We start from the raw sequence: 144,179 nt of genomic DNA, 5'->3' as shown, positions 1-144,179 counted from the left end.
CTACAGTGAAACCCTACTGTCTAGAAGGCTATTCAGGAGACAGATGGCAGGAGAGAGGGTGAGGGAAGGGAGGGGGAGGTGAGGTATATGGGAGACACTATGGAATTAGACTTCTGCAATAGGGCAGAATGGAGGGCTTGAAGATGTCTCTGAAAGATCAAGCCTGAGGAATTGGAGGAATTTGTGAGTTACCTGGAAAGTATTCAGTTTTTATATCAGTCAGGGTTGTTAGCTGCTGCTCACCCTCATTCAGCCCTTGTCTCAGTGTTCAGCACCCCGCTGGCTTATTTATTTCTCACGCATTACTGTAAGATGTGGGCGGGGCTGGTGGGGCAGTGGTCCCACATGGCTGTTTTCCTGAGTCATGGGCATCCTAGCTGGGCCCATGTGGTAGCTTCACCGTCTTGGAATCCTTTGCTTCCAGCCAGATGGACAGAAAAGAAAGTAAAGCTTTTTTTTTACCACCACGAACTGGAAGGCACCCATAACTTTCACTTGATTCTGTTGGTAAGGATTAGTCACATGGCCCCACCATGCCTCTTACAACAGGGAAACCTAGCATAACTGAGCACCCAGGAAGTGAGCCCCGCTAGGGAACACAGCCAGCACTCTGCCATGAGGTTGACTCCCAGGGAGCGGGCGAGTCCTTGCTGCCCACACCTTATGTGGCTGCTCAGGAGGCCGGCCCTCTGGCAGAGTGTTTGCCCCATTAGGAGCAGGAAGCTATTGGTGACCCTGAGGCAGAAGGACGTTTTGTTGGTGCCTCCGCTCCAAATCCTAGCATGCTGGGCTGGACGGGCTGGCCCTGGTGAGGGTTAGGTTTGGAGGTCACCAGGGACCACTGTGACTCTGGCAACCAGCCCTTGTAAATGGCAGAGTCCAGTACTTTGCTATTTATTGTGGTCAGGCTGTACAACCTTTAATGCTCCTTCTAACACCGAGATTTGATGACGAATATTCAGAACCTTTGGATTCTCACACCCCATTATAACCAGCACCTTGATCTCAGGGGAGTCCTTTCCTCCTGGGCCTTAGTTTCCCTAGCTGCAAAGGCAGGGAGTTGGCCCAGGTGACCTTGAATGTTCTTTCCAGGCCTAAGAGTCTATTTCCCCTTGGAGACTAGCTTGAACTAGCCGTTTGCATCTCTCCTGAGCCCTTGGAAAGGACTGAGGCTTAAAAACCTGGGCCCACTACTGTGAGCTTTGACCCTGGCCTGATCCTGCTCAAAACTGCATAAGAAGGTCAGGGACTCTTTCAGCTGGCCAGCTGCTGGCATTCAGTAGCTGGCAACTATCCCAAACAAGCAGGACCTGAATGGGTAGAGGGAGAGCTGCAAGGGCCTGTGCCAGGGCCAGAAGTCAGATTTCAAGGCAGCAAAGTGTGCTGCCTAGCTGGACCTTTGTGAGACCAAGGTGTGAGTGAGGCCCAGAACACCCGTACATGTGAGAGCAAGTACAAAATACATCAATCTGGGTCCCAGCAGGCAGCAAATGCACACTCAAAAGTGTTAAACTGGGAGAAGGAGGCAGAATAAGAGCTCAGTAAAGGGACTGTTTACAAAGGTGTAGCCAGAGTTAAGGATCCACACGAAATGGTGAGTCACCAGGGACTAGGACCAGGCCTAAAGGTCAAGGGGAGGGGATGTGGCTGGAGTCTGTGTGAGCTGGAGTAGTGGGAGAGAGACTTCCCACCAGAGACAGGGTCGTGGAAGAATGTGACCGTTGCCAGAGCATAGTAAAGCAGGGGCAAGGCAGCCCGGACGGGGTGGGATGGAGTGTAGAACGAATATGTCAACCTGGAACCTCTTGCTGGTGACTCCCACAGCTGAACCCAACAGGAAGCCAAATGGTGATGCAGTTAGAGAGAACAGAGAGGGCGCTGAACAGGGCAGAGACAGATGGCAGAGGCACACGGAGAATGACCAGGACACGAGTCCTGAGCCTCTCCTGGTCACCGCTGTTTCTTCCCACGTCTGTGAGGAGAGTTTGGCCTGAACTGGGTGGTATACTCCCGGTGAAATTCCCAACCACGTCGGTGGACAGCAATACTAATGAAAATGATGACATTATCTGGTTTATGTAACCATGTTTTCCCGCAATAATACCCAGTTTCTTGGAGCATTTTTCACAGTATCTGAAGAAGCCAGGTCAAATTCTCTGCATCTTTCATTCGAGATTTCTTTTAGACACATATTTGGACCCTGCTCTGCCCTTTTCCTGAGTGGTAACACTAGCTGCTCTGTCAGTCCTGTGAGAGTAGGAAGAGTGGGATAAATTTAGGCCACAGAGTTATTGTGCTGGAGCCAATATTTTAAATACTTGATATTTACCATGACCTTGACCTCTATGCCTTCCTAACCACATATTCCCTGTCCTCAGCTTGATCGGCTTCTCAGCCTCTTGCCCCCATGCTCCTATGCGTCTCCCCACCCCAGCGGCTATGAATAGCTGATGTGTACAACGAGGCTGGGTGTTGGGCTATAATCAGTTCCCACTCTATCAGATGCCATCAGTGTCAAAACAAAGTCAGCTATGTGAAAACCCTCACCATTCCTCCTGCCTCCTTTTGGAATGCACTGTTCTGACTGCAAGTACAAAGCAGTAATTTATAAGCATGAGTTGGTACAGAAAACAAGACACAAAACCAAGAAAATGAATATGACATGGCATAGCATGAAATTCAGAACTGGAAACAGGGAGACAAGGATGGAATCAGAAATGAGATGATGTTTTGAGATAAATACACATGAGATACGAGAGCCAAGAAAACAGGCTTTAGATATTTCTTTTATTTCTCTGCTTAGCCAAGGTAACTATAGAATTACTCTCAATAGATTATTTTCCTCTGGCACTTTTAAAAGTCTTTAAACAAATGTGTTTGTACATTGACTATGTTTTTTGGTACTATTAAAAAAAAGGAAAAAGATACAGAATGATTTTTTTTTACTCTCTAGTATAGCGTACTGGTTTCAAGCTGCAGCTTGCAAACCATTAATGGGAGATGAAAGTATTTTAATGGAGTAGGGTGAACATTTTTCAAAAAATAAAATAGATGGGGACTAGAAATATTGGGAGGAACACTTTGTAAAGCATATGATTGTCTAACCACTATGTTGTACACCTGAAACTACACAAAATAATATTGAAAGTAAACCGTAATTGAAAAATAAAAAATAAAGACAATGAACTGGAGTTAGAATTGAATATAAGCATCAGAGTATATTACACATAGTAAATTTAAATACTGGATAACACACACAAACAAACGTGTGCTGGGTGTGGAGTAGAATTCACCCTTCACCTCGAACCTCAGATACTAAAGTTGGCTGGGTGCCAGGGCAAGTGGGTACTCGATCCAACACTGCTATTAGTCTTCTAAGTGGTCTTCTCTAGATAGTTGTCATCTCCAGCCATGGTATCGTCTTGTGTAGAGTGACACATTTGGACTGAATGAACCTTAAGAGCCTTTCAATCCCATTTTACATGAAGTTATTGAGTAACTACTAGTGCCAAAGATTGGGGATTTAGGAGCAAACCAACAAAGACCTTGCCCTCTCTGGGTTTTCATTCTGGTGGGAGGATGATGACAACAAATAAACAAACAAATAGATAAAATGCTGAGCGATCCTAAGTGCAATGAAGAAAAACAAAGCAGAATAAGGAGACAACTGAGCACCATTCCCAAAGGATGGGAATGTCATTTCAGGTGGTGTGGCCTTGGGAGGACTCTCTGATAAGGGGATTATTTTTAGCAGAAACATTAAGAAAGAACATAAAGGGATTAAGCCACATGTACCTGGGGGGAGGGAGGGGAAAGCATGAACTCGGCTGAGGCTGCAAACTGCTGGCCGTACTCAAGGGAGAGGCCAGAGTGGTCGGAGCAGAGTGAGCCTGGGGCAGTGGCAGGAGAGCAGGTCAGGGTGAGGGGCAGGCCCCTGGAGAAAAAGCCTGGCCGGGTTTTGACCTGATCTGACTCCTGTGGTATAAAGATTCCTATCCTCTATAGGAGGTTAATGAAGAGGCTTCCAGGATACTTCAGAATCAAGATGATGTCCTGCTCTAGGGTGGTAAAGAGAGAGGGGGTGAGAGGGATCCTGGGTATATATGCTGAAAGTAAAGCAAGTAGAATTTGCTGATGTTTATGAAGTGAGGGAGAAAGAGGCATGTAAAATAAGATGAATTCAAGGTTTAAGGCCTGAGCAGCTGGAAATAATAAAGATGAGAGAAAAGGCTTTGGGGGAGGGAGGATGAGTAAAATGCAAGGTCAGGGAGGCCATGGCACTTGGAAACCTGAATCTGAAGAGGCTTTGGGAGTGATCAGCACGTGATGATACTGCAGGTCAAAGGACTGGCTCAGGCCACCAGGGAGTGAGTAGATAAGGGGATTAGAAGAGGCCTCATGACTGAGCCCTGTGCCTGTCCCACACAGAGGGGCTGGGAGATGAGAAAGAACCAGTGACCATGATTTGACTCTGAGACTCTTTCCAGAAGAGGTTGCTGAATGAAAACAGAAAAATCTGAACAGTGTGATTTTTGTTTTGAAAAACTTAGTGTGACTTTCCTACCAATCGTTTCTAAAATTATCATTTCTGATTGCAGTGGGTCCCTTTATCTGTGGTTTTGTAATGGGGCACAGCCAGGGCCCCCCTCGCAAAAGGGTATTTTGTAACGGGGTCCAGAGATTGGGGTGTCCAAGAAAAATATATTCTCCTCACCCCAGGGCGGGCCGCCATGGGGGATGGGAGCCTTGAGCAGGGCCATTGAGAGTCAGTTTGCATGTCAATAACAGGATAGCTTCGTTCCTCGTTTGCAAAGAGGGTTATTTGGCATATCACCAAAGCTAATCAGGAAGGTTTAAAAGACTTAATACAGAATGTAACTGGGAGAGAAAGAGGAGAGACAGAGGGACACAGACTCTGGGCAACAGTGTGAAGACCATGCGGGAAGAAAGAAGGGAGAAAGGACTCTTGCTAGTGGGCCATGAGAAGGTGCCACATGGTTATGGATTAAGAGCTGGGGATCACGGAGACACAGTGGATGGTGCTGAGACCTGCGAGAGGCCTGCCTAGCCGAGCCCCGGACTTCTGTTCTTTTTCTTCTGAAGGACGGTACCCTGACTGGCCTGACTGGCCTAACTGAGCAAAGGGGGGAAGGCAGGGCGGTGTGTGTGCTGATGGTAGTTTTGAAGGGATTTTGAGGTTTAAGGGTGACATTTAGCCATTAATCACACCTGTATAACTTTTGAATAAATAGTTCCTTTTCCTTTTCACCAAATGCTGCCATTCAGAGCCATAATTCCAAGGGCAGCGGGAAAAGGACCCGCAACCGAGGGACCCCGGGGAAGGAGGGTGTCGTTGTTGCGGTAATAGCATCTGGGAACCCCCCCGCCAAAGGGTCCTTTTGTTCGATAACAGTTTCACTTTCTTTTTTAAACTTTATTTATTTTTATTTTTCAAGGTTTTACTTGTTTATTTATTTATAGAGAGGGGAAGGGAGGGAGAAAGAGAGTGAGAGAATAATCGACGAGTGAGAGAAACATCCATCGGTTGCCTCTCACAAGGCCCCAAGTGGGGGCCTGTCCCACAACCCAGGCACATGCCCTGATCCTGAACTGAACAAGACCAGTGACCTGAATTTTGGTCTGGGTGGCAGGACAATGTCCAACCCACTGAGCCACACCAATCAGGGCTGTGGCTTCACTTTCCGCGGTTTTAGTTACCCACATTCAACCATAGTCTGAACTATTAAACAAAAAATTCCAGAAATAAACAATTCATAAACTTAAATTGCTTCCCATTCTGAGTAGCATGATTAAATCATACATTTTATCACCTTATATCACAAAAAAGGGTGAGTACAGTATAATATATTTTGTAAGAGGCCCCATTCACATAATTTTTACTACAGTATATTGTTATAGTTGTCCTATTTTATTATTTGTTTTTGTTAATCTCTTACTGTGCCTGATTTATATGTTAAAATTTATCATAGGTATGTATCTATAGGAAAACATCTATATAGTATATATAGGGTTCAGTACTACCTGAGGTTTCAAGCATCCATCGGGGATCCTGGAATATAGCCCCTGCTGTACAATGATATCTTATCATGCTAAGTAGAGAGTTACTGGTGGGTTAATGGAAATACATATTGATTAACTTGGGGTTTCTTCCAGTTTCTTGGTGTTGTGAAAAAAAGGGTAAATTAGAGCTTATTTGTTTTCAGCAACCAATTCAGACTGGCGCAGACTGACCTTCAGGGCTTCCCCAGGCCCGGTGCTCTGCAAGTCCTGAGCTTGGGGAAGGAGGACGGTTGAGAGAGGGGTTTCTTTTTTCTTTCTGTGAAGTTAAGAGAGATCAGCCTTGTGGTGAAGCTCTCAGCACACACCTTTCCCGTGCTTTCTCAGGCTTCAGGACCAACTCTCCAACCAGGGGCAGAAAAATTTCAGACTGAAGAGATTTGAATGCAAACTGTGGTTTATTAAAATGTGTCCTTATGAGAAAGGATTTGAAATTGCAGTGTTCAGCAAAATGCACAGTGTCGCAGGGTGTGTCTTTCTGTTCGTGCTGGATTTCAATGGCAATTTATATCAACCATTTGGATGCAGCAACAGCTGGAAAGTTGTGGTGGCCACAGCGAGATTAGAGGGGAGAACAGCAGACTGCTATAATGGGAGCAGCCACAAAAGGAACTAGCAATTGTTGCACCCCAGAAAGACGTACTAAACTGCACCCCCGCCATTGTCTTCTGACCATTGGGCCCTCTTCTTTCCCCTGGCAACAAATTCTCGGATTCTACTGGGACTTCTCTGGGCACTTGAGCCAGGGCCCCGTGCATTCCAGGAACTATCCCTGGGCCTTCACACTCCTTCTCTTCTGCTCCCCTCCTCCCCCTCTTAGAAAACCCAACTCCTAAAATCATTACCACTGGTGTGTAAGACAGGTTTACTAGATTTGGAGGCTTAGCACACAGTAGATGCAGTATGGTGAAGTACTGTCTGAATCATGTGCTTGTCATTGTCAGGCTAGGGAATGGGCAGGCTGCTCTTTTGTGTCCCCAGCTCTGCTCTCCTAATCACAAGGGTGGAAAGAGGGGAGGGGAAGACACTAGCACTGGGACCAATCAACAGCCTAATACAAGGTCTGTTTTTGTTCCTGGCTACCCTGCTCTGACTACGTATTATTTTTAAAGTCCCTCCCTAGTTTCCTGCTGCCTATAGTACAGAGACTAACCTTGGTGGCCTCTTATTCAAAGCCTCACACCATTTAGACTTTCCACAGTAGCAAACCATATCCTCTTCAACATCCCCTGTGTGTGCGAGTGCGTGTGTGTGTGCGCGCGCGTGCGTGCGTTTGTGCATACACATTCCGACATTCTATTCACTGGCTCTAAGGACTCTACCCCCAAAGTCTTCCCACATCTCTGGGCCATTGTCCAAGTCTTTCCCTTGTCCTTGGCTCTCAAGTCCATTCTTCCCAACCCTAAATTACCCTGTTCTCTGAATTGTCAAAACACTTTATAATGTGACCTGCCACAGTTTGCAGGACACTCACGCTAGCTGTGTGGGCTTCACTCTCCATCCCCCACCCCCTGGATGCCCATGCATACATGAAGCTGAGCTCCCTGAGTGCAAATTAGCTCTGGGAACAGTCACGTGGCAGGGGCTCAGGTATCTTCACAGAATCAAAATAAAGACTTTGCCAACTCTAAATGGTACTAAGCTAGCAGCTCCCATTGTATTTTCCCTTAATTTCCTGTGTGAGGACTCCAAAACAGATAAAATTTTGTATCTCCAAAAACAGAAAAACTGGCATGTAACCTGGGTATTGGCCGTACCCAATGCTTTCTGACTGTGGCTCCAGAGCTGGTGGCCAGACACTTGACCAAGGCAGCCACTTGAGCACACGCTTATGAAGGTACATTCCCCACACTCTCCTTCACTATGCAATTCTCTTGCTAGAAATTTACCCTAAGGAATAATGAAGGATACTGGGACAGACTAACCACAAGGGGTAAAAAACAAGCTACGCACCTACCAGAAAGAAACTGACAAATCAGGGTGAGGAGAGTGTATTGTACATCCAATAAAAATTATATTCTAAAGCTACATTTATTGACATGAAAAAATGCTCATAATTGTTAAATGGAAAAATTCAGGTTATGAAACAGAATATGTTATCCAATTTTTATAATAAAAATCTACCATAGATATATGCAGAAGGTAAAGGCTGGGAGGGTGGAGAAGGTATATATGTCAAAATGTTAACAGTGGTTATCTCTGGGTGATAGAACTATGGCTAATGTTTACTTGCTTCTTTTATACAATTTGTTTATTTCTACAGTGAGCATGTGTTTTTTCATTAATGCAAGGACAGGCATGAAATAGAGAAGCAACAGAGCGCTGTGGATAAGACCATAAGGTCATTAGCATACAACCGGAATTGGATTTTGTCTGTCAGTAACTTGCCGCATGATCCTGGAGTGAGCTCATTAACTTTTCTTCTGTAAAATGCATATGACAGTAGTGTCTACAGCAATTCTGCAGGGAAAAGATGATCTTTTAAACACGCGGTGCTGGGACAACAGGACATCCACATGCAAAAACATGAATCTAGACACCGACCTTATATCCTTCACAAAAGTTAACTCAAAATGGATCATGGACCTAAATGTAAAGCACAAAACTGTTAAATTCTTAGAAGATAACATAGGAGAAAATTTAGATGATTTTGGCCATCACCATAACTTTTTAGACACAACACCAAAGGTACCATTCGTGAAAAATATAATGGATAAACTGGATTTTATTAAAATTAAAAACTTCTGCTTTGTGAAAGACACTATCAACACAATTAGAAGACAAGCCACAGAATGAAAGAAAATATTTGAAAATGACACATCTAAGAACTGTTATTCAAAATATACAAAGAACTCCTAAAACTCAACAATAAAGAACAAGCAACTTGATTGAGAAAAAAATATCTCACTGAATAAGATATATAGATGGCAAATGGGCATATGAAAAGATGCTCAACACTGTATATCATTATGGAATTGAAAATTAAGACAACAATGTGATACCACTACACACCTATTATTGATAGAATGGCCCAAATCCAAAACACTAACAATACCAAATGCTGGTGAGGAGGAAGAACAACAGAAACTCTCATTCATTGCTGGTGACAATACTAATTGGAAAAACCACTCTAGAAGACAGTTTGACATTTCTTACAAAACTAAATGTGTTTTAGCCATTTGTTTTATTTAGCTCAGTCTGCCATAACAAAATACTATTGACTGGGTGGCTTAAACAATAGAAATTTATTTTCTCACAGCTCTGGAACTGGAGGTCCAAGATTAAGGTTCTAGATGACTTGGTTTCCTGTTGGGCTTTCTTCCTGGTTTGGAGAGGGCCATCTTCTCACTGTGTCCTCACATGGCCACTCCTCCCATGGGGAGGGGGGAGAGAGAGAGAGGAAAGAGAGAATGGTCTGTTGCCTCTTTTTATAAAGACATTAATTCTATCCAATCAGGGCCTCCCACTTAATGACCTTTGACATTGATTACTTCCTTAGAGGTCTCATATCCAAATAAAGTCATGTTGGGCAGTTAGGGGTTTAACATAGGAATTTGGAGGGACACAAACATTCAGTCTGTAACACTATACCACCCAGCAATTGTGGTTTTTGGTATTTACCCAAATGAACGAAAACTTATTGCCATACAAAAACCTGCACTCAGATGTTTATAGATGCTTTATCATTATTGCCAAAACTTCAAAGCAACCAAGAATTTATTGAGTAGGTGAATGGATAAAGAAAGTGTGGTACACCCAGGCAATGGAGTATTATTTAGCACTGAAAAGAAATGAGCTATTCATCCATGAAAAGACTTGGGGAAATGTAAATACATACTACTAAGTGAAGGAAGCCAACTTGAAAAGGCAACATATTATATAATTTCAATTATATGACTTTCCAGAAAGGCAAAACTGGAGAAAGTAAAGAGGTGAGTGGTGGCCAGGGGTAGGAGGAGGGAGGGATGAATAGGCAGAACTCAGAGGATTTTTGGGGTAGTGAAAACTATGCTGCATGTTACTGTAATGGTGCACACGTGTTATTACACATTTGCCAAGATCCATAGAATGTACAACCCTAAAAGTAAACTCTAATGTAAACTTTGATTTGTCAATGTAACTTCATCAATTATAGCAAATGGACCATTCCGGTGCCAAATGTCTATAGTGAGTGAGGTTGTGAGTGTGTGGGGACAGAGGTATATGGGAACTCTCTGTACTTTCTGCCAATTTTTCTATAAACCGAAAACTGCTCTAAAAATAGTCTTATTTTAAAAAAAGTCTCTGCCTCATTGGATTGCTGTGAGAATTCAATGACTTTATTTTCGTAGAGCTGTTAAAACAGCTCCTGGCACAGAGTAAACGCTCAATACAATTTCTCTGAAATTAAGTAAAATCAGCACATACACAAATAGAAGTTGGTTTTTTTTTCATGTCAATGAAAAGAAGGTTTCTTATCTGGCTGGGAAAGTGTAGGGATACTGTACCCAAAACTCGTAGAACCTGGCATGTTCTAGATACTCAATAAACACTGGTCGACAGGTAAGCAAGGGTCTGGAACTCTGACTTAAGCCTGAGTATAAATGAGATTGCTTAGAGAGAAAGCAGAGGATGAGCAAAGAATGGGCCCAAGACTGGGTTTTAACAACCTTCTAAACTTAAGAAGTGGCCAGATAAATATCAGGAATGTTTCATATCTGAAGACCAAGGAAATAGAGTGCTTCAAGAAGGAGGAAGTGGCCAACTAACTGTGCTTGACGTTCTGCTGAGAGGTCAAAGGAAGGGAGGTGTGAGCGTGTTCCTCAGGTAACAGAGTTCCCAGGTAACCCTAACCAACGCAGCTGTTGTAGAGTGAGAAGGGTGGGGAGGGGACGGTGGGCGTGGGGCAGCGGGGAGAGCCAAATGGGCGCAGCAGAAGAATGACAGAAAGGTGAGGAAACAAGGAGTACTGGTCAACTTTCAAAAGATACATTGAGCAAAAAGATACATTGCTAACCAAGGGGAAGTTTACATTTGTCTGTCTTTATGGTGAGAATGACTGGAACATGTTTAATTTAAATACTGATGAGAAAATGCTTCCTCCATGTCCACGAGGGACAGGGAGGAGCCTGGGTGCAGACGCAGTGGTGGCAGGTTGAGGCAATCCCCACGAGAGAGTTCCATTTCCTTTGCGCAGCCGGGAGCAAGATCACTTGCTAAGAGTGAAGCGCATTGAAAGAAGTGTGGGGATCAGAGCAGAGCAGAAAAAGTTTGAATTGGTCTCTGTGGACAGCAGAACAGCCACAGGCTAAAACGTGCTGAAAGACTGTGGGGTCCTTTTACATGCTGCATTTCTTCTGCAAGTTTCTCCTGCCTCTCATTGCACTGCTGAGGAGGATACCGAGACCCAAAGAGGGGAAGCAATTGGCCCACATTCACACAGCAATTTGGTGGTAAAGCTTTGACTGAGGTCAGGGATTCGGCGTCTCATGAAGGGTGGTCCCAGCGCATGGCAGCTGTCGTCTTCTCAGGTGTCTGCTCCTCACCCTGCGTAGTTATGTCAGACTCTTTGAAAGATGGGCTCCTGGGTCTTACCAGATATTGTCACCCCCTCACACAAAGCCTGGCACATACCAGGAGCTGAAGCAATATTTTCTCAGTGAGTGAATGATTAGAAATCAGGCCCTCCTTCTGTCTCACTCCTTTGTGAAAGGAAGTCGTCCCTTTATATAATTCACTGCTTGCCCACTCACCGCCATTTCAGAATAAGCCAAGGGTAGAGCTCATCTCTCTGTCCTTTAGGGCAGCAGACATCAATTCCTACAATAGCTACTTTTCTATACTGGGACATGGATAATATATTTACATATATACCCCCTAGGGAGACAGGATAGGAAGAAGCTAGGAAAATTCCTTGACAAGTGAAATGGAAAAACTGAGACATATAGCTGAACAAACTGGCAAAGCAATTTACAGCCAGCTGTGGGTGGTCACCAGTACAGAGGACAGGAGGCAAAACTGGGAAAACAAGGACTTCCCCCCCCAGGGTAACCATTTCTTCCCTGGCCTTTCCTCTCTGGAGACGACTTTTAAGCCTCAGTTGTATTTCAGCTCCAGGCCCAGTAAAGCAGCGAAATCACGTGGAACCGCTGCAGTGACTAAAGACCACCTGCCCTGTCACTGACCAATCAGTGGACACCATGACCCTAAAAGAGCACACCTGGAAAACTGATGAATATTCTACTGAAACCCTCCCTTGAGACCCCCCTGCAAGATTCCCACCTGCAAGAAAGCCTCAAGACAGAGGACCGAGCATATGGCTCTCCCTCGAGAGCAGGCTGCACCATTCCCTTTCCCTTCTCACCCCACTTCTTTCTTCACAGGTTCATGTCCCGTAAGGCAATGAGGAGCTGGCAGCTTGTCCTGGGCTTATCCCCTGAACCTGTCTAGAAGACCCCTTTTTCTCTGACTTCCCAGTGAGCTAAGGAAGTCCAGCCTGGGCTGTCCTATTGCTTCAAGGCTAAGCCCTTCCTTGTTTCATTGTCTCTAGCTTTAATAAATGTATCCTCATAGTCCCCTGGACTTGTGTTGTGAAATCTTTCCTACATGAAGTCAAGAACCCACATATTACAGCTGGCCCTAGGCCGACCCACTCAGGGCCAGGCTCTGGAAACACTACCTTGCTCTGGAAAGGATTTAATGCTTCTAGGGTGTAAGAGTTGCTAAAAAAAAAAAAAAAAAAGAGAGAGAGAGAGAGTCCTTCTGCTTATTGTGAGTGTGCTAATGCTCCACATAACTGGATTTGGCTATTACAGATTTTGCTTACTAAGGCATGGTACTTATTTATGAATGTGAATGCAAAACAGATGGCAAATTAGGACTTCCGGTTAAGATGGACCCTGGCCTACTCAGGTGATAGTATCAGAGATACAAAGATTGTAATGAGTGAACAATAAACATGTGGCTGTTACAAGACCTCTGTTCTAGGCTTTCTTTCTGTAACTATCTTTCTGAACTCTATCTTTTCTGGCTCCTAGTTTCTTGATGGCTACAGAAAATGAAATGTTCTTGCTGATCTGACACAGCAAGAACTTTTGGAATCTAAACTATTTCTGGCTGTGGACCAAGCCTTAACTAGCTTTGGTGTCCCCTTGGGTAGAACCGCCAGCTGCTCATCCCCAGGGCACATGTCAGTGAGCATGAGGAGCATAGACTTCCTGGTCAAATCGCTCCCCTGTGGCTTGCAAGGGCTCTGAGCCTGGTCTTTGCTCTGTGTTCTGGTGTCTGAAGGTCTGACTGGAGTCCTCCAAAACAGGATAAACTGACAAGTGTATTTAGCTTAGTGGTATTAAATGTTCTGCATCACTATTTAACTTTTGAGCAGGACTAACTCTGAAAGATAAGTCTAAGAAACTTCATGTTTGAACTTATCAATAGTCTGTCTAGAAGATTATAATGTGAAGAAAAGGCAAAGACCATACAGTAAACTGCAAAAATATGTCTGCCTGTCTCTTGGATTCTGCTTGCATTTCCTGAGCCCCTGGGTCTTCACTATAGGTAAGGGACCATCCCAGGACTGGGTATCTAAGGCCAGAATGAAAAAGAACATTTGGAGCTGGCTGTAAGGTGGGTGATTTTTTATCCTCAGCTGAGGGGTCCAGAACTTCTGGATTAGCCTGCAGAGTGAGGCCAGCCACCAGATTTTGGGAAGGGAACTAAGCCTCCAGAGCAGGAATGGGTGTTCTGTCTGAAACATTTGGGTATCCAGGTTGCTGGAAAAGTCTTTTAAACCTGTTGTCATAGGTACTGGGACTTTAGAGGCAGATAAAATATGATCCCTTCCCTCAAGAAGTTCACAAGTGGCTAGGAGCTCCCTCCAAACCTTGGAAGCCCCAGGGGAGCATCCAAAATTGAGGTCCTGGGACATAGGGAGGAAATAGATGAACACAGTCAGAACTTCAACAAAGAGATTATAAGCTTAAATGGGACATAAAAACCATAAAAAAGAACCAGTCAGAAATGAAGACTACAATAACTGATATGAAGAACACTTGGAGGAATCGACAGCAGGTTAGTGAAGCAGAGGATCTAAATGGAGATTTGAAAAACAAGGTAGCATAAAACTCCCAATCAGAACAGAAAAAGAAAAAAGAATCCAAAAAAATGAGGATAGTTTAAGGGGCCTCTGGCACAACGTCAAACATAACAATATTTGTATCACAGGAATACCAGAAAGAAAAAAAGAGAGAGCAAGGGATTGAGAATGTATTTGAACAAACAATGGCTGAAAACTTCCCTAATCTGATGAAGGAAAAAGACATACAGGTCTAGGAAGTGCAAGGGTCCCAAACATGATACAACCAAAGAGACCCACACCAAGACTCATCATAATTTAAATGGCCAAGGCTGAAAACAAAGAGAGACTCTTAAAAACAGTCACCATGACAAGAGAGCTCCCATAAGACTGTCACTTGATTTCTCAACAGAAATTTTTCAGGCCAGAAGGGATTGGCACAAAATATTTAAAGTAATAAAAAGCAAGGACCTACAACCAAGGCTACTCTACCCACTAAATTTATCATTTAAAATTGAAGAAGAGAGAAAGAACTTTCCAGAGAAGAAAAAACTAAAGGAGTTTGTCACAACCAATCCAGTATTACAAGAAATGTTAAAGAGGTGATTTCTGGTCAAGATGGTGGCACAGGCAGACATGGCTCACCTTTTCCCACAACCACATCAAAATTACAGCTAAAATATAGAACAACCATCATGCAGACCATCAGAAAGTCTAACAACTGTGGATTTAAGAAACCACATTTATCCAGACTGGTAGAATGGGCACAGATGCAGAAAGGGCTGGTCCCTCAACCATACGTGGTGGATAAAAATTCGGGAGGAATATCTTGGGAGTGGGGGGCCAACACCACAGCAGGCCCCCCAATCCAGGATTTCAGTGCCAGGAAGATAAGTCCCCACAACTTCGAACTGCAAAAACTACTGGGAATTGAGTCAGTGGAAGAAACTTCTGAAGCCCCAGGCAGTTCCCCTTAAAGAACCCACACACGAACTTACCTACCCTAACTCACCCACTCTGAGCTCTAGCACCGGGGTAGCAGCTTCAAAGGCACCAGTTTTATACAGGGAGAAACTGAAGTGCCTGGCATCAAGGTGAGCAGAAGCCATTGTCCCTTTTCTAAACCTTCCCCCCACAGAGCTGGCAAGCTGATGCCATATCTGAGACTCCATCAACCTGGCTTACACTGTTTGACCCACCTTGGAGATCCCCATATGAATGGCTGGTCTTGGCTCATGTTGCACAACTTCCTAAGTCCTCTCACACAAGCAACAGCTGGCCTCAGTGAGCCCCACCCAGCACTAGCAGCAGCCAGTCCAGATTCACAGCTTGGCTTTGCCTGGGAATATCCATGAGCAGCAAAAATAGCAATCATCTCAGATTGTTTTATAGCTAAGGCAGGGTGGCCCTGGGCAAAACACAGGTGGGAGTTAACCTTGGCCTGCACCACCCAGGAAACCCCAGGTCCAGTGCACCCAGTGGACAGCTACAGACCACGTCAGAGTACCACCACCCTGCCCCTGCACAGCTGATCCTCCACAGAGGGCAGAGGGTGGTGGTCAATGGTCACAGCCAATCCTTGCAGCTGACTGTCCTGGGTAAATCCCTCCCATTGATCTGCCAACAGCAACCAAGTTTCAACCAGAAGAGGACGGTGTACTCAGCCCACACAAATGGCACACCTCGAGTACTCAGCTTGGGTGACAGGGGAGGCTGTGCCACTGGACCCTACAGCACACCTACTACATTAGCCCACACTACCAAGACATGGAGTCAAAGCAGCTCTACCTAATACATAGAAACAAACAGAGAGAGGCTGCCAAAATGAGCAGACAAAGGGATATGGCCCAAATGAAAGAATAGATCAAAACTCCAGAAAAAGAGCTAAACAAGATGGAGATTAACAAAGTTACAGAGTATAAAACACTGACTATAAGGATGCTCAAGGACTTTAGTGAGACCTTCAACAGCATAAAAATGATCCAGTCAGAAAACAAAAGACACTATTAGAAAAAGGAACAATTTACAGGGGAAAAAAATAGTAGAGTGAATGAAGCTGAGAATCAAATCAATGATATGAAACATAAGTAAGCAAAAAACATGCAATCAGAACAACAATAAGAGCCCTGGCTGGTGTGGCTCAGTGGACTGAGTGACAGCCTGCGAACCAAAGCATGTCCAGTTCAATTCCCAGTCAGAGCACATGCATGCATCACAGGCCAGGTCCCCAAAAGGGGTGTGCAAGAGGCAACCACACATTGGTGTTTCTCTTCCTCTCTTTCTCCTTCCCTTCCCCTCTCTCTAAAAATAAATAAAATCTTTTTTTATAAAAAAAAGAACAAGATGAAAAAATAATCCAAAAAGAGAAAAGAAGATAGTATAAGTAGCCTCTGGGACAGCTTCAAGAGGTTCAACATTCACCTCATAGGAGTGCCAGAAGGAGAACAGGAAGAGGAAGAAATTGGAAATCTAGTTGAAAAAATAATGAAAGAAAATTCCCCTGATTTGGTGAAGGAAATAGACATGCAAGTCCAGGAAGCACAGAGAGTACCAAACAAGATGGATGCAAAGAGGCCCACTCCAAGATGTATCATAATTAAACTGCCAAAGGTGAAAGATAAAGAGAGAATCTTATAAGCAGCAAGAGAAAAGCAGTTAGTTACATACAAGGGAGCTCCCATGAGACTGTCAGCTGATTTCTCAAAAGAAACTCTGCAGTCTAAGAGGGGTTGGCAAGAAATATTCCAAGTCATGAAAAGCAAGAACCTACAGCCAAGATTGCTCCACTCAGCAAAGATATCATTGAGAATCAAAGGGCAGATAAAGAGCTTCCTAGGCAAGAAAAAACTAAAGGAGTTTATCATCATCAAACCATTATTATATGAAATGTTAAAGGGACTTATTTAAGAAAAAGAAGGAGATCAAAACTATAAACAATAAAATGGCAAAAAATACAAATCTATCAACAACTGAATCTAAAAAATAACCTAAACAAACAAGCAGAACAGATACAAAATCATGGATATGGAGAGCATTTTGATGGTTGCCAGATGGGAGGGGGGAATGGGAGAATGGGTGAAGAGGTGAGGAGATTAAGAAGTATAAATAGGTAGTTACAGGATAGCCATGGGGATATAAAGTATAATATAGGAAATGGAGTAGCCAAAGAACTTATACACATGACCCATGGACATGAACAATTGTTGGGGGAAATTGCCTGAGGGAGTTGGGTATGCTGGGTGAAGGGGGAGCAAAGGGGAAAAAATCAGGGCAACTGTAATAGCATAAACAATGAAATATAATTTTAAAAATGTTAAAGCGGTTTCTTTAAGAAGAAAAAAGAAAAATAAATAAATGTGAATAATAAAATGGCAATAACTACATACCTATCAATAATCATTTTAAATGAAAATCAATTAAATGCTCCAATCAAAAGATGTAGGGTAGCTAAATGGGCAAATAAACAAGAACCAAATACAGTGTACAGATGATGTATTGTGATATTGTAAGACCTGAAATCTGTATAATTTTTTGTTACCAATGTCGCCCCAATAAATTCAATAAAAAAGAAAAAGAAAAGAAGACAGACCCATATATTGTATGTATGATGTTTATAAGAAACCCACTTTAGATCCAAAGATACTCACAGACCAAAAAGTAAAGGGATGGAAAAAGATGTTTCATGCAAATGGAAATGAAAAATAAGCTGACGTCCTGGCTGGTGTGGCTCAGTGGATTGAGCGCCAGCCTATGAACTAAAGGGTCACCAGTTGGATTCCCAGTCAGGGGCATATGCCTGGGTTGCAGGCCAGGTCTCCAGTAGGGGACACGTGAGAGGCAACCACACATTGTTGTTTCTCTTCCACTCTTTCTCCCTCCCTTCCCCTCTCTCTAAAAGTAAATAAATAAAATCTTTAAAAAGAAAAATAAGCTGAGGTAGCAATACTGATATCAGACAAAATAGACTTAAAAACAAAGGCTGTAATAAGAGACAAAGGACATTTTATAATGATAAAGGGGTTAATTCAACAAGAAGATATAACATTTGTAAGCAGTCAGTCACCCAACATAGGGATGACAATATATAGAGCAAATATTGATGGATATAAAATGAGAGATTGACAGTAACACAGTGTGGGACTTTTAACATCCAATTGATGCCAATGGATAGATTTTCAAGATGGAACATCAATAAGGAAACAGTGGCCACATGACAACAGATGAATTTAATTGATATTTTTAGAGCATTTCACCCCAAAGTAGCAGAATATACATTTTTTTCAAGTGTCTCTTAGCAAAATGTACTCATGTTTCCTCATTTGGAGTCTGCCATTGTATTTCATGCTCATTCAGCCCTCACTGGATTTCCTTTTCCCATAAAATGTTCATTACTGAAGCATCCTTGGTACAATAATAAAATACATCATTTATAAGGGTGTTTCCTTCTTTAAGGGCGTTTTTACTCACAGCACTTTGACACCAGATGTATGAGTTTTCCCACACCAAGAATCACTTCTCTAACTCTCCAGACGCCAATTGGGTGTTCAGTTCTATTGTGACACTAACTACCTGGAGGAAGCATAAGGCTGCAGGGGTTTAAGGACTCAGCCCCACAGCAGTGACCCACTTCAGAAAGTATTGGGTCCCCAGGGCACCCACATTTCTGTTTGACTTGGCTACAGAGTCAGGGTTCCCATACTCCTCCCATTTCATGTTTAATAATTTGCTAGAATGGCTCACAGAATTCAGGAGACATTTCATTTACTTGCTCTGACTGGTTTATTATTAAAAAATACTAATAAACAACTAAATGAAGAAACACAGAGAGTGAAGTCCAGAGGATCCTGAGTACAGGAGCTTTTGTTCCTTTAGGCCTGGGGTGTGTCACTCTCCCAGCACGTGGATTTGTTTGCCAAACTGGAAGTTCTCCGAGTGCTAGGCTTCAATGGAGACTCCATTACGTAAGCCTAATTGATGAAATCCTTTGGCCTTTGCTGATTAACTCAATCTCTAACTCCTCTTCCCTCCCCAGAGGTGGCGGTGGAGGGGGCGGAGTGGTGTCCTGAAAGTTCCAACCTTCTAATCACAGTATTGGTTTCTATGGCAACCAGCCCAACAGAGAGATTATCTAGGGGTCTCCTGGTCACCTTATTAGCATAAACCCAGGTATGATTGAAAGGGTTTATTATGAATAAAAGACACTCTTCTCACTCAGGAAAGCTTGTGTCAGATATCAGGTATGAAGACCAAATATGTGTATTTCTTATTAAATCACAATATCACACCTTCCCCTTATTTGCTGAAAATAAGGAGCAAGTGCTATCTTTTATAAGTAGAGAATCCCCAGTGAATATTTAGCGCTTGTCATTATTTTGCATTCCGTTGTTAGGTCAGGGACTCATATGAAAACCTACTTATTAACCACGGACAACCTAAAAATGCACGTATGTACACATACATATGTATACAACTTTGCATGCAATTTGAGGGTCTCACGGATAGCTGAAACTTGAAGTCTCAAAGTTAAGAAACCTTGTTCCTTTGTGTTCAGCAGACAAGTGTGTTTTCAGAGAATTGTGACAAAATTTTATCACCTCTACATTATTAAGGGGAAGGAAGAGAAGGTATGAAATATATTCCAATGAGGAATTTTTTAATGCATTTTGGAAAAGTTTAAATGGTAAGACTAATAATCACAAAAAAGCTCTGTATCTATACACCATAAAATGCTTTATAAATGTAAGGGATTCATTCTCCTTTTGTGTACATACTATGATATAGAGCTGAAAGTGGAGGAGAAGCGCGGACCCTCCTCATTCTCCCCACCACATACAGTTGGCCCTTGCTGGACAAGTTTTTAAGACAGTAAGCATTGTTCAAGGGCCTCCAGCGTGCCAGACACTGTGCTGGGCACCCAGCAGAGAGAAGAAAGAGCATGAAGGCTCTTGCCCTGGAGGGAGGTTTATAACCTGGGGGTGGGGAGAGGGAGACAGAAGAGGAACAAATGTATGAAAAATATATATCACACTAATAAAAAGAATCAATGATGTGTTAAAACACACTTATGGAAAAACTGTGGAGAAAGGAGGTGATACTCATTTTGCTGGGAGGTAGAACTTGAAAGGCGCTCTGAAGAACAAGGAGACTATTTGGATGAAGTTTCCTTTTTTTCCCCTTCTAGGAAGAGAGAGATTTTCTTGGTCCCTCTACCCACTTCCACTAGTCTTATCACCTGGGCTCTGCAGGAGCTATTCCAAAAAAAGAAAAGGCCAAAGTACAGACAAACTTCTCTCCAGGAATAAATAGAAGTGGCTACCATGTGCCAGGAACTCTGCCAAGTGTTTTCCAACTGCTATTTCTCACTCTGACAACAACAAAAAGGTGGTGAGTGTTATCCCTAATTGAGTGAGGAAATTGGATTCAGAGCTGAAACTTGTCATGTCCACACAGCTAGTAAGTGGCTAAGCCAGGACTGAAACCGACTCTGTCTATCTTCAAAATCCAGTCTTTTCTCTATGCCACATGGCTTCTTTGGGCTCACTGTAAGGCCTTATGATGTTGTTTGGTGCGCTCAAACACACACACTCCTAGTAGACATTTAATACTTGATTAATGAATAAATGTAAAGAAAAGGATAAAAGGCTAAATTTACCAGCGGGTGCAGCTACTATGGACCCTGTCCCTGCATCCTGCAGAATGGCTTCTCTTCCTTACTGTGGCTCTATCAGCAGTCAGACCTCAGGGTGCAGAGGAGCACTCCCCAACACAGACCCAGGAGAAATGGCACCCACTCTGCTGAAGCGAACCCTCAAGCTCGAGTGGATTCATCAAGTGCTGCCTGAGGAGCTGATCCTGTGCTGCGTGCTGCACTTCAGCAGGAGTAATGACACAGGAGTCCTTATCACCAGAAAACGTCCAGATGTCCTTATTTTTATTTTTGTTTTGCGTTTCTGTGACAGCACTATCTTTCTTTCTTTTGTTGATTTTGCTATGAAAAATTGCTATCATAAACAAAAGGAGAGAGAATGATACAATGAACCCTCATGACCATGTTACCCGGCTGTAACAATTAATAAGTCATGGCTAATCTTGTTGTATCACGAATCCCTCCCTGGATTATTCTGAGGCAGATCATATCATCATATCATTGTCATCCATTAAGATTTCAGTACCATAGTCCCCACTCATTCTTGGTTTTGATTTCCATGGTTTCAGTTACCCATGCTCCCCGCAGTCTCAAAATGAAATGCTAAATGGAAAATTCCAGAAATACACAATTCATACGTTTTAAATCGCTCACTCTTCTGAGTAGTGTGAGGAAAGCTCTTGCCGTCTGGCTCCCTGCCACCCAGGATGTGAATCATCCCTTTGTCCAGCGCCTCCATGCTGCGTAGTCTACCCATCCATTAGTCACTTAGTGGCCACCTCAGTTATCAGATCAGCTGTTGAGGTACTATAGTGCTTGTGTTCAAATAACTCTTATTTTGCTTAATAATGATCCCAAAGTGCAAATGACTGGTATTTCATCAGGAGGCACCTAATATCTAGCAATATTTGACTATTTGTCTTTTGATAGTCATCCATGATGAAAGTCCAAATCCATTACTTCAGTAGGGATTGCAGAGTAGTGATCAATTCATCCTTCTATTACTCTTTCATTTAGTAGCTGGAATACATCAGAAAGAGGATCTTTCTCCGATCATCTATGTGGTTAATCTAAGATATACTTATCATCGGAAGGGTAATTACTTCTATTTACCAATATTCAAAATACTATAGGGAGTGGACCTGCAGCACCAACCAAAGGGGACCAAAACATTATTATTAATTATGGATTAAAAACTATTTAGTGAGTTTCAATGCAGTGCAGTTATAATTCTTACTGAATTATATTGTCCTATCTTTGGACAATTAGTGGGAAGCTCTTCAGTTGGACTCCTGCAGCTGTATGTTCAAAGCTGGCCACCTCCCATTTCACGTCACCCCATTGTCTTTACAGATTGTTTACTCTCTGGCGTATAATGTGATGTTCCAGGCTCATCATGAATATTTCCTTCCCAGGACTCTGGACCTGGAATTGGCCATTTTTTCCAAGGAGCTCTTGGGTCTTTTAATGAATGGCATTGAGAGACCATATTCTAGGTACAAGAAATTCTTGCTCCTGAGTGGGTGACGATTGCTAGATAATTTTTACAAGAAAATATATCATGAGTTCATACTGATATTTCTATTTTAAATTCAGGATTGATGACTCCCTATTTAACTTTATCTTAAATCCATACCTCCTTCCTCTCATGTCACGAATCCCAGTCTTCAAAACAACCAATGTAATTGTTCATTGCTTTATTCCACCACACATACAAAATAGTCTTAGCATAACAATACCCATACAACCACATTTCGCTTTTCATTACTAAAAACCGTGTAAGGTTTTTGTTTGGTTAGGTTTGGTTTGGTTTTTAGGGGATAGCCCATCAGGGCTGTACAGTCAGGTTTCTGAATCTTAAGGTAACTGAAATAATTCCTCACTTGTAGTTAAGCCACCAACTTGATAAACAAGTTTATTTGTTTTCTTTTGTCAAATCTAAATTTGTTTTGTGATTTTCTAATGTATCTACAGACTTCCAGAAACAAATCTACCCAATAAGATAGATTTAGAAAAGTCTGGCTTTTATCCCAATCTTCTCATTGTTTCTCTTCTTCTCCTATGTATAACCTTTAAAAAAATTTTATAACCTATTTTAATTTTTTCTATAATTTAATAAACATATAGAATATATTCATCTCTCTCTCAGTGGTAGCATACTATAATAATTTTCTTTATCTGGCATTTTACACATAATGATATATCCTGGTATCACTCCATACAATATAGAAATATCTTTCATTTCCTCTTCCAACTGCAGAGTACTTCATCGTGTATGTGCACCCTGGTTTATCTACTGATTACCTATTATAGCCATTGCTGATTTCTAGTCTTTTGCTACTACCAATAGTGCCGCAATGAATAACCTTGTGTGCATTACTTAATTTTTGTATTTTTTGACCATGTGTCTTTAGGATGGATTTCTAGAACTGAAATTTCTGGGTCAAAGGGTATAAATATCTGTAAAATTGCTAGATAGCGCAATACCCAATAAATGGATTTCTATTGCATATGGAATTACAGTTGTAAAGACACAAGGAAGGGATTAGGACTTTGAGGGAGGAATCAAGACTTCCCCGAAGGACTGACACCTGCCTCTTTTTTGCGGGACCTACCTTGACAGATGATTTGTTCAGTGCTGCTGAAACGACCCGGGGCCCACTGCTTTTGTTGACAAAGCCTGCCTCACCAGCACAATAAAAGAGAGTCAGTAGACAAAATCAGCCTCACAAAGTAAAGTGTTCTTGATAATTTGTTATTAGCAAAGTTCAGTCAGCTTTCTTCCTCAGGAAACTAGATTGAGATTAGGAGATGGTACCATGGGGTCTGCAGCTCTGTGTTTGAACAGGTCAACCCAGGGCAGAGCTGACCACCTCGAAAGATGGCAGTCCGTGTTCCCCCGAGAGCTGCTCCTTTAGGTCTGATGACATCTAGGATTTTCTGGAGAGCAAGTAGCTTTTGTTTCTGAAAGTCTCCCCTCAGCAGGGGTGTGTCCGCACCAGCTGCAGGCACAGTTGCCATCTCTCACCGACTCCCCCAGACTTTGCCACTGTCTGCCTAGGGTTGTCACCAGGTGTAGAGAGACTTTGCTTTGAATACAAAGCTGCAAGCTTCCTAAAGATGGGGGTCCCGTCTGCATCACTACCCTGCACCGCATGGTCCCTGGGACCCAACAGCTGGGAAAACTAAAGTCATCTAAAATGGGAATGTCTAAGTCTTTTGTAAAGATTTACAGAGGCATGATTGCGACATGAAGATCTCTGTGAAGTATGATGTCAAATACAATTATTGTTATTATTAGATTAAGCACTTGATTAAGCAAGTAACCAAAGAGTAAACAAATGGTAACGTGAAAAAAAAAATGTATGGGGAAAATAAGTGTTCTAGGAATTTAGATTCATGTGGAGGAGGTGCCACGGAAGAAGGGAGACTGGAGGATGGGAGGATCTGGCTACGTTGGCGCATGGGAGTGGGAGCGGGGAAAATTTCCAGGAAGGGGAAAAGTGAACCGGCAGTTCAACAACAAGCACTATTTGCAGCATGATTCTAGTCTCAGAGTCCTATAAGGAAGTTGTAGAAAATAGAGTCCAAAGGTAGCTGATACTGATCAAGAGTCATTTTGTGCTGGGCACTGGGATAAGTGCTTTACCTGGGCAACTTCATTTAATCCTCACAACAGGCCCCTTGGGAGGTTACTATTATGATCAGCCTTAACTAACAGATCAGGAAATTGAGACACAGAGAGGTTGATTAACTTACCTGAAGGCTAGCGAGAGCCCAATGGTTCAGCGAATGTTAAACTAGGACTATGAACTCCCACAGGCAGAGAAGAACCATCGGAGGTTTCTGAGCAAAGGAATGACACGGTCACCTTGGTGCTTCAGAAAAAAAGAACAGGGAATTGCAGTTTGGAGTTCGGACTTTGGCGCCAAACTTTCTGGTGTTTAAAAATTCCAGTCCTGCCACTTGCTAGCTGTACCATCTTAGTCATATTATTTAACTGCTCGGTGCCTCAGTTCCGTCATTTATAAAATAGGGGTCCTAAGAGCATCTGGCTTTTAGGATTTTTTGAGGAGCAAATGAGATAATAAACATAGAATGCTCAGCACAGGGATGGCACACATGGTAGAACTGTTAGCTCTGATCGGTACATTCTTCGCTATCTACTAGACGGGCCGGGAGAGGTCAGAGGCAGGGAGCCCCCAGGAGGCCTGGACTGATGCAGTGCTCCTACGGCAATGGCAGGTGAAACAGAGAGTGAGGTAGTTAAGGAAAGATTCAATAGGATTTGTCTAACTGGAAGTGTGGTATAGAAAGTAATAGTTAATGGCTCTCTGATGCCCAGTCTCACTAAATGGGAAGAAAAGAGCTTCTGATAGCAACAGGAAAACTAGGAAAGGAGCTAGTTTGCAGGGCAAGACCTCATTCTGGGAAGTCATGGAGAGTGGTAAGAGGACCCTGGGTTCTAGTACCAGCTGGCATATCGCCTTGGCCAACGCCTCCTTCCTTCTCTGGGCCTGTTTTCCCATCAGTAAAATGAAACTTTTACACCTGAGATCTCAAAATTCCCAAGTTAGATATTTTCCAGTTTCGCCCGGAGTGTCCTAACGGGAGAATGATTCTGACAGCCTGGTTCTTAGGCTTTTTGAGGTTTGGGGCAGGTGATGGGAGGAAGACAGTAATAAAACTAAAGGATCTCGTCCCCTTAATTTTCTTCATGCCTGCTGAAATGTTGTACCGCGGTCCCTGCAATAGCCTCCCAAAAGGCCTATCCCATAGATCCTGGCACCTGTCAGGAGATTCTGGGAACCCGTGTCAAAGAAAGTTAAGTTCAATGTTTATTTGGTTTATTATTTTAAAAGATATTTTAAAACTTATTGTTTAGAGATAGAGAAAGGGAAGGGGTGAGAGAGGAAGAGAAACAATGAATGGCTGTCTCCTGCATACCCCAGCTGGACACCTGGCCCACAACCCAGGCATGTGCCCTGGGAATTGGACCAGTGACATTTTGAGCCACAGGCTGGCTCTCAACACACTGAGCCACAGCAGCCAGGGCTCAGTGTTTGTTTGGTTTAGCCATGCTCTCTTTTACTTGATTGGTTCTTACCTGGGCTTTGTTTTCCTATCAGATTAGAGAAGAAAGGGAAGGTTGTTTTCAAAGTTCACTGTCCTTAGCACTGGCATCAGAGACACAGCGACAGTGAAACTGGAACCTGTGGTGGTGGCGGCAGCCCAGAAGAGCTCGTGTACCTGAAAGGGCAGAGCATCACCTGCCCATGTGTGTGGCTGGAACCAGCCCCGTGCAGCAGCATGCATGCCCAGTGCCTCCCGTTCAGGATGGCTGCAGGAGAATGGGGAGACACTCCTCTGAAAAGAACTACATTTTGAAATAGTTTCACAAAAAATGAAATAGGATGACAAAACCGAGGCTGATTGCTGAACATGTTGAATGTATTCATTCAATCAACTTAAATAGAAATAGACACCTGGGGAGGCATTCGTTTCAAAGGCAATAGCACTTGTACAACATAGCAGAACAATATTACGGAGAGGGTGCCCCCTCCCCTCCCCCCTTTTTTTAAAACTAGCATCTGTGCCTAAACTATTTCCTCAAGTTGTGGCAATATTTAGAATTAAACTTAGGAGTTAAAAATTAATTCTACCACAGAATGATTGATAGTCATTTAAAAAACTTAAGTTGGTTTTCAGACTTAATAGAGGAAACTTTGACGTTAAGTAGTCTTCTTTCAGTTCACACAGAATCATTGGTGTCATTCACGTCAGTAAATATTTATTGGGCATTCAAATTTTTAAATTTTAATTCAATTTATTGGGGTAACTTCGGTTACCAACATTATATAAATCTCAGGCACCCAGCTTTATAAGACGACCGCTGTGTGCTCCATTCTGTGCCCACCATCCGAACCCTAGTTTCCTCTTGTCACTGTTTAGTCAACCCCCTTTACCCTCTTCATCCTTCTCTAACCCCCTTTCCCCTCTGGGAACCACCATTCTCTTGTCTCTGTCTCTGAGTTTGTTTGTTCATTGTTGCTTTTTGCTTTAGATCTCACGTATGAATGAAATCATATGGTTCTTGTCCTTTTCCTTCTGACTTATTTCACTTAGCATGATACTCGCAAGAGCTAGTACTGTATTAAATAAGATCCCGATTGTCAAAAGTATTTTATACTCTTTAAAGTACTCTCCAAAGGTGTTATTGTGTTTGGTGGATTCACAGACTCCAAAAATATCATGCCCCACATTTTGCAGATGGGAAAACTGAGGCCCTGGGAAGCAAAACACTTACCAGTCACCTTTCCCTATTTTAAATAATAGTGCCAGGCTCTGATGATTTAAACAGATAAGACATGCAATTGATAATCTAACTCGAGAGAGAGGGCACGGAGAAATTAAACTGGTAGTGCTTGATTTCTCTTTGTATCCGAGACTTTATTTGAATAGCATGCCCTAGTGCAGCCTCTGAGGGTGAACTGGTGACCCCCAGGAGCCCAAGTCTCCCAAGAAAGGGTGGAGAGACAGTAGAGGAACCTAAATGAGAAGAGGGTATAGAAGTGACTGCATATAAAGGTATATTCACGGCTCCCTGGAGAGGCAGTAGGCTGCGGAAGCCTGACAGTGACTGAGACTTGAAACAGGTGCAGAATCTCCAGAGTAGAGGCCTGGGAATCTGTTTTTAACCAGCACGCACAGGTGACTTCAATGATTGGCTAAGTATCAAGACAGAAAACATAAGGAAGGACTAAGGGGTAGTGTGAGGAAAACACATTCTTTGCTTAAGTCATTCCAGTGAAGTCAATCTCAGTGAAACCATCAGAAATATGGACAAAGGTTTATATACTCCAGAATTATTTATAGCTGCTTCCCCATTTTTCACTTGACCCCTTGCATTAGTCGTATGAAATACTTGTAGTTCCCCTAAACCTTCTGTATCCTCTATTGTGGCCTTCATATATATGCCTTTATATAGTGTAGGGCTTTATTTATAAGCTGCACTATTGTATCTCCTTTCACTTTTACTCTTTACCATCCTTCCAGAATCAGTTGTATGTCACTTCCTTCCAGAAGCATTTTCTGTCACTTAATATTTTTGTCCCAATTCCTGTGTTGAGGCCCAAACCCCAGTTCATGTGTTGAGACCCAGATGCCTCAGAATATGACTGTGTTTGGAGATAGGGCCTTTTAAAGCAACAATTAAGTTAATCATTGAGCACAATGAGGCGCTTAGGGTCTGCCTCAATCCAGCGTGAGAATGGTGTCCTTTTGAGAAGAGGAGATGTGGATGCATAGATGCCAAGGATGCAAGCACACGGAGGGAGGACCCTGGGAACCCACAGCGAGAAGGTGCCCATCTGCAAGTCAAGGAGACTTCAGAAGAAACCAAACCTGTTGTCACCTCATCTTGGTCTTCCAACTTCCAAAATCATGAGAAAATACATTTCTGTTGTTTGAGCCACCCAGTCTGTGGCACTTTGTAAGTTCTTTCCTCTTTGGGCTACTGAAGCCCATTGTGCCTCCTTTTATCACTTTATATTAATTATAGATGTCTCCTTCCAAATCACTTTCCTTCCAACTTTTGAGTTCCTGGAGTTCTAGACTTGCTCATGTTCGCTCCTCAAACACAGCCCAGTGCCAGAGTCTTAAACAGCAAGATCTCATTAAATGCAGAACTAATGTATTAATATAAATAAAAGCAGTATGCAATGTAAATTGTAAACAAAGAGGAACAGGATAAGCAATTATAGCATATTCATATCACTAAAATAATGCTTATATTCAATTTTTAATAAAGTGGGGAAAATGTGTACATTCTTATACTAAATGATAAAAAAGTGAGAGAACAGATTCTACCTCCAGGATGAGCACAACTATATTAAAATGAATCAAAAGCGATTACAAAATATGCAAAATATTCACAATATTTCAGGTAGGTAGTGGAACTATGGATGTTTGTCTTCATTCTTGCTCCCTATTTTGGACATTTGTACCTGTGGTCTTTCCTATTGAAAGTCTTTCTTAACATACCCAGGAAGTTGCCACAACAATTTGTACTTACCCTCTTTGTTGCATCTCTTTTTCTGTATTTCAATTTCCCACTTTCTTATTTCTGTTTTGCTAGACTAGACTATAAACTTTTGGAATGGGAGCAGTCCCAAATATCCAGTTGTTTCTCCAGGGCTTGGCTTATTCTAAAAAGCACAGTAGTGATTCGGTAAATAGTTCTTTAATGGGTGATGGCAACAACCACAATAAAGAAGGCTTTCTTTCTTTCTTTTTTTTTTTTTAAAGGAATCTCTCATTAAACCTCTTTTCCTTATGTCTGGTAATCCAGAAATATGTGAGCAGTGGTTTGCCACTAGGAATGGAGACCAGTAATCGTTCAGGTAGTCTTGCATTAAAAAAGGGGGCGGGGGATGAGATTGACCCACAGGGAAGAGGAGTTTTGTGATCTGAGAAAACTTTCTGAGAGGCCCAGGCATACAGTATGCTGAGGGTAGAGAAAATAAACCTGACCGCATGTTGTAGAAATTTTTCTAACTCCTTTGCCAGTTAGAGTGTTTGTTCATCCACCACTTTAGGTCGTGTTCAGATAACACACATACATTTACAATGTAAAGTCGCTAGCAAAACACACAGAGTGTTTCGCTGCCACAAGCTGACACAGTTTTCTCTCTGAACTTTAACCTCAGTTTCTCTGGTGAAATTTAGCAATGAATAGCCACATCCACACTTGGAGGTGAGAATAGACCCATCTCCATGAATACTAGGTCAGGGTTTCCTTCCAAAACTTTAAAACTGTTTTATGGAACCCACCACAGATCCCCACAGTGGACGCAGCACCCTGAGTTCATCTCTGTTTCAATCACACACTCAGAATGAGCTGAGACCCAGTGGGCCCAATGCAAACGTGAGGACCTTAGAAAAATACAGCTGCAAGTCTTAGCTTGTGTGTAAATAAATGTTCCTCTGTCTTATGCACATGCTGTTTTCTGATGTGCTTGGCTCTGGAAGCTAAGATTTTGGGCTATAAACTTAATCCCACAGACCTGAATTGATGATCTCTTAATTATGCTTGAGATGTAGTAAATCAACACCTTATTGGGAAGCCATTCATGTATTAAATATTTAGGAACTTATTACAAGAGAATTGTAACATATACGCCTTCAGGCTGGAAGAGATGCTGCTAATCTGTTTTGTGTATCAAGCAGAGCTAGCTGACATTGTACAAGATAGGACTGATGAAATATGTGAACAGGTCCTATGCCTGTTCACATATTTCATCAAGCCAAGAGCTTAAATCCAACTTTTAAAATAATAAAAACACCCAGTATAATCTCCCACCCCTCTTTTCCTAGGGAAATTTTTTTCCTTTTTGTGTTCCTCTTTATTAAAACTTTCATTGAAATTAAATCCTAATATGCAAAGAGCAAAAATTCCAAGGATTGAGTACCTTCTCTGTGCCATGCACTGCTCTGGGCACTTGAAATATGTCAGCAAATACAACGAAGATCTCCTGTGGAGTTTAATTCCAATGGGGAAAATTAACAATAAACAAAAGTAGAATAAACAAGAAAATTGTATAGGATGTTGGAAGGTGTCAGGCGATATGGAAAAAATAAACAGTAAGACCAGGCACTATGAGAGGTGGTGGTGGAGGGAGCTGCAGTGTTAAACCGGTGCTCGGTCACACGGGAAGACCTGAACAGATGCGAAGAGGGTGAGGCAGTTAGCCAAGCCAGGACTCGGAGGAAGAACACTGCCGGAAGGACCAGCAGAGCGAAGGCCCTAAAGGTGTGTGTGCTGCTTGTATCATAAGAACCATAGGAGACCATGTGGTAGGTGAGGAGTAAGCCAGGTAAAATAGTAGAGGGGGTCTCAGATAAGGAAAGGGGAGAAGAAACAGGTCAGGTTGGCTGTGCAGCCTGCATAAGGATGTCTGTTGGCTTTTCAAGTCTACACAGAAACTGGAAGAGGTCAAGCAACTGACAGACAAGTCTTGTTCCTTGAATAAGCAGAGTGGAAACCTGGGGATCAGACCTGGACTTTACTTCTGCCTCTACCACTAAGTTAATTGTCTGACCTTGGACAGGCCTATTTCAGAGCTTTTGTCTCAGGGTTGGATATCATTCCTAAGGCTCCTTTCAGTCTAAGATCCTGTGACTTTAGGCAGGCATCTCCAACATGTGATTTGAGCAGCAGGGAAATATTTAGAAGCCCAAAATTCTCATGCATCTGCAGCCAAGAAACCTAAAACCTCCAGATGAGGCTTCAGGCTGTCTGGAGTCACGGGACCCTTTTAAAAAACTGGGCAAAAGCTACACAACTTCTCTTTAGGAAAAAAGCAGAGTTACAACTGCATGCAAGATGTTGCCCACAGCTGCGGAGGGTTCATGGAGTCCTGGAAGCATATCTGTGGAACCTCGCCCAAAGTGATCTGTGGGTTACTCTTTAAGAATCAATGCTTTAAGGCTTATTAATTTTTCCTCAACCTTCCATTATGAAAATATTTCATACCTTCAGAGAAATTGAAAGAACAGTACAACAAACTTCTATACGTCTTTTATTAAAATTTTTTTAAAAGTTAATATTTTACTATTTATTCTATCATCTCTGTTGTTTTATTGTTGATGCATTTGAAAGTTGCAGGTATCATGATGCTTCATCCCAAAATACTTTCCTCAAGTACCTCAAGAATAAGAAAAACCTCTTATGATACCACAGCGCCATATCACAGCTAAGAAAACTAAAACTGATTTCATAATTTCATGTCAAGTCTAGACTCAAAATGTCCTTAATTCTAAAAATTCATTTTACATGTTGTTGGGATCCCAATCAAGGTTCTCACACATTGCACTTGATTATTATGTTTTATTGGCCTATTTTATTCTAACATAGTTCCTACATGTTTTTGTTTTTCTGAGTGTTTATTTTCAAGATAGTGACATTTTTGAAGAGTTCAGGCCACAGTTGTCTTGCAGAATGTTCCCATTTCTGGATTTGATTGCTTATTTCCTACTAGTGTCTAATTCATTCCTCTATCCCCTGCATTCCCTATAAACAGGAAGTTAGCTCCAGTGGAAAATTGTGAGTTTTAATTAGATTAAAGTACAATGTAATCTGGGAAGGGATAATGACTAGAGTAAATGTCATTTTAGGTGTTGGCAACTTAGAGATCATCTTCATCCTCGGGACTCCATCCCTAACATTTAGTGTAGGGGTACACAGTTATAACGAGGGGGAGAGAGGCAAGCTTTCCACAGCAGGGAGAGCTGCACTGAATTTGGAGTGTAGTCCTGAAGTTGATCATTTTCACTCCATATTCCTCATCTATAAATTGGAGTAATAATAATTTCTTCTTTAACAGAATTGTTAGGCTCAAATGAAATAGTAGATCAGAAAATCCTTTCCTTATAAAATGAGGAGATCTGCATGGAAGCATCTCTGCTTCAGGGACTTACACCGAGTGCAGAGATGTCCTTGATTCATGTCAAGTGAACAAAGGGTGAATCTATCCATCCATCCATCATGATGAATTTCTGACATTTCTCATGAGTTACTGGAAAAAAATGATGAGGGTCAGTTACTCAATGATGATTTAATGCAGTGGTTCTCAATCAGGAGCAATTTTGTTCTCCAAGAGACCTTTGGCAATGTCTGAAAGCATTTTAGGTTGTTACACTGGGAAGCTTCTACTGGCATCTAGTGAGTGGAGGCCAAGATACTGCTAAATATCCTACCAAGCACAGGAAAGTCTCCACCTACCCTCTAGGCCTGCAAAGAATTATCCAGCTCAAAATGTCAATAGTGCCAATGTAGAGAAACTTTGATTTAATTTAATATGAAGCACAATTAAATATTGAAACTTAGAGTCCCAGACCACTCCTTAAAATAAGTATTGGGATTTGGGGAGACTTACACCAAAATTTCCATGCCATAAAACAGCAAATTATGAATAGAAGAATAAAAACAGAAAGAAAGAATGGTGATACAAATATGTTAAAATCATTCCAATCAACACAATTTTTTTGCTTCAACTGAGCTTTCTCCAAGGCAAAAAAGGAAATTACAATCAGTTCTATAGTTTTGATTATCAGAAAGCATAATTATTAAGGGATATTGCTCTTCCTAAAATAAATTGCAACATAAAATTTTCATGAAGTATTTTATATACAAGGAATAATGAGTGATGTGATAGGCAATATTCTCATTTTCATACAAAAAATGCAGAAGTGAGTTCCATATGGCTATTTATTACATTAACTTAGATAAGAACTATAAGAAAAATATTCAGATGAAATGCTGTTAGGGTGACTCTGTGAAGCACTAGATTAAGGTGATTTCATCTGAAGCCTTCTGGTGGTGTAATTTGATGCAAACATTAAGTTATGGCACCTGGAGGAATACAAGGCTTAAGTGAAGGCCCAACTGAACCATGGCTCGGAGACTTTAGGTTATTTAAAACTCTTTGTAAATATACTATTTTGAAAAATAACTTTATTGATAAACTTTGATAAACTATTGATAAAATAACTTTATTGATTCACATACCACTAAAAAAGTCACTTAAAAAAAAGATTTCATTTATTTATTTAGAGAGAGGAAAAGGAAGGGAGTAACAGAGGAAGAGAAACATTGATATGTGAGAGAAATATCAATCTGTTGCCTCTCGCACACACCCCAGCCGGGTATCAGCCCCCAGCCCAGGCATGTGCCCTGATCGGGAATCAAACCAGTGACATTTCGCTTTGCGGGATGGCACTCAATCAACTGAGCCATTCTCTTCAGGGCTAAAAAAATCACCTTTTTAAAGTATAGAAGTGAGTGGTTTATAGAATATTCAGAGTTGTACTACCATTACCGCTATCTACTCTCAGAATATTTTCATGATTAAAAGGAAACCCTACTCATCAGCAATCACTCATCTTCATCCCCTTCTCCATGCGCTACCCTTAGCAAACATTAGTCTACTTTCTGTCTCTATGGGGTTTCCTATTCTGGACATTTCATATAAATGAAATTATGTAAGATGCGGCCTTTGGTTACTGACTTGTTTTACTTAGTATAATGTTTTCAAGGTTCATCTGTGTTGTAACACTTACCAGTATTTCATTTTTTATTGCTAAGTAATATTTTATGGTATGGACATGCTACACGTATTTTTATTCATTTACCATGTGTTGGACATTTGGATGGTTTCCACTTTTTGGCTATAATGAATAATGCTGCTAAGAACTTTGGCATGAATGTTTTTATCATGAAAGGGCATTGAATTTGGTCAAATTCTTTTTCATCATGGAGATGATTTTTGTCTTTTATTTTATTAACATGGTATATTTACTGAATTACATATATAAAATCAACCTTTACATTTTTGAGATAAATCCCACTTGGTCATGGTAAAAGTCGTTTTTATACGTAACTGGACTTAGTTTGCTAATAGTTTCTTAAGAATATATGTGTGTAGCTCTGGCTGGTGTGGCTCAGTGGATTGAGTGCCGGCCTGCAAATGGAGGGCTCACTGGTTCAATTCCCAGACAGGGCACGTGCCTGGGTTACGGGCACATGAGAGATAACCACACATTTGTTTCTCCCTCTCTTTCTTTCTCCCTCCCTTCCTCTCTCTAAAAATAAATAAAATAAATTTTTTTTTTTAAAGAATATTTGTGTGTGGATTCATAAGGGATAGTGGTTTGCAGTTTTCTTGCAATGTCTTTGTTTTGGTTACCAGGTTAATACTAGTTTCATAGAATGAGTTGGGAAGTATTCTCTCCTATTTTATTTTTCTGGAAGAGTTTGTGAAGAATTGGTATACGTCTCTAAATGTTGGCGGAATTCATCAGTGAAGTCATCTGGTTCTGGGCTTTTCTTTGTGGGAAGTTTAAAAAAAAATATTAATTTGATCTCTTTACTCATTATGGTCTATTTAGATTTTTATTTTTGCTCAAGTCCATTTTGACAGTTTGTGTCTTTCTAGGAAGTATTCCTTTTGTTTAGGTATCTAATTTGTTGCCATACAATTATTCGTAGTATTCTTTTACAATTTTTTTTCCTGTAAGGTAAAAATGTCCTTTCTTTCATTCTTTTTTGTTTGATTCTTTTTTCTTTAAATTTTTTTATTTTTTCTTTTGTTTCTCTTTCATTCTTGATGTTAGTAATTTGAGTCCTCTCTCTTATATTCTTGGTCACCTAGCTACAGGTTTGTCAACATGGTCAAAATTTTCCAAGAGTTAAGTTTTGGTTACATCAATTTTCTCTGATGTTTTTATATTCTCTGTTCAAATTATTTCTACTCTAATCTTTATTATTTCTGTCCTTTGTAAATATACTATTAAATATTTTCACAGTATTCCATTATGTGGATGCGTTACAAATTACATTCCAATTTAAGTGACCACTTCCATCTAAGTATTTTCTCTATTTTAAATTCTTGTATAGGGTGACAGAGAAGTGGCTTTGTAGGGACACCCTGGTCCTTCAACTTACCCAACTATGTGACCTTGTACAAGTCACTCATATTTGGGTTTTTTCATCTGAAATGTGGGGCTATTAATTCTTTGCTGGGTACCTAGGTTATGTTATTAGGGTTCTTTAATTAAAATACCTAGAGCAGAGGATGCAAACATTCCTAAAGATGTGAGTATTTTTAAATTAGCCCTTTTAAGAAGAAATATAAAAAAGAAATAAATATATGTATGGAAGGAATTACTTCCAAAGTTTCCAGATAGGTATTTGAAGGAGGTAATAGTCTTTTTTATCTGTCAACATGACTACACTATACCTCCAGTTCTTCATTCAAACACTAATCTAAGTACTGTTATAAGAGTATTTAGTAGAAGAAAAAAGAAGGTATTTTGTAGATTGGTTAAATGCCACAATTGGTTGGTTTTTAAGGAAGAATACCCTAAACAATGTGGGTGGGGCTAATTCAGTCATTTGAAGGGCCCACTGTAGACCTGAGGTTTCCCTGAAGAAGAAATTCCATCTAAGAGTTCCAGGCTGCTTTCCTGAGGACCTGCCCTGCAGATTTTTAACCCCACAATCGCAGAGGCCAGCGATTTTCAATCTTTGTCATCTCATGGCACACATAAACTAATCACTAAAATTTGTGGCACACCAAAAATATATTTTTTGCTGATATGACAAAAAAAAGGTATAATTTTGATTAAGTTACAAAAAAGGTAATTACCTACACTTTTTGCTCCAAAGTAACTTTTAAAAAATCAGGTGCCTAGACTTGTATATAAGGACTTTTGGTGCCAACAATTAACCAATCAGGTGCAACCTTATTATGCAACATTACCAATAAGATACAACTCTGTTATATAACCTAAATATTTACGGTTCAAGACAGTGCATTCACAGCGGAGGGCTATTGTTGTGTTTGCTTTTGTCACTTTTTTAATTTTGACAATCTAAGTTTGAGAAGTCAGTGCTCCTGAATAAACAGTCAGGTATTTAAAAATTCTTATGGCACACCAGTTGAAAATTGCTGGTATAGGCCAATTCCTTAAAATACATATCTTCTACTGACTCTACTTCCCTGACTCATCCCTGTCTCTTGCAAGGAGGACCAAATTTACTGGAAAAAAAAAAAGTTAAGAATTTTAAACCTCCTTCTCCTAACTTTATTAAAGCCATAAACTCAATATTTATTGAATGGCTACTACCTGGCAGTTATTGTCCTAGTTGCTGGAGTTACAGGAATTCTCTGCCTTCATGGGGGTCATGTATCAAAAATAATAGTTATTGACATGCTGCGGGGGGATAAAAAAGATGAACATGATTCCATCTTCTCTCTTGGAGCTTGTAGTTAGTTCTTTGAATATTTGAATTGGCATGGAAAGAATGGACGTAGGCATGATATTTATTTGTAGGAACATCTAATTTCTCATAAAAGATAAAATCAAGTACTTCAGGAACCCAAAAAGCCCATTAGGTAACCCTTGAAGGAATATTTGAGATCTTTAAGGTCCTCAGTCTTCTTTACATTGATGCATATTTAAAAATGAAACTAAATTTATAAATTTATTTAAAGATACCCTATGAAGCACATAAGCTTAAAGGATTATAAAGGGAACTCTTAGCAAAGCCCCAAGAGGTTTCACTTTGGTTGTCTTTGCTGGTGATATGGACTATTTAAGTGTTTTTAAGTTTAGAGACAAAGAACAACATGGCAATAGTGAGATGTTTCAGGTGGTCTCCATCTTGAAAACTAGTTCTCTTTCACTTTCTGTCTGCAGCTGTTGGGAATTTGCAAACTTCACACAGTTCCAACTCTGCTTCCTAGACTGGATTAGATTACTGGTAACCTCATGATGGAGGTATGTTTAAAATGAACTCACTTTTGAAATGTTTGTCAGTGAAACTTCTACATGGAAGCTCAATTAGCATTGCCTTTATCAATTTTGATGATACAGTTCGCTTTGAGAAAAGGAAAAACCAACAAGAAGAGCAAATAGGATCTTTTTCTTTATTACTATAAGGGAGCAACTATCTTTAGCAAACAGAAGATAACAAACAGCCTTCTGGTGATCTTGAGATATTGACCTGCGGTTCATAGTGCAATGAAAGTCTATTGGCCTGAGAGAGGCAATCGGGAGTCTGTCAGACCTACAGTCATGCCACTGAGAGCAATCTTTTTTATTGCCAGAGTGTAAAGGAAACACTCGTCCACCTGCAGCTGGGTTTGTTCCTCTGGAAGCCAGAACTGCCAGATCTGAAAATAGGTCACAAGGGACTAGTAGTCCCTGAGAGGCTCACAGGAAGTAGCTGCAAAGGTCAGGGAAAGTTCTTAACGACTTTACGTTACACCAATGAATGATAGGTTTTGAAGAGCTTCTCTACTTGGTATCTGAGACAGCCACTTGGTGGAGCTGAGTGGTGAAGCAGAATGACAGGTTGGAGATGTGAACCTGCTACCTGAGCCCCCACAGAAGAGGTACCTTTGTTCTGCTGTGCAACGAACAAAACAAAACAAAACACCGTGCCTGTATAGGGGAATCATCTTGCAGGACTCAAGGGATGATCATAGGGATTTACAGCATTAACTTTAAAAACTCAATACAATATCCCCAAGTGGAGTGTTGGGGATGGGATGAACAATCCCTAAATTAATTCCAACCCTCAGATGTTGGGATCCCATAAAGTCAGATCTATGTTTCTATGAATACAAGTTTTCATGGATCATTTGTAACTGAAGTTTATTCCTTAGTGCTATTTCGCTGACACAATTGGAATAGTACAAATGTTAGGTTGCAGTTATAATCTTGACATTATTTTTCACTTGTATTATTGGGCCAAAATGCAACTTCAGAGCCAGCTTGACTGTGGGGACTTCTAGGCTCCTAATAATAACTACTATCTCACCCCATACAACTAGGGAGGACACCATCGAGCAAGACTCAGCCACCTTCAGTAAAGGGCCAGATAATAAATATTTTGGACTTTTCAAGTCATATGGTCTCTATTGCAACTACTCAACTCTGACATTGCAGCACAAAAGCAGCTATGGCAATATATAAGTGAACGAGTATGGCTGTTTTCCAATAAAACTTAAAAAATAGGTGACTGGTTTTGGCTTGGGGCCCTAGAAGCTAAAAGCATAGGTTTTGGAGCCAGGCTTAAACCCGGGCTCTATTACTTGCTAGCTGCATGACCTTAGAGAACTTAGTTAACCTCTCTGTGCTTTGGTGTTTTCATCTCCAAATTGTTAATAGTACTTACCCCACAGTGTTGTTATAAAGGTTAAATAAGTAAATTTGTAAAGTACTAAACAGTTCCTAGCAGATAATAAGTGCTATATAAGTGATTGTTAGGTAATGAACCATTTTGTGAGTCATAAAATTTCCACTATAATCGAAGTTCAAAGAAATAAATACATTACTTCTAAGAAGGCTAAATCTTGAACCTCATTTTTCCATCTCCAGTACAATTGCTCTTTACTCATCAGAGGTGAAATCATTACATCTAAACACTGGAAAATTCACTGTAACAGACCTATGAGTCAGGCCTTGCCCCTAAAACCATCAGGTAAAGAGCTACTTAGTTATGTTTGTCCTCTCCTCGTCCACACAGAGCTGCTACTACAAGCAGCAATTAGCTTGAATCTGATTGAGTCAGTTTATGAGAAGAGATGGCTAAATTTTCAGGAATTTTGTGAGCAGCTTAAACTGTTGTTAACCTGAAATGGGCTGCAGTGGGAGTATTTATACCATGAAATTGGCATGTTCTGTAAATCGCAGCTTTTTTCCTCTTGGGGAACTGGTTTACTAGCACATGACTGGCTATATGCCCACAGTGCACACTCCTCCAGGAGGGGCCCTATGTCGTAAATGATGAGTTGGTAAACAATATTCAGTGATGCACCGTAACCTAGGGTACCCCATCCTGAGAAGAATGCTGGCCCCTCAGCCACAGCTTTGTTGAAGAGACAGAAAAAAAAAAAAAAAAAGAGATCACATTGCTAAGCAACAGAAACTACTCGGTGCTGCTCCAGGACTCTGATGTCAAGACATCTGACTCACAACTTTGCTACCTGTTCCTGTTCTCAATCTCTCTCTCTCTCTCTCTCTCTCTCTCTCTCTCATACACACACACACACACACACACTCTCTCTCTCTCACACACACACACACACACACACACACACACACACAACGCAGAACACTGCACAGAGTTGAAGCTAAACGGACAGAATGGTTTAGGAGAAACTAAAGGAAAGTGAGAGTTTGCTAGGGAAACATGACAATAAAATAATTTTAATGGCCACTTTTTCTAGGAAAGACAGTGAGTGCTGTGGGGTTTGTTTGTTTTTTTTTTAAGCTTTTCGTAAGGTGAAGTCTTTCTAATCTAAACACGTGTCCTCTAACCTTAAACCAGCTACCTTTCACTTTGCCCAGTCAGGGCACATGTCTGCGTTGTGGGTTCGGTCTTGGCTGGGGTGCATGGGAGAGACAGCCAAACAATGTTTCTCTCTCATATAGATGTTTCTTTCCCTCTTTCTCCCTCCCTTCTCTTCTCTCTAAGAGTAAATAACATGTAAAAAAAACAAAGTATTTGTCTTAAAGTTTAAGTAGCAGCGAGGAAGCAGCAGAGGAAACCCAAAGAGGGCTGGAGTCAGTCAAAGGGCCAATTAGACAAGTCACTTCTCTTGTGAAGTTGTGAACCTCATTTTTCATCCCTGTAAGATAGGAATCATAACCATTCCATTGCTAGTCTGACACACTAACTGTGAAAATCAATACTAATTTGTTATTCAGTGACTTGGGGCATATTTATTATTGACTACCATCATGTGATATGTCCTCTGCTAGGGGCTGAGGATCCAGTGATGCATGACTTTGGTCCTTGCTCATGAGGAGCTCAGCCTTTGGGTGCTTAAGCAGGTAATCCAGAGTTTGGATCCCAGTAGATGGATCCCTATGGCTTCAACTGGTCATGTTGGTGGAGAGTTTGGCCCTGGATCCAAGTTCTCTGGGTTGGATCCTGGCTGTGCTATTTGCTAGCTCTGTGATCTTGAATGAGTTATTTAACATCTTTTTCTACTCCTTAATATGGAATTTTAAGCTTTCATCTGTTTCATCTGTAAACATAGAGATAATAGTACCTACTTTTTAGGATTATTCTAAAGATTTAATGATTTAATACACACAAAGTTTCCTCATCTATAAAAAATACAAATAATAGTAGCTGCTCCTTTTAGTGTTGGCGTTGTTGTGATGATCAAATCACACATAAAATATTCAGAACTGTAGAATAAAAATCAGGAATATGACATGGACTAAAGGAAGACACAGGCACTATACAGTGTCAATAAACAGACTACTTATTCAGGGTTGTAAATGAAGTAAAAAAGACGCTCAGCAGAGGGATTTTTAGTCTGGAAGTCAGGGGAAGTACTTGAAGGAGATGATATTTGAGATTGTAAATTTACTCATTCATTTATTCATTTATCAGACTATAATATAAACATTTGAGAGTCAGCCACACTCCTGGCTTTCTGGTGTTGGGTATATAGTGATAAATCAAACCAACTCGGTCTCTGCCAGGAGAAGTAATAAAAAGGGGTTTGGGGGAAGGGAGAGGGGATGCTTTATGCGCTCCTTCCCCATAATTCCAAAAGTACTTCCCTCATTTATAAAATAGACAATTGATACTTTTAAAAATCTTAATAAAGTGCCATGCAAACACAGCCTTAAGACAAACACTTGTTTCCTCTTCTAAAAAGATTGCCATTTTTAAGCCTCTTCTAGAAAAAATCTAGAGCTGCATCTAGTCCCCATCTTTACAGAACTTGAAGTCTGATGGGAGAGACAGGTGTTAAATACACACATAAACTCACAGATAATTAAAATTGTGATAATTGTTATAAAGAAAATAAATGGAGGGGGGTTGTTTGAGGGGGTAGGGGGTGCTGGGTAGAGGGGGGAGAAAGGGGAAAAATCAGGACAACTGTAATAGCATAATCAATAAAATATAATGAAAAAAATAAATAAAACAAAAATAAAAAAGAACATAAATGGAAGTCATCAGGAAATAAAGAATAAGGGTCAGGGGTAGGCCTTTTTCAAGAACTGGTATAAGAGCATTTTAGCCAAGAGCTGCAACTTCTAAGAGTTAGCCAGGGAAGAAAAAAAGAGAAGAGAAAAAAATGTTTCTTCAAAGGTCCTGAGGCAGAAAAGAGCTGAAAGGCGGCCTACAGTGTTTGGAATGAGGTGAGGTAGGGAAGAAGGTCTGGGGTGGGAGAAGGGTGAGGGCGGAATGCGAGTGAAGGGAGAGAGTGGCCAGGCCTCATCCAACACTGGGCCTTGTCGGTCAGAGAAGTTCACATTTTATTCTCAGTGAAGTGGAAAATCAATTGAAAGCCTTCATCAAGAGCTGTACTCCAAGTCACACTTACTAATACACTGTGGCTGCTGTGTGAGAATGTATTGGAGGGGGAAGGGTGAAAGTGGGGAAATCAGTTGGGGTTAAGGCAGTAGTTCTAGGTGAGAAATGGAGGCAGCTTGGCTTCTGCTAGTGGCAATATAAGTGGAGAGATGTGGAAGGATTTAAAATGGATTTAGCATCGGATTAGAAAGACTGACACCCAAGTTTCTGAGTTGCTTGAGCAACTAGGTAGGTGACAGTGTATTTTGTAAACATTGAGAAGCCTATGAAAGAAGCTGGTTTGGAGAAGTAGGGCAAGGGTTTTGGATAAGTGAATTTACGAAGTAGCAGCGAGGCATTATGTGAAGGTGATAGGGAGGTCTGGCCAGGGACTGCAAAGAGAGACCTGGGCTGTGGGTATATGGTGGACAGTTATTAATGTTTACACAGACGTTAGCTACAGCCGTGGTGGATGAGGTTAGCTGGGGCGGTGCATGTGAATCAGTGCTCTTATCCTTTTTGCAGGGGGTCCCAGACACCTTCGAGGAGCTGATGAAAGCTGTATTTCTTCCTTTAAAAGTAGTTGCATTCAAGCCCTGACTGGCGTGGCTCAGTTGGTTGGGTGTCATCCTGCAAAGTGAAAGGTAGCTGGTTTGATTCCCAGTCAGGGCACATGTCTGCGTTGTGGGTTCGGTCTTGGCTGGGGTGCATGGGAGAGACAGCCAAACAATGTTTCTCTCTCATATAGATGTTTCTTTCCCTCTTTCTCCCTCCCTTCTCTTCTCTCTAAGAGTAAATAACATGTAAAAAAAACAAAGTATTTGTCTTAAAGTTTAAGAAATTTATAGACCCCCTGAAGCCCATCCATAAATTCTGTAAGATTTATAGATGACAAATTTAAAAAACAAAACAATAAAACGGATGTAGCGAGGGAAATGGACCCTGGACTCTGCCCTGGAAGAGTAGCACCATTTAGAGGACCGAGGAGGAGAAAGAATTCTAAAAGAGAATTATCAAACTAATAGAAAAGCGTTTCAAGAATGGGAGCTAAATGCTGCTGAGAGGGCTATGAAGATAAGGCCTGAAGAGTGTCCACTGGCCCTGGCAACAGCGGTGACCTACGTGATGTGCTTGTGAAGGGCTAGTGCTCTCTCAGGAGGCATTGCCCCTCTGCAAACACTGGAGTGAGGGAAATACAGTGGATGCAGGTGTGGGTGAATATATACACTTGTGGGTGTTGCCTTTCCATGGTAGACATTTTTTTTTCCAGTGAAATAGGAGGTGAGGTGATGATGACAGAGGAAGTCGCACAAGGATAGGGATTTTGAGGGTGGAGGATGTTCAAAATAGTCTTTATAGAAAGTAGAGTTGGAGCTTACTGGGAAAGTCGTTAACCTCTTTGTTCTCTATTAACTGGGAGGGTTGTGATCATGGGTTGGGTCTTAAAGAGTGAGTAGGATTAGAGGAGCGAAGGGAAGCATGATCGGCAACCCGGCCCAGAATCAATACGTGAAAAGAATCAATAAGCCTTCCAGAACTTCTCAGGACTTGCTCCATTCTCTGTCTCCTTTTCTGGCTTCTGGCTTCTCCCCTTTTCCTAGCTCAATCTTTTCCAGCAGCCTACAAACAGCCTCAAGCCTTTCCCAGTGACTCAGCATCTCCTCCTGTGTCCAATTTTTCTTCCTTCCCTACCCAAAACATCTGTAGAAGGGAATTTTGGAAAATATTCAATCATTCTTTTTCTTCCTATAGTTTTCCCTTGGCTGGGTGTGTGTTGCCTTACTCTGGGGATTTGTTCTGCCTCTTGATGTCTGGGACTCACCATGGCCCTTTAGAATACTGACAGGTTGCTGCGGGATACAGTAAAAGTACACAAGCAGGCAGAAGCCAGAGGACCCTCTGCTGGATTTTAAATAGGAGTGCATTTTAGACAGTTCATTCTTGAGGCTGACTGGACAATGAGTTTGTCTGAGGGAGACTGTTAGGAAGGTGCTGCAACAGTTCAGGATGCAAAGGATGGCTGGAATGCATGCCAGTGGGAATGGAGGCTTATTAAGGAGGTGGAATAGATAGGACTGGGTGATCATATAAGGCGAAGGGATGAATCAAGAATGACTCACTTCTTCCCCAGCTTTCTAATTCTGATGACTGTAGAGGGTGGTACCAACAGACTATGATGCCAACAGCTGAGGGAGGAACAACTATGGAGATAGAGGATGAGTCCAGTTTTGGAGATGCTGAGTTTGAGATGCAACTGTGATATCTAGATAGAACTGCCTGGCAGGCAGTTGGATATTTGCGTCTAACTTTTGTGGGTGAGGTCTGGGCTGGAGATTGCTGATTTGATAGTTGAAACCATGAGGGTGGAGGTGATCCCTTGAAAGTTGTATGAGAAGAGCTGTGGACATAAAGTGGACTCTTGAATTTAAGGTGCAGATTCATAGTTGGTATCACTTAAAGATGCTACAAAAGGATGAAGAGGCCTTATTTACTGAGATGTGAGTAGGAAGCCAGTTTGCCAAGTGCTGAGAAATAAGGAAGTGGACACAGCCAGGTTAGACCACTGATTAAGAGGTTTGAATGAGAGTGAGAAAACAGTGGCTAACTGTGGCTAACTGGAGAGGGCACTTTGAGTGGAAGGGTGGCTTGACAGTTTTGTTATTAAGACTTGAGAGATTTGCACTTGTTTAAAGGTGAAGGGGAGGCCCTGGCCAGGTAGCTCAGTTGGTCAAAGCATCCTTTGATAGGCCAAGGTTGTGGGCCCCATTCCTGGTCAGGGCACATACAAGAAGCAACCAATAAATGCATAAATAAGTGGAACAACAAATCGATGTTTCTCTCTTTCAAATAAATAAATAAAAATTAAAAATAAATAAAGGCTGAGGGGAAATAGCCAGGAGCCAAGGAGCTGGGAGAGGTGTAAGAGGGGGCTTTAAGGGCTCAACCCCAACGGAGACTTCTTACAGTTTGCCCAGCACTTCAACATCCCTTATCTCATTCGGTCATTTGAACACCTGTGAGATTTGAAACAAACCAACGGTGAGACTGAATCCAGGTGTTGGAAGAGAGGTGTGGATCCATTCCAGTCTAGGGAGCAGTCCAGGCCACCACGCCATGTACAGGGAACACCGTCCATATCTACACAATCTAGGGGAGCAAGAGCAGCGTTTTTGTGGCTCCCCTTAAGGTGACATCGGTGCTGCTGGACTCTGGGGGCAGTGTACTGCCCCAGATAAGGTGTCACTGATGTGTTGCGGTCCAGGGGTGGCAGACCTCAGAAGTGTTGCTAGGTGCTCTGAACCAGAGCCTGAATATTCCCTGTCTCCGGGGAAGAGTCCCAGGTGGGTGGGGCAGGGGCCACCCAGTGAGTCCTTTCCCTTTCTTATGCTCAAGCAGCTAAGAATGCTGCCGGCGGCCAGGTGGAATAACAATAACACAGAGGGACCGGTCTCAAAGCGCGAGAAAGGTAGATTCAGAGCAGAAAGATGGCAGGAGCCCCAGGCAGCAGGTGGCAGAGCACACGCTCGCGTAGCAGAAGAAACTCCGCAAAAACCGAACTCGTGATTTGTATATCCGGCCGGGGCCCGGCCCGGAGATAAATCTTCCGCGGAGGAAAGTATTTAACATGCATCCAGCACTGTCGGAAGAAACTCCTTCCCGCCGGAGACGGTTTAGTGGGCGCGTGGGAGCTTTCACCTGGTTCGCCTCCAGTCCTCTGCCCGAGGCGGGCAGGGCGCGCCGAGCCTGTTATCCGGTGCTAATCATAGTAGTTTTCTGTTTGTTTCTGGAGGGCAGGGGGTGCTATTAAGGAATGAAAGAGACCCGGATCTGGTTTTCCCTCCATCACGGTAGTACAAGCTTCCTGCGTGACCCGGACTCCGGGCAAGTCAAGTCTAGGCCCAGCACTGGGCCTCAGTTTCCCTGTTCATAAAACGAGCATTTATGATCTCGTCTTTGCACGGCCAGGTGTCAAATTCCACCCCCCGCCGTGCCCCAAAAAGCCATCCCTTCTCAGTAACCCCCTCCAACACACAGGTTTTAGGAGTTGTCTCCTCTACGCTTCCTTTTCCTCGGCCGTCTGGGGGCCCTAGAAGAACGAGGTGGGCGGGGGCCTGTCCCCATCGCTCCTCCCACCTCCGTTAGTCCCACCCCTCCCATCGTCCCCTCGGCGCCCCTCCGCCCTCGGCTAGGGGGGGGGGGGTTGAGGCAATCACGTGACCTCACATCCGGCGCGGGAGTCCCGAGCGTGCAGCGCGCGCTCCCCCGCCCGCAGGTTCTCCCCGCAGCGTGGTTCGGTCGCCACAGCGGAGGGGAGGGGGGTATCGCTACGTCGCTGGCGGTGGGAGGCCGTTTCCAAGTGCAGACCGCCCCCCTCCTCAGTCTACCTCTCCTAGCCGCCCTTCCTTGTTCTCGCTGTGCCTCGGCTGCACGCCGCCGCCGGGTCGCCGAGTAGGAGAGCGCGGACGCCCCTGATCCCGGCTTGGCCCGGGCCTCGCCCTGCGCCTCTCTCCCCTCAACCCGAGCCGCAGCGCGCGGCGGCGGCGGCGGCGGCGGCGGCGGCGGCGCCTCGAGCCCGAGCGACCCGCAGCCGCCGGCGCCGGCCGCGGGCAATGGGGCTGGGCTGAGGCCAGGTGGCGGCGGCGGCAGCAGCGGCCCGCGGCCCCGGCCCCGGGTGGCCACTAGGCTGCTCCGGCCGGGAGGCCGCCGAGGAGACGGCGCGGCGGCGGCGGCGGCGGCGGCGGGGGGTGAGTGGCTGGGTTTTTTCTGGGCAGCGGGGGGTAGAGCGAGCGGCGCGTGGAGCCGGTGGGTGGTAGTGATAGGGGAGGTTGAAGGAGGCGAATGGTATTGTCGGGGGTGGTGGGTATCGGGTGAGCTATGGCCGGCCTCCTCGGCCAGAATTGGTCATCACTTCCCAGGGAAGGTGTGTGTGGGAGCCGGGAAGGGGGTCTCTTTAAGACCGCGGAATGTCTGGGACAGGTGAGGTGAGAAGGGGGGGATCCACGTCGTTGGTGCGAAGGCCTGGTTTGGACACGCTGCTTGGCGAGAGGGCGAGAATGTACTGGGGCTTAGGAGTGGGATGGTGCCCCGGCCCTTTGAGAAAGTCCGGGAGATGGTGTGGTCGGCGGTAGGGGTATCTATCGGTGGGGCGCTTGATGGGTTTCTGCGGGTGCTGACTGAGGAATCTGGGGTTACCCCTTAGGCACGGAGTGGTAGAGCTCCTTGCCAGTCACCGCATTTTACAGATAAACTGAGTGAGGCCCAGAGAGGAAAAATGACTTTTGACTTGCCTATGGCCTCTCGCTTTGACTCTCAGTGAGAACTAGAAAACCAGGGCCCTCTCCTCCAACACGAAGGTGGCTACGCTCTTTATGGTCTTTTCCTTTTTCCCGTTCCCTTCACAAAGTTAGGTTCTCGACCTCTTTTTTTTTTGGCGGGGGGCGGGGGATGACCAATGAGTCGGATGGGAATTGACAGTGGCTTTCCAGTTTGTAAACCTTTTGTGACAGGTGTTTATCGTTTCCTCTTTCCATAGATCTGACAGAAACATCTTTGGATCTTGGTGTCTGGACACAGGAGGTATGAATCACTCATGTAATTAACTACTTTTAATCGTCAGTGTCTTAGAGCTATATTTAGTGATTATATTAGTCCAAAATGAATGGGTATGGAGTTGTAAACCGAGGAACAGAAACCAATGTTTCCTACACATGATTCTGAACTAAATGAGTAGAACATTTGTGTATGTAATGACTATTTTATATCTGTGCATCGGAAGTTAGAATTTTAAAATGCAGGAACGTTAAAGATTATTGCAAAGTGAACACTATCTTCTAAAAGCTTTGTTGCTAAAGTGAAGATGTTCTGATTTGACTGTCTTTTGAAGGGTGGCTACATAGTTAAAATGTTCTACCCTTGGTTAGAACTTAGCCTCTTTACGGAGACACATGTGTTAATTTTGTTTCACAGGAATGTAAGTAGCATTCTTTTCTTAGGAGGCTTGTTGCCTTGCTGAGTAGGCTACAGTTGTTAAAATAAATGTTTGTGGACAACCCATTCTGGTTTAGCAACCCCTTTTAAAGGTAAATTAGTTCCTGGAAGTTGTTTGAAATAGTAAGCCTGTTAATTGTTATGTAAATTTACTTTTTCCTACTATGCTTTGTTTTGCAATATCCATGGTGTATCATTAAGTGAGATTGTTGAACATTGTTAGAACAACAAAGTTTGTTTTGGGTCAAGGGATTGGGTAGGAAAAGTGGTGACACTGGTTGTCTCAATTTATAAGTAGTACAGTTATAAATAAATAACAATATTAAGTAGCAGTTTATTTTGAAAATAAAGTTGTCTTCAATTTGATGCAGTGTTTAAGTTGTGTAGTAGGAGGGCTGGTTTCTTTGTCCAGGCCAGCCAAAAACCTTTATTTGGGGAATCTCTGGTAATTAAAATTTTGATTTACAATTGGCTTGACATAAATAATACTAATTTCTACATAGGAAAATAATTTTATAGTAGAGCAAAGCTCTGTAAGCCTGAATGTCTAAACAGTGTATTCTGATGAGTTTTCTACTTGGTATTGTTTATTAGATATTAGAGCTAAAATATCTCTGTTGGTTCAGTTAGTCCTTAATAGTTACCTCATTTAGGTAACATCATCTGTTTCCCATCTGTCATGTTTTAAGAATGGATTCTTTTGTGAATAATAAGTGTGTTGGTAGCTGTAGCACGTTGTAGTAGAAAAAGCATGGATTGGGAATCAGACCTGAATTTGATTTCTGACTTTATTAAATAGTTGCTTGACTTTGACCAGTGCTAATAGTAATTGAGCAAACTTACTGTGTAGTAGGCTTCGGATTAAACACTTGACATGAAGTGTTCACTTAAACCCCATTTTACAGATAAGGAAACTGAGGTTTAGAGATTTTAAGTTGCCCAGAATCACATGCAGTTAATCTGGCAAACCTACAAATAGATAACCTCTCATCACAAACAGTAAGTAAATGGCACACTAATTACTGAAATTCTGTGGCACACCAAAAAACATTTTTTGCCAATCTGACAGAAACAGTTATAACTTTGGTTTATTCACACTGGACAGCTACTGCGTTATCATTATTTAAACTTGACAATCCAAGGGAAAAGAGGTTAGGGCCCCCTGACTAAATAGTCAGGTATTGTATGTTTTAAAAAATTCTTGTGGCACACCAGTTGAAAATTGCTGCAGTAACAGCTAGGATTCTGGCTTTCTTCAAAGTCTCTTATATTGTAACTTGCTTAACTTCTCTGTTTTTCTTCCCTTTTTTTATTTAACAAAGAAGATCAGAGAGTTCTGAGCATTAGCTGGGAGCATATGTAAAGAAAGTAATACTTTTCCTGTCACATAATAAATAGTTCCTTTTACTCTTCATTCCATTTACTGAATTAGGCTGTGCTTGTATAGTGTGGTGGTGTTGTAATCACTGTGAATATAAGGTTTTAAAATGTGAATATACTTTATTCCTAAAATTAGTAGCAGCCCTAGGAGATGGGCTATGATCAGTGATATGGGGGCATCCTGTGAAACCTTGTCTTCTGTTATTTTTTCCCAAATAGTGTGGATAATGGTGGAAATAAGAACTTGGTGCGGGAAATGACAACAGGTGATTGTAATTTCTAAAATCCTGGCAGTTTATCACTTCTTAAAGACAACATCCTTAAAACAGTTCACAGTGGTAAGCTAAAAGAAGATATGTAGTATCTGACATCTACCTGATAGATCATCAAAATGTTTGTTCCAGCAATGGAATGTATTCTGAATGTGCCATAGAGCTCCTTGTTAAATCTAGATCCCAGAGGTAGCTGTCAGGATTTAGTTTTTGGCTTTGGAACATTGTTTGTTTGTGTGAAATGAAACTAACTGGCCTATGGAGAGAGTAAATCTGTAGTTATCAAAACCATGTTCTGATTAACTCACGTGGCTAGTCTAGAAAGCATGCAAAAACCAAGGAAATAATTATTAGTGTCGTACTTGAATTCTGTTCATCTTCATGTTTTGAGAGTAAAGAAATAAGAAAGGATCATATATTTTGAGATTTAGGTAAAAAAGTAGAAGGTTCTGAGCATATTTAATCTAGTGAAAAACAGGTGGTATTTATAAGGTAGAATGCCCTGAAGTTAATGGTAATTAGTAATTATACAAGCTATGAGTTAAAAACATTGGTATTGATAAGAGTAAAAATAGATGTAATGTGGAATGTCATGTAAAATGATAATTGGGGAAAAATGACCCCTGTTATAATAGTTAAAAATGATTTTATGGTAATCAGCAAGGAGGGAAAAAAAATGGAGTGACAGCAACGGAGAGCTGTTCAAATAATCCAGTGTCTGAGCGTGAGGAAAGGTGAGGATGGGGATTGGTGAAGCTTCCATAAACAGATCGCCAGAGAGAACTGTCCCAACACCAGATCTAGTAACGAGAAGGGAAGGAAGGGAGGAAAGGAGAAACATCAATGTATGGTTGCCTATCGCATGCCCCCAGCCAGGGTCCTGGCCTGCAACCCAGGCATGTGCCCTGACTGGGAATCAAACCGGTAATCCCTTGGTTCACAGGTCCACACTCAGTCCACTGAGACACACCAGCCAGGACTGAAGTGTGTTTCTTTCAAGGTAGAGGTGAAAATATATCTTTGCCTCTTTCTGTCACCAAAGGCCGCTAATACTGGTATGAACTGAGAATGCAGGAAGAAGTACCCTATGTTTGAAGTCTGTTTATGTATGTGAGATGTGATGAGTCAAGTTGTAATCAATCTCTTAATCAAAATTTCTCTATTGTTGACTCTTTCACTTATTCCCTACGGATCTTGCTTTTGAATAATCTTTTGACACTCAGATACTAGTAGGTAAGGAATTAAATTTCTGGGACAAGTGAGTTAGCTGTCTAAAGTAGAATTTCCTGACTACATGATATAGAACTTGCTGATGTCTGTAGAATCTTTCTCAGAAATTTTAAATAGAAATATTGATCACTGTTGCATTATGTGAAAGACAGTTCTACCTCAATGATAGCAAGCTAGATTGACTATTTAGTTTTTCCTATTTTTTTCACAAAGGAGTTTGTGAGTTGGACACTGAAATGAAGAGGTAAGAGATTGGAAAATAATAATGCTGAATGGTCATAGATAGGTCATAGACCAGTCCCTTCTTTTTACAGAAAAGGAAACTGATATCTGGAGAGGTAAGTGATGCTACTAAAGTAACCAGGGTTAGCAGCTTTATCTTAGTTGGGTATTCTTTTCATCCTTGCCTTTATTTGGTACTCTAGTAATGGCATATCTCAAAAAGTGTGTGTCTGTTTTATTTTTTTTCCTACTGAGAACCAACTTTTAAGGGTTGCTTTTGATAACAGACTTCTACTACATTTTTAGTTTATTTTAGAGTAAGCTATGGAATAACTCCCACATATGTATTCCTGTTCTGTATTTTCTAATTTTGTGAAATAGGTTGAAAAAATATTATTAACTTACTTTGCTATGAATGACAAGTGATTTGATTCCTAATTCTTTCTGATCTAAAGAACTGAGTAGAATGAAATCACCTTTTATTTGGGGGCTTTGGGCCTAAATTCTCATTTAACAAAAATCTTTCAAAATTACCCTCGAAAAAGTCCTTTAGGAAGTCACCAGTTTGAAAAATGGTTAACTAATATATTGTTTTTTTAGTTCTAACAGCTTGGTTTTCCTCCAGTTTTTAGAACAGGTTACTTTTTTTAATGAGCTGGATCATAACCAGCTATGTAGGGTAATGTTTGACAGGTGATTGAGTCTTTAGATTGGCTGAGAAACAGCACATTTAGAGTCTCTCTTGTATGCTTACCTGGTGCAAGGATGAAAAGCAGATATCCTGCCACCATTATTTAAAGTATTTTTCTGTCTTGCTTTTCTTTTTTTCCTGCAGCACAGATAGTTGAATGTGTATAATTAAATGCATATATGATGTGACTCCACACTGTGAATAATGGAGAAAGAAATTAGGTATTTGTGAAAATCTGCTATTTCCCCAGTCATACTATACAAAGAACTTAGCGTAATTACAAGGCTAATTAATAAAATTGGGAATATTGGGGAAATACTGGTACTTTGTGTAATTCCGGGTTGATCCTTGGCTACTTTTAGTGTTTTTTTTAAAGATTTGATTTATTTATTTTTTAGAGAAGGAGGGAGAAATAGAGGGAAACATGAATGTGTGGTTGCATCTCTTGCGCCACCTACTGGGTACCTGGCTTGCAACCCAGGCATGTGCCCTACACTGGGAATTGAACTGGTGACCCTTTGGTTCACAGGCTGGTCCTCAGTCCACTGAGCCACAACAGGTAGGGCTGCTTTCAGTGTTTTTAAGAGTTGTCTTCCTTACTGCTAGCAACATCTGCATTATTTTAAAAGAACTATATAAGTTAATGTTTTCCATGGAATTTAAAGAGTCTGAACCTAAACATTCTTGGGATAGCACAGTAAGAAAACAGCAGTCTTTAAAAAGACATTACAATAGCTAAAGATGCCCTGGGAGAGGGCATGGTGTATTGGTTAAAATATAAGCTTCAGAGTCATCGAGAAGTCATTTTGAGTTCCAGCCTCCTTACTTACTAGCTTTGCAGTTTGGGTCAAGTCACCTAACATTTTTTAGTTTTTTCAGTTCCTGAATGGAGGTAATAAAACCCACCTGAGTATTGTCAGGATACGAGGCTCAGTAAATAGCCATTTATTATTTATTTGTTAGTAATATTTAACATAGTTAAAACAAGTTGTATGTGTGAAGACAGATTGAGGGAGAGAAGGAGAGAATGGGGGGGCATAATAGAGGTTTGTTTTTTTGTTGTTTTGTTTTTGTGGAGCAGCAGGCACTAATGACATGGTGTTATATTCAGTCTTTTCATAGCAAAAATACCATAATTTTGCATCTGTGGTAACAACGTCCTAAAAAACTCAACATGCTAATCCCATGTAGCTGTAGTGTACACTTTATGTGTATTTTTATCTTTCTCTTTGTGTCTTTGGGTTGTGTGCAGCAAATCTTCTGCTCCCTCCTGCCCTACCATCCTCTGTGTTCCTGTTACCATTATCTCTCCCTGGCTACATTAAAAAATGAAAAAAAAAATGTTTAATTCTATGTATTCAATAGCATTTTATGTGCCTCGTTTTCACTTAAAAATACTAATTAGTGAAATGTCTACATTTTTTTAAAAGGAGACTTGAAATTTTATTTTACTAATGTGGCCTTTGGGTCGATTTCTTTAAACATGTGTTACTAGTTCTTCATAGACCAAATATTTTAAATTCATCTTTACATTATGCTTTAGCTTTTTAAGCCATCAGTTTTTTTAGCTCATTTATAATTAATTTTTGCCCATGATTTCCTAAAGTTTCTCTTTAAAAATTCTTTTTGCTTATATTTTCCCAAGCATAAGAGAGGGAATCCTTATTTACATGCCAATTATAATAATATAATTTAGTTTACTATGTAAAATGTAAAGTACTACAGGTAAGTAGCCTACTGTTGTCTGGGGCAGTTAATTATTTGAAAGACTAGTATAACCTAGCACATTCTTAGGTAAAATTTTATTTCGTGGTTCTTTTTGATACGAAAATAATTCTTTCTGTAGTTATCACCACTGCCTTAGGGTTCAGTTGATGAATAATTTTGAGCTAATTCACGGTTGTTTTCTGTTCAGTTTTTGGTAAGAAGAATAGATAAACTGATTCATTTAGTCAGTTCAAAAGCATCTCAATGTGTTCTTTTCCCTGAATCCTTTCTTGTCTCTCTAGTGCAGGCTATTGTGGATGGCCCTCATGATCCGTTAAAAGTGGTGGCAATTACCAAGTATTGTAATATGTGAGAGTTGTGATTTTATAGGGGGTAAGGAAGGGTGTTTGGCTAGGGACTTTTGGTTATGCCTTTAGGATTGTGTTGGCACATCTGTTAAAGACTTTTTAGTTCCTGTATGTACCAAGCACAAGGCTAGATACTGGGTATACTGGCTGATGAATGAGTCCTGCCATCCTAGAAACCGTGCCCGGCTGCATTGCATAAGTCCAGGGTACATCACTTTCATTGTATTCTTTGGAATGTGGCTCCTTGGCCTGACCTTGGGTCTCTCCTAGATGGAGAAAGTTCAGTCTTCATTGAGTACAAATTAATCTATATCTTTATCATGTTGAATAAGGCCTTCCTCATAATTTGACTCTGTTCCCCTCCTCCCCTCTCCCGCCCCCCTTTTTTAACTCCATTTCCAGACTTTCCCCAGAGGCTAAGGCAGTTTAAGTAACTTGTATTCTTTCTAGGATTTATCACCCAGCACTTCTGGTATGGTAATTCCTCTGCTTGGATTACATCTCTATTATTTCCCCTTTTTTGACTGCTGTTTTGCTTGATGAACTTCACGCCCTTCAGGTGTTAGATCAGGGGACAATTATCTGAAGTCTTTTCTGTCCTCCCCCCCCCATCTTGTCCCTCCCCCCCCCCTTCCTCTCCCTGCTGCTGTGATACCTGTTATTGCAACACTCAGTCATTTTGTTTGATACATGTTTGCCTACTTGCCTGACTCATCCATTTAGCTCCTTGAGGTTAGAAATTTCATATATGTAATCTCCGGCATTTAATCTTTTATTTAATCTTTCGTATTTTAATCTTTATTGTGTTTATTTAATCTTTATTGTATTTTTAATTTATCTTTATTTAATCTTTATTGTATTTTTTCCATTACCATTTAGCCCCCTTTATACCCCCCTCCCCCAAGCAATCACCACACTGTTGTTCACGTCCATGAGTCCTTTTTCCTTTTTGGCCAATCCCTCCACCCCCTAACCCCACCTCCCTCCAGCTGTCATCCTGCTCTCCACCTATTAATCTGTGCCCATTTTTCTTGTTTATTAGATTCCACAGGTGAGTGAAATCATATGGTATTTGTTTTTCTCTAACTGGCTTATTTCACTTAGCATAATGTTCTTCAGGTCCATCCATATTGTCACAAAGGGTAAAATTTTCCTTTTCCTTTTTCTTTCTTTTACGGCTGAGTAGTCTTCCATTGTGTAAATGTCCCACAGTTGTTTTATCCACTCATCTACTGATGGACACTTGAGCTGTTTCTATATCTTGGTGATTGTAAATAACCCTGTAGTGAACATAGAGGTTCTTACATTCTTTTGAATTTGCATTTTTAGGTTCCTTCAGGTATACTCTCAGAAGTGGGATCGCTGGGTCAAAAGGCAGATCCATTTTTAATTTTTTGAGTTATCTCCATATTGCTTTACACAGTGGCTATACCAGTCTGCCCTCCCACCAAAGCACTGTTTTAGGTTCATTGGTGAACATGTTGGTGAGACTTTCTGTCTATGATAATGAAAGATTGACTATAAATGGTATCTACAAAAACAAAGCTTTCCAATTCCAGAAGAACAGGTGACCTGTAGGATTGCTGTAGCACCAGTTCCATCTGTTTCTGCCAGGAGCGCTCACTGCTGCTGCTGTGCAGGGTAGATGAAATGAGAGCGGAATACTTCAGGGAAGCCCGGTCAGGAAGACTTCCTGACTCTGACGGGCCAGCTTGTGAGTGGAACTGCAATACCCACTCCCGACATCTCCCTCATAGTATTTTTTCTTTCGTTAGTTAGAGGTTTATCTTAGATATCTCAGCTTTAAGAAACTATAGCTCATTTACGTATTAACTTCTGAAAAGAATGTTTCTTAATTGAGAGGAATAGTTGATAGTGATGAACCAAGTGCTGTGGTGATAATTATATAGGGTTATATGAGGTCACCAAGGGCCCAAGAGGATATTGGGACAGTCGGGACAGTTAGGAAAGGGGCATGAGGATGAGATGTGGGGGCCTGCCAAAGACAAAATGTACTTTGTTGTGAAATTTTGCCCAGAAAGAAAGGAAGGATTTTATTGCCTGTCTTGCCCTGTCGCATTCATTCAGCTACATTGCTTGGGCACCGGCCTGGTTTCCAGCCTTTAAAGCTTTCGGTCTATATGTCCAATATTGTGGGACAAGTGCTCTGCCACATGTGGAGAAGGGACAAATGTGGGAAAAGTCTTCTGCTGGGAGGTAGAAGAGACATTCAAAGTTTAGTTGAGAGGATACTTGACCAGGGTCTGGAAGGATCGGTTGGAGCTCTTCAGCAAGATTAGGTAAGGGAAGGGCATTCTTGGTAGAAGGAATGGAGTCAGGAAACAGTAGACTCTTTGGGAAATTACAAATTGTGTTCTATGGAGATGGGTTGTAAGGTTTGTGAGAGGTGAATGATAACCACTGATGAGTGGCAGATGGTGCTGATACCTAGGCAGGGCCAGATTCTGAAGGATTTTACATGTCTTTACAACTTTGTCCTTGGAGCCCAGTGGGGCCTCACTTCCATCCCAGTTCCCCTTGGTAGGAAGACACACAGTACTGTGTATTGTAACAGGGGTCCCCGGTCCCCAGGCCTCAGCCTGTTAGGAGCCAGCAGCAAGTGAAGCCCCCCGCCTGAGCTTTGCCTCCTGTTGCTCCTTCCCCCATCCACATAGGGTGGTCGAGTGAAGCCCACCTGAGCTGGGAGCACCGCCTCCTCTGCCCCCCCCCCCGCCTCCAATCTTCCATGAAAGTGGTCCTTGGTGCCAAAAAGGTTGGGGACTGCTGCATTGTAAGACTTGACTTTTTAAAGTCTTGCAAGTGAGAGGACTGCATAACAGTTTAATCCAGTATTTTCTTCAATTTAAAGGAGCAGGGGTGCCTTTTTTAAAATTTTATTTTGGAAGGACTCTTACTTAGCAGTTGGTAAATGCTGCTGCAGACAATGGGAAACTATTGACATTTTAAGCAGAGAGAGAAATGGTCATATCTGGTTTGTTTATAGGTTTGAATGAGGGATATTAGATTGGGGATCAGGATCTGAGTTGAGGCAATGACAGTGGAGGTTACAGCACATGGTGAGAGGTGGACTTGAGAAAGTTAGAAATGATAAGACTTAGTGCCCTGTTGGATATATTGTGCAACAGACGTGCGCAGGAGGAAAGAGTGTAGGATGACTTCCAAATTCCTGGCATGGGTTTTTAGGCAAATTGCATTCATTAGGTAGAGGGAATTGGTGGTGGTTCATGGTAGGGCGGATTTTTGGGAGAAAGAAAAAAATGAACCTATTGAATTTTAGCTGTATGCAAACATGTTTGGTAACTTTTAATCTGTGGTTTTGAAGCTCATGAGATCTGTGCTGAAAGAACTGATTGGTAGTTGCCACCATAAATAGGGCAACAGTGCCATCCTTGGGTCCTGGTGATGTTACATAGAGAAGCCTGGAGAAAATTAATATTTAAGTGGGTGTAGGAAATAGAGGCTTGGAAAGTATTGCTAATAAAGAAATGGGCAGAGGAGGTAGAAGCTTGGTAATCAGGCCACCTCTCCACAACCCAGGTTAGCATAATTTGGCTTAATCGTGGGAGTAAAACTCATTTGTGGGATATCTTGAGAGCCTAGTCACTGTTTTCTTTAAGAAATAATGTATTTCAAGTACACCTGCCTTTCACATGAATTTTTGGAAAATAGACCTTGAAAAATGGTGCTGTCTGCATGTCATTAATTTGTTGGTAAGACTTTTGATAAGTCACTCCACGCCCGACTTTTAGGGAATGTGAAAAATGCTAATCTTGGTTAAGTGAAGATTATCTTTTCCCTTGTTTTTTAAAAGACAATATTGATTTGAAACTGGCAAGTAAAGTAGGTAATACACCTAGAAGTGTTTTGTAAACTGAAAAAATCTCTGTATAAAATGTCAGTTACTATTATTATGGTTGGCACAGTATCCAAATACATTAATTTTTTTCTTAATCCTTAATAGTGGATTACAGAATGACCACAGAAAATGAAAAAGTTCAGATTTTCTATCATGGCTGTACCATGAGCAAGGACATTATCCTCTTCAGCAATTTAAAGTGCTGTAGTTTTGAAATATTTGTTAAATGGGGATGTGTTAAAGGCTTTGTACTTCCTTCCTATGCTGAGTCAATATGCATGGGTTTAAAATTGAGCAAAAGGAGTAAAGTGGGAAAAGACTAATTTACAGAATTTAAAAAAGTTGATCTAAGTGCCTATCAGTTATAATTGTAAATTTGTAGGATTGTATTTTTTTTTTTTTGTACAGAATAGCTCACTAGTGATTTTCTGCTTCTTTGTGTTTGGGTCTTCATAACATCTGGAAAAATGAAATGTAAAACATTCTAGTATAGATCATAAGTAAAACTGATTTTTCCTCCTTGCAAATATTGTAATAATCCTGAAGTGAACCATGCTGAGTAATGAAAAAAATTATTTTTGGGTTTGCTGTTAATAAGAAAAATGAACATGTCTGGGATCAGTGTGTAGCTCCTTAACATGCTGAAGACTTAGAAATACAGTTCTCCTGAAAGTTTTTTTCTGTTCTTCCTTTTCTTTTTCTTTCTTCTGTTTCCTATCCCCCAGGCCACCCCATTCCAGCCCACCCCTCTTCTCATCTTAGCCTTTCTCCACACTGCTGCTCTGTTTTGTTACTTAACTGTTTACACTGTTACTTTTGTTTCATTATGAAACTACAGTGTAATCTTTTTGAATAGTTTAATCAGCAGTCTAAACTCAGTGCTGTACCACCAAGAATGCACTTCACTCAATGGAAGCAGACAATACTGTGAGCAGTTGAGACCAACTTTGATCATGTGGGTGCAGTGACCACTACATCAGGATGGTTACCTGCCAGTAGCAACAATGGTTTCATCTAAGCTGCTTCCTGCTTTTTTAGCTGTGCTAAAATGTGGAAAATATGAATCTTAGAATTAATGAATGTTTAAATTTCAAAGGCCATCTTTTAAATGATTAATTGAAATGTCAAGTCACTAGGAACTTGGATTAATAGCATTACCATTTAGAAGAAATAGTCACTAATTTACATTAGAATGGAATAAACATTGATTTATAGGTTATATAACAGAAAAACTCTCATTTTACCTCTGTACTTAAAAGTGTAACTTTTAGTTCTGGGAGTTAGGCTCGCTTATCAACTTGGTTTGTTTATACATGGTGTTATTTGAACTCTTGATTTGTCATCTCCTGTTGCATTAGCAGCTCATACCACACAATGTCTTCTGTGCTTGTTTATAAGTACTCTTAGTTGTTTAAACTAGGTTACTTTGCTTGTAAGTACCCATTCTTGCCCCCAAAGAAAAAAAGCACAAAACTTTCGTTTATTTCATAAGTCTAGCAATGCAGATAAATTTGACGAAATGGTTAATGGTAACATATCTGTATAGGTACAAATGACAAGAATTTTTAATTGGGATTGTTGGATCAAAGTATGTGGGGAGGGGGTTTAAATTTTAATTTACTATCAGGTGGTTTTCCAAAAAGGTAGTATGCTATTAACAGCAATGCATATTGGTGCTCCTTGTCTTTTTCTTTCTTTCTTTCTTCCTTTTCCTTTCCTTTCCTTTCCTTTCCTTTTCCTTTTCCTTTTCTTTTCCTTTTTCCTCTTCCCTTCCCTTCCCTTTCCTTTTTCCTTTTCCCTTCCCTTCCCTCCCCTCCCCTCCCCTTCCCTTCCCTTCCCTTCCTTTGCCAGCTATGGGCAAGTGATGCTTTACCATGTAATTTTATACTTTATCTTGTCTTGTTTTCTTACAGGTTCATGTGCTTTTTAATTGTTACTCTTCTCTCCTACTCCACAATATTGATTCCTAGGTTCTTGTTTCAAATAATTGTGAATTTGGGAGTAATCTATAGTATAAAGGGAACAATAATCTACCTGCCTTCCCCTCCTTCCCCATTATCATTTATGTTTATTGCATGTCTTATATTTCTGTTGAGACACATGAAACAGAGGCTCATATATTATATAGGAAACAACTGCTTTTCCATATTAGTACCTCCAGTGGTACTGAAAAAAGTCTTATGTGTAACTTCTTATCCTTAATCACTTGATCAGCAGTTTTTCTGTGAAGACTGGGGAGCTGTCAGCCTCCTTCCTTACCAATGTTGGAATGTCATCTGCTGGCAGAAGAGTGCAACAGCAGGCTATATATACCAAGGCAGTTTCCCTAGGTCAGAAACTTCCATGGTTGGACTGTGCCATGAGTTAGGACAACCGCCTAATTTTAGTGAAGTTGAAACTGAGACAGTTGGAGGAACTTTCAAATTGTTCATATTGCATTGTTATTTAAGGACAAGTTAAAGCTGACTTTTTAGTTCTGTGCTTTTTACATTTGTTTTTGTTTTACATTATATATTTTGGGGTAAACTTGCGTATCTCCTACTGTTCCTAATATAATGAATATGGCATATATACTCAGTGCTTATAGATAAGTTAATTTGATAATTTCAAACTTGTTGCTACTGTACTTATTACTGTGGGTAATACTTCTCAGTGGAACCAAAATGTGGAGGGGATATAAAGACAAATATAAACAGTTAGCTGGAGCTTACCAGAAATGAACTTGTTAAAGGAGTCTTCAAAGTGACTACTTGGTCAGGGTAATCACTGTAAGTTATATAAATGTCTAATCACTGTGTTGTACAACTGAAACTAATGTAATATTGGTATACCAACTGTAATTAAAAAATAACTACTTGCCTTGGGTAATAAAGTCACTTAAGGCTGAAATTCAGAGAATCTGGAGAATGGTTTGATAGAGAGCACTGTGAAGTGTTCTGGAGGTTCCTACAAGTTCAGACCCAAGGTTGGCCATGCATTGTAGAATTAGAAGTTTATACATATGCTCAGTTTTCTTTCTTTCTGTCTTTAACTATTTAAAAATATTATTACATGTAGATGGGTAAAAGCACTAAAAAGCACTAAAGGTTCTCCCTTTTACCCAAACACACTGTTAAGTTACAGCTCTTAAAGTTCTTAATATTGATTCTATGACAGATAATTGCATTATATTCCCTAATTATAACTTATTTTGTTATAACTGTCACATTGTTTTGTAACATACAAAAAAGTATAATTATACAAAGACTGCACTTTACAAATGTAAATACAGTCTTGCTCTGTTGGATGTTGGATACAATGGTCTTCCTTAAGCCTAAACACAGAAACAAAAGCATGTATTATAAGAGAAAGTTCAAGATGGGAAGTGATAAAATGGGTATTGAGTGGAGCTTTGTTAAAATTTAGCTGGTATCCTTGTAAAATTTCCATGTATTCATTAAATTATATTATGTCATTCTTATTGTTCGGAGTTGACTTGAAGTAGTAAGTTTTGCTTTTATAGTTGTCACAATTTGGTTACTGTAATTGGGAGATTGAGACCTTTTTTCCCACTCTTTTTACACAAATATTTGTATAGATAGTAAATTTGAAGTGATTCAGTGAGCAGAGTAAGGATTTCATACGTATTAGGGTACTTTTTATTTCAGTTGTAAAGGTGGAACTGCTTGTGAATTGCAGAGGGTCGTTTAGTTGCTAGGGATGCCCCAGTAGGGATGCTAGGGCCGGGGAGGTAATACTGAGAATGCTGGCTGTGCTGTTTAGTACTTCAGGACCTTTAAAAACACCTTTTGCTGAGTAGTCCTTAAAAATGCATTTATCTGATTTTTATTTAACATAGGTAGATATGTTTAATTCTCAAAAAAACTGTAGCACTACAAAACAAGGTGGGAGGATTCATTCTCTTTCAACAGTGCATGGTGCCCTAAAAGTCTTAGTTTGGTTTTAATTTTTAAAACTCTGGAAATATATGTTACAAACTATGAAAATGTCATTTGAGAATATTTTTATTAAATTAATTTTAGTTTTGTGAATTTTGAATTAACACATTTTTTATTTTTTACTTCAGTCTTGCTGAAGTTGGCATGTATTGACTGAGGTAAACAGTTAAATTAAAAATGTATTCAGGTTTGCTTTGCTTGAAGTTTTACTTGAGTTATATAGATCATTCTGTAAATTACCTTGTGAAATTACTTATTTTGGAATTCTTGGCACATACATTGACTACCCTTAAAAAACAAAATCCTCAACATATGCTATTATAATACTGTTGGTACAGCTAATGAGAAATTCAGGTTTTGAAGTGAAAATGGTTTAGAGGTTTGGGGATTTCTATGCCTACTGAAGCCAACTCATCTTATTTTAGGAAATGAGACATGACTAACTCTTATCCTAGATTAAAGATGTATTTTAAATGGTTTCTGGTAATTATATAAAGGGGACAATAAGTAAACTTTAAAAAATTAATATTAGATTTAGTGAGATTTATTTCTGATAGCTTCACTTTTTCCTGTGCTGTTGTTTTCACTCACAAAAAATCAAGTTCGCTGTAAATGCAAGGAAGGGTTTGGTTAAGCACAAATAGCCTATAAGCTCCTTGCTATTTCAATAACATCAAGGCTTAGGCATGCACTGTGGAATTAGGACTTCAGTGTGGTTAGCTCAGTATATGATTTATTCAAGTAATAGGAGCTCTACCAGTGGTCGTCAGATGGCAGAGGGGTATGTCTTCTGAAAACCCATTTAAAATCAGTGAATTAAAAAATCCTAAATTTTAATGTCTTATTTTGGAAGCAGTTCAAAAAGAACTGAAACAAATATTTAGCAGAAAATTCTCATTTGAATGGATTTTTATGCCTAGCTTTATTTTACTTTTATTATTAAGAGCCAGCTTTTGAAAGCTCTGCTAATACCGACAATTGGAAGGAATGATACAGTGCTATTGGTAAGAAAAGTTTGTTTCATGCTTTGATCTAGAAATTGACCTGATTAAAAAATAAACATTCTAGCAAACCACCAAAGTTGTAAGTTAAATGGATTTTATATTACTGCTTCAAACGTCTAATTAGATTTAGGATAGTATTTAAAATGTGTTTACATCTCAAAAAACAGTGTGTTTTAAAATGTGTTTCTATAGATTTTTATTTTTGTGGACTCAGAAATGTTAAGGGATTTCTATTTAAGTATGTTTTTAAAATTTAGATATACATTTACTATATGTATATGTTTTAAATGTAAACTTGAAATTGTTGGCTCATTGGATTTTATTAAAAGTTTATGTGAAAGATGAATTCTTGGTAATTTCCTATGAGGTGTAAAATATGTCTAAAGAGAATAAAAATTGGTTTTTAGAGCAATTTTTTACTTAAATTATTTTTACTATTTCAGTTTTGGTAATATTTGATGCTAGTTAAAATTTTTATCTTAAAAAGGAAGTTAAATTTTAGAGAAATAACACTTATAAAAAGAGTGAGGAAATAATTTGGTTAATAGTTGTATTTTTTAAAGTATGAAAATAGATTGTTATAGGCAATGCATTATGTGTAACCACTCATTTAAAATAATTGGAGTATCTTTTGTTCTGGTCAGTTTTTAACTGTAGAAGATGAGAATATAGTTATGTCAAGAGATATTTGAGAGGAAGGTTTTAAATAGTTACAAGTACATGGACTAAATGAAAACATTGATTTTTAGGGGTTCTTTTTCTAAAATTATAAAAAGCTTGATTATCTACTAATGTATTCTACAGTGAAAAATTGGGATTTACAGAAGTGAGGAAGCACATCTCTATTTCTAGGCAGTGGGTTAAAAAAAAGTAAAGAAGAATTAGATTCAAAACCCAGCAGTATGAGTTTATAAGTAATGCCTGGTACATAATAGGTTGAGTCTGTTGATTTGGGACTTACAGAGCCATTTATGGCCTTATGTGCTAGGAATGAAAATTTTTTTTCCGTTTAAAAGCTTCTGATGAGTGCTTTTAATGATTTAAAAACTTCATATTATGCATAATTTTTACTTACTGAAAACTAGATTAGTATAATGAACTCTCATGTACCTATTACTTAGCTTTTAACTTGGCTTTAGCAGTATTAATTCATAGCCATCCCTGGCAATAAAGATAAGTTTTTCAAATTAATTTTTTTTTAATTGGGAAGTAAGTTCAAACCTGCAAAAAAGTTGGTATATTGGTGTAAAGTTTTCATTACATTTCATAATTATCCTTCTGGTATCTGCAGAATCTGTAGTGATATCTCCTGTTTTATTCCTGATATGGGTAATTTGTGTCTCTCCCCTACCCTCTTCGAGTCTAAATAGAAATGAGAAGTGATCAGTTTTATTGATCTCAGAGAATCAGCTTTTGGTTTAATTGATTTTTTGCTCCATTTTTCTGTTTCTTACTGCACTGATTTCTACTCTGAATTTTATTATTTCTTTTTAGTGTTTATTCTAGGTATATTTTACTATTTTCTACTTTCTTAAGGTAGAAGCTGAGGTCATGATTTGAGACCTTTCTTTTCAGATCCTGGAATGCAGTGCTATAAATTTTCTAAGTATTGTTTTAGGGGCACACCACAAAATTCATCTCAGAATACTTTGTGTTATCCCCTTTGATTTTTTATTTTTTGGGGGCGGGACTTACAGATTTTTAGAAGTGTATTGTTTTCAAATACTGAGGCTTTTCTACTTATGTTTGTTATGGGTTTCTAATTTAATTCCCATTGTATTCAGAAAATACTTGGTATGAGTTGAATCTTTACATATCCCAGAATATGGTCTGTCTTAATAAATGGTTTTTGTACACGTTGAAAAAATATATTTTGTTGTGGTTGCATAGAGTGTTCTGTAAATACCAACTGGGACCACCTGATTGATTATGTTGTTTAGTTCTTTTATGTACTAACTAGTATTTTTTAATATACTTGTTCTATCTCTAATTGAGAGAGTGGTATTGAAATGGAATCTCCAGCAGTAATGGTGAATTTATCTCCTATTGATAATTTTAGCGGTTTCTGCTTTGTGTATTTTGAAGGTCTGTTAAATGTATGTGTTTAGGATTATCTTCTTCATGAATTGACCCTTTTGTCATTATGAAATGGCTTTATCCTTGGTAATGTTCTTTGCTTTGAAATCTGCTTTGTCTGATTTTAATATATCACTCCAGTTTTACTTTGGATAACTTTTGCATGGTGTATATTCTTTCCTTTTACTTTAACTTACTTGTGCCTTAATATTTAAATTGCGTGTAGTTGCCTATAGCCTTGCTTTTCAAAAATACAACTACAATCATTGCCTTTTAATTGATGTTTAGACCCTTTATATTTAATGTGGTTATTGATAAGGTTAGGCATCACTCAGTCATTTTGTTATTTGTTTTATTTATCTTTAGAGAGAGGGGAAGGGAGGGAGAGAAACATCGATGTGTGAGAAACGCATCCGTCAGTTGCCTCTTGCATGCTTCCAACTGGAGACCTGGCCTGCAATCCAGGCATATGCCTTGACCGGGAGTCGAACTGGTGACCTTTTTGTTTGCAGGCCAGCATTCAGTCCACTGAGCCACACCAGCCGGGGTGCTATTTGTTTTTAATTTACCTTATCTTTCTTTGCTGCTTCTTTTCCTTTTTTTTTTTTTTTTGGCCTGTTACATCATGCAAGTATTTTTTATGGTTCAGTTTAAACCTTTTGTTGATTTTTTTAGCTATGACTTTATTTTAGTGGTTAGAGTTTATAGTATACTTCTAACTTACTACAGTTTACCTTTAAGTGATATTATACTACTTCATGTATTGTATAAAAACCTTACTAAAGTATATGTCCATTTCCCCTTGTTCTTTGTGCTGCTATGTTTATTTACCCCATAGTTAACCATTTTTGGTATTTTGTGTTACTTTATCGAGATCCATATTTCCATCACAGTGGGTTGGGTTTTTTTTCCTGCCTAGGACGTTTTTTAAAAACAGTTTTTTATGGTGCAGATTTGCTGGTGATGAATTTTTTCAGCTTTATTTCACTTGATTTTGGAAGGTATTTTTGTTGGGTGTAGAATTCTCTAGTTTTTTCCCTTCAGTACTTCAAAGATGTTGCTCTGCTCTGCTGTCTTTTCACCTGCATTATTTTTAGCAAAAAACCTGATGTCATTCTTATTCTTGTATGTAATATCTTTTTCTGATGGTTCCTTTCAAGATTTTTTTCATTATTTATATTAAGTAGCTGGATGATGACATGCCTTAGTATAACTTCTTGTTTCTTTGCTTAGTGTTCGTTGGACCTCTTGGATCTGTGAGCTTACAATTTTTTTAATCTAATTTGGAAATTTTGGCCATTATATCATTGTGTACAGATATATTTTTTGATCTCTCCCATGTTGTATGTATATTAGGTCACATGAAGTTGTCTCACAGCTTACTGCTGGTGCTGGTGGTGGTGGTGGTGGTGGTGGTGGTGGTGGTGGTGGTGGTGGTGGTGTGTGTGTTGCCTATTTTTTTCCTCTCTTTTTCATTTTGGATATTTTATTACTGTCTTCAAGTTCATTTATTTTTCTTCTGCCATGTCAAATCTGTTAATTTCATCTAGTGTATTTTTCTTCTGAGATACTGTATTTTTTATATTACATTCAATTTGATTTTTTCATATGTCTCTGCTCAATATATTCAGTCTTTCTTCTGGGTTTTTATACATACAAACTACAATTAAAACAGCTGTTTTAATGTCCTTGTCTACTGAGTCTATTATCTGTGTCAGTTTTCTCCTGATTGATTTTTCTCATTATGGGGTGTATTTTCTTTCTTTTTTTCCATGCCTGTTAAGTTTTACTTGAGTGTCAGACATTGTGACTTATTGGGACTATGTATTTTGTACTTCTAAAAATCTCCTTGAACTTTATTCTAGGAAGCAGTTAAGTTACTTAGAAACAACTTTGTTCTTTCAAGTTTTAAAAGCTTTTTTGGGCAGAACCACCAGAGTAGCTTTTAGTTGAGGGCTAATTTGGGAACAGGCACTCTTCCCAGCTCTGTGTGAGTCCTGATGGTTTTTTCCCCTTCTGCCTTTTGGTTGGTTTTCCCCCTCTGGTACTTTCCACACACACAAGCACTGATCAGTACTCAGCAGAAGACTCGAGGGGGGGATCCTCTTGCAGGTTTCCAGTGTTCTTTCTCTGTACAGATCTTTCCGCTGGTAATCCACTCTGCAAACCTGATCATTTTGATGCCTCCTCAGACTCCCTGCTTCATCTTCCCAACTCAGGGAGACTGTTTTTCTCCCCCTGGGTTCCCTGCCCTCCCTTTCTGCAGCTTGTAAACTGGGAGCATTGTAAAGCTTACTTAGTTTGCTGCTCACCTCTGTATCAGTTTTCTTCATTGCCTGATGCGTAGGCATCTTGAAAATCATTGTTTTATATATTTTGTCCATTTTGTTGTTGCTGTCATTTTAAGTTGGAGAGCAAATCTGGTCCCTGTTTTTCCATTTTGGTTAAAGCAGACATCTCCATATATAAGAATTTGAAATAGCTTCTCTTCTTAAGAAACATTTTAGGTGGTGGTGATGGAAAATGGGGATCAGAATTATATGTAATTAATGATCAAAAATGAGTTTGATGAATCCTGAATGATGGTCCTGAAATTCAGTCCATAACTTATGGGTGAACCATATAGACTAATAGTTAAGAACCCCAGACTGGTATTCTTTTGTGGGAATGGCATCAGGGCAGAGTGCCTTTGGGTTAACTTTTGAAAGTGGGTATTTGCACATTTAAATCTTGCAGGACTGGGCTCTACCTTAAACATTCAGGTAACAACTGCTGATGTTTTAGGGAAGAGGTTGGGCTTGTTCGTTCTCCCCGTAGTTTATAGCAGAATCATTCTTAACATGGTAGTAGCGTGATTCAGGGCTATAACACTATCCTAGACTGAAAAGAAATTGTTAGTAAATTTCCCAATGGGTTTTGTGTGATAATACAGCTTGTTTTGGAAAAGTAGGACCAGATAACCTCTAAAGTTTCTTTTGGAGGATGGTACTAAGTCGCGTGCGCACATGTGTGTGTTTATTTCTATAGAAAGCCCTGCAGCCCATCTTCAGGGCTTCCAGAAGGTAGACAAGTACTGGGTACTGGTGTACGGCATCAGTATTTTTACTGGTCATTTTGTTCATGACATAAATCAGGAGATTTCAATGGTCTTATCTTTGGGATTAGTTCAAAATCCTATAGTTGGTTTTACTTGTCTATTAATTCCTATCATGTAAACATTAAACAGCTATCGCTATCTTAGCACAAATTCTTCATTAGATCATTCACTCAACAAGAGTTTTTGGAGTGCCTGCCATAAGTCAGGCCTCTGCTACTCATTAGCTAGATGAGTTAGAGAGGTATGACATCTGGAATGAGGGAGACAATATTACCTACCACTCTTCTGCAGAGATCAGCCTAGTCTAAACCAGTGGCTCTCAAACTGTTTGGGCTCAGACCAGTAAACTTGAAAGTTTATTGTGAACTCTAAAGATCTTTTGTTTATGTGCATTTTATTTGTTGATACCATGCTAGTTAAATCTAATGTATCTGTGAGAATATTAGTTTAATAAGATACAACAGTACTTTTTTACATATTAAGTAACACTTTGAAAAATCTCTATGCGCCATCCCCCCAAAAAAATTTCATGAGAAAACAGGCATTGTTTCACAATTTGTGAATCTCTTTAATATGTAGCCAAATGTCTTAATATTTGAAATTAATCTCATGTTTTTTCATACAGGGGGGAGAAAAAACTTTGTCAATGAGCTCACTGAATTTTCTCCTAGAATACTGTCCTGGGTGGTCAGAAACAATCCTTAGTAGTGGCCTTAGAATCAGAATGGGGGAGTCAGTTGATTGACCTCCAATAGGGGTTCACCCGCCATAGGGATCGACTCATGGCCAGGGAATGCCATTCATGTAATAGATACTCAGTAAATATTTGTTGAATTACAATTTAATCTCTGAGAGTGTTGGGGTGGTTTCACTGCTAAAGCTTTACCTCATTATACTTCCAGTGATAAATTGAGTTGTGTGAAGCACTTTCATGACACAGCTAGGTTACTTCTCTGAGTCTGGGGAATGAAAAATAAAGATTCTTTAGTAAACAGTTTGTCCATTTTTTTTTTTTAAGGAGATCAGTTTTGTTTTGTTTTATTTTATTTTATTTTATTTTATTTTATTTTTTTGCAGAGAGAGGTGTAGGGAGGGAGAGAAACATTGATGTGGGGGAGAGAAGAGAAACATCTATCAGCTGCCTGTGTGTACCTGCAGCTGGGGACTGGTCCGTAACCCAGGCATGTGCCCTGACTGGGAGTTGAACTGGCAACCTTTCTGTTCTCAGGCCCAGCGCTCAGTCCACTAAGCCACACCAGCCAAGGCTCTTCCAGAATTTAAATTGCTTTGTAGCAAAACTATTGCTAATACAAATTAATTAATGGGATATGCCAAAATTTGTGATAGTGATTAATGCAGGTTCAAGAACTGACACACCATTGAAAATGTGATTAGAACCAGCTGGTATTTTAATGATTAAATACCAGTTAAACTTTGATACATGTATCACAACAAGAAATGTGAAAATATGAAATTATATAGCCTACTAAAATAAATAATAATTCCTTAGTATTTGTTTCATCTCTCAGTTGTCTTCAACTGTTCTGAAGTACAAGACCTTTCAAATCACTGTAGACATGGACAAAGAAGAAAGAAAGACTATCAACCAGGGTCAAGAAGATGAAATGGTAGGCATTATTTATAATTTACCTAAAAAGTGCAAAGAATTTATCTCTGCAACTTACTATTCTAGGCAAGTAGAAAAGTAACACACACATCCCCCCCCCACACACACCCTCACACCCCCCCACACACACCCCCCCCCAAATCAGTGGGATTTTCTTCTCATTTTAACAGTATTTTCGAATTGGGATTATGTAACATTTCTGTTTGTTGTTTTAGAATAGTTCCTTGTTTCACTTATGAACTGTTAAAACTTGGAGCAAAGAAGTATGTTTTTTTATTTGGTAATTTAAGAAATTTTTTAGCTAATGCTTAAAGATAATCCCAAATACAAGCTTTCTAATTTTGATTTACAAAAACATTTAAAATTAGCTGAACAACAAACAACTTCTCAACTCTGTGTATGTGTGAGAGAGGGGAGGTAGAGTTGTGAGGTAAAATAGTATAGGACATGCTGTTTAATATTAAATGTGAATTAAGGTAATCAAGGAAAACATTTTTAGTATAAACATGTCTCAGATATTACAGAGGGCAACAAAAAATTATTAGCTTTTTAATCTGAATTTTGAATTTAACTAGGCTCTTAGTGTTTTCATTTGCTAAATTTGGCAACCGTTGTTAGGTTGAGGAGAGCAGGTAACTGAAACAATTGAAATGATTTGAGCCAGAAAGTCAAATCAGTCCGTCACAATGGTATTGGGACAATTAGTTAATGATTTGGGGGAAAAATAAAGTTAAAACCCATCTCATCTAAATGTAACATTGTATTCTGGATTATATCCTGAACTAGATATAAGGCAGTGACAAAACAAAATTAAAAGTTTATTTAAAAAAAAAAAAACACGCTATCTTATAACTAGTTCTGGAAGAATTAAAAAGTTTAATGTAAAAATGGAATTATAAAAGTTCTAAGAAGGTATACTAAATATGAATATACTATGTCAGTGAGAAAGTGTTAGGTTACTAAGGATAATATCAAATGTAAAACCGTAACATACAAATATTAACAGATTTAGCTACTTAAAAGTATACATTAGAGAATGAGCTTGTCAGAAACAAAATGTAAACATAAATTATGGGTTAGGAAAATATTTGCAGTTTATCTAACAAGACAGTCGCACCCATCTGGAAAACAAAAATTTTAGAAATTCCTCTCTCATATGATTTGATTATTGTTCATGATTACTGTGTCCATGCAGGAGATTTATGGCTATAACTTGTGTCGCTGGAAGCTTGCCATAGTTTCTCTAGGAGTGGTTTGCACTGGTGGCTTTCTCCTCCTCCTCCTCTATTGGATGCCTGAGTGGCGGGTGAAGGCAACTTGTGTCAGAGCTTCAATTAAAGACTGTGAAGTGGTGCTGCTGAGAACTACTGTAAGTCCATGGATTTGCTTGGAGCTGATTGTTTGAAGAGTAAAATAAAGTCTGTGTGTGTACTTTGTTCAAAATAATGTATGAAGAGAATGTCACATCTAAGATGAAATGAGGAATATAATCTTAGCCATTTCTAAAGCATCTGTGTTTGAAGTGAATATTATTTGAGCAATTAGTATAAGGCATCTTAAAGATGATCAAATCCACACCTTCTTTTTAAGCTCCTGATACACTGAGAGATTTGATGCTTATGTGTCAGTGTCACTGGACATTTAGGGCCTGTATCTTGGATCTCTCATTCGCTAGACCATCGGCCTCTCCTATGTGATGCTGCTGCATCCCAGGGTTGTGAGGGAGGGAGGGGGGAGGGGAGAGAGAGAGAATATTATCCTAATTGGAAGCATTTTTTTAAAAAATTATATTGATAATGCTATTACAGTTGTCCCAATTATTCCTCCCCCCTCCATGCACCCCATTCTCCCTCAGGTAATCCCCACATCATTGTTCATGTCCATGGGTCATGCATCTAAGTTCTTTGGCTACTCCATTTCTTATACTGTACTTTACATCCCAATGGTTATTATGTAACTACCTTTGTGTACTTCTTAATCCCCTCACCTCTTTACCCACTCCCCCACACCTTCCTCCCCCACACCTTCCTCCCCCATCTGGCAACCACCAAGTGCTCTCTGTATTCATGATTCTGTCTCTGTTCTGCTTGTTTGCTTAGGTTGTGTTTTTGTTTCAGTTGTTGTTATGTATTTATTGCCATTTTATTTATAGTTTTGACCTTTTTCTTAAATAAGTCCCTTTAACATTTCATATAATAATGGTTTGGTGATGAAGAAATTCTTTAGTTCTTTTGTTGTCTGGGAAGCTCTTTATCTGCCCTTTGATTCTAAATGACATCTTTGCTGGGCAGAGCAATCTTGACTGTAGGTCCCTGCTTTTCATGACTTTTAAATATTTCTTGCCTGGAACAATTTTATAAGAAGCTTTAATATCTAGTCTCAGTATGTTAATGTGTAAATTACAAAATTACTCATGAAGTTTTATGGATTATTGTGTGTTAGTAAAGTATGTCATTAAAATGGTGAGCAATGGAAAGCACTTTATGTTTGAATTTATGCATCTATGAAACAATTTAACATTTAATGAGTAGGAAGTGATGCTTTCTCAGTTAGAGATGAGTAAATAATGTGTAAAGACTGGAAATCAAAAATACAGGCAGTTAATATAATATGCATAATTGACTCTTTGTCTTTTTCTCTTGTAAGGATGAATTCAGAATGTGGTTTTGTGCAAAAATTCGCTTGCTTTCCCTGAAAACTCATCCATTTTCGAGTCCCATATTTATGGCTAATAAGGTTTCAAATGGCCATGCGGTTCTTTTAACTGAAAATCTTGTTGAAGAGAACAGGCATGAGATAAGCCAATATACACAGACGCAGTCAGAACAGGTATTGTGATCTTCGTTGCAAAGTGTTTTAAAATCAGGATTGTTATATTTTATGTTATCATGGGTAGTCTATAATTTTGTGCTTGCAGTTATTTTAGAGCTAAACTTATATGCATATAAAATACCCATTCATCACTGTATTATAACAGATCAGGTAATACTAGAAGAAACATTACATGTGACATGTGGTCACTAATTTTAGTATGTTGTTATATGATAGATTTGTTAATAAATTTAATTGATAACAAGTGATCAAGATGCCATTTGATGTAACATTTATGTGTGTTCTACAGATTCGTTATTTCACCCACCATAGTGTAAAATATTTCTGGAATGATACCCTTCACAATTTTGATTTCTTAAAGTAAGTAATTTTCTTTCATTTGGATTATATTATGAGTATATTGAAAATGTTTTAGATAGAAAAAAATTCATTCTAGTGTTACATAAAATTGAAGAGGTTTTTATTGAATAACTTTTATTCACTTATTCATTCAAATTCATTAATTTGAAAACTGATTAACCATTTTAGAATAAATCTCACTTACAACTTGTACCTTGGCAAAATTTACTTAAAAGTTAGAAGCAGTATGATCCTAAAACCCATTGAGTGTGAGTTATTTTCTTTTTGGGGGTTCATCTTGATGTGAGCTTTGAGTATACCTGTCTGAACTATCACCTCCCAATTTGTTCCCAGTTCCATCCACTTACTTGTACCGGAGAAATGAAGAGATAGACTGAGAAAAATTTAACTTTACTACATGGATAAAGATGGGACATTGTCAAATGCATTAAACCTTGGGTAGGGCAAATTGGAGCAATCTCTTAAAACATTTTTGTGGAGGCTTCAAGTTATATAAGTACTAAATTAATTAAAATTGTATTTTTATTGCTTTTGTTAAAGTGATTCTTAAACACTCAGCTATCATTGCTTGAGAATGTTAAAGGAATCCTTAGTATTAGCAAGACAAAGAAAATATATGAACATTTAAAATAGTCATACCTGGATTTTTTACCTTGACACTAAAGAATTGGAATATTCTAGAATGGACCAGGGCATTTTCAAATGCCTAGTTCTGAACACCATTCCTGGTTAAGAACCATTGCCTTAAAGAATACTACCGATGAGCTGCCATTTTGGTTTTTAAAAAATTGACTTGGAGCTGATCCCTGCTGCCTTTGAAGAAGTCATCAGTTTTGCTGGTGAAAAACATTAAACATTGCCGTGCCGCCCTTGCCAACCATAAAAACTTGTAGTATTTAAGTTTATCCCAATGATAAAAGTTAATTATGGAGCTTAATTTTCCTATCTGAAAATGGAAAAGTATTGGAGTTTAATGATATGTCAGATTCTCTTCAAGAGTTTTATGACTAGAACCTCTGTAAAAGTCAGCTTAATTAAGACATGTTGGTGGGGGTGGGGGGCACGGATTTGATAGGTCAGTTGAATCCCAGTTAGAATTGTTACAGATTTTAAACATTGCCTGTGACTCATAAACTCTGTACTCTCTATGTGTTAGATTAGGGAAGGATTTGGGTTGATGCTTTTGTAGAAAGAAAATAAATGAATAGGATTTCTTAGTGTAAAGCTTAAGCTTAAAAAAAATGAAGAAGGGGAAACTATATAAACAAAAAGTAAAACCTTTTTTCATTTTTAGTTTGGAATTCTCAAGCTAGTCATACTTTAATTTTATTAGTTTAATTATTAGCTCTCACAGCTTTGGCACACAGCCTTGAAGGAAAATATTATTATTATATAAACTTTAGTTTTTAGAGCCATCTTATGTGATAGATACATTGTATAACTTAGTTGCCACATTTGGGACTCAGACCTTTTATTATTGTTTATCTTAGGAATTTGAGATTTAAAAATTCTCATTCATTATCTCAATTTTTGTTAAGGATTTCTACTTGTAAGGAAGTCACACTTTAAAATCAGGAATATAGAAAAATGAGGCATTAAGACATATTTGGATATTTTAAACTTTGTTTAAAGTGAAAACTTTGGATTTATTTAGGGGACTGGATGAAGGTGTTTCTTGTACGTCAATTTATGAAAAGCATAGTGCAGGACTGACAAAGGGGATGCATGCCTACAGGTAATTTTTATCCAACTAAAGTCAGATCTATTATCAAAATTTCTAAATACAGTAGTATATATAATCTACCCTTTCACTATATAGTTGTACATATTAACAGTTACTTAAATATTATAGACATAGTTGTTGACAACTTATTCATACTTTATTTGGATGAGGTTGTCTCTCAGTTTAAGATTTAAAAAATGTTGAAGCTGACATTTTGAAGTTGATATCCCTGAAAATATACCATATTTCATTGAGTCTAAGGTACACATTTTCCCACATTTTAACATCTCTCTAAAAGGATGGAATGTTGGTCATCCTTTATCTTTCTTGATGGTACATAAAATAATGGGTATATCTTATAATTGATAGCATCTTAGATTTTATTGATATATATTGGGAATAATAAGCATGAACTCAAATTTACCACAGTGAAAATTTGTAAATTGGGAGATAAAATCTTTTTTTAATCATGTTGTTCTCTGCTAAAGTATAAAAATATATCAGTGTATTGCATATTTTAAAAATAAAAGCAATTTTCAAATTAGAAATTTTCTTATAATCTTATAGCATGTTTTTTCAGTGTTGGAATATTAAAAAATTCATTCATTTAGACTTACACTTCTTACAAGACAAGAATTACTGTATCATATGTAAAGTACTATTATAAGGAATTTAAGTAGAAGGATTTAAGAAACTTAAGTATTTTTTTGAAGTCAAATGTACAGTGTTTTGAAATAAACATTCTTAGTACAATATTCTTATTAGAAAAATAGTATAGGACACCTCAAATTTATTTAGTCTTTTGCAAAAAAATTAATTATTCACAATTGTTGTGAACTATTATGTTCAAGAATTGAAAACAAAGTCTTTGCTGATACACTTCTTATAGACTAGTGGGAAAGATACTTGTCACACAAAAAGATAGGAGATGAATGAAACAAAATGATAACAGTATAGTTATCCAATATTGACTACCATGATTTAAATACTGTAGAGAATTTGAATTGTAGAAGACAAGTATTTGGAAATTTGAATGTTTAAGTTCTAGATTTAGGACCAGTTTATGGTTTGAGCCCTATGTAATGAAGTGTCTTCCCAAAATTATATTATTATGTAATATAAGGTAATGCTGTTATTATATTTTCTTGTCATAGAAAATTGCTTTATGGAGTAAATGAAATTTCGGTGAAAGTGCCTTCTGTTTTTAAGCTTCTAATTAAGGAGGTAAGACTGTTGTACCCGTGTCAACATTGGTGATCAATAGATTTGTTAATTTGTAAAGAGCCATGATTTAAGTAATAAGAAGACATTCTTAGTTTACTGTTTTCACACTTTTTTGTTGTTTTCTTTTTTGTTTTTTGTTTGGACTTAGTAACACTGGTAGAGAAATAATTTGATGTATGACTTATCTTTTACTTGTCTCTCTTTTTTTTTTTTTTTTTGCTTGTCTGTAGAATTTTTTCCTTTTCCTTTCCTTCTTCTCCCTTTTCCTTTCCTCTCTAAGGAAGTCACACATCTAAAGCTTGCCCTTATAGGTGTATATTCCTGCCTTTTTTATTTTCTGATTTTTAAACAGTTTATCATATTTTATTCTTCACAGGGCATTTTGTAGTACATTATCGGAAACTAGATATTCTTGGAATAGAAAATTCCTGTTGATCATATTGAGGAATTTGCACTTTAGCCTGTAGGAAAACATGTTAATAGTTAATGTAGTGACTGTTCTGTTGTAAGTGCTATAGAAGAGGTATGAATAAAGGTGGTGCATGTAAAGAAAGAGAGTAAGTAATATTGCCTAGTAGCATTAGGCTCTCCAGTTGGTCTTTTAATTTTTTTGCTAAAGATCACGTTAGTTGTATTGGGTGAATACTTTTAGTGGAAATACAGTGTTTGCCATCAGTTCTAAGAGTGGCCATATAATGTTGCTTTAGAACATAGCAAAGTGATTAGGAATTAGAAAGCCTGGTTTGTAATGTGGTTCCATTAGTAAATAGCTTTGATCATCAGAAAATCTTTTTCTGTGCTGCTCCTTTATCCACATAAGTGGAGTAAATCCTTTCTGATTATCTCATTTAATTTGGAAGTAAAATGGACTATGTATATGAAGTGCCTTGAAAAGTATGGAAGCATTAATTTTAAGACATTGGAATATTACTAATGAAATTGATAAAATACTATGAAATTTGGGTAAATGAAGTCCATTGCAGGGCTCCTGTATCTCTTTTTATTCAGGTTTTAATCTTTAATTATTTCCCTAGAGAAAGCAAAACAGGGTAACTTATATTTGTCTTCCATTTGGACTGCAGTGAACTTTGACTTATAAGTCAACTGTATTTAGAGTTCATAAAAAATAATCATTTGTTCCAATTGATTAAAAATTTTGTATCTTTTAGCAGCCTAGTATTCATTGTTAAGTAAATGTACTTTATTGCTAAAGCAGAATGAAAAACAGCTCAGTTGAAACCTTTTAACTGTTTATCAGTTTGGTGTGAATCAAATGTATGTAAAGAATTTAAGCTTATTTAGCCAAATTCTAGTAACTTAATGGTTAAAAACCAGTACTATGCCAATGTCTTGCCCTTCTCTTTGTGTAGTAAATGTTGCTGTAGGGTACCATAGAACTTATTCTTGAAGTATTTTTTGGTTACTTCTTAAATGAAAAAGTGGAAAACCTGTATAGTTATAACTGTCTCATTCATTTCAACTTAAAAATATTAAAAATCTTGTTTTTTTTTTTTTTTAGGTTCTCAACCCATTTTACATATTCCAGCTGTTCAGTGTTATACTGTGGTGCACTGATGAATACTATTATTACGCTCTAGCCATTGTGATTATGTCTGTAGTATCAATTCTAAGCTCCTTGTATTCCATTAAAAAGGTAAGTCCAACTTACTGTGGGTTTCACAATTTTATTTGTATTTTGTAAGGTGTATAGAATAGTACTTGGTACAAAGTAACATTCAGTAACTTTTAGTTATACGAATATGTTTTTTTTTTGAAGTGAGGGAAGACGGATATTTCCAAGAGTTAAATTACTACTTCCTAGAGTCCATAGAGATCTTGTCACAGACTAGAACACTGGTTCTACTGTTTTCAGTGATAAAGTGTTTCTTATTTTGTTGTTAGCTAAAACATTGAATAATTTTTTAATCTTTTAGTCTTGACATTTTTAAAGGCAGAGTTATAAGCATTTATTGTATTAACTTACCTTATTTTATAGCATCCTTTTTAATATTGTGAAGAGTGGGTTTATATTAGCTACTTTTGAAAAAATTTTTTTTTAATTTCAGCAATATATTATGTTGCATGACATGGTGGCAGCTCACAGTACTGTGAGAGTTTCAGTTTGCAGAGTAAATGAAGGTAAGTACTTGAGGTGACTTTTGACACAAATAAACCAAAAAAGATTTCCATTAAGCACTAATATATGAAGCAAGCCCATATGTTACACACACACATGCACACACATACAGATTTCTTAAGAAATAAAAATGTGTTTGGATTTGTACTAATTTCTGAGTTTGTATCAAATTCATTTATGTAAAATTATGTAACGTTGGTTTTTCTTTTTCTGCAATGTAACAGATACTATACTAGGCTCTGAGGATGCAGTGATTACCAAGATGGACAGTCTTTTCCATCACTGGACTTCAGACTAGTTGGAAAGACAGATGATAAACAGTAAATATAAAGTGTGGCAAATGCTATGATAGGGAGAGGTCAGGGAACTTACTAGATATTAGAGCTCATTTTACTGTAGGTGTCAGGGATGGTTTCTTTGAGTAAGTATTTTTAAGTGGTTGAACTAGTCAGAGAAGAGGTGGGTGAGAAGGTGGTGGTATGGGGATGAGACTAGGAGAGGAAGAGGGTGCTAAGTGCCCAAAGGCCTGGAGTTTGGTCATCATAGTAACTGAAATTCAACGTGGCAGAGGATGGACAGCCTTTTAAGGCATGTTAAAGAATTTTGACTCTTTCCAAAACGCAATGGAAAGCTATTGAAAGGTTTTAAGCAGTGGAGTTATCTGATCATTTTTACCTTTTGGAAAAAAATTATTCTGGTTGCCATGTTCACACTGGTTTAGAAGGGAGTAATAATGAAGGAATGAAATGGATCAAGTGAAAGTTGTGGAAATGCAGAGAAACGATATGAGTTTGAAAGATACTTAAATGTGGGCATTGAACAGGATTTGACGATTCATTGGATGCAGGGTGATAGAGCAGTGTCAGGCTGGGGGATGGACGCTGGTGCCATTTAATTACATAGAAGGAGAAGCAGGATTGTAGCGAAGGATAATGTTAGGGACATGTTAGTTTGATTAGATATTGAAGAGGTAAAGTAGATAAGGGGGAAGTAGCCACTTAGATGTGTTGAGAAGAGCAAATCAGTCTTCATTTGCTTGGCTCAGTATACCACATCCAAATGTAAATAGTTGGGCCCAGCAGGTTACTTCCTTCCCTGTGCTTCCTGGTCACTTGCTACTTTAGCTGGGAGTATCTATCTGCCTCCCCCAGCTGCAGCCTTAGATATGTCAACTAATTGGTACTCGTCTTCCTGGAGAAAATACCAGGGATGCTAGGACTTGTCCTATCCCCTTTGTATAGTCTAACAGATCACTGATATTTTACTTTCTGGTAGACCTAAGAAGAGTAGAATTTCAAGTGATGTTACCAGCTTTAAAAGTTGTAAAACTTGCTATCCTATTTAAAAAAGAACATTATTACTATGTGCTAAGTATTATTGGAATTCTTTTAAAGTTTTTTCCCTCATAGCTTAGTAAACTAGTTTTTAAATTATTTTTTACAAAAAAGTGTTTGTCCTACACACTAACATCACAAATAATAGTTTTCTCTTTATCCATTTTTGTTTATAAACTAGTGTAACTGTCTTCTGAACGTAGTGTTAAAACTAGGTGGGGGGGGGAGGGAGAGAGAGAGAGAGAGGGAGAGAGAGAAAATGCCCAAATATAAGACAATCCTAAAGAAAAATTTGTAAATTGGAGAGATCTTTTTAAAAGGTGTTTAGCTAACTTGAATATAATACACAAATTTCTAAGGAAATAATGAACTAGATAAAAGACCACAGTGTTTATTTTATAAATTTATTTGAAATAATATCTAAAATATTATTAGGACTATTTTAGGAATATTGAGAAGGCAGTGAGACCTTATAGGTTATAAGTAGTGGCAGTGAAAAGAGTACTGTAAAAACTGCTATTAAAAACAAGTATGCTGAAATTCTCAGAGCTTTATTTTGTTTCCATAGGGTTCTAGAAATCCAAGTTTATTTACCTATAGCAGGGGGATCTCATGAGGACTTACTATTTGCTAAGAGAGCTATTAGCTAAAATTGGTCATTGAGTGTTGGAGCCCGCCCAGCTGTTTAGTCAGAGGGGACGTGACATCACCTGCACACAGGTGGCGTCCTGTCAGGGGACAAACTAGCCAACATCCTTCGACACCATGCTTTGTTGGCCTACGGAGCAATAAACTTACTTACTAAAAGTTTTCATTTATTGGAATTTCCCTGTTTATTCTAGTTTTAACATCCTACTGAGATCAAGTGACCTTTTGTTTGCTTATGTTTATTCTAAGTTAAAGAATAGTCTTTTCATACTCCCCCTCCCCCCCCATTTTCTTTCTTTAAATCCAGAAAGTGAAGAGATCTTTTCTACAGACCTTGTGCCAGGAGATGTTATGGTCATTCCAATAAATGGGACAGTCATGCCTTGTGATGCAGTACTTATTAATGGTACTTGCATTGTCAATGAAAGCATGTTAACAGGTAAACTAAAAAAAAATGAGTAAAACTCAGATGAGTTGTTTATAATGATAATGGATTAAGTGGTTACTGATTAATTTATTTCAAAATTAGCTATGCTGTTTGTATCCTTTATGAATGTTAAGAGTGTCATGGATATTGAAGTGTTTCGGTTTTTTTGTTCTGCTTTTCATTTTTATTCTGAGGGGACCAAATTCTGCAATATACTCAGCTGTGATACTAAATCGCTGTCTGGTTTTCACTACATTTCTTGGTATGCTCCTGGCCACTTTTTTGACATGAGGAAACACTTTATAGTAAGAGAGGAGGAAAGAAGTCCTTAGCCTACAGAGAATGCAGCATATTTACTTCCCTATTTGATATGTAAATAGTGAAGTTAAAGACTATGTTTCTCTTAAAGTGTAGAGAAGTAGACTTCAAAATGATTTTCATTTGGAAATTCACAATCTGAAGATAGAGCTTTATATCATTTTTTTAATCACATGGATTTTTTTTATTGTCATAGTTAATCTGTGAAGAAAGGGATTTCTATATAATATGTTTTCAAACTTAAGAATCTTGTCTTAGACTTCCGGTCAAGGTGGAGGTGTAGGTAGGCATGCTTCACCTCCTTGCACAACCACAGGGAGAATTACAGTTATATCTCAAAACAAACAACAACCAGAACTGTCAGAAAATCAAGTTGTATGGAAGTCTTATAACCAAGGATTTAAAGAAGCCACACTCATCCAGATGGGTAGGAGGGGCAGAGTTGTGGAGATGGGCAGAGAGGCAGAGGCAGCGGTGGCAGAATGAGTGGCCCATATTCACGCATGGTGGACAGAAATTTGGAGGGATCCCTTGAACCAGCGATCCCAGCTCCAGGGATACCACACAGCCCAGGCAGGGTTCCAGCACTGGAAAGATAGGTCCCTATAACTTGTGGCTGTAAAAACCAGTGGGGGTTGGGGTGGTAGGAGAAACTGCTGGATATTCAGGAGAGTCCATTTAAAGGGCCCACACAGACTTAGAATGTATGTAAACTCACCCACTTTGATTCACCACCAGGGCAATAGCTAGAAGGGTGCCAGTCACATACAGGAAGTGGATGAAATGATTAGAGACAGGCAAATGCTGGGCAAACCTCCAGCAGCTAGGGTGCAATGTTGTCCCCTCTTCTAGCCTTCCCCCCACAGAGAGCTACAAAACGGTGAAGCAGGTTACCCTGCCCTGACAATTACCTACGGCTCTGCCCTACATAATTTATAGGTGCCTTTTTTAAGTTAAGGAACCAAAGCATTTCTGTCTCACACATAGAAACAAACAGGGATGCTTCCAAATTGAGGAGACAAAGAAATACGGCCCAAATGAAAGAACAGAACAAAACTCCAGAGAAAGAACTAAACGAAACAGAGACAACCAACCTATCAGATGCAGTGTCAAAACAAAGCGGTCAGGATGCTCAAAGAACTCATTGAGTACAGCAAAAACAAGGAAAAAAATGAAGATTACACTAAGTGAAATAAAGAAAAATGTACAGGGAACCAACAGTGGAGAGGATGAAGCCAAGAATCAAAAGATTTGAAACACAAAGAAGGAAAAAGCATTTCATCAAAACAGCAGAAAGAAAAAAGAATTCAAAAAAACAAGGATGGGCTTAGGAACCTCTGGGACAACTTTAAACATACCAACATCCAAGTGCCAAAAGGAGAAGAGGAAGAACAAGAAATTTAAAACTTAACCTGAAAAAATAATGAAAGAATACTTCTCTAACTTGGCAAAGGAAATAAACATACAAGTCCAGGAAGCAGAGTCCCAAAGAAGTTGGATCCAAAGAGGACCACACCAAGATTCATCATGATTAAAATGCCAGAGGTTAAAGATAAAGAGAGAATCTTAAAGGCAGCAAGAGAAAAGGAGACAGTTTCCTACAAAAGCGTTCCCATAAGACTGTCAGCTGATTTCTCAAAGAAACTTTGCAGGCTAGAGGGGACTGGCAAGGAGTATTCACAGTGGTGAAAAGCTAGGACCTACAACCTAGGTTACTCTCTCCAGCAACGCTGTCATTTAGAATTGAAGGGCAACAGACAGAAGAATCAGCTTTAGCACAACCTAACTGTTAAGGAGTAGGATAGAGACTCAAGAAGCTGGGCGGGGTGCCCACAGGCAGCAGCACCAGAAGATATTGAAAAGGCCATTTGGATCCCCCTGAGAAGAGCAGGGTCTAAACCATAAGCAGGTATCTCCAGCCTACAGCACCAGAGCCCAAAAAGTACACATACAACAACTGGCTGCAAAAAGTGGCAGGGTGGCTCGCTCTCAGAGATGGACGGCTGGAGATGCAAAGACCCTTTTAAAGGGCCAACACATAAATTTTTATTTGCAGCCACTTACCCTGGTCTCCAGAAAAGGTCGGGGCAGAGTGGACTGGAGACGCCTGAGGAGAGACGGGGGAAGGAGGCTTTGGGGAGAGAACTGAGAAGTAGCCAGCAGGATCCCGGTGCTGACTCAGTCCTCCGTACTATATGCTAAATATGCTAAGGGGGCTGCCATAAGAAAATGAAAAAAAAAGAGTCTATGAATATTCAGTTCCTTTCAGTCACCAGTAGTTGGTATTACCAAAATTTTTAATACTTATTAATCTGTGACAATGATGTGTTATTTTAATTGTTACTTTTTGTTGAAACTAAACCTGTTTTTGTATATTTCTTGCATATTCCTATTATTTTTAAAAAGCTTTAAATGATTTTTTTGATATTCTATATCCATTTTTTGATTAAATGTTTGTAGAATTTTTTCTCTAAAAAAATAAACAAGTGTTAACCATTTTTTAGATGTGCTGCAAATACTTTCTTATTCTATTACATGTCCTTTAACTTTATTATATGTATACTACTGTATAGTCTTAAATATTTAATACAGTCATACTGTAAATATTTTATCGCTTCTGGGTTTGAATATTTTACTTCGGGGTTAGAAAAATATTATTTTGTATTTTCTCCTAAAACTCCTTAGACTTTACGTATTGGTTTTTAACTCACCTGAATATTTCTTGTATAATGTGTGAAATAGGGCTCTATATTTGTTTTGTTTCAAGTAATAGTGTTCCATGCACCTTATGTGTTGAATAAGCCCTATTTTCCCCATTGATTTGAAATATCAATTTAATCATTATATTCCACTGTTAGACATTTGATATGTACATTTGATGGATATATACATTTGTTTCTAGAATGCTCATTTCATTGATTTACTTGATTATTTCTATAATGGTGTCACATTTTAATTGCTGAGGCTTTATAATGGATTTACATTTTTTTAATATAACAGATTTTGACGTTTAAAAAAATAAATGAATAAAATCAATCTGCATTTAAAAAGAAAGAAAGAACGCCTACCTTTTGTGACTACATGGATGGAACTGGAGAATATTATACTAAGTAAAATAAGCCAGTTGGTGAAAGACAAATACCATACGATCTCACCTATAAGTGGAATCTATTCAGCAAAATAAACTAATGCACAAAATAAGGCACAGAAACATGGAGCAGACTGAAAGTGATCAGAGGGGATGGGGAAGGAAGACAATGGTAGAAAGAAGGGAAAGGGACTAGACAAAGAACATGTATGAATGACCCATGGACATGGGCAACACTGGGAATTGATTGTGGGAGCGGGGGGCGGCTGTGGGATGAGTGGAGGAGGGCAAAGGGGGAAGAATTGAGACAACTGTAATAGAATAAACATGATTTAAAAAAATAAGAAAATAGATTTTTTTTTTAAAAAAACAGAATTGAAGGGTAGATAAAGTGCTTCCCAGACAAGGTAAAGCTAAAGGAGTTCATCATCACCAAGCCATTATTACATGAAATGTTAAACTGACTTATTTAAGAAAAAGAAGATGAAAACTATGAATGTTAAAAGGACTGCAAATTCACAACTATCAACAACTGAACCTAAAAAAAAACTAAGCAAATATCTAGAACAGGAACAGAATTATAGAGAGATTATTTAGAGGGTTATCAGCTGGGAGAGGGAAGGGGGAGAATGGGGTAAAAGTGCAGGGATTAAGAAACATAATTGGTAGGTGTTAAATAGACGGGGATATAAAAGTATAGGAAATGGAGAAACCAAGGAACTTATATGCATGACCCATGGACATGAACTAAGGGGGGTGGACTGCTGGAGGAGGGGAGTACTGGGTGAAGGAGGGCAAAGGGGGAAGACGTTGGGACAACTGAAATAGCATAATCAATACAACATTTTTAAAAAAAGAATCTTAAAACACGCAAATATCCCCACACACTTATTGGCTCTGAAGTGAGAAATGTGGATGCTACACAGAATTAAATTTGAATGTTCAAAAGATTTTGGGTATTGTTATTGAGAGAACTACCATACTACATATTCCTCTCTTCTCCCCGTGCCTTTTCTCTTCCGTATGTGCACGCGTGCGTGTGTGTTTTCTGGGGGTCAGGAGTAGGTCTTCACATGTCTGCCTGCTTGAGGTTGCAGAGTGCTTTCCACTTCAGTTTTTACAGATAAAGAGAACAGGTGCTGGGGCTCTGTCAGCTAAGGTGGTTTCCTTATTTGATACTTGACACAATCATTTCAAAATGATTATCTTTGAATCACAAATTACTTTTGGGAATTATTGTGGGAGACAAGATTTGATACTTTGGGGCAAGAAAATTGGTAGACAAAAAGCTAACTGAGTAAGTTATGTTATCCATTGTGAGAACTCTTTTAATTGCTATAATAAACAGTATGATAACATTCAGCATATTTAACATTTCAAGTTGTATGTGTTTGACACTGATTTCTGTGTTGTTGTTGTTATTATTATTTAAGGAGAAAGTGTTCCAGTGACAAAGACTAATTTGCCAAATCCTTCAGTGGACATAAAAGGAATGGAAGATGAACTATATAGTCCAGAAATACATAAACGACACACTTTGTTTTGTGGGACTACTGTTATTCAAACTCGTTTCTACACTGGAGAACTTGTCAAAGCCATAGTAGTTAGAACAGGTAAAAAGCATTTAATTTCTCCTTGCATGGTTTAACATATTTGATGCCTACATAATGTTTAAAAAAGGATTCTGTTTTTAATACTGTGACAGCTATGTATGGTGCCATTTGGGGGACTGGAAATATCGAGGGGAGCACTGTAAATTATATGATTGTCTAACCATTAAGCAGTACACCTGAAACCAATACACACTAAATAAATAAATACTCTTTTTTGAGAGATAATTCTCATTGTCTTTTATGTCATTTTGTTTTTCAATTTTTTTAAAAAAGGATTTAGTACTTCCAAAGGACAGCTTGTTCGTTCCATATTGTATCCTAAACCAACTGACTTTAAACTCTACAGAGATGCCTACTTGTTTCTTCTGTGTCTTGTGGCAGTGGCTGGCATTGGGTTTATCTACACTATTATAAATAGCATTTTAAATGAGGTATGTACATGAGACTCTTAGTAGAGTTTGATTCTTAATTATCAAATGTGAGACTACTGAGGATTTGAAAGGTGGCTAGTGAGAATGAAGAACTAAAATTTTTAAGTTAAATTAATTTAACTTAAAAAGTCATATGAGATTAGTAGCTACTATATTTGAAAGGACAGATACCGAGCATTTTCATTATAGCAGGAAATTCTTTTGAAATGGCTTTGGTTTAGATGGTCTGTCACTTGCTGTCTAGCGACTTAAAAAAGGGAGGGACAACCACATGCTTACCATAAACTTTATTTTTTTAAACTGGGATATGTGACATTGAAGTTATTTGCCATTACTTAATTGGAGGTACTTTTGAGGGATCTTGTCAAATTTCTCTTTCCTATCCCCTATAGAAACTGGTACAGTACAGGGCTTGTAGTAAAAGTCAATATCTGACAAATGTTTGTTGAAGTATGTAGAGTTATTAAAATGAGAATTTCCTTTAAAAATAGCTGTTATTTTATAAACCATTCAGAATTCATTGAGCTTTCTATTTTGCAGTATCTCTAAAGGGAAAAGATTATAAAGGGCTGATAGATGTGTATTTTATTATATAAAATTGAAAATGATTTTCACTAAAGAAATACCCTTACACTTAACTTTTGTGTGATTATAGGTAGAGGTTGGAGTAATAATTATTGAGTCTCTTGATATTATTACAATTACTGTGCCACCTGCACTTCCTGCTGCAATGACTGCTGGTATTGTGTATGCCCAAAGAAGACTGAAAAAAATTGGTATTTTCTGCATCAGTCCCCAAAGGATAAATATCTGTGGACAGCTGAATCTTGTTTGCTTTGACAAGGTTGGTTTAGTTTCATAATTAATTGTTCTCAAAGGTTACTTTGTAGTTTTTAAATACTTGGATTAACGTTTTCTCTATTCTTTAATCAAACAATTTGCACATGTTCTTTAATGTTCCTCTAATTTTGCTCTTTTTCAACTTACTTGGCATATGTATCATCTTTATATTTTTCTTTGCATTATTTTCTTAATTTTAGTATTTTGAATATTACTTATTTGCCCAAATCTGCAGTTATCTAATCATTCATATCCAGAATTATATTTACAAGTAGTAGTAGTAGAGGCTTTCTGATCTTTCATGTTTTTAACAGAACAGGCTCCATACAGATATATTTATTGGAATTTTATTGCTGTTAAGTATGTATGTTAGGCGTTTGCTTTATGATTTTATTGAATATGTTTCAAAATAATGAAGGTAACTGACCTGTGTTTTACATGAAAATAACAGATTTTATACTTGTGTGAAATACATCTTGCCTTTTCTCAACTGAAATTAGTTTTCCTGAAAGTTTTATTTTAAGAGTTAAACCTGGGTAATTGATAAAATAAGAATTTGATTTTTGTGTATCTTCATTATTAAAGGAAATGAGACGCAAAATATTTTTTCTTATTTTATTTATTTTTTATTAAATTTATTGGTAACATTGCTTAATAAGATTATATAAGTTTCAGGTGTACAATTAATACTGTAATACATCGTCTGTATGTTGCAGTATGTGCTCACCACCCAAAGGAGACAAAATATTTTTTAACAAGCATTTGTTGAAAAAAGAAAGATCACATCCCAAGATTAGATTTCATATTTCTCTGTTCAGAAAATTTCACTTAGGCTTTTCTTTTCTTCTTTGGAAATGATAGTAGTAAAATATTTAGGGGGACACAGAAGTACAGAGAAGATCAAGTATACCCATTACCCAGCTTTAACAGTTACCAGCATTTTATCAGTCCCTTATTTTGAAGGTGGCAGCATCAGATATTATTTCACCCATATGCCTCAGTCTGTTTCTCTAGACATTTTTTAAAAAACAGTACCACAATACTATTATAATTTCTCACTACACTTAACAAAATTAACAATTCCTTAATATTAACTAATATCCAGTTTATATTCAGGTTTCTCTGCCTTTCTCAAAATGTCCTGAAATTTTACTCTTGTTTTTTTCAGTCAGAATCCAAATGTTTATATTGCTTACAATTAATCTGTAACAGTTGCTTTTCTTCCCAATCATTTTATAGAAGAAATCAGGCCATTTACATCCTGGATTTGCCTGATGTCTTCTCCTGATGTCTTCTCCTGATGTCTTCTCCTGATGTCATTTAATTTGTTCCCTTCCTTTTTTGTCCTCCTGTGTCCTAATCTCTTTATCCTATGTAGACATCGTTTATTGATTGATAGAGTAATTGGTGTGTTGTTCCACTGTTGGTTTTTTAATAACATAGGCACATAAATATACAGATGTACACATATGCCCTCTTAGACAGGGAGGATCCATGCCGCGAGGAGTACCCCTTTCCCCACTTTTAACTATTTGTCATGGAAGATATTTTGTCTCAGCATGCGGGGATCTTAGTGTTTCCTTTTTTTGTGGTTTGTTCATTTGTTTTAAACAGCTGTATAGTACTCCATTGTATGTATGTAGCAGTTATTTTGTGATTTTGGTTTTTGGAGGCATTATTCATACTTTGTATGCATACTTCTTTTTAGACTGGAACTCTAACTGAAGATGGTTTAGATCTTTGGGGGATTCAACGAGTTGAAAATACACGGTAAATATTAAGTAGCCTTGTTTCTTTTTTAGTAAATTACTAATAAATATTTTAATGTGAAACATTCAAATATATGGAAAGAAATAGTTGACATTTTGTCATATTTGCTTCAGATGTTTTTTTTCCTTTTTTCTTTTTTTTTAATTTTATTTTAATTTATTTTTTCAAATACATTTGTCTCTGCCTCCCCCCACCACTTTCCCTTTCCCCCTCCAGATGTTTTAAAAGACTTAAAATATTACTGATGTTTGCTAAAGTTTTAATCAACCCCTTTCCCTACCCCTACCATCATTCTAAAATTGTGTTCTATTACTATCTTTTCATGTTTTATATTTTCACTACATATGTATCTACCTATACATAAGATCTATCTATAAAAAATATACATAAATGATGTCCTATAGATGTTTTTGCTGCATTTTTGCCACCTAACATTGTTTTGAAGATTTATCAATGTTGATATGTATAGATCTGATTTATTACTCTTAACTGTTGTTTAGTATTCCGTTATATGATTAAACTATAATATCTATTCTACAAATGGACTGTTTCACTTTTTTTCTCCCTTTTCCCTTCCACTTTGATAAACAGTGCCTCAGTTAAAATTCTTATACGCAACTTCTTGTGAGCATGTGTTTGAGTTTCGGTCAGCTTAGTTCCTAAAATGTCAGTGCTTATTTAGCACAGGCATGGCTACAGCCTTAGTAGGTATTGCTTAATTGCTCTCTAAGTGATGGTGCTAACTCACTCTCCCTTGGTAGAGGAGAGCTCCTGTTGATCCACATCCTTGCCAAACTTGATATTGTCAGACTCCTTATTTTTGCCTAATGGATAGATATTAAATGATACTTTATTGTGGCTTTATTTGTAGTTTCTTCATTACTTACAAAGTTGAGCATATTTTCACATTTAGCATTCTTCTGTGTTTTGTCATTTTACAGTCTAATTCTATTGTGTTGTTAACCTTTATCGTATTGATTTGTTAGAAATCCTTCGTATTTTCTGGGTAGTAATCTTTTTCAGGAGCATGCATTTCAGAAGTATTCTATCAGTCTATCTATTCTTTTTGTTGTCTTTTGATGCTTAGAAATTACACTGCTATAGTTGTGTTTATTGTCATTTTTTCCCCTCAAAACTCTGTAGGAGTTTGGCTCACTATTTGGTTCATGCCATTTCACAGTTGCAAACTTATTTATCCCTACTCATATATCTTGCCTTAAATTGTATTTCGTCTAATGTTTTTATGTAGTTACATACCAGCCTTAATTTCCCTAATTTTGCTTTTGGGTATCTTTACTTCTTAATTTTTTTAAAAGATTTTATTTACTTCTTTTTAGTAAGAGGGAAAGGGAAGGAGAAAGAGAGGGAGAGAAACATCAATCGGTTGCCTCTTGTACACCTCCAACCAGGCACCAGGCCTGCAACCCAGGCATGTGCCTTGACCAGAATTGAACTGGTAATCTTCTGGTTTGCAGAACAACACCCAGCCCACTGAGCCATACCAGTCAGGGCACTTCTTAATCTTTTTACCTCTCAATCTCTTTACTTCTCAATCTTTCTGCCTTGTGTTCACATTTAATGTGGTTTCCGATATAATCATACACATATTTTCACATATTTCTTTCTCACATTTTCTCAGAATTTATACATCCTAATCTTTTACTATTTATCCTTAAATTATTAATAATTCATATTAAAAGTCTAAAGTTCATGGGTATCTTTATTGGTTTTGAAATGTCCTCAAACACCATGGACTATAGAATACTTTGATTATTCCCCTCCCTTATATATATTTATTGCATAATATTTGATGATTATGATTTTGGTTTTCTACAGCCTGCATGCTAAAATTTACCAAAGTTTTACAAATATCATTGCTAACCATTGCTGCTTCTATCTCATTCCCCTGAATTAAATTCCACCTTCTGTGACTACATTCTTTGTTTCGCTATCATTCTTGAAAAGTGGTGTAACTGTATAGATTTCTAGGTTGACAGTTGTGTTCTGTCAGCACTTTGAAGGTGTTATTCCATCTCTCCTGACTCCTTTTGTTATTGCTGTTGAGAAGTCTTACTTATTCTCTTTAGTAATCTTTTTGCTTCTTTGTTGTTTTAAAAATATTTCTTTATATTTGATTTCTGCAATTTCACCATCATCTTTTTATTGGTGCAGGACTCATTTTGCTTCTTTATTCTAAGGATTTATGCTTGTCATAAATTCTGGGAATTTTTCAACCTCTTTCTGTTCCAATGTGGCCTTTCCCCTTTTCCTGTTTTTTTCTTCACCTGGAAATCCTAACTGTATGTTGGACAAGAAACTTCATTTGGTTCTTTCCAAATCTACCTCTCCCCTCATGGTATCTTGTTCTTTTTATAAGTCTTTAATGTAAAATGCCTTTTTGCATATTTTTTAGATTGCCATTCTACAGAGTCCAGCGGAAGTAACACCTGCTTGAGTGTGTTTGGTAGGGCACGTGAATGTCTCACACAAGATGGGCAGCAATTTGAGCATTTCACCTAAAATGTATATGTTGTGTTTGAGTGTGCTATTGTTATGTTACAGAATTACATGCTTATGATTTTGTAATAAAAGATTTTTAATGTAATAAACAGGGCATTATTTGTGCTGGACCCTGTATTATCTGAAATTTATGGGATTCTAATTCTGTCTTTATTGTCTGTTGATTAGTGAGAATTGTTTCCTAGTGCATTTTTAAATTATGAACTCATCCTTGGCAGGATTTTCCTGCGAGACTCCCTCTTTTGTGGCTGTGTTGTGGGAGCTTCTCTCTAGAGGGCTTTGCCTTTGCTTGGCCAGGAGCTTGGCCAACAGTGGTATCATTGGTGCCAGACAAACTTTAATGTTACTTTCGTGACTTGGGGATTTTCAAACCAGGCAGTAGCATATAGTAAAACCCAAATCCCTTCCTGAGTAATGTAGTGGTTCAGAGGTTAGTCTCTGTAACCAGACCCGTGGCTGAATCCTTACTTAGTCAGTTAAGTGCTGTGTAACCTTCGCGAATTACTTAACCACTCTGCTTTGGTTTTCTCATCTTTAAAAAGGGGGTAATAAAACAACTTCCTATGCTGTGAGGATGAGATGAGGCAAATATACTTAAAATTTTTTAAAAAGTGACTAATGGACAGTAAATATTATATAGATATTAACTATTTTCTTGAACTCTGGGCAGGGGTTGGGGATGAAAAAGAGATAAGCTTATTGTAAGTTATGCCTTTGTGTCTGTGAGTAAATTTTTTTTAGTATACTGTTTTTCCAAGGATGTAGCTCCTGAAGAACACTAGCTAGTTTAGTTTCAAGTCCCCACTTTGTATGTGACCTGGACTTTGTCTTCTGTTCAGTGTGACTATGTTTGGTGGCTCCTTAGAAGGTTCCCCTCCCTTCTTCCTTCTCCCCCATGTAGTCACAGCATCTGCAAGTTTATACCCCTCTGATTTTCCCTTCCTTCTATTTCTGGCACTTGAAAAATTCCCCTTTTTTCTTGTGAACTTAGTTTTATATTTAAAAGAGTATGTGTTACACATTCATTTTATGTTTTTGTAGAGCTTTTCTAATCTGCCATATGTCCATAGGCAGGAACTTTAATTATTATTTAGTATCTGATATTTTCTACAGTGTTATGTCTGGTCTAGTTATTCAGAATCAGATAATGCTGTAATTTAGTCATGTATAATTTTCATGGAAGAAAATAGTTTTGAATATCTAAAACTTTAGTTAAAATGTGCTGAAGTGCGAACATTTTATTTCCATTTTTTAAAATTATAAAACCTGAATATTATTAGAATATTATCTTGGGCCTTGGAATTCATGAGTCTAATTCAGTGCATTTTCTATTTAGTTTTCTTTTGCCAGAAGAAAACGTTTGCAATGAGATGTTGGTAAAGTCTCAGTTTGTTGCATGTATGGCCACTTGCCATTCACTCACAAAAATTGAAGGAGTGCTTTCTGGTGATCCACTTGATTTGAAAATGTTTGAAGCTATTGGATGGGTAAGTTTAATATTTTTAAAGCACAAGTAACTTTAGGAAGATAAAGTAAAAATTACCTTGCAGAAGTATTGTTTTTGTTGGTTATTTTGGTAACAGTTTGTCTTGTACCATGAAAGGAACTATATAATTTTTAAAGGTGCATCACTGGAGAGATCATTATAATTGTGTAAAAAAACAAATGTCTGTTTTAGTTAAATTGTCTCACTAAAACACCTTTAATAGAGGATGACTTGCCCAGACCCCTGCTTTATGTGTATAATAGATAATCAGCCGTCAGCAACTTGGGGCAGTAAGCCTGAGTCAGTAAGATGATCTTCAGCATCACAATTTATTGGTCAGGTAAAAAAAATACAGAGTAGTGACATGTCTTTAGTGTTCTTTGTCCTCATTTCATACTTCCCATGTCCTTACACACAGAGGTTTGTATTTGGTTTTCCTTGTATATTTTTTGCTATTAATAATTTTCATTTCTTTGTGCTTAATTATGTCCTTTGGTTGTTAACCATTTTACAGCATTCAGTTCTTTTATAGTTTTGTTTTTAAAATTCCTTCAGCATCTGAATGATTTGTTTTCTTTGGACCAGTAGTGTTTTTGTTTTTGTTTTTCTTCCATACTCTTAACACTTTTTTATGCTTTTGGTTTTCATTATACATCTTACTAATACTTTCATATTTAAGAATGAAGGTCTGATTTGAGAACCCTAGATAGCTGCAGTATAGTTTTTATCCTTACCCATATGTATATAAAACTGTTCTCTTGAGCAGCGTCTCCCCTGGAAAGGAAGGCTGACTGCGGGGAGCTTGTGTGTCACGGCTGTGTTGAGGGCAGGCATCCCTCATTTCAGAGGAGCAGAATTAGTCTTCAGGTTGAATTCCTCACATACTCCAGCAGTGCTTGCATAAGTAGGACTTTACTATGGAATATCTCTAATGAAAGACTCCCTTATTTTGATTTCTGGCTTTGTGCTTAGCTCAGCTATTCTGGCTGATAACAAATGTTCCCACCTCTCCTGTATGTCCTCTTGTGTTTATTCCGGGCTCCTGTTTCCTCCCTTGCTATATGCATCAGTAAGGTTCAGGTTTGACTTCGTCTCCATATTGGAAATCTCCTCTCCCTACTTTCCATTTTATTTTACAGGTTTATTTTCTGTGTGTGGGTTTTGTTGAGATTTTGGAAAGGAAGGAGATGAATGAGTGGATGGGTGCTCTGCCAAACACTTGTCAAATTTAATTTTCTAAAGGAGGCCCACTTCATTTGTAGAGAATGAAGCAAAATTGGACTGATTCATTTTTGATATTCTCTCAAGCTTCTCTCCAACTGAATAGATTTTCAGTAGATTTTAGTGTTTTGTTTGTAGAATTTTTTTAAAAATGGGTTAAATAGTAAGTTTGTGTAATAGCATATTTGTTGACTTAATGTTTTGATGCTTGATCTTACCAGAAAGGATTAATGAAATGTTTTCACATAACTGGTCACTACTGCTATTTGGTGTGATATAGGCCCTATGTCTTACTTCAGAGATATTAAAGTATGTCTTAGAATTTTATAAAATTGGCTAACTGGGCATAGTTTCCCTCCCCATCATTTTCTTATTGATTCCTCCAGTTATAGAGTCAAATTAGTTTGTTTTTCATGTATACTTTCAGTACAAGTTCTTATTTGACACCTTTTAACCAGAAAAAGTGTTTTTATAATAAATTTTAAGGTTAGGGTGGTGGCATCCTAACTAGAAGAGTGCAAACTGAAACAGTAAACTCGTATTTTTGGATTTCAGTGTTTTTAACCCATTGGTTCTATCAGCCGTATCTGGGCTACATACTGTGTTTGAACACATTCATGTTAGTAGAAGGGAATTCCTGGATGATAGATGGAAAATTTAGGGACTGTAAGAACATTCACAAAATAAAATAAAATAAAATAAAATAAAATAAGTCTCTAAGCCCTACAGGCTGTAGGAGCAAAATTAGAGAAATTTTTTTCTATTTCTTTATTCCACTTCTAACCTCTTCCTCTTCTCTCCCATGAGTTGCTAGGACTTTAACTAGCTTTGTGGGGGGGTTTTTGTTTGTTTTGTTTTAATTTTATTGATTATATTATTACAGTTGTCCTGATTTTTCCCCCTTAGTCTTCCTCTACCCAGTGCCTCCCATTCCCTCATGCAGTCTCCCCACCATTGTTCATGTCAAGGGGTCATGTGTATAAGTTCTTCGGCTCTTTCATTTCCTGTGCTGTTACTTACATCTCCTTGGCAATTCTGTAACTACGTATTTGTACTTCTTAATCCCCTTACCCCCTCAACCCATCCTCCCTCTGCCCCCTTCCATCTGGCAATCTTCTGGTAAGTAACTTCTTTTCTCTTGCTTTTAAGAGTCTCTCTTTATCTTTAACCTTTGGCCTTTTAACAATGATGTGTCTTGGAGTGGGCCTTTTTGCATCCATTATAATTGGGCCTCTGTGCTTATGGAAAAACAGCTTGGGTGGGCCCATAATTGGTTGGGGTAGAACCTGTGTGGATCTCCAAAGTGGGTCACACAGTGTTAGCCATGTTGATGGAGTCTCAGATATGGCAGCAGCCTACTAGTTCTGTGAGGGGAGGGCCCAGCAGAGGGACAGTGGCCTCTGCTTGTCCCAATGCCAGACACTTCAGTCTCTCCCTGCATACCACTGGTGCCCTTCAAGCTGACACCCTGATTCTGGTGCTCAGAGGGAGCAAGTCTAAGTAGGTGGGTCCCCGTGTGGGTTCCCCAAGAGGAACTGCTTAGGGCTCCAGCAGCCTCCTCCACTGACACAGTGCCCTCTGGTTTTTGCAGCCAGAAGTTGTGGGGACTTAGCTTCCTGGTATTGGAATTGTGGGTCTCAGATTCCTTGCTCCCTGGATATCCCTCCCAAATTTTTATCCATATGGGTCTGGGGACAGCCCATTCCGTGTCTGTGCCCCTACTACCAGTCTGAATGGATGTGGTTCCTTCAATTCAGTAGTTACCAGATTTCCATTCAACTGAATTTCTGATGTTCCTGAGTGATGGATGTTCTATATTTTACTTGTAATTTTGATGTGGTTGAGCGAAGAGGTGAGCCATGTCTGCCTACATTGCCATCTTGACTGGAAGCCCCTCGCTTTGTTTTTATTTTGTTTTATTTATGCTAATAATCTAGTAATGCTCATTTATTCTTTGGACAGTAATTCTTTTCTTCCTTCACTGAAAATAGCCATAGTGTTTTGTTTAAAAAATGGAGCCAGTAAATTCAGTTTCATAAAACAATATGGTGAATATTTTTTTTCCTTTCAGATCCTGGAAGAAGCAACTGAAGAGGAAACAGCACTTCATAATAGAATTATGCCAACTGTGGTTCGTCCTCCAAAACAACTGCTTCCTGAATCTACACCTGCAGGAAACCAGGAAATGGTGCGAAATCACTTTAGGTCGATTATATTGTTGATGCCCATATTTAATCCTAAATTTGGAATATAACTAGAAGATGAAACTACATGCCCTTTAGCTCTCATGCAGATATGAATATTTTAACTGTGTTTATTAGCAACTATACCTGGGCCGTTCCATTCTTTGTGAAATATTGATATTTATTTCTTAGTACCATTACTGTACTTTCATATTTCCTGAGCAGCTTAGTGCCTTGTGATTTAGATACATGGTGACATGGTAGTTAATTCTTTTAAATTGCACCTGTATTCCTAGAATTTCATAAAAAATATATGTGAGAAGCTTTATTTTTAGTTGAATATTTAAATATATTTTCCTTAGTTTATTTTAGTACTTAAATGTTAATATTCTAGGATAACGGTATTTGAAAATTTAATTTTTTTTCTTTTAAATGGGAGACAGGGGAGAAGCAAACTTGAAACATGACTGAAATAATCGAAGTTCCTTGCTGTTTTTCAGATAGTGTTTTAGGGATGCATTTTTTTTTTTATTTTGAGTATATTAATGGACTTAATCTGTACTATTTTCTTTATTCTTTTTGTTTTGTTTTTAGGAGCTGTTTGAACTTCCAGTAAGTAAAGAATGTTTACTTGTTATCTAAGGATATTTGTTTTAATTTTTAAAGAATAATAAGTGCGCCCTGACCAGCATGGCTTAGTTGGTAGATCATTACCTCACAAAGTGAAAGGTCCCCAGTTAAATTCCCAGTTGGGGCACATCCCTGGGTTGCAGGCCAGGTCCCTGGTTGGGGGCTTGCAAGAGCCAACCAATCAATATTTCTGTCACACATCTATGTTTCTCTTTCTCTTCCTCTCTTTTTCCTTCTTTTCCCCTTTCTCTAAAAAATAAATAAAAATATTTTTTTTTAAAAGAGAGAATAACCCATGCTTTGTGCATCTCTTGAAATTATGCAGGCTATTTATGAGATAGGAATTGTTCGCCAGTTCCCATTTTCTTCTGCTTTGCAACGTATGAGTGTGGTTTCAAGGGTACTAGGGGATAAGAAAATGGATGCCTACATGAAAGGAGCACCTGAGGTCATTGCCAGTCTTTGTAAACCTGAAACAGGTAAGGAGCCAGTGAGACTTTGAATAAAATTCTGATATTTATGTAAGTCTGTATTAGCAGTTCTAACAGTGGTATTTATTTTTTCCTGTTCAAGTTCCTGTTGATTTTGAAAACGTTTTAGAGGATTACACTAAACAGGGCTTCCGTGTAATTGCTCTTGCACACAAAAAATTGGAGTCAAAGCTGACATGGCATAAAGTACAGAATATTAGCAGGTACAGTTGATGAACAGTTTTTCTACAGTTTTTTCAATAATGTCATTTATGTTTGTATAAGTTACATATAATTTGTATGTAGTTGAGTATTAAATATTTATTGCATGTATGCAGGTAAACATAATGCATATTTTGTTTTAGTTGATTGAGATAAAAGTACAGCTCTTTGGAACTATTTTCAATTTATTTGTTAGATATTTATTGAATCCCTCCCTGCTAGGTGTCAGGCATGTTCTAGGAGCATAATTATGTTTTAATAAACAGTTTTATTTTTCCTAATTGATCAGCTTGCTCTTGCCCAGTAGTTGGAACCAAGTACTTATTTAGTTTGAGTATCATGAATCACAATGTCAAATTCCCTCTACCTCAAACATCAGATGATATTGCCAGCATCACATTTTCTTCCATGTACTTCCAAAACACTTCCAGATACGGGTTTTATGTTCAAGGATTGTTACTTTTACTGTAACCGATATAGACCTACCCTTTGAAGATAATGTTTTTATTTAGGACTTTTTCATGGTATACCTGCTTATTTGGCCTGTGAAATAGCCTTCTCCTTCTCCATCCCCACTGCCATTAACTATAATTCAGGGACTTAACTCTTTTTTTTGTAGTCTTTTCTTTCTGTAATCTATATTGTGCACTGCTCCAGAGAGAGCTTTTTAACAGTCTCCTACCTGGCATTCTTATAAATGGCTCCCTATCACTGATGGAGGAGTTCACAATCAGGGATATGCATTGGGAAAGAAAACAAAACATGTAATTTTTTAAATAAGCAAATGATACAAATAGGTAAATATCAGAAAGAAAGTACAAATGACCAGTGAACACATGAAAATGATAGGATACTTTAGTTCTTGGGGAACTACAAAATGAAACCACAGTGTGACATCACATTTTTCCTAAAGTTGGTGAAAATTGGCAAGATTGATAGTAGCAAGTTTTTAGCAAAGGTTTGAGAAATTTGTAGCAAATAACATACTGCTACTACAGTATTGTAAATTCTAAAGAACATTTAAATTTGCTTATATCATTTGACCTACTAGCTAGTGGAGTTTTAGGAATCCATCCTAAGGAAATACTTCTCCATGTGCATAAGTTCCTGTTTAACAGTACAAATAACATAATACTCACCAATAGGGCAGTAATTAAATGATGGACCATTAGAACTTCTGTTAATTATTCCAGACATATTAAGTAAAAAGTGTTTGTATTAACAATCCTGTTTTACTGAGAGAGAATTAAAGGAGTCGAGTGGATAGCCAAATTAACTAAAAGGAAAAACTGCATTAGGAATTCTAACTATAAAACATTATTTGAGGGACGTGGTCTAATCGTGAATGTTTCAAAACAAAAAGCAATGACTCAATGATCTGATACATATGCATGATTGGGAGGTGAAATGTAAAATATTATATCCTGATTCCTGTGAAGGGCTTATTAGGCTCTTCTTTTCTCTATAGCCTCACCTCTTGCCATTTCCCTTCTAAGGACTAATTGTTGAGTTGACTATAGTTCTTGAGTATATTATATTCAGACATCCCTTTCCAACTAGGATTTCAAGATGCAACTTCACCAGTCATGGAGAAGTTTTCATGACCACACATGAAAAATGCTCTTGAATAGGCTATATTTCTTCTGCCCAGAATACCCTGTCCTTCCCTGTCATCTGTTCTCTCTCTGCTCCCCTTCATCCTCATCCGTAAGCTGAGACCTTTGTGGTTTCAGTCGGTCTTCTGAGAATAGGTTTTGGCATTTCTCTTACAGCTTGAATCTTTATACTTTGAATTAAATATTGTACTGTTAATTAAAGAGAGGGCAAAATTTCCACGACCTGTATTATAGGAAAGTTAGGAAACCAGCTGCAGCCAGAAAGTGCTCTAGTACCTCATAGGAAAATGGCTGCAGCGCTTTAGACCCAGTAGTTTCACATTTACAGAGCTTTGTACTTTGAATTGCATTTTTCAGGTTTCAAGGCTTGTTTCTCCTATTGCTACCAGCAATATCATTTATATCAAGTTTTCTAACTGTTCTTTAATACCCTTAACACCCGTTGTCCTAAATTACATTTCAGCCCTGGCTGGTGTGGCTCAGCCGGCCTGTGAACCAAAGGATCACAGGGTTCGATTCTCAGTCAGGGCACGTGCCTGGGTTGCAGGCCAGGTCCCCAGTTGGAGGCACGCGAGAGGCAACCGCACATTGATATTTCTCTTCCTCTGTTCCTCCCTCCCTTCCCCTCTCTCTAAAAATAAATAAATAAAATGTTTATGTTAAAAATATCAATTCTTGTTTAAAAGAGAATAATTACATAACAAAGATGTTTAGGTTTATAGCTATGTAAAGGACTTCTATTGTTAATTTTTGTGTAGATAAACCACTTGGTTATTGCAAGTCTGAAATTTTGGTCCCTAACTTCAAGCACCTTTCTCTATTGGAAAAAAAAAAAATTCCTCTGATTTAATTTTGGTAGCTATAGATTTCTTTAACACAACTATCACTGAACAGACTTCATCTCCATTATTGTACTGAAGCATGTATCATTTTTGCATGTATCACTTTGTTTGCATGTCTGTTTCCTCACAAAAGCATATTGAGAGTAGAGATCATGTCTTTTCATCTTGGACATCCCAGTGACTACCATATACTTCATGCATTATTCAACTATTTGAAGGAATAGCATCCTCATAACTACTGAACATGAATAAATATTCTCAAAGACTTATCTTTGGGTTCCAAGTAGAAGTCATTGTTGGATTGCTGATGCTTCTTAGATCATACTTCGAGGATCAACAGCTTGATCAAGAATTTTATAAAATTCACCAAAAACTTGAAAATGAATCTAGTTAAACTGTATCAAATGTGCTTATGGGACAGTTTTTCTTTTTTCTTAACATTTAAGTTAGGGTATGCTGTCTGGGGACAGCAAAAATAGATTTATTTATGCTTGCTCATTTGGTAAGTAGGATAGAAGGTGAGCATTCCTTAGTACCACAAGTATTCGGTGTCTTAGAAAGGTATAGAGTTCTCCTTTGATATCTGTGTGGGGATTGGTTCCCAGAACCCTCCTGAGACTATGGAGAGCCAGCTATACATTTCCAAATGATTTTTACATTCCTGTATTTCAAAAGGTAAAATTTAATTTCAAAATGTATTTTTTGGGAATCATTTTTCTAAGTTTAAAATTTTTGAGATGTTAAACTCATAAACACATATGTGGTTTATTCTGTACATAAAATGTCTTAATTTATAATTTACAGATATTTTAAATTGCTTTATCAATATGAAGAGAAAATAACCTGTTCTCTCGACTGAACCATTATATGTTAAAATTTCTTTTTCTGTAGAGATGCCATTGAAAACAACATGGATTTTATGGGATTAATTATAATGCAGAACAAATTAAAGCAAGAAACCCCTGCAGTACTTGAAGATTTGCATAAAGCCAACATTCGCACTGTCATGGTCACAGGTTAGACTTTATAAAAGGACTCAGGAAAAATTGAGTGTGACTCTTAGAGTTCAAGATGTATAATACTGAGAAATGATCAGTTGTTTATAAAAGTCTGTTATGTAGTGGCTCCATCCCACATTGCCCTATTTCAGCTCTGAATATTTTTCAAGGTGTAAGATAAATTTGCAATACTCTTGAAGTCTAACAAACTCTATTAATGAGTATGGTAAGATAATGAAGGGCACACTATAAAATCGTAAACTCTGCTTTATCTGAAAATGATTAATAGATACTTGTTAGCATTAAATTTTTGTAAGTTAGTACATTTATCATAATCACTTTGAATCAGCATAGAAGTGGAAATAGACATCTTTTGGTTTGTTTTTTTTAACTGCTATATCTGACTAATTCTCCTGGTGTTACAGTAGTATTGATAGTATTAGATAATTGCCATCCCTTAGCTGTGTGCAATTGTGGCAGCTCTGAGTATTTTTTTCTTAGTAAGTAATCAGAATTAAGATACTCACTTATGGCATTTATGTGTTCAGCAAGACTTACATGGTAAAGGCCTGAGCACATTTTTATGTTTTAGACTGTGAGATTCATCTCATAGCATCCTTATTACTATATAGCTCAAGAAGTAAATTTATTAGCATCCCAACGATTCTTGGTTTTCATGACTCCTTTAAAGCACTTTCCATCTCTGTTTGTTCCCCTCTTTCTCTGCCATGACTCACTTTGGCTTTGTTGTCCCAAGGGGCCTACCTGGTTACAGGAAGATACCCTTGGATAAAGAGTGTGGGAGTGGGGGGAAAATGATACTGCCCCTCAGTTCTGGTAGCAATGGGCTCCTAAGGCTTTTGCCAGCGTCTCCTCTAAGCTAATATTTTCTTCTCTTGATATTGCCTTATAGTGCTGGTCTTCTTTCTTTCTCATGTCTGACTTGCTTCTCTTTACATCTTGTAAAGATTGTATTCTTATTATCTTGCTTATCTTTTAGTTTTGTGTAGTGTTGCTTTTGTAATTCATTGTATTTTTTTCCCCTCCTTGTGGTACTATTCTAGCATTCTTGTACACATCACCAATCACTTTTAGGTTATTTCAACAAACATTTATTTAACACCTGCTCTGTATGTAGCACTGTGCCACATGTTGCGTGGATACTACTAGTGAATAGCTCAAAAAGATTGATAATGTATTTGATTTTAAAAATTGTGGGTGAGAATGTTCTGACTATTTAGTTATATATATGCTTGAATTATTTGAGGCTTCCTTTGTTAAGTATGTTCTGATTTTATTATTTTTAAACTCCAAGAGTAAAGACGATACATTATCTTTATTTTGCTCAGCCCAGGCATGGGGAGTGTAGTAGACCCTCAATAAGTATTTGTTGGTTAATACATTTATGTTTCTATTTTAATTTGAATGTGTTTTCAATATTTTGAAAATTAGGTGACAACATGTTGACTGCTGTCTCTGTGGCCAGAGACTGTGGAATGATACTACCTCAGGATAAAGTTATTATTGCTGAAGCATTACCTCCAAAGGATGGAAAAGTGGCCAAGATAAATTGGCATTATGCAGACACCCTGACACAGTGCAGTAATTCATTACCAATTGATTCGGAGGTAATGTCAAGATGAATCTTCTCTTCTGAAGCTTGCTTGTTTTAATTTAGTCTAAAGAAATGTGGCACACTAACATACAACAAAACAAAAAGTAAACAAAAACAGAAACCTGGGTTTCTGGTTCATTAGAATCAGGAATTCCAATGTTTAAATTTTGATAGACAAAGCTGAGAAGCACAATTTTAAAGTATATAAATCCCAAAGATTTATCCTATTTTAGAAGTAGTAATAAATGATGCAGCTGGACGATAATATTTGGTTCATGGTCATTTCAAGTTGTAGCAGATATTTAGCCTTTAATTTTTTAAAAATAAACATAGATATGCTTAAAATTGTATTTCCCTTTACTTTCAATAAATGTTCAGTGTCACATGTAAAATACCAAATGAAAGAATTTAGTTTTGGATCAACTACATTTCAAATAGGGGTAGTGTTACTTGGTTTGGCTGCCTAAATATTGTTCTGAATGTCATGTACACAGGCTATTCCAATTAAATTGGTCCATAATAGCTTAGAGGATCTTCAGGTGACTCGTTATCATTTTGCAATGAATGGAAAATCATTTTCAGTGATACTGGAGCATTTTCAAGACCTTGTTCCTAAGGTTAGTGATTTGGGTTTGTGTATGCATTCACATAAATACACTCTAAAAATTATTTTAAAGAAATTCATATTTTTTCCAGTTGATGTTGCATGGCACCGTGTTTGCTCGTATGGCACCTGATCAGAAGACACAATTAATAGAAGCACTGCAAAATGTAGAGTAAGTATTGGTGTGTGTTTGTGTTTTCTTAGAAACGAATTGTTTCACTTTCAAATCCCAAAAAGTATTAATAACTAATATTTCATTATATAATATTGTCCCCTATTAGATAGATGATAACTTTGTCCATTTGAAAGAAGCTTATGTGCTTATGTAGGATTTTGCAGCTTAAGTCCAATAGCCACAATTTCTTTTCCAGGTAATCTGTGAGGTAGACTTCAATCATTTCAGTTTGAGAGAAGTGACTTGATAACTTTAGTAAATAATTATGTTCCAAGTTTTTAAGGGAGAACTCTTTACTGATAGCCTTAAAGAAAATGTCCTAAAGACTGTACAAGCTCAAGTACTTTGCTCTAAAGATTAGGAAGTTGAGATGTCAAAATGATAAACTGATTTGTCCATCTTGTGACAAAAAGGGCAATACCCATGTCATATGACATGCAGGCTGGTGCTATTTGCAAAGTAACATGCCTGTGGTCATTGTAATGAAAAGATTCGTTTGTTTCACTGGAAGAACCTTGGTTTCTTAGCTCTCCATAATACTATATTGACGAAACTTTAGGTAAATATTGTATATTTTAAGAAATTAATCAAAATCTTAATATAATTTTTGTTTCTTAGTTACTTTGTTGGGATGTGTGGTGATGGTGCAAATGATTGTGGTGTAAGTATAATTTTTGTGATTTCTAGTTCTTTCTCTAGCTTAAGTCACATTCACAAAACTCAACTAGTTTCCTTTTTAAACTTTCAGGCTCTAAAGAGGGCACATGGAGGCATTTCCTTATCAGAGCTTGAGGCTTCAGTGGCATCTCCCTTTACCTCCAAAACTCCTAGTATTTCCTGTGTGCCAAACCTTATCAGGTAGTACAAATTGAAAATTTTCCCATTATCTCTGTAGCTTGCTTTAATGGAATTAGAAGAAATTTATCATAGAAAGTAATATGAATTTGTTTTCATGGTATATTTTATGTTACTTATTAGCAAAAGATTGATTTTTACTCATCTCTTCCAGTACTGTTTTGGCTTAGTTCTTTGTGTAGAAATGTGCTTTATTGTAGCTGTTTAATATTGATGTTCATCTGTCAAGATATGATTGTGGTTTGGAAGAGGAGTTTAAAATGCCTTTATTCACGTGCCAACATTTGTTTTCACAGGGAAGGCCGTGCTGCTTTAATGACTTCCTTCTGTGTGTTTAAATTTATGGCTTTGTACAGCATTATACAATACTTCAGTGTTACTCTACTGTACTCCGTGAGTACTGATATTGCTTACAGAGAGGACACTTAGTGTTAAGGCATTCAAATTAAGATCTGAGCCTGTATGTTTGATTTTGAATGCATCCATTAATTATGGAACTTACTTAAGAAGCTATAAATGTTTCTTTAGTTTACTGTGTTTTGTGTAGCAAATTGAAAAACCTCATTAATCTGGAATAACATTTTCCCTAAGGCCAACAACTGTGGCCGAACCTTGTGAATAAAAGATGATTGTTTGTTTGTTTTTTGCCTTTAGCACAACTTGGACATCTCTCTTAGAAATCTTCCAAATGTTGAGCTGCAACATATTTTAGAATTACATTAACTTTGCTGTAGATTTACAGGAAAAGGCCAGAATGAGAAAAGATGTTTCAGCAGTAGTTGTAGGACATTATGAATTTGGAGAAAAAGCTTGAACAGTGGTATCCATAGGTACTCCATCCAATTTTATACTTGGAATTATCTCACTTTAGACATCTCTCTATTAGGGGTGTCCAACCCACTGCCGGCAGGCCACATGCAGTCCAGGATAGCTATGAATGCAGCCCAACACAAACTTGTAAATTTACTTAAAAACTTTTTTTGGCTCATCAGTTTTTGTTAGTGTTTGCATATTTAATATGTGGCCCAAGACAAATCTTCCAGTGTGGCCCAGAGACGCCAAAAGGTTGGACACCCCTGTGAGTCTAAATGAACATTGGTGACATCCCAAGGTGTCTTTGTGAAACTATACTGTTTTATCATTTGTAGATAGTATCATGAGGGATGTTGTTAGATATTAAGGAAACTTCAAGATGCTAATATTCAAGAATATTGAATATTGTGAGAAAAGTTTCTTTTCCTTTTGCCAGAAAACTTTTAAAATATTTTTATTGAATGAATCATAATGACATGCCTTTTATACTAATATATTAAATTGAGTGTTTGCAAATTCATTATATTTCACTGGTTTGAATGGCAAATGTATTTAACTTTTTCAGCAGGTCCAAGTATCATTTAGCAGAAATTATTTGGAGGGGGGGTAACTAAAACCAGAAAATTGATATAAAAATAGTTCCTGAAAACTACTTACGTGTTTAAAAATTACTTCTGTAGGTGTTAAGTAACCTAGGAGACTTCCAGTTTCTCTTCATTGATCTGGCAATCATTTTGGTGGTGGTATTTACAAGTGAGTATTTTGTTATGGATTTCAAAGCATATGAAATTATAATGTGACTTACTGAACTTTGGTAAATTTAAGTGAACAGTTATAATACTGTGCCTACCTCTCCAGATTTCTAGTAAATATTCCCTTTATTACCAATTGCTTATATTTTGCCCCATTTGTTTTATTGTTCTGTCTTCACTCTTTTCTGAAATATTTGAGAGTAAGTTGTGTTATCATGCCTCCTTTCTTCTGAATATTTTAGTACACATTGCCTAAAAGCAAAGCCATTCTATTGCATAATTAAGCATAATTATAAAGATCAGGAAATTTAACACCAATACGATATTATCCATAGCTGAAATTCATGTTCTGTCATATGTCCCAGTGATGTCCTTTACACCTGTTCCCCTGGTCCCTTAGTCCCTAATCAAAGCTCACAAACTCCATATAATTATAATGTCTCTTTAGTTCTTTAATCTAGAATATTGCATCAGCCTTTTTTGGGGGGCCTCTTGACAATGACATTTATGAAAGAAGCTGTATCAGTTATATGGCACTGTCTCATGTTCATTAGACTTGGGCTATGAATTCTTGGTGGGAATATTGCAGACATGACTGCGTCCTTCTAGGTACACCTTATAAGGAGACAAAAGATGATGGTTTTTTCCTACCATTGGTGATGTTCACATCAAAATAAATAATGATGGTAATGGGATCTGACCCATTTAATCAAAAAAAATTTATAAGTTGATACTGGCAGGCAGACAGGCAATGAATGAATGAATGAATAAGAGAGTGAATAAATGGGAGAGAAGGGAAAGTTCTTCCTTACAATAAAATACTAAGTAATAAATACAGATGGAATGATGGACTGAAACCATGGAAAGATCCTGCCTGGTCTTACTGACATTTTAGGCCAAATAATTTTTTGTTGTGAGGAACTACTCTGTACATTGTAGGATGCTTACCAGCATCTCTGGCCTCTACCCTTCTAGATGCCAGTTAACACTCTCCCAGTTGTGACAACCAAAAGTATCTTCAGACACTGTCAAATGTTCCCTGATGGGAACATTTGGAAATGTTGGATGAGAATGACTTATTTAGATAGTCTTTAATGGATGCTAAAACAAGTGAGTGAAAGTTTGATGAGGAAAGAGATTTTTACATAGTCTCAGTATACAAATTACTTAGGTATAAAGAAAAAAATGGAAACTTGACAGTGGAGAAACTCTGTAGATGCCAGTTTAATAAGTAATCAAAGCCTTTTTAAATTTTACTGTTATGTTTATATTGCATCAAACCTTTTTTAACGTCTTATTAAGAGGAAGAAATGTGTATTAATTTAACTGTCGTATTACAATTAAAGATTTAAAAATAACTTCTTAGTTAAACATACAGGGTGGTCGTTAATCTTAGTTTATATGCTTCTATTTAGTATTCTTTTTACATGTATTAATGTTTCCTCTGAATTTCAGTAGACTAATTTAAAAAGTACTCCTGAGTCATTTTTGGAAAAGCCTAAATTCTTTACTTTTGCAGATTATTTATGGACATCTGGCTTGGTTTTCAAACATTTTTCATATTAAAGATTTGTTAGACAAAAACAAATTTTTTAAGTTCCTAAATGAATCTAATTATGTATTTTATAGTGACAAATTAATTTAGCTACAAACCTTTAATCTTTTTCTTCTCAATATAGTGAGTTTAAATCCTGCGTGGAAGGAGCTTGTGGCACAAAGACCTCCTTCAGGTCTTATATCGGGGGCTCTTCTCTTCTCCGTTTTGTCTCAGATCATCATCTGCATTGGATTTCAATCTTTGGGGTTTTTTTGGGTTAAGCAGCAACGTTGGTATGAAGTATGGCATCCACATTCAGAGTAAGTTGGTCAATCCATTTAAAAATCTGTGTGAAATGTATGTAATATACATGTATGTAAAAATAAGTCTAAAAATTTATATAAAAGATTTGCATGCAGCTTGATTACACACTTAAATAATTTGGCCTGTATTGGACTTTATGTCATGATACTACTTCTGTCTGCAGGAAGATGGCCTGCCAAGATCTTAATAATCACTGCCAAGATGTAGACATTGGCCCAGGTTCCTAATTTGCTGTTGAGCCTTGCTTTCCTTATCTGTAAACGAGAAAGTTGAAGTTAATCACTAGGGTCTCTTCTAAACCCAGATGTTGGCGCGTCTAACTTTTCTAACCCCTGTTTAGGAAATGAGATTTTAAAACCTGAATTCTTTAAAAGTATTATTTGTTTATAGATAGAGTGTTCTACAGTTCACAGATCATAACATTAATTAATTAAACATATAAGCAAATCACTAAGGTAATTTTGTAGATTTAAATTTTCAGGTCCAAACAACTAGCTTGCTTGATTGGAGGAGATTGCTCATCTTTAAAAGTTTTTAAAAGTTTTAGAAACAATATTACTGTTTGCTTATATGTACATTGGAAAAGGAATAGATGGGATTGTTCTCAAGAATCTTTCCAGAATTGTAGCAGATTAACATTGTGTTACCACTTGGCTGTGCTTGTTACGGCTGTTTTAATAATGGATATTTGGGACTTCTCATACTTGGTCCTGTGTATGTTTGACAGTTTTGTCCCCTGGAAGTAGAGGTGTGAGAGCTGTAGCTGGAGAATACTGAAGCCCATCTCAGTGCTTTGCTGGGCATTTATAGATGTTGTCTTACTTACTCATTCCCTTTAGTGACCCTGTGAATGAGCAGGTGGTATCCATACTTACAGGTCAGGATATGGGCTCAGAAATTAAGTATTTCTTCAGTTACAGCTATAAAGTGGTAGAACCAAGATCAAACCCAGGGTCTGTTTACCTTTACTGTGCTAAAATTACATAATTTAAAAAGCAAGAGGGGCTTATTAATAATGAAGTTTTTTCTAATTTTTAACTGATTGGAATGTGGTTAAAGGGAAAAAATCCTTAATGTTCTATCTGGTCTATATCTCTTACCTTAATGTTCGTTGGATTTTTTGCTGTATACCTTATTTCTATTTATTTTATGATAGTAACTTAAAGCAGGTAAGGGAAAATTGTTTTCTTTTGGGAAATTGGTGTTGTATTTAGTAACTTAAATTTTTTTTGTGTGTTTTAGTGCTTGTAATACAACAGGAAGCCTAGATGGGAATTCCTCACATTTGTACAATGAAACTGAAGATGATCCACATAATATACAAAATTATGAAAATACCACAGTGTTTTTTATCTCCAGTTTTCAGTACCTCATAGTGGCAATTGCCTTTTCAAAAGGAAAACCCTTCAGGCAACCTTGCTACAAGAACTGTAGGTTTGGCATTTATCGTGATTTCCATCTTGCTTCCTTTCTTTAAAAATAATGTAAGAAGACTAAAGTTATAATTGTGATTTAGATGTTTATTGTCATGTTTTATTCTCATGGTAGCTGCCACCCTAAGTTTAATGTTAAAATCATCAGTTCTAAACATTCCTGGTTTTCACATCCTGTTAGTCCTGGCTCCAACTTTTATTTTCACAATCCATTGCAGAGAGTTAGCATTAGAAGTAGGAACAGAGGTTCCTCAGTTGGAATGGAGAGTGTTACACTTTCCTTCTGGGTGGTCTGCACAGCACAGCTGTCCTTTATTTTTGACATTGGTGCAGCAAGTGTTCACCTGGAATTCTTCCCTTCCATAACCTTTGCCTCCTGCAGAACGGACGAGTAGAATGGAGACTTGTGCCTTGTACACTTATCTGCCATAGCATTTTTAAAATTATTTTTAATTGAATTTATTGGGGTGACATTGGTTAATATATCACCTGCATACTGCATTGTTCACTCACCACCCAAAGTCAAGTCTCTGTCTGCTATCACTCACCACTGCCCCTTTGCCTTCTTCCACTTCCCCCAACCTTCCTTTCCCTGTGGTAACCACCATACTGTTTTCTGTGGATTTTTGTTTTTTGGGTTTTTTTCAGTCCCTTCGCCTTTTTCACCCAATGCCTCAAATCCCCCTCCCCTCTGACAGCTGTCTGTTCTCTGTATCTGTGAGTGTATTTCTGTTTTTGCTAGTTTATTTTGTTCATTAGATTCCACACAGAAGTGAGATCATATGGTATTTGTCTTCCTGTGACTGGCTTATTTCAATGAGCATAATACTTCTCCAGGTCCATCCGTGCTGCCATAGCATTTTGATTGATTGGAATTATGGTTTATGGAAAAAAGTCAGTTACTATGTATAAATTGCCAGTTTTATTTTTAAATTGAGCATATACTAATTAATACATGGAACAACCTAATTTTCTTTTTTTTGGGAACAGAACTTTAGACTACGGCAGCATCTTGGAGTGAATCGTAGTTAATTTTTTGCTGTAGTTGTGAAGAAATGCCAGTGTTCTGGTTGGCAAAATGTCAGGTCACAGATTCCAACATGTCGTAGGGGTAACAGCTACTAGCATCTCTGTCTCATGTTAGAGTTTACAAAGTATTTTCACATACATTACCTTATTTTATACTTATGCTCAATGTGTTTTGCAAAGCAGGCTTTATTTATATTTTGGACAGGTAAGACTGTTCAAATATAAGTATTTATAATAAAGTCTGTATTGACTTTTTTTTTAAATAAAAGAACTAATATTTTCTAACAAATAAGAACTATGTTACTGAGAGTCATGTTAGAACCATGTTGTGGGACAAAAGCCTTCCATAGAAGATATATCACTATAGGACTCTCTTTATAATTAAATTTAGCTTATTATAAGGTGAACTTAATAATCGACATTGATATATACAGGCTTTAATTTTAATTTAATATTTTTTAAATTTCAAGGAAATGCTGAGAATGCCCAAGGGTAGCTAAAACATCTATCAAGGAACAATACTTTCTTCGTATAAGGAAAGCTGGTATTCAGATTGCTTGATTAAAGCAAGATTGCCACATCAGAAAACGTTAGCTTTAAAGAACTAAGTAAATCCACCCTATCTATACTTCCCCAATTAAAAAAAAAAATGAAAGACGGTTGCCTATTTTTAAAATGCATTTTTTATATTACAATATTTGGAAAACTACAAAAAAAATCACAGGCTTAGGCATTTTGTATTCTCTTTTAATTTCAGATTGACTTAAATAAATGATAAAGCTTAATTGTTGACTAAAGGACTGTGCTTTTAAAATGTGTATTAAAAATTGTATTTCAGCAGAAATATAACCACAAAACCTTTGTTCTTTAAGTAGCTTGTGCATGTCTGTGAGCTGATAAACAGAGTGCATGCTGTCATAAATCATGCCTTCCGAAAAATCCAACAGAAGCAGAAAAGGCAACAAATGCATATGTTCCTAATTTTCACATCTTATCTTTTTGTCTGTCCTTGGAGTTCCCTAATCTTGGGATACTGATGAATAAAGAAAGAAAAATAAGTAAGAAAAAAATTACTGAAATAAAGTAATGTACAATGTAAAGTATAAATACAGAAGGAAATGAGTGGGGAAAGATTAAGGCTTTACTAGAACCTACAGCTTTTTATTTTCTTCTACAGAATAGACAGTTTAGAGTTCTTTGTTAGTACCTGCTAGTTGCTGTTCTCTATATCTAAACAATGTAATCTATTAAATCTGTCTTGAGATTATTATTTTTAAAAATCAGTCTTAGGCATTTAAGTCACTCTCTCCAGAGTTTCTGGCTCTCTTCTACTGGTTCGATTTGATTCTAAATAAAACCTAATTTCAGTCTGTGGTTACCCATTTTCAGCTCTAGCTTAATTCAGTTATATTTTCTTGATTGACTATATTTATCATTTCAAGGGCCATGATGATATCGACTAAATTCTTGCACTCTTATTTAACTAGATGTGATTCTTGGAATTTTGGCTTCAGTTTTTGCCATAGTTTCTTACTTGATCCCCGTCTGCTGCTTGTGAAATACGTATCTTAAGTCTGTGAAGGCATTATTACCCAACTGCCAATATCTCTCCCATATTGGCTCTGTATCATTTTCCTGTTCATCTGCCATGCCTGAATTGATTGGAGCAGGTATCTAGAGGCCCTGCAAGATTAGGTGCTCTTCTAAAAGATAAGTAACTGAGTAAGGAAGGGGAGGTAGAGATAGGAACAAAAAGATGAAATTTGTGGTTATAGGCCAGAAGGTCATACTTAGTATTTTTGAGGAAGGAACAAAAGAGGTATATATCAGCCATAGAGAGGTATTGTGGGATTTTTTACTCTATGTAAGGTTTTGTTTTTGAGTCACTAAAGGGAATATGAAGGAAGTTCTTCATGGTGCCTAACTTTGGTGTCATCTATCTAAAGGATCTGGTATCATTAACAAATCTGTGATGCCATAAGCTGGGACATATTTAATAATAACTTGAGTTCATATATTATGTTGCATTTTAAGTACTTAAACCTCCTCTTTCCTATGGGTTTCTCATACTTCCATTCTATAAAGTAATTTGATTCTGACTTGCATGTGTTCACATAGCTTGATGGCAGAATCTAAATCTAAATATTTAACTTAAGGGCCATACTTCTCTGGCCCTTAATCACCACCAGCGCAGAATTTGTTTTTATAGCTGTCTTCTGGTAAAGAGTACTTGCACTCTGATGGGATTACTAAGAAATTACTGACCAGGCCAGGAAAAGTCAGGCTGAACGCATAGTTCACTAGAATCTCTCTAAAATGAATACCTGATTTTTCCATTCTTGGTTGAAATCCTTATTGGTCTTTGTATTTGAGTGATGACATAAATCTGCCAGCCATCCACCTCCCCTGTCAAATGAATAGTGCCTCTTTTTCTCCCCTGGCTAAATAGAGGAGAGGTTCGATGATTTATTTTCTCCTTCACATGGAGATTTTGGCAGAGTTTTAAATGTATGATCAAAGGGAGTTGCTCCAGGAGAAAGACATGATCTGAGAAACAGTGTTGAGGGAGATGTAAGAAATTTCTGAGCCTGAGTAAATTTTTTCATCTTGCAACATGCCAGGAACTAGACTGCAAATCTATTTTTGCTTATAGCTGTGACAGTGCAATAGGATTTGAAAAACATTCAGTATGGGCTTTACTTCTTTGAAACGAAAACTATTTCTGTCTCTATATCTCTCTTTGGCGTTTGTATTCTAACCATTTCTTTTTGTCCTTTTTCCTTTCCTTTCCTTTTTTTTTGTGTGTGTGGGTGTTTGTGTAACTTCCAGTTGGCATTTTCTAAACACTTTACTGACCAAAATATCTATTTGAATGACTGTATAACTTATGTATTAAAAAACAATGTGTGTGTCTATATAACAGTGTTGTTTTATAGAACAGTAAATATTGGCCTATAATTTTGAACAGATATATTAATAAAGTTTATATTCATAAATGACTCCCACATTTAATATTAGTGTTGAGATCCCCTCATTTATAGTTCACAATACAGGGTATTGACTCCATTATCCAATATGAAGCCTTCATGATAGTTTTGGTTATACATGGTCTTAGTAAAGGTTAAGTTTGCAGTTGACATCAAGTAGGAACTTATAAATAAATATCCAGACCAAAGAAAAAAAGAGAGGGAAAGTCAAGGGCTATTAATATAATCAGGAAATTTCTGAGCCCCTCTTATGGTTTGTGGTATAAGGGCATGCTTGTGTACATGCATGCGGGTATGCACACAGTGAACAAGAGGCCCGTGAGCAGAAACGTTTTTTTTTCAAGTTGGGAAAGTGATACTAAGTACTACTGCATGGAATTTACTATTCCTAGCCATCACAGTCAGCCCAAAGGGTGACCCTTTGATTTAAAATAATAAATCAACTAACATTTTCTGTGGAAATAGGGAAGAAGTCAATGAAAAAGTGGAATTCACTTAATAGAAATGTATTTCCATTCAACTTAAAATGCCTCTCTTTAGGATTGCAACATACCTAAAACTGAAATAAATGTTATTCAGCATTTTTACAATCGACAATAATTGTCATTGCAGACATGTTTAAATGATTATCTTATTTCACTGTAGATAGTCTAGTCTCCTATGTGTGAGTTATATATTGACTTGATTATCTTACATAGTAGCTATCTGGGAAAAATACAAATAAGTGTCCATAAATATCTGTCTCTTACTTTTTAAAATGCTGTTTATTTTGACATAAAGGAATCCTTTGGGCCTCAATGATATATCAAACTTCGGGAAATAACATAGAGCATACTTTATGTACTTCCATCAGCCTAAATAGAAGTGTTCAATATTCAAAACCAAATTTAGGGCTGACAGTATTGACAGTGTGCCAGTTGTTATATGCCCTTTTATATAAAGGAACTTCCTGATTTTAATTGTTTTCCTTTATTTTTCAGATCTTTTTGTTGTGTCTGTGATTACTTTGTATGCTTTCATATTATTCATCATGTTGCATCCAGTTGCTTCTATTGACCAGGTTCTTCAGGTAAGGCTTAATTTAAGCACATCGGTATTATTGCTTGTCTGGGGAGTGATAGTATCTGGGACAGTAACAGAAAATGACACATTAGTATCAATTTACACAGGAAGCGAGACTTCTGGATGTTTGCTAGGGCTTAAAATATTTTCCTCTACTCTTACATTACTAGGGAAAGAGACTAAAACTTCTGTGTTTCTTCTTTCCAAGATCTCTTCCTTCTGAATTTTCTAAAATACAGTTATATTAATCCAAAGATACCCTCTAATGAATAAAAAAACATAATTAAAACAACAGCTTTTACTGATTCTATTTGCTATTTTATTTGTATTTCCTGTTTATTCAGTTTGCTTTTGGTTCCATTTCCCTGTTTCTACAAATAATGTCTCTTGGTCTTTAAAAATAAAAATCTTTGATTCTGTTATTTGATATGTCCTTTACCAACCCACTTCTTAAGTAGTCTGCAAACTCTGACTCTTCTTCACTATCCATTGAGTTCTCCATACTTTTTTCAATAAAAACTATGAATGATTAAATACTTATTTTATACAAAAGAATATGCACACATTTTTGTTAAACATAACAAAATAACACCCATGAGTCCATTATCAAACCTAAAAATGGTAGCGTTACCAACACCAAGGCACTATTGCATGCAGTTATCCAAACACCCTGAGAGAACCACTGTTCCAATTTTTACCTCAGTGTCTTGCTTTCATTATATACTTCATAGGTATGAAGTCATAAAAGGTTGTTTTGTTTGCTTTTGAACTTTATGAAAATGGTATTTTATTATCTCTATTCTTCTGTGATTTGCCTCTTTCCCTGTCAGCATTGTTTCTAACACTCATCCATGCAATACACACATTTCATTTTTACTGCTATATAGTATTCCACTATAGAATTACACTGTAAGCCATGTCTCTATTCTTTGTTGGTAAATAATTGGGTTATTTTCTTTCCCTGTATTAACAGGGCTGTTACGAACATTCTTCTTTAGCTCTCTCTATCTTTCTCTATGCCAGTATCACATTGTCTAGAGTACTATATTATAAGAAATTTTGATGTATGGACCCCTATCCTCACCTCATATTGTTGTTCATCATGATCTTTTGGCTGCTCTTGAGCTTTTCTTCCTCCATATAAATTTTAAGTTTAGCTTGTCAAGTACCAGGAAAAGCCCTCTTGGAATTTTTATTAGAAATAAATTTGAGAAAAAATTGATTTAGTACCCCTTTTCATGAACAATGTTTCTTTCCATTTCTTTAGGTCTTTTTGTATGTCTTTCAGTAAAGTGTGACAGTTTTTTTCCTGAATGTCATAACACAAGTTTTTGTTACATTTATATCTGGGCTATTATCATGTTTGTTTCTCTGATATCTGTTTAAAATTACATTTTCTAATTCTTTTAGAAATTGAATTTCTAAATGCTGGTGTAAACAGTACTGTCATGTTGTATATTCATCTCAGATTTAGCATCCCTGTCAAAATTTATTCTAAAAAGTTTTAGATTCTCTGGGATTTTCTGTTTTAAATAGTCATCATCTATAAATAATGACAACTGTTTTGTTTCTGATATTTCATTACTTATACCTTGTATGTGTTTTTCATGTCTATTAACATTATTAATGTTGGTTGTGATGGTAATGATATGTTTGTCTTGTTCCTGACTCCAAAGAGAATGCTCCTAATATTTAACCATTGGAGGTATTGTGGGCTGTGGGTTTCTGGTATACACTGTCTGTCAGGTTGAGGAAGCTTCCTTCTATAGTGTTGTTGCCATAATTAGATGGTTAATTTTATCTAATGCTTATTTCCCAGTTAGTGAAATGATCACACAGTTTTTCTCCCTAGAGAATGTGGTGAATTACAGTTAAACTGGTATTCAAATGTTGAACTAACATTGCATTCCATAAACCTAGTTTGGTCCTGATGAATTCTTTTTTATACTCTCTGGATTTGGTTTGCTATGGTTTTGTTTAGAATATTTGCTTCTGATTACATGAGTAAGATCAGGCTTAATTTTCCTTTGTTCTGTGTTACTGAGATGTTTGGTGTCCTGGAGCCCACTAAGAGTAGCCTCATTAGAACAAAAAATATTCCTGACCCTCAGGGATTTAGAAGCTCCGTGTGAGACACTCCTGTCACCTCCATCACTGAGGAAGTTACAAGAGATTTAAGGGCTAGGTGTCAGGAACCAGGGACAGAGACTAAACATATATTTCTTAGTATGATGCCCACCACTCTAGTTAAGCTACCATTGTGTTTTGCCTGGACTACTATAGCAGTCTACCCCTCAGATGCTTCTTGTTGGAATCATAGGTGTTTTTCTAAAACATTAGGTCATATCACTCCTCAGTATCTATCACAGTATCTTAGGTACTTACTCAGTGAATGTTTACTGACTAAAAGGATGAATGCATGAGTGAGATTTTTTTCTTCTGTCTTTTCTTCGGCCTTAGGAATTAACCACAGATTTTAAAGTAAAAATTTAGATCATATTTCTTGAATTGATCTGTATAGTTCTTTTTGAACTTGTCTTTATAACAGTTATAGAGATTTGAGTAATACTTCATTAATAGATCAGTACCTGCCTCATTGTTTAAAGACAGGGTTTTATTTTAAGATAGGGACTTGTTAAAATGTATGGTCTGGCAGAGCATGCATTATTGACCCTGAGTGATTAGGATTTGACTCTAAACTCAACCACTGTAATAACTTTCTAACCTTCAGTTATTTACACATTGAGTTTTATTATCTGAAAAGTGGACGTAGTATCTACCTCATGTTGCTGTTGAGTAGATAGATACTCTACGTGAAGGTGCTCGGTACATAATAGGAATTCAGTTTAATTTAAAGTTATGTAATGCTGTAAGTATCAAGTAAATGCTATAGTTTTAATTTACAAATTTTTGTCTTACAGATAGTGTGTGTACCGTATCAGTGGCGTATAACTATGCTCATCATTGTTCTTGTCAATGCCCTTGTTTCTATCATGGTGGAGGTAAGCACTTAAGATAATCAGATGGCTGCCTTGCTGTTGTGGGATTCTTGGTGATTTAATGATAATGGAGGAAGAGGACAGGTAGCATTATAGAAGCTCACAAAGGTTCAGTTTTATTTTAGTTAAATTCATTTAGCCTTCTGAATTTTTCCATTAATTAAGGGATATTACTTAGATGCTCTCATACAGATAGGAGAAAATAAGCAATGAGATAGCAAAAACTAGTGATTGATAGAAAGGAGAGAAGATTGGTGCTCAGAATTGGTGGGAGGGTGGGGTTGGTAGGAGGCCCATCAGTAAAGAAGAAACCACCAAGCTGGGCGGGGCAGGGTATGGATCGGTGCTCAGGCAGCCTATAAACTGGTGGCCAAGAAATCGGAGTGGGCGGGCAGCACCCAGTCCTATGATGTACAATAAAACTTCCCATTTAAGGAAGAAAAGGGGGGGGGGCTTTCTGCATGAAATATATTAAATATTAGTAATAGTTTATTGAGAATACAAAATAAGGACCATTTTGAATCTGTCCAGTCTCAGCATCGAGCACTGGAGCTTCCTCCTTGACCTTTGCTTTTTAGCTCCCTCTGGAGGGAACTGCTCTCCTGTTAGGGTTGCCTTTAGGCCACTTCTGTAAAAAGAACTACTGAGTTCTCATTTGCCGCTTATTAGTATAATTTTGTCTGTTCTCAGAACTGTTGTTATTCACTCCTACAGTAGCAATATATGAAATGGAAGGAGATAACAGTTGTGATTTTTAAATTAAGGGTTTCATACAGCATGATTTTGAATTAAAATTAGGCATTTGTAAAATGTACACCTTAGTGATAATAGTTCTAGACTTGGAAATTATGCTTAATTTATTACCTTCTAAAAGATGATTTGGTATTTAAATTTGCACTGTAGTGTGCAGCATGGATATTATGGTACTGGTACTGAACTTTTCAAATTGCCTAGTGGAAATGTATTTTTGCTATTATATGGACCACATAAAGCACATCTAAGACACTGTATTTTAAAAGCTTTTCTTTTTCTATAGTATCAGTTCATCTTTTCACTTCATTTAAAATATTTTTATAAAATAGTTTTTTAGGGAATCCTTTCATAATTCCTTGTAATTTGTTATTCTTGCTCACTATCAAGAGAATTATTTGTATTGGACTCTGATGAAATCATACTCATATAGGTGCAGAATTAACTTTATATGTTCAATGGAAATAACTCACTGTTAAGAAAAAGACTTTGGATTATAAGCATTATTTTATTGTGGGAAAGACCCCATTATTCATATAAAAGTAATGTTTTGTGGAAAATTTAGAGGTCCCATTTTTTCAAGAATTTTATGATGATTTATATTTGTCATAAAAGTCATGTAACTGAAATTCTCTATGTAAAAATCAAATCGTGTTTTTCACTAATGATTCAGCATTGTGTGATTCTTTTTAAATGTGCGCATTAATAGAGAATGACTTAGTCATTTTTAATTCTTAACTGATGGGAATATCTCTCAGAACTTCTGCCTTGACACGGTCCTTTGGAAAGTTGTGCTCAATCGAGACAGACAAGGAGAATATCGCTTCACCACCACACAGCCGCCACAGGTTGGAAATCAGCACTTGCTTTCAATTCTGCACGTATATCTTGGATCTTTCACTTGTGTACTCTGCATCCTGTAGAGTGGTATTCTGTTGTGTGTTGCTTCCACCTTTTTCCTTAAGCCTGGCATTTTGTTTCTTGTAAGGAGTCCTAGAAAATCCTTGGCAAACCTTTGTTACAAGCTTTTCAGGACTTCAGAAATTTCCCAAGTCCCTTTTCCATTTCAATCCTTACCTTGTGTGTCTGTGTAGGTCTTGTCCCCAGTGGTGAGAGTTAAGTTTTCCATTTCTGTCAGGCTTTAATTCTGTGTTTTTTGTTTTTATGAGTCCCGTTAGAAGCTAAATGAGATTTATGTAAACAGAGTTATGATATGGGAATTATTTCTAAATGGATCAAAGTCCAAATTTTAAGCAATTATTTTTGATATCTTTTTACTGTATCTTAATTTTGGGTGGCCTTTTGGCTTTCCTCAACATACATCTCTTGTTCAGAAAAAATTTTCTGACACTGCTCATTTTCATACAGACCATGGCTTAGGATTTTTGACTTTTTGGATACATTAAGTAACCTATTTTAAAAATATGTAAACTCTGTGATAAGAGAAGAGAATCAGATGAATAAAACCCATTTCCTGATGCTAAGGTGCTGATGTATAGTTTTTAATAGAAAAATACAGATTAGTCTTATTTTTTAAACTGATACCACTGAATTACATACAGCTCTACAGCTTTTGGGGTATAGATAACCTAACAGTACGAAGTCTCACCCCCTCATTATCTTACCCATTTGTTTATAGGGTGGGTGATGTATTCTAAATTGTTAACTAAAACTTTCTAAATCTGAACCTTTTACTCATACTGAGCCACAAGGAGGCTTGTAGAGTTGAAGGGGATTCCTTGGCATTGCTGATTTGGGTTATCTTTTTAACATCTTCCCGCCCGCCCCCCATGTAGCAACTTCCTGAGCTTTATTTTGGTAAGTCAGCAGGCTTGATGCCCAGTGTAATATCGTAAGATCCTTTTACAAGAGGTCCTGGCGGTGCCATTTCCTTTTCTAATGCTTTACGATGAATAGTGATGGTTTGTAATGATGGAATGAGTTTGGAATCAGCTTCAGTTTCTTTTTCTCAAAGCAGTGCAATGCCCAGCTGTCCCTAATAGTGGGTATGACTGGAGTTGTATTAGGGGCTCCAGTCCTTTAGCCAAATCTCCTGTGTGTCTATATTTCTTTCCTTTTGGTTACCTCACTACATTAACTTCAAAGTATTAACTGGGGCTCATCAGTCCTCATATGAGATATTCTATGGGTAAGGCTCAGGCTAAAGAAGACATTTACATTGAGTTTTCAGTTTCTTTAGCAAGATCTTCGACTGTTGATCTAAACAGGAAGTAAATGTAGGTTCTCAGAAGAGTTATACCTTCATTTAGACAAAATTGGGTATGACAAAGCTCCTTTAAAACATTTGAATTGGAAATCCCTCTTTAGTTTTCAACCAGAATAGCAGAAAATTCTCTCATTTGCTACGTATCTAATTTTTAAAAAATTGTTAATAAGCACCTGTCCTTACTTTTAAGAGTTTATGTCTCTCATGTGAAGTCCTATGTCTAAAGCATTTAGAGGCCTTGGCTAGTGTGGCTCAGTGGACTGAGTGCCAGCCTGCAAACCCAAGGGTCACTGGTTCGATTCCCAGTCAGGGCACATGTCTGGGTTGTGGGCCAGGTCCCTGGTAGGGGGCATGCAAGAGGCAACCACACGTTGATGTTTCTCTCCCTCTCTTTCTCCTGCCTTTCCTATCTCTCTAAAAATAAATTTATAAAATCTTGAATAAAAAAAATAAATAAAGCATTTAGGGAAGAGCGAAGGTGGAGAGAGTGGTCTGGAGCAGGTAGCTCCAGCATGTCCCATGTGCTTACCAGTTCTGAGAGTCATTGAATAGATCAGAACTTTAGTCTCCAATTTCTATGGTCATGATTAAGAAAGCATTTTTTAAAAATTATTGGCTTTTAAAGTGTTTTTATAACCTCTTAGCACAGAAAGATATACTTTTGCCTTCTGACATTTATGTGTGTAATGTGGTGTCACTGTTTATATTTGTGACCCTTCAAGAGCCAGTTAGTTATATTACTGTAAGGCTGTGGTTCTCAATCAGGGGCACCCCTTCACCCCAGCTGGGGACATCTGGCAGTACCTGGAGACAGTTGGTTGTCACAGTTTTGGGGTGGGGGGGTGTTGCTACTAGCATGTAATTGGGTAGATGCCAGGGATGCTGCTGAATAAACATCCTACATTAGTACACAGGACAACCCCTTACAACAGAGAATATATCATCCAAGATGACAGTAGAGCCCAGGTTGGAGGAACGCTGCCATAGGTGAAGAAGAAAGTAAAGATGAGTTTGACTGGCAACATCTAAATTTAGGTTCTGTAGCTGCCATCATTTTCCCTCATCACAAACTCTTCCACATTTGCCCATTCTGTGCCAAAAATCCCATAAAATCTCAGAGTGCAACTCCCAGCCCTCTCTATATTAATGTTGGGGGAAGAAAATCTGTTTCTTCTTTTTCTTCCTTATCATATATACCAGGTGACAATTGAGTTAAAAGCTAGAGACCCTGGACTAGTTCAGTTGAGAAGTCAAGAACCTCACCTGGAAATCCCTAGTAACCATATCCAAAATATCTGGTGATCTGCAAGGTACTATACACTTACTTCTGGGATCCTTCAACTTTTAAGACATTTCTAACTTCATCTTATATGTAAATAATATTCAGTTCACTTGCCAAGGTTTTGTATCTAATGAATGACAGAGTTCAGAGTGGAAGCCAGGGTTTCTGATTTCAAGAGGAGTGTTTTTCCTACTATGCTACATTGTCTCACATATATGGGAACATACAGAGGTAAATTAATATTGCAAAGGACAGAATCGTGACAGACAATAGGTACTGTTTTCAATACCTCCTTTTTATGGTAGACACAGTATGAGGCATTTTGTATAAATTCTAGTTGTTACAACAACTTCAAGATACAGGAATATCTTTCGTTTTGCTCTCCCAATTTTCACAAATGAGGAAACAGTGTTAGAACTGGAATTCAAATTTAGATTTATCTAGACCTAGGTCCATAATATTTCTATACCTAAAAACTTCTATCCTTTAAAGATGAAATAAACTTTTAAGTATCATTTTTATTTACATAGATATTTTAGATAATGGGTTTTTTTAAATAAAGGTTTTATTTATTTATTCGTAGAGGGGGAAAAGAGGGAGAGAGGGGAAAAGAGGGAGAAAGGGAGAGAAACATGCGTGAGAGAAACAGCAACTGGTTGCTTCTTGTATACCCCCACCTGGGGACCTGGCCTGCAACCCTGACTGGTAATGGGACCGGCACCCTTTTGCTCTGCAGGCCGGCATTCAGTCCACTGAGCCACGCCAGCCGGAGCTAGATATTGTATTCTACTTGGCCTATTGAATGTTCATGCAGCTAACCTAATTTAGATACAGGAAGGATTTTTACATAATACTAAGTTATTTTCCATCGTGATTGATTTTTTTTAATTTATTTTTATTGTGTTTTTTCCCATTATCATATATTTCAGTAATTATTTTTCTTATTGATGCTCAGTGGCCTGAATTGAATTGAAAACAAGCTGAATAAGGCACATGCAAATAATCAAAGTTAAAACTTTTATGTAGCTAAATATTTTTCCCCAGATATTAATACTTACTCTGACCAAAAAAGGAAAAAAAATTTTTTAAGATTTTATTGATTTATTTTAGACAGAGGGGAAGGGAGGGAGAAAGAAAAGGAGAGACACCAATGTGTGGTTTCCTCTCATGTGCCCCCTACTGGGGACCTGGCTGGTAACCCAGGCATGTGCTCTGACTGGGAATCAAACCAGTGACCCTTTGGTTTGCAGGCTGGCGTTCAGTCCACTGAGCCACACCAGCCAGGGCAAAAATTCTTGATAAAAGTGATTTTCAAGCAAGAGTATTCTTCAAAAAATGTCTTGAACTTCACCTTGACCTACTGAATGAAAAATTTTCAGTGGAGGGTCCCAGCATCTCCATACAGCTTTACCCCTGTTTGAGAAGTTGTGTACTGCATATTCTCTTACTAAGAAGCACTACCGTTACCCTGGCTGGTGTGACTCAGTTGGTTGGAGCATTGTTCAGTAACGGGAAAGTTGCAGGTTCAGTTCCCGGTCAGGGCACTTACTTAGGTTGCGGGTTCAATCCCTGGTGTGGGCTCATATGGGATGTAACCAATTGATACTTCTTTTTATCAGACATTGATGTTTCTCTCTCTCTCTCCCCTTTCATCCATATCTCTCCCTCTCTCTCTCTCTCTCTCCCCCCCTCTCTCAAAGCAATGAAGAAATGTCTTTGGGTGATGATTTAAAAAAAAAAAAAAAAAAAAAAGGCAGGACCACTGGTGTCTGTCATCTGGTAAACCAAAACTTCTTAGTGGTAGATGTGGAACAAGACTTGCGTAGTTAGACCCTGCCTGAGATTTTGTGCTTGATTATGTTTTCCTTTTGAGGGGAAATTCCAAGTGTTAGTTAGCTATAGTTTTTATGCCACTTAGAATTATTCAAACCTACTTACAGAATGCTAATTCTGTTTGTCTTTATTTGGTTTATATTCAGGATTGGTATGGAAGATTTTTATGAAAACTTCGTACCATTATAACATTTCCTATAAGCATGTCTTTATATTTTACATGCCACCCATAAAAACATTTCCTAAAAGATACTGCAGAGATTAAACAGGCAGTGGGGTTCTAGAATGAACTTAATTTATTTTCTCTGAATTATAACAAGTATTCATTGCTTTTAATAGGGACATGGGGATTTTTGAAAACACGAACCTTAATGTAAAAAACAAACAAAAAACTATTCAATTGGGAATCTGTTTGCAATGAAATTAGTTTTAATTTTATTGCTTGCCTCACTTTCCACGGGTAGGGAACAATGGATTTAGAGATACATGTATGTGTCTTCCATTTGAATACGCCTGGCTGTGATTTTTGTTAACTCAGCCTGCTCTGCATTGCCCTTCAACCCTGCTGGCTCATCTGGACAGACAAGGCCTATATGTTTCTGCTTTTTTTCATAAAGTCACCATTCACCATTAACCTTTTCCTGTGGTCCTGTAACAGTGCTACATGCCATAAAATAAAAAGGGACAGCTTTCAGATTGATTTAGGAACACTGGTCTTTTCTGCAATAAAATTGAAGACCTTAAACACCTTGGGGGAAAGGATAGATCCAAGTAGTGAGCCATCACCTCAGATTAAATGTTACGGTTTGTTCTGTATGTGCCTACACTGGAAAGGAATTGTTATTTGGATCATCTGAAGAATCGTGTATCTAGTCTCTTCCGTACCTTAACGCAAAATATTTTCTTACGGGCTTCTTTTAAGGTGATGGTAATAACTCTCTTCAGCTAGATAACTAATCTTAGAATCTGTACCACCCCTCTTCCCCTGGAATTTTAAAGTATACCTTACTTGTGAACACAGTTTTTCCCTCTAACTTCTTGGTTGCAGTGCAGATTACTGTGTTTTATTGACAAAGTAAACATCTTTAAAAGCACGTAGTTATTATTTATCAGGGTTTCAGTGCTGCCACATGTCCATGCCACAGTTGTGGAGAAAGAAAGAGTATTAGGTTCCTGGAGGTTGTCTCAGTAAAATGAGAAGGCCTGCCAAGTCCAAATGTGGAAGAGGTTTCATTTTAAAGTATTTTGCTGTTCTCCACTGACAAATTTAGAAACACGTTTCAGAATATATATGTTATAGCAAATCTGCCTTTCTTGCTCATGAAGTTTGGATGTTAACATTTGAACACACATCTCAGTCTTGTAATGCTTCCGTTTTGTGAGATTACTTCAACTGGGATTAGACCTAGTTGTAGCCTGGGTTATATGTTGATGGCAAAATAAAACAACCTGGGGCTTAAATTTTGCTTTGGAGAAGCAACAGCCAAAACAATTAAAATTTGACTCTATTTTAGAATTGTTTAGTTTTATTTCATTTCTTTATCACAAATTTTAATTAAGATAAATTCTTAGGATCTCTATTGAATTTATATTTCTGTAGAATTGCAGGTGACTCTGCTTTCTTGTTCTTCAAGATTTATCTAAAATCACAATCATTGAAAACATGAGCATTGATTAGAAGGATTTAAATGACAGCAGAGCTGTTTATAATAAAATAATACTAAGAAATAGTACTTGCTTTATAGCTTTTTATGTACCTCTCTCCAAAGGTGGAGCACCAGGAAACCATCATTATAAAATTGTTTTTATATTAATGAAAGTATGATATTAAAAGAAGTGATTGACATTAAACGATCTAAGTTCTAATTTTGACCTAACCATATTTTCAAAATGTTTTGTTTTGAAAGGTAATAGTAACAGCAACAGTAATAACTTTACTGTTTCTTTCAAAAATGATCAGGTAGCTAAGCTGTTAGGAGTATCAGTACAAAGGATAGGTTGGGACAGAATGTGAATTTCCATATTAAATATGAAAAATATTTTCTCTTTCTGAATAGTTTAAAGTTATTCTTAATGCATTAAGTGTCTTGTATTATCCATATCTTCAAGTTATTTTTAAAATGTATCCATATGTAAGAGGATAGGTATGTAAAATAAATAAAATAAATTACATTGATAACTAAAAAAAACCTAATCTTAAAAAATGTTCCTAAATAATTGAAAGCTGACTTTTTTACATGGATTTTTTTCATTTGTTCATGCTCAGAAGTCATTCTTCGTGTGTATGTATGTATGTATATGTGTGTGTGTGTCAATGTACTGTGCTTTAACAAACTTGTTAAAAACAAGCAGTCTTTAATCTACCAGGGCGTTCTTTTTTCCTTATTTCCTTAGGAGTCAGTGGATCATTGGGGAAAATGCTGCTTGTCCTGGGTCCTGGACTGTAGAAAGAAGATACCAAAAGCGAAGTACATGTATCTGGCGCAGGAGCTCCTGGTTGATCCAGAATGGCCCCCAAAACCTCAGACGACAACAGAAGCTAAAGCTTTAGTTAAGGAAAATGGATCATGTCAAATCATCACCATAACGTAGCAGTGCATCAGTCCTGGTGATACACAAATAGCAGCACTGACCAGAATGTAATTTTAGGGCTTTCTGATCCTGTGTGTCAGAATGGCGTCATTTAAATTAATGTTCCTTCTGATATAGTAGCTGATTTGAGAGCTTTTTTTTTTTCCCAAACAAAATGAAAATAAGATTGACCTTCCAGTTAAATTAATAATCTGAAGTCTTCATTCAGTAACTTGGAATTTTTATATATATATATTTCTCCACAGTTTTCTTAATTGTTACCCTCAGTGATACTCTTTATATAAGGTATAAGAAGAAAGTTGGTATTTGGTTGGGTTGTAGACATTAGCTTTTGAGACTTAGTTTACACCTTTAAATTTGTTTTCACAACTCCTCTTAGAAAATGTCCTCTTTTATATATATGCCCTACATTTGTGATTGAGAAATAAACTGGGTGTTAGCCTCCAGTGAAAATAGGTAGAAAGCTTATTTTCATTTGATTCCAACATTTCTTCCAAAGAATTCTATGTGTACATATATCAGATTCCTTTGATAGCCTAGAGTTAAGAGTGAGTTTTATGGTGTTGCTTATAGAACAACTCAGGTAATTTCCACTTATGGTTTTATATTTTCTGTACAAATTGCCTGGGTTTTATTTTTCTAATCAGCAAGGTGCTTCACTGCCTTCTTGAGATGTCCCTCGAAACTATTAAATGTACCTTGTGCTGTCTGGTGTCAGTAGTATAATTTGCTTCAGTTAGCTGTTGTAAAACCTTTTTCACTAGGGAAAAAGATTGTTTCTTTTGGCAATGGATGTGGATCTATCTGTCTAATATCTCTTCATACCTGTTGTCACTCAGGTTTTGTGTTACTTTAAATGTCTTTATTTTCTATTTTTTAAATTACCTAAAGACATTAGATGATAGTGAGTAAGGTTGTATTTTTTTTGTTTTTGGTTAGACTTTTGCCTGCTAAAATTTTAAAGATTTGATATATGTCTATCCTATCAGTACTGAGGCTCAAAAAATGAGCGGTTTTAACGACTGCTATTTTTTCAAAGCAGAATGAACTTGGTGAGAGTTTGTTTTATGCCATTAGGTGGCGCCAGAGGTCAGAGTTTACCTATTTTTGGATTGGAATTTTACAAATGAGCGTATTTTGGTTGTGGTACTTTCTGGGGGAAAAGAAAAATGGAAATAAAGTTAAAGAATAGACATTCATTTAACCAAAAGAAATGTGGATAATATTTTTCGCCTTTCTGTTTTGCCTGGTTAATGTTTAAATTCTAAACAAAATGAAAGTAACTTTTAAAAATGCCTTTATAGGTAAGATCCAGCAGTTTGACAAACCCCACAGTTATGATAAACAAGGAAACGATCATTGCTGTAAAATGGACACTAAACTGCTAAAACTTTGTGACGTTTGCGTATGTCCTTCCTTACCCAGTAGCATGCATGTACTTTTTCACTTACAGCTGATCATTTGCTGATATGTACTTGCCAATTTATCAGATGTTACCCAGAACTGTAGAATCAAATGGTTCTTGTTTTTTATGGTGCAGCGACATGAATGATGTTTGGTAACTATAGAAAAATGGCAGTTACACTCAGGATCACTGTTACTGCTATTGCCGCTGATGATTCTTACAGAAATATAATCGAAGTTTTCCATCAAAAAATATAATACAATATTACTGCACATTAGATGATATGAACAATTGTTCCATGAATGATTCTATGAAGCTATGCATCTTAGACCTCTTGAGCTGTGAATTAGCACTGTTTTCTATAGTTACTTACTCTTTTGATTGTTTTATAATTTCCACATTCATTTTCAACATGTACAAGTGTTATTCTTCAGTGATATCCCATAATTGTAAATCTTACTCTTTGATTTAAATACTGAAACATATAATTAAGGTAATTGCTAAGTAGCAGCTTAAAAACCCAATTATCAGATTATATTTAACATCTTTAAGAGCATGATCATAAAGAGCTATATTTTTTACACCCTCCCTTTTTTTAACATTTAGATTTTATAAGGGTTTTATATCTTGTCTGTCCATACTGTTTTCAAAGAAATAAGATTTTTAGGTAGGTGGAAAAGCATTTGTAGAAAATTAGATTTGAACATAGACTAAGTGGGTTGTTCACGTTGTAATTGATGGCTTCCAGAATATTATTTGAAGAATGTCTGTGAATGTAGGTGTGGGTCTTTCTCAGTGCCATAGATAGAGTCCTCTCTCTATAGGTCACCATTACATAGTAATATTGATTCCGAATTTTCACATTAAATTATTTGAGTGTATACAGACCTAAATTTTAAAATCTGTACATATATTATTTTGGTGTATTAAGATTAATAAGTATTGCTGATTTAAATTTTATTTATACACATACTTAAGGACGGAAATGTCCAGGAGAGTAATTGTTAAATAATGATATGTAACTTTTTAACTTTTTAAATAAATAACAAGATTTTTAATGTGTGTCTCCCTCAGGGTTGTTTAAAGTTTCTTTTTTTTGTTCTCCCTCAAATATAAATAGTGGTAACTATGTTTTGTATCTTCTAGCACCAACTGCTATAAAGCAATGCTGCAAATAATGCTTGAATAAAAATGGCTAAGCCAACAATAAAATATATACTTTTTATATTAGTTTTATAGTCCTTGTATTCGAAAGCTTTCCAAATTGCACGTGCATTTAAACAAAACTGTTGCAGTTTTTACTGTATTTATTTTGTTTTCCCTGTTTATGAAAATACTGCACAGTTTCAAATGCATGGTAAAATATCAGTGTTTATATATTCTGCTTCCAAAATGGCTATACATTCAATATTCAGAGAAAAGCAAAATTCAAGCTTTAGAAAACATTCTAAGATTTCTTGCATGTGATTTTGACATCTGAAAATAGGCTTTTGTATATTTATGGTGGGAGGTGGTTGGGAACTTTTAACAAAATATGGGATGTTAATTTTTGTACAGTCTGGGTATTTACACATATTTTTAATGTATTAAAATTTGGTAATTATGTGCACATTAAATTAATAAAATAGTTAACTTCCTGTTATGATTTGTTAATTCCCTAAGACTTTGGAATTTTTTTAAGAAACTTTATATCAGAAATGGTATTGCATCTTTATATTTTTAAAATTGTATTGCTGCTCAAGAATGGTACCCTGATGTCAAAAAGACATACATTCATAATTGTACATTCAGCACTGTAAATAACCTTATGAAATCTTTTTTGATTAAAGCTATTCAAAATAAAAATGTAAATGAAGTAAATGGCATTTCTTTTTTTCTGTGTCTCTATACATTTGTTTGTTTTTTAGTTACATGAATATTTCCCTCTCTATTTTCCTGCTTAATACTTTCTCATTTTCTTTTTTTTTTAACTTTGGGTTTTTGAAGAAAATAAATACAGCATTCCACATAATATTTATGTCTGTGACCACCTACAGAAACCTATCAATCAGATAACATATAGAGCCAAATATTAAGTGTCAGGAGGTCTGAGGGAAATGGTGAATTATAAGACTAAGGAATTAGTCTATTAATTAATAGTTGGGAAGACCAAATCAAAGCTAGTATCATGTAAGACATGGTAGGTTTGAAGCGAAGTAGCATCCATGGGTGGAAAAAGCCCTCCAGAGAGAGAAGCTCTGGAGCTAACTTCTGGTCATAGAAATCCCAGAGAAGGCAGATTGTGTTGGGCCCTTGTGCTTGGATAGGTGTTTCCTGGTATGGCAGGTTGTGCAGAAGACATGCATCCTCTACTGTGCTGGGCTATGTGGCCGGCTGTGGTGTGATGGATCTGGGTGGTATGAAGACCGGGTCTGAGCCCAAGTTCTTCCATGCACTATGGTTTTTATAGTAAATGGTCATGTCCCCACATCACTGCCAGTTGCCTTCTTCTGAGTATGTGTATATTGCAGGGAAGGACAGGAGTTCCACGAGTTTGAGACGGTCCCTGTTCATAGTTTGGTTGTGGTTATTCTGTGCCCCGGCCTGTGAGTCTCCCCTGCGGAGGTTGAAAAGTATGAAATCCAGGCAGACACCTGCTTTTGAATGGCCAAACCCCATAGGCCAGGGTTTTGTGACTCATACAGAAGCCAATTAGGACAGCAGATTTCTGACCTGTTTCATAGACCCCAGCTCCAAAGGACTTCAGAGCCATCAATTTCATTTCTCAACATAATTCTCAATACCTTGTTCATGTGTTCAGTGGATGAACTGACACACACTGTTCCTCCGCTGTCTGCAACGTCTCTGCCCAGTTTTCCCTTGGGCAATTAGAATGTCCTGCTCTCTTCAAAGAACGAAACTTGGAGGCCATTCACATTGGAGGAACGAGGGAAAGAGGCTAAATGAGCTTCATCAAATTCTGGCTCCAACTTTTACTCTGATAATTCCACAGTACTTCCCAATCTCTCTATTGCATTTGCTCCCTGGCATTTTCATAGGCAAAGGGCCTTTCACTTGGCGTGCCTATGCATGACTGATTGACTGGGTCACCAGGATATCTATTCTGGGCTCTGGAGTTCCTGCCCTTGATTAAGGCTGAAAGATAGACATCCTGCAATACCTGGCAGAGGCAGTGGCTTTCCCTGTGGCTTAGGACTTCATGACCTAGAAGGTAATCTCAGTTCACCATTTACTGAGCTTTGAGTATATTTGGCTAAGTCCAAGGCTGATTGGATTTCAGTGCTTTCTCTACACCTACAAATGTCATGGATTGAAGAATTCTTGTCAACCAGGATAAAGTAATTTAAGAACCACTTCTGTACCATTCCACTCAATGATTCCAGAGGTTAATGTTTATTCTTTCACAATTCAAGCACTGACGTTCCAGTGTGCTTTAATACCCTTATCTTCATGTTTTTTTCTCCAGTGATGCTCCAAATCACTTTATTTTTACAATAAAAATTTTTAAAAAGCCCTGACTGGCGTGGCTCAGTGGGTTGAGTGCTGGCCTGCAAACCAAAGGGTTGCGGTTAGGTACCCTTTGTGCTTGGATAGGTGTTTTCCTGGTATGGACACATGCCTGGGTTGCAGGCCAGCTCCCCAGTAGGGGGTGTGCCAGAGGCAACCACACATTGATGTTTCTCTCTTTCTCCCCCTCTCTAAAATCTTTAAAAAATGTTTTTGAAAAGGTAATAGTGCTATAAGCATGTTTAATAAAAATTTAAACCTCATGGAAAGATATGTAAGGAAGTTCACCTGTGCCTCAGTTTCTCCCCCAAAAGGTGATTACTAAGATTTCTTGGGTGCATTATTCCAAAGAAAATATGTATATATTCTCAGGTAAGTATGTTTTTTAATATGCTACCCAAGTAGAATCCTGTTGTAGTTACTATGCCACCTTCATTTTCTGTCATTCAGTGCATCTTAGAAAAGTTATGTCAGTTCTTGGAGCTCAACTTTATTCACTGAAGTCTGCAAGGCACCCCACTGCACGTCCATACAATGCTATATTTAAACATCTTGTTCCCTGTTGATGGTATTTTTAGGTTTTTATTTCTGTTGTACAATCCCGCAATTAATGATTTTGTGCACATCTTAATGAGCATATCCATAGCGTGTATTTTTAATCAGTAGAACTGCTGGACAAACTATGTTTTAAATTTGGTTGACATTACTAAATTTTCCTCCAAAAAGTTTGCCCCAATTTATATGCCCATGAATGTGGTGTGAAAATGTCTATTTCTTCACACTTTATAAAACAAACTGTGTATTTTCAGGCTTTAAATATTACAAGGTTGTTTCAGTGTAGTACTGGTTCAGGGATTATCATATAGCCCAGAAACAGACCCACACATTCATGAGATGTTGGGCCCAACATTGTAGCTCTGAGGGGAAAAGAGATTTACGTAACTAGGGCTAGGACAGCTGGTTACCATAGCGGGAAAAAAATCGGTCTCACATCATACACAAAAATCAACTCTAGACGGATTAAAGACCTAAAAGTGAAGGACAAAACAATAAAACAATACAGCATTATAGGGAAATATATTTCTGATTTAGGAGGAAAAGGGGATTTATTTCAATAGGCATAAAAATCACAAATTTTTAAAAATTGACAACTTTGACTATACAATTTATGTCAAAAGGCCTCATAAAAATGGTGAAAAGGCAAACCACAAACTAGTTAGAAGGTACTTGTAACACCTATAACCGACAAAGGATTAGTATCCAGAACATATAAAGAAAGCCTATAATTCAGGTTATTTTAAAACGTAAGCATATATATTTTGCATATAGACAAATGGGCAAAAGAAAACTCAAATTTCTCAGGATGAAGAAGGGGTCCTTAAAATAGGAAAAGATGCTCAAGTTCATTATGAGGGAAATGCACAATTAAAACCACACTGACAATTACATTCATTGCAAAAATTAAATGTAATCAATTCCAAGTTGTGGGCAGAGCTATGAGGCACGGGAACTGTCACATACTATAGTGGAATTACATTGGTACCGTGGCTTTGGGAAGCAGGGTGACATTCCTGAGGTGCGTGGAATGTGTGAACACCCTTCAACCAAACCAGGGTTGCACAATTCAACGTACTTGACAATGTTTTCAGCCTTATTATTCCTACAAGGAAAGAAATTGGAGCCTTTGAGAATGGTCTGAGCCTTATTATTCATCCACGGGGGATGGGGAACTGGACCCGAGAACTGGGGCGATGTGGCATGAAAAGGAAGCCCCAGAGAAAGAGTGGCCCATCTGGAGGTTTGCCTGCTGCTGTGATCCGACGCTGTCACTAGGCTTGTCTAGCATCACAGAGTTACACAGTGCCATTTATGGAGAAACTTCTCTCCCTCCTGCTCTTACCATTCCGCTTTGACCGTGGGACTTAGGTTATATGCCTTTCAGTTTGAAAATATTTGTCATTAAAAACCAGAATAAGCCCTGAGATAGGGCCCTTTCCATGACTTTCATTCTGTTAAAGTCTTTATCCTGAAGATGCAAGGATACCGCTCTTTTCCTTTGGAAAGTGCTGAGTCGCAGGCAAGGCCCTAAACCTTTCAGTTGCTTTGGAGTGCAGCCCCACTTCAGGTAAGGCCAAATATTTTAAAAATGAATATGGGCAACTGGCAGGCTTGATTAGTCTGTGTGTGGCTAAGAAACAAAATTTAGCTACAAGAGATGTGCATAAAATGATGCTTGGTAGACATTGTTTTGGCAGATTAGTTACTGTGTATATGTCACAGATAATTCCATGTCAAGAGTATTTTAATACTCACCTGAGGACTTTTTTTTTTTTTTTTTTTCCCCATTGCTTTTAGAGAGAGAGGAGGGGAGAGAGAAACACCAATGCCAGAAGGAAACATAGATTGGGTGCCCCCCACAGGGGTCATAGGCTCCCAGGCCAGGGGTTGAACTGCAACCCAGGTATGGGCCCTGATGGAGAATCAAACCCACAACATTTCATGCAGGGGATGATGCTCCAACTAACTGAGCCATCTGGCCAGGGCCATGAGTATTAATTTTTAAGCATCTTAGAAATGGTAGCTTCTTATCTATGGCTTAATCAGATATACTACTCTCAATTCTAGTTCTGTGATCCTGATAAAGCTACTTAAACTTTCTGTGCCTCACTTTCTTCATTCTTTGGGGATAATAATCGTATCTACATAGCGTTAGGTAAGGATTAAGTGAATTGATTCAAATAAATTGCTGGGGACAGTGCATGGCATTTTAAAGTGATAAGTGTTATTACCTGCTTTTTTTTTTTTCAGGGTGGCTGAGAGTGTTCTCTATTGGGGGGCTGCTCATCATTTTAGTAGAGGAGTTAGTCTTGCAGATACAGCACAGTTATGATAAAAGGAATCAGGTGGCTGCTGTTTTAACGGACTTTGCTACTCCCTTCATGGCTTGGTTATAGCCCGTCCTGAGGAAAGTATAAAGTCAAGAGCAGACCAATTTCATAATGGCCCTGCTCTGTGATATCTGGAGCTTGAATATAAGAATGACCATTTAATGTGTTATCTCTATGTAAAGATTTCTTAAGTATTGGGTTTTCTATAGCTTGAAAACGCTTCAATGTCAATGTTTCATACTGAGAGTGGAAAATCAGTGAAACAAAAGAACGAGTCCTCCAAATGGAGAATGAATGGTTATCTTTTCACCCACCGCCCAGGGGACTCTGCACATCTAAGGAAAGCGGGAGGCTTAGTTGTATCTGGATCACATTCTGAGACCGTGATAATCCTGGCGAAAGAACCGTGCCTCTGCAAAATTAAACAGGGTGACAAGCTCCAACATGAGCGTTTGCCCTTGTGTGTCCTCCACAGGTTTCAGACGTGCTGAGGGGCACCCAGCTGTGCGCGGTGCTGGCGCACCTGCGCGCCCAGCCCTTCCCCTGCCCACACACCTGCAGCTGTACCTTCCGGGACGCCGCCCAGTGCTCCGGCGGCGGCGTGTCGCGCGTTGCAGCGCTCGGCCTGCCCACCAACCTCACGCACCTCCTGCTTTTCCAAATGGGCCCCAGCACCTTGCAGAATCACAGCTTCAGGGGCATGACGGTACTGCAGCGCCCGATACTGTTAGATAGCAACATTTCCGCCATCGCCCCTGGCACCTTCAATGACCTGATAAAACTAAAAACCCTGAGGTTGTCTCACAACAAGATCACTCATCTTCCAGGCGCGCTCTTGGATAAGATGGTGCTCCTGGAACAGTTGTTTTTGAACCACAATGAGCTACAGGGCATTGACCAAAACATGTTTCAAAAACTGGTTAACCTGCAGGAGCTCTCTTTAAAGCACAGTCAACTCGTTTTCCTTCCTGTTAGCCTCTTCACACATCTGGGGAACCTGAGATTGTTGGATTTATCGGAAAACAATTTAACTCACCTGCCCAAGGGATTGCTGGGGGCACAGGCTAAGCTTGGGAAACTTCTGCTGTACTCGAACCAGCTCGTCTCTCTGGATTCCAGGCTATTCGATAGTCTGCGCACCCTGATTGAGCTGCGGCTCGACGGAAACCGCATCCGTTCTATAGCGCCCAGGACCTTCGACCTGCTCCGCAACCTGAGCCGTCTGACTCTTTCCAGAAACCAGCTCGAGTTCCTGCTCTCTGCACTCTTCCTCCATTTGCACAATTTGAACTTCTTGACACTGTTCGAGAACCCGCTGGAAGAGCTCCCGCAGGTGCTCTTCGGGGAGATGGCGGGCCTGCAGGGGCTGTGGCTAAACGGCACGCCGTTGCGCACCCTGCCCGCCGCCGTCTTCAGCAACTTGAGCCGCTTGTGAGTGTTAGAGGTGACCCTGAACCCGCGCGTGAGCGCGCTCCCAGGGGGCGCGTTCCGCGGCCTCGGCGAGCTCCGGGTGCTCGCCTTGCACTCCAACAGTCTGGCCTCCCTCCCCGACGGCCTGCTGCGCGGCCTCGGCCAGTTGCGCCAAGTGCCGCTGCGCCGCAACAAGCTGCGGGCCCTGCCCCGCACGCTCTTCCGCGACCTCCGGAACCTCGCAGAGGTCCAGCTTGACCATAACCAGCTGGAGACCATCCCTGGCGACGTCTTTGGGGCTCTGCCCCGGCTGGAGGAGGTCCGGCTGGGGCACAATCCCTGGCGCTGCGACTGCGGCCTGCCGCCGTTCCTGGTGTGGCTACAACACCCGGGCCGCGTGGGCAAAGCCGAGCCCCTGCAGCGCCAGGGCCCAGCGCAGCGCGCTGGCCTGCCGCTCCAGGCGCTGCAGGACAGCGATCTGGGGTGCCCGAGCACCCGAGGCCCGCCTCCCCTCTCTCCCTCTCCCGCTCCGCCCCGGCCGGCGCTGCCTGCGGCCCGCGACCCCCCAGCCTTGGTGCCTAGTAGCTCAGAACCCTGGGCGTGGGCCCAGCATGAGGCCGAGGGCAACGGTCAAGACCATAGCCTGTTCTGGGGGTTTTATTTTCTGCTTTTGCTACTCAGGCCGTAATTACCGGGATCATTGTGTTTGCTATGATTAAACTCGGCCGGCTCTTTCGAAAATTAATCAGAGAGAGAGCTCTTGTTTGAGTCAATGGGAAAACCTTCCAATTAATTAAAACGTGACCAGAGTATTGTTAGATGTGGCTCTGGGAGAACCCAGACAGGCTGCCGCTGTTTTCCTTTCTCTTCTCCCTGCCACTCTCTCCTCTCCCCTCAATCTCACTTCTCTGTCTCCTCCTCCTACCTACCTTTCCACAGAATAACCTTTACATTTGTAAGTTGTGACTGTTTGCTTTACTTCGCCCTGCCTTCCACTCTGTGGGCCTGGGGACATGGATTGTGTGTACCTCATCTTTGTGCCCCTGTGCCCAGTGGAGAGAGGGGTCTCTTCTAAGTTTACTTTGAAGGAAGGGTGAATAAGAACCCTCCAATTCCAGGCCAGGACTGGCTCCTGCACATAGTAGGTAGGTGTCTGGCAAAGGTGCAATAAATTAATAAAATGAATACACACGATCCAATTGATGGTGACTTTTCCTGGGGGAAAGGATGCATTGCTCTCTTTATCTAATTTTATTTGAAAAGCAGAAGTCTTCCAGTTCTTTCCCCTGTCCTATTTTTTTTCTCAGTATTTGTATCTCTGTGAGCTATTTGGGAGAATATTCCTACTCTGTGCATTCAGTGCCTATTTTCAAAGTAGGCCTACTCAATGGTAGGCTGAGAGATAAAAGAACAAACACATGGCCTTTCCCTCCAGGAGCTCAGCACCCAGTGACAGGAACCAGGACAGCGGGCGGGGTCAGGACTGATAGCCAAGGAGCGGGAGGAGGAGCCACCGGAAGGGTAGGTGGAGCAGAGATTTGAGAGAGAGGTGGGAGCTCACCTGGAGGTCTAAGTGTGTGTGTATGCACGCGCGTGCATGTCCGTGCATGTCTGTATGCATGCTCACATGCTGGCATGTGGGTGCAGGCGGCCGCATTGATTCGGAGAGTCCCTGCAAAGACTTCTGAAACTACTACAAGGGTAGTATGTCATTCACACTGGGTTAGTTTTCATTTCCTGAAACTAAACGCTACCTCATTTCACAAGCGTTTATGGAGTACCTAACATGTGACAGGTGTTCATGGATGTAATGACAAGCTTGGTTTCTAGTTTATTAAACTCGGATCACATTCTCATTTATTCTGCCAATTGAAAGCAGTAAAACTCTTGTTGCTTTCAATGGATGTCTGTGCTTGTGAGCAGCAGCAGTTAAAATAAGGGCTGGAGAGTTGACAACTGTGGGTTCAAATCCCAGCTCTGCTGCTTACTAACTGCATAGGACTTTGGGCAAGACAGTTAAATTCTCTAAGCCTGGGTTTCCTCATCCCTGGGAAGGGATAAAGAATACCTGCTTCATAGAGTTGTGAGCATTAGAGGCAATAAAGCCTGTGATGACAGCCCAGCACCCCATGAACAGTAAATGCTCAAATGTTAGCTCTTATTAAAAGGCAAGCAATTGCCTGTAGGATTGCTGTCGTGGCTTCTAAAGAAGAGCTCTGAGTTGCATTTTCTTCTCTGTGTATATAATGGTGAGAGCAAACTTCCTCAAACTCAAGGTTACCTTCAAACCAGGCTGCCTTTTCATGTGGGTGCTCTCGGCCCTGTGTAGTCGGGCTCTGTGCTCACCATCCAGAGCAATGGATCTTCTGAGCAACATCAGCTGGATGTGGAACAGGAATTGCTGGGTTCCCAGCATTTGCAGGTACACTTCTCCTTCAAGGCCAAGTTCATATGTCTCCTCCTGGTAAAGCCTTTCCTGACTGCCCAGGCAGACTACAGTGTTCCCTGCTCTGTGTCCCCTTGGAAGGCTAACAGGCACCAGGCAGCCTCCCTACCCCACCTGCTCATGGTCACCCTTCACTTGGGCGTGTGTATATGTTCAGTGTGCCTCCTTGTCTTATTGATTTCCACTGCTCCAAATTTTGCAATTACCTACAGCATAAGACCCAGAGTTTTTTGATGGACTGTGGAATCTAGTCCTAACCACTATGCCCTCAGGCAAGCTACCTAACTCTCTAAGCCTCCATTTCCTCACCTGTAGAGTAAGGATAAGAATGGTCCTTACCATGGTTACAAGGATGGAAGGAAACAATCCAGGCCAACTAGTTAAGTCAGTAGCTGGTGCATGTGGGGCTCAATAGACGTTGGCTGTTATTATGATTAGCTCTTTTGAACACACTGTGTTTTAACATGTCTCATTGCCTTTGCAGATGTTCATTGATCCAGCAAATATTTGTTGAATACCTCCTCTGTACTGGGCCCTCTTCTAAGTGGGGGCAGAGAGCAGTGGCTAAAACAAAGGACATGCTTGCATTGGGTTTACATTTTGTTATCTCTTCCAATGGAAACATCTTTCCTGAATTTACGGCCATTATCTTTAAACATTCAGAAGAGTGAGAGCAACTTCAGACACCTCAATTTACTTCCTAAAACCTTTATACTTTGCCCTATTTGCTTCAGATATTTTTTTAACAGGATAAAATATGACAGATAAAGGCGAAGGCCTCCGTACATATCTTTTCCCTGTTCTTATTGCTCTGCTTTTATCCTTAGTGGTAACCTACTTAATAAATTTGGTGTTTTACATTTCCAGGCATGTTTTTATACTCTTACTACATGGATCTATAACTCTGAACAAGGCTTTACCTGTTTTCCAATTTTATATAAATGATGCTACTCTGCATATAGCATTCTTCAACTATTTTTTTCCTGGGCTAACATTTTTTTTGTGATTAAGCCATATGAAGCATATCACTCTAGTTTATTCACTTTAATAGCTACATAATAATCTATTGAATGAATATACCACAATTTATCTGTTCCCTTGCTGATGGACATTTATTCCTAGGGTTTTTCTTCACTTTTGATTCCCCATTCCTCTACATCCTCCCCAACTCTCAATAATGTCAAACTTTTTAATTTCTGTTAATCTGATAGGTATGAAATGGTAACTCATTGTTGTTCTATCATTTATTTCCTGGATAAATAATGAAGTTAAATTTATTTTTAAATGTTTATTGAACCTTCAGAATTCTTCTTTTAAGAATTAGGCCCTGGCTGGTGTGGCTCAGGGGACTGAGCACCGGCCTGTGAACCAGAAGGTTGCCAGTTTTATTCCCAGTCAGGGCACACACCTAGGTTGCGGGCCAGGTCCCCAGTTGAGGGTGGTGGCGGGGGGGAGGTGTGAGAGGCAACTAATTGATTGTTTCTCTCTCTCTCTCTCTCTCCCTCCCTTCCCCTCTGTCTAAAAATAAATAAATAAAATCTCTTTTAAAAGTTACTTAAAAAAAGAATTATCTGTGCATATACACTGACTAATTTATAATGGGGCATTTTGTCTTTTTCCTTTTGATTTGTAGGAATTCTTTACATATCCTGGACACTAATCCTCTGAAAATTATATGTTTTGCAACAATCCTTTTTGAGTTTTTGGCTTGTTATTTTACTTTACTTATATTGTCTTTTGTGGAACAGGAGATTTAATTTTAATCTAGTCAAATTTAGCAATATAACTTTATGAATTGGGCTTGTAAGAGTATCTTGTTTAAGAAATTCTTCCTATTGTGCCCCACTGGCTCCTTGCTTTGTATCGGGGACCTGGCGTGAGTTTCTCCCAGAATTCTGAAACTTCCTGTTTTAAGTTCCAATGGACAGCTGCAGCAGAAGAAAAGAGGACATGGCAACAAAAAAGGGGGAACTTTTGACCCAGGGAAACAGGTAGAGCTTGGACTCAGTCAGAAACCAATCTTATTATCTTCAGTATAGGAACTCAATTACCAGTACTTTATTTTTCCTCCTTTTTATTGAATTTATTGGGGTGACATTGGTTAACAAATTACACAGGTTTCTGGTGCACAATCACACAACACATCATCTGTATACTGTATTGTGTGCTCACCACTGCAAGTTAAGCTTCCATCCATCACTATTTAACCCCCATTTCCTCCTTCACCACCCTCCACCCCTTCTCCACCTGGCAACCACCACAGTGTTGTTCTGTCCATGAGTTTTTTTCATTTATGCCCAGTTTTTCCACTCCCTGACCCAGCCACCTGTACTCTTCTCCCACATCCCCATCAATAGCTGTCAGCCTGCTCTCTCTGAATCTGTTACTATTTTGTTTGTTAGTTCACTTTGTTCATTAGATTCCACATATAAATGAAATCACATGGTATTTGTCTTTCACTGACTGGCCTATTTCACTTAGCATAATAGCCTCCAGGTCCATCTATACTATCGCAAAAGATAAGATTTCCTTCTTTTTATGACCAAGTAGCATTCCATTGTATAAAATGTACTAGAGCTTTTTTATCCACTCATCTACTGATGGGTGCTTGGGCTGCTTCCAAATCTTGGCTAATGTAAATAATGCTACAGTGAACATAGGGGTATATATGTTCTTTTGAATTAGTGTTTCGGGTTTCTTCAGATATATTCCCAGAAGTGGAATTGTTGGGTCATAAGGCAGCTCCATTTTTTTTTTTTTTTTTGAGGTAACTCCATACTATTCACAATGGTTATATCAATCTGTATTTCCATCAGAAGTGCAAAAGGGTTCCCCTTTCTCCACATCCTTCCCAACATTTCTCCAAAGATGACATACAGATGGCCAATAGACATATGAAAAGATGTCCAATGTCACTAGTCATCAGAGAAATGCAAATTAATACTGCAATGAGATATCACACCTGTCAGAATGGCTCTCATCAATAAATCAATGACCTATACTTTAATATGTACATAAGCTAACACACTGGGGTCCTAAAAAGATGATTTATTGGAAACCTCTTCTGTAGCTTGTAAAGTATATAGCAGATGTTCCCTCTGTCCAAATAGAACCCTGGAAATTCACTCCCATGGGTCCCAAGGATGTTTCCCACTTCCTTTAGACCCTTTGAAGTATGGTAATTGGATTTGATACAAATGCCACCATTGTGAAGATACAAATGTGTGTTAGTTATGATTTGTATGTTTTCCCCACACTGGGTGGAGGCACTATCTTGTAGGAGAGCAACAGCCTTAATGGTAGGTAAATTATTATTGGGAGAAATTCCCAACTTGGGAATTCCCTCTGAGTTACTGTGACTGAGGGACTCATTTCACTGAGTAAATAATGCCACCCATTTGTAATATTTGGCCTATTCAACGGTATTTTTATTGTGCCTATCACCTCAGTTCTCTGGGTTGGTGGAACATTCAAATGGTATCGTTAAAACTCAACTAGGTAAATTTTCAGAGCTTTTAATCTCCATTGACCAAAGCTCTCCATATAAAGCTCTTCAACCTGTAATCTGCTTCTCGTGGTAAATGCATAGATTTTCTCATTAGCCACTGGACACTCTGTGCACCTAGATAAGGAGGAATATGAACCAATCTTACTAAAAGGAGAAATTCTGAATTATGATCAAGAACTTATTAACCAGCTTATGGGGACTTATAAATTAGTGACTTCATGTCATGGTGTGCTCCCAGGAGACAAAGACTTCAAAGACCAAGACTTACAACCAGGATTTTTTGTCAATTGGAAAAGACATGCATTAAACACCCTCTCCAACAGTGTTGGAAGGAACATTATCAGGTGCCTAACCATAAACAGACATCTGCCCCTGTCTCTGCCATTGGCCTCTGCTTACAGCAGCGATCAGAGATCTCTTGAGGAGGAGAAGTCACTGACATCAGAGATAGAGAGCTTTCCCAAGACATAGACAAGGCCCGTATACCTACAAATTGATGTTGAACTTTATTTGTTTGATTGCCTTTACCTCTCTGCTAATAATATAGGCCATAATATTAGTTACACTTGTTTAGTGGGCTTTTCTCAAACATTGTATAAATAGCCAAACTGTTAATAATTGCTGAAAGTGTATTAGGTAACTTTTGTATTATCAGTAATACTCTTCATGGTTTCTCTTAAAATTTAGAAGGAATGCTATTGCAAAAAAAAGGGGGGGGGAATGTGTGGATATAAGAGAAGTTAAAAATAAGTACTTTGTCCTAATAAGTTATTTCTGAAGAAATAACTTCTTCAGAAAAGAGAAAAACTAAGAAGAACAAGGGAAGTTGTAGAAGGTTAGTGGAAAAGAAATATTGAGAAAAGAATTTTATGTATAAATGCTAGAACCTAATTATGGGAATGTGCTTAAATCCAAACCCAACAAGGGCACTTTTGGCAAAGATGGAGATGTAGATAGATACACTTTGCCTCCTCACACAACCAAAAGAAGGACAACACCACATTTAAAAACAAAAACAACCAGAACTGCCAGAAAATCTAACTGTATGGAAGTCTGACAACAAAGAGTTAAAGAAGAAACATTCATCCAGACTGGTAGGAGGGGTAGAGATGGCAGCTGGGGTGGAGAGGACACATGGCAAAGCAGCAGCTGAAGGATCACATGGGTGAGGCAGCAGCTGGAAGACCAGGCAGTCCCACATTTGCGTGTGGATAAACCAGAAGGAACAACTGGGGAGCGAGACAGACCACGCAGTCCAGCGTTCCAGTGCGGGAAAAGAAAGTCTTAAAACCTCTGGCCACAAAAACCTGTGGGGGTTGCAGTGGCGGAAGAAACTCCCAGCCTCACAGAAGGGTTCATTGGAGAGGCCCATGGGGTCCTAGAATGTACACAAACCCACCCACCTGGGAATCAGCACTAGAAGGGCCCGATTTGCTTGTGGGTAGCAGGGGAAGTGACTGAAAGCCCACCGAGAGCTGAGCAAGTGGCATTGTTCCCTCTCTGACCACTCCCCCACATACAGCGCCACAACCCAGTGATGTGGGCTGCCCTGCCCTGGCGAATACCTAAGGTTCCGCCCCTTGCAGCATAACAGGCACGCTGAGACAAAGGAATGTGGCCCAAATGAAAGAACAGATCAAGGCTCCAAAAATAGGATTAAGCGACAAAGAGATAGCCAACCTATCAGATGCAGCATTCAACACACTGGGAATCAGGATGCTCACAGAAATGGTGGAGTAAGGTCGCAAAATGGAGGAAAAAGTGAAGGCTATGCAAAGTGAAACAAAGAAAAATACAAAGGGAACCAACAGTGAAGGGAAGGAAAACGGGACTCAAATCAATGATTTGAAACAGAAGGACGAAATAAATATTCAACTAGAACAGAATGAAGAAAGAAGAATTCAAAAAAAAAAAAAAAATGAGGAGCGGTTTAGGAACCTCTGAGACAACTTTAAATCTTCCAACACCCAAATCATAGGGGTGCCAGAAGGAGAGGGGGAAGAGCAAGAAATTGAAAGCTTATTTGAAAAAATAATGAAGGAGAACTTCCCCACTCTGGCAAAGGAAATAGACTTCCAGGAAGTCCAGGAAGCTCAGAGTCCCAAAGAAGTTGGGACCCAAGGAAGCACACACCAAAGCACACCATAATTACATTACCCAAGATTAAAGATAAGGAGAGGATCTTAAAAGCAGCAAGAGAAAAGGAGACAGTTACCTACAAAGGAGTTCCCATAAGACTATCAGCTGATTTCTCCAAAGAAACCTTGTAGGCTAGAAGGGGCTGGCAAGAAGTATTCAAAGTCATGAAAGGCAAGGACCTGCATCCAAGATGACTCTATCCAGCAAAGCTATCATTTAGAATGGAAGGGCAGATAAAGTTCTCCCCAGATAAAGTCAAGTTCAAGGAGTTCATCATCGCCAAGCCCTTACTATATGAAATGTTAAAGGGACTTATCTAAGGAAAAGAAGAAGATCAAAACTATGAACAGTATAATGACAACAAACTCACAACTATCAACAACTGAACCTAAAATCAAAAATAAAACCAAAAACAAACAAAGCAAACAACTAGAACAAGAACAGAATCACAGAAATGAATATCAGAAGGGAGGAGGAGGGGAAAAATATACAATGAATAAAAAGCATAAATAGTAGGTGCAAAATGTGCAGGGGGAGGTTAAGAATAGTATAGGAAATGGAGATACCAAAGACCTTATATGTACGATCCACGGACATGAACTGAGAGGAGCAGGGGGATGCTGGTGGGAGGAGGGGTGCAGGGTAGAGGAGAATAAAGGGGAGGAAAAAATGGGACAACTGTAATAGCATAATCAATAAAAAAACCCAACCAGGACTACTAACTATATTAATTCGTATGGAAGCTGAAGTGTCTATAAAAATGTGGCCCTCTATAACTGTTGCTGAGACACAGGAAATTTACTTATGAAACTCTTATTGTCCTCCTGGCCTCTTGAATTTTAGATGGCAATTATAATTTACAACATTGTGTTCTGCCAGCCTTGTCCCTAAATAAACCTTAAAGTTACAGCTTCCAATTGCATAACTAGCAGGAATCGGATTAATAATGAATGGCACCTGAATGCTTCCAATGGTAAGTTGATGAGCCATAATAAACAGTCACCCAAATCAAGGTCAGATTGTGAAAACTGAAGTGGTGTATGGTGTTCCCTCAATGCCATACTAGATGCAAAATACAGAGAAGTGAGACAGCAAAACTTGGATCATGATAACATGTTAGGAATGATTCAGACTGTTTTTCTTAATGAAGGCCCATAAACCTGACTGTCTCCCATATCTCTGCTTTTCACTTTTGGAAAAATTTCGGCCTTGACTTCCATCCAGGGTTATGATCCTGCTCCATCCCCAATGGTCCATTGTTCAGTGACAAAAATGCCAACAATAAGACTTCCCAGGAATGAGCCTTCCTTGCACCATGGGACCACATTATCCAATGAATCATGGTCATCCATATATCCTTCAGATTAATTTATGACCCAAAGCAGGAAGTGTGGACGAAAAAGGGGCCATATACTAAATCTGACAGACTCAGGAGGCCTACATGGTGGCCTTACAAACTCAGATGCCTAAAGTAACCACATAGGATGTTCTGAAATGACAACTTTCTAACTAAAAGCAAGTCATGGTGAGTAGTCATGTTCTAGGCCAGAATCTTTCCTGACAAAGGTCAGTCTTCACCTTAACTGAGCCTGTTTATTGTCTTTTTGCATCGAAGATAATATACCTTTGAAATGTCAGGGTAATTTCCTTTTTTAAAAAAAATGCAGATTGATTTTATTTATTCTTTTTAATGTCAAAATCCAATATAGAATATTAAAAAATTTAAATCCATTATAAAGTATCAGCAATTAAAACATGACACCAACACAGAAATAATCAAATAGATCAATGAAATAAAATGAGCATTCTAGAAACAAATGTATATATCTGTCTAACAATGTAATATATGATTAAACTGATATTTCAAATCAATAGGGAAAATAAAGCTTATTCAACAAATAAGGTTCATGGACCACTATTACTTGAAATAAAA

At 38.3% G+C, this 144,179-nt stretch overlaps 2 protein-coding genes across 4 annotated transcripts; both read left to right on the top strand.

Annotated features, from left to right (window-relative positions):
- Window positions 1-47,201: 47,201 nt before the first annotated feature.
- ATP13A3 (ATPase 13A3) lies at window positions 47,202-128,206 on the top strand. Of its 3 annotated transcripts, XM_054585146.1 has the most exons (33): window positions 47,202-47,241; window positions 69,044-69,142; window positions 70,337-70,510; window positions 71,788-71,970; window positions 72,263-72,333; window positions 73,988-74,068; window positions 75,211-75,280; window positions 76,800-76,934; window positions 77,347-77,419; window positions 79,707-79,838; window positions 84,666-84,845; window positions 85,119-85,276; window positions 85,932-86,120; window positions 87,825-87,886; window positions 91,743-91,893; window positions 95,185-95,301; window positions 95,891-95,908; window positions 96,252-96,405; window positions 96,500-96,620; window positions 99,968-100,092; window positions 101,527-101,702; window positions 102,184-102,306; window positions 102,386-102,465; window positions 103,087-103,129; window positions 103,217-103,326; window positions 103,620-103,716; window positions 104,817-104,889; window positions 106,568-106,745; window positions 107,992-108,179; window positions 113,179-113,267; window positions 116,182-116,262; window positions 117,768-117,857; window positions 124,746-128,206. In XM_054585146.1, the coding sequence occupies exons 2-33, from the start codon at window positions 69,092-69,094 to the stop codon at window positions 124,941-124,943; spliced, it is 3,771 nt and encodes a 1,256-aa protein (XP_054441121.1). In that variant the 5' UTR covers window positions 47,202-47,241; window positions 69,044-69,091; the 3' UTR covers window positions 124,944-128,206. The 3 variants fall into 3 exon arrangements, with proteins under 3 accessions (XP_054441121.1, XP_054441122.1, XP_054441123.1); XM_054585147.1 differs by lacking the exon at window positions 73,988-74,068; XM_054585148.1 differs by lacking the exon at window positions 117,768-117,857.
- A 3,681-nt stretch (window positions 128,207-131,887) lies between these two features.
- Window positions 131,888-134,957, top strand: GP5 (glycoprotein V platelet). The gene is given in 3 exon segments (XM_054585051.1): window positions 131,888-131,932; window positions 133,219-134,821; window positions 134,824-134,957. Coding segments are annotated over 3 exon segments (1,782 nt in total).
- Window positions 134,958-144,179: the final 9,222 nt, after the last annotated feature.

This window comes from Pteronotus mesoamericanus, unplaced genomic scaffold (assembly GCF_021234165.1).
Source record: "Pteronotus mesoamericanus isolate MK-2021 breed Mesoamerican mustached bat unplaced genomic scaffold, CSHL_Meso_final contig_82, whole genome shotgun sequence".
Lineage (NCBI taxonomy): Eukaryota > Metazoa > Chordata > Mammalia > Chiroptera > Mormoopidae > Pteronotus > Pteronotus mesoamericanus.
This window is presented reverse-complemented; position numbering and strand designations above follow the sequence as displayed.

Bases quoted from the DNA above. Each gene is read 5' to 3' on its own strand.
- ATP13A3 (XM_054585146.1), top strand. From the start codon at position 69,092: ATGGACAAAGAAGAAAGAAAGACTATCAACCAGGGTCAAGAAGATGAA. The intron at 84,846-85,118 runs GTAAAAAGCATT...TTTTTAAAAAAG, and splicing joins AGCCATAGTAGTTAGAACAG to GATTTAGTACTTCCAAAGGA. The intron at 117,858-124,745 runs GTTGGAAATCAG...TTATTTCCTTAG, and splicing joins CCACCACACAGCCGCCACAG to GAGTCAGTGGATCATTGGGG.